The following is a 144,179-nucleotide window of genomic DNA, read 5'->3' as shown; positions in this document are numbered from 1 at the left end:
CCTCTATATCAGTGTAGTATCAGTGTAGTAAATAGTGGAGATATTAAACCAGTTCATTCAGATATACTTCAAACCATCATTTAAGCAGCGAAGGCCATGGGATGTCTTGGTAATATCGATTTTATGTCATAGACAGATACGAGTTTGACACTTTTATACTTAAATTATGTTATGACTTTATAAAGTTACAACATAATTTAAGTATAAAAGTTAAAGAACTGGTTTAATATCTCCACTATTTTACCTAAGTAGTCATTTCTGGTAGTTATTGAATCAAAAAATATTACTTATTTTATAAAACCTTTCACTGTCTGTGTAATAGTAAATTGAAGCCAATTATTCCATACTAGCAAATATGACTATCTTGCAATGAAACTAAGTACCTACGTGAGTAGACTCTTAAAGTTGGTTTGGTTAAATTCAATCCGACTTTACCTATACCTACCTCGATCGCACTGGTGGAGTCTCATCGAGAGAACAAAATCACTAGAAACTATCTCAAATTGCTTTTGTTCATAATTCCTGATATGATGTTAGGTACCTATTTGCTTCATTCAATTCAACTTTTTTGTTGATCTATTCCATGCGAATGAAAGATAGTCAACCTCTGTCGGAAAACTACCTATCGATATTTAGATATATTGGTATGAAAGTTATCGGCACTTATTCAATAATAGGTAGCGAAATTATGATAACGGTATATATACCTACTCACGAAGATTTTGTCTATCTCTGTGCCAAATTTCATCAAAATCGGCTAAGTATTTTTTGAATTTATTTATTACAAACAAAAAACAAAAATACAAATATTTACGCTTTATAATATTAGTAGGTATGTATACTTAGTATGGATGGCACATCCACATTGATAACGATGTTATAGACGACGGACGACTTTATCCAAATAAAATAGACGATTTCCATGCAACTTCCCGGGCTAATCCAGCTAATCTCATACAAAGTGGCAAATTGGGCCAGGTACGTGGTGATGGACAAAAAGTGTCACCGCTTTTTGAGATTCTCAAATTGAAGTAAACGATTGCGAAGCTAAATTAACTTAATAGGTACAAATATACCTACATGAATTTACAATGACTCAGAATCGAATATAATCGAGAACATAAACCGATAGAGTTGACAAGTCTATGATGTCAATTGTACATTTATAAGGGCAACACTACGCACGACGCTCCTCTAGCAGCTGTCATTCATCTTTCTTTTCCTGTTTTGCAATATCTACTAATATCTATTTTAATCAAAATAAAAGTAAAAAGAGTGAGTTAATAGTATATCTAGCAATTAAAACAGATTTTCCATTGTAATATGAAATCTAATTTAGTAATTAATTGCAGATGCAAGTAAATAGTGATTAAAATGGACCAACAATTCTCATTGTCGTGGAACAATTTTCACGGTAATTTGAGTAAAGGATTTGCCGGCTTGTTGGGCAAAGGCGAATTCGTCGATGTGACCATTGCTGTGGAAGGGCATCTACTGCAAGCGCATAAAGTTATTCTATCAATATGTTCGCCATACTTCAAGAAAATGTTCCAGTTGAACCCGTGTCAACATCCAATTGGTATTTATAATTAGTTCTATTTTGCTTGCATGCCCAATTAAATTTTTCATATTTAACCATATGCTTCGCATTGACATAATATTACTTATATTGTTTCTGTATGCTTCGTTATAATTGACGAACTAGTTACGTGATCAAATGATGCTAATTTGGTTACAGTTTAATCTTCATTATTTGAACCCTAGCCTCACTACAATATAGAGACAACCTCTCTGTAAAATTTAAATATGTTTATTTATAATAAAAACTACACAAAACACTAACTGTTGCCCAACTCATGCTGAGAGTCAGGGAACATAATTATACAAAGCTATGTATTAATTATAGATAGCTAGTACACTCTGGTTATATATTTCGACATCTTTTCGTTCTACTTCTTTTTTTTGTAATAGGATTTTACACCTACCTATATTACATACTATATTTTGTTTCCAGTTGTATTGAGAGATGTTACACACAAAGCCATGAGAGATTTACTTCAGTTTATGTATCATGGAGAGGTTAGCGTGAAACGTGAGGATCTCAATAGTTTTATAAGCACTGCTGAAGTATTGCAAATTAAAGGATTGACAAACAAAGAGGTATGATGATGTTATTTTATATTATGTACAGAAAGGCAACCAAAATTGGAAATATTTTCATACCTAAGTACATTTTTTAACAATATTCCCTTCCCATATATGTTTATCCTCTGTAAATACATATATCTTTGACATACTATATAATCTATGCTAAAATTTAGAATTATTTGTGTCTTTTCTAGAACTTATTCAAATGTAATCTGTAAATTCTTGACTAACATATTATAAATATAATTTTCCAGACTGATGATGAAGACAGTGAGAAAGAACAGGATTTATCGAAACACATCACAGAAAATAATACTCCTGATGCGGAATCATGTGTGTCAGACACATGTGAAAATAATGCAATTGAAGAAACTCAATCCAATGAGATGGAAATACTCAAACACAGACAATTCATTGAAAAATTACAGAGGCTTAGTAATTTGAAACGTAAATCTGATGAATTCCTACAAAAGACATACTATTCAGACTTAATGAATTCTGAAAAAAGGGCAAAAATAAAAGATAAAGCCACATACAATCATATGTCACAAAATAGCAATTATGAAAATATGAAAAATTTGTATGAAGAGAAAGCAGTTGATATATCATGTGTATACAATACACAAGTGCCAAATTCTGGCAGCACAGAAAAAGAAACAAGTGAAAGAAATAAAGAATATACAACCTCTGAAAATGCTGTGGAAGTGAAAACCGAATTTGATGATATGGATATTATTGTTACTGACCCTGCCGTTTGCACAACTCCTAAGAATTATGAAAATTCAAGAGATGGAAAGAAAGATTTACCACTGCCATTAGACTACCAATCGCCACAAGATAGTAAGTTTATGTTTTATTATTATATTTTGAAATTATCTCACTTTATTTATTTCATTCTCTTTTCTCTTATTTCATTGTTGTATGTGTACATAGTAAACGGAATTAACATTATATGTGGCTTACTAATGCTTATTTTCATTCATCTTTACTGTATAGATTAGAGATTGTGTTGAAAATGCAATCATTTATTAGTTTTCATTATTTTCTTTTGCAAAGCCTTCATTAGTGAAAACACGATGGCATTTTCAACAACATAATCTAATTAATATTGTATGTGTTAACAAACTGTAATGAAAATGCCCATCGTGATTTCAGATTGTACCAGCCTAAATTCATTATTCATCGACCTTAAAAATTTAGTGAATGGTAAGGTGACTAACAACATGTTGAGAACTAACCCCATTGAGGAATCCCCAAGACGTTCCATGGAACACCGGTTGATTACAATACCTCAGAAGGAAGACGGGAAGAAGAAATATCCACAACGCTCTTGTCGGTTATGTTGGAAAATAGGGAAGAGACGTGACACGCGATTTATGTGTAGTGCATGTGAACTACCTTTTTGCAAATCACCCTGTTTTGAGATTCATTTCAATGATGTACTCAAAATATCTCTGCAAAGAGATTATTATGCTAAATAAGTTTTCTCTGAAATATTTTATACTTATATGTTTGCTATTAAATTAAGAAAGATATATTTTTGATAAAGGAAGCTAATAATGTTTATACTTACTGAAAATTACGAACAAAAATGTGAATCAAAGATTCCATTGTTTGGGACCAAATTACTGAAGATTTGAATATTACAAATAGAACAGCTCTAAAAGGCACTATTTGTAGTTGGCTATAACATTTGTTATTACACTTTAAATATGTATAATGTATACATGTTTAAGCACACCATAAGCACAATAATTTAAGTAATCCACTGTGATATAAGAATTCTACTCTAAAGTGCCAATATAAAATTGACCTTATCAATATTGTATGTATAAGGAATAATATTTTTCGCTTTAAATAATTTGGGTATTGTTATGGGACATTATAAAAAATAAAACATTACATAATTTTATTGTGTCTTTGAACATTGCAACAGATGAGGCAATTACACCTGCTATACATAATATAGTTTCACGGTAAGGTCCAAAATAATGCAGGATGTACGTATTTAAGAAATGTTTTCTAATCTTTTTGGTCAGTGCCATGAATTTTTACCATAATTTTAATATGAAGACTTTTTTATTGCTCATATTCTAGTCTATTTATTATAAGTGTAAGAGTTTTGGACAATTTTTGACAAGAATTAGTATAATAAGCCCATTCTTGTAAGATTTTTAAAATCATTGCTACACATTTACGATATTTATTGGACTTCATTGTTTTGTGTGTCATCTTCTACATTTGATGTGTCCATTTTTATGTAATAAATAATGCTTTTAATTTTTATATTGTACCTATCTATAGACATTTTACATTTTATTGTAATTTTTAAATTGATCTCTTTGTGAGCTACTTTAAGTTTGATATAACGAGATTACATACATTCCTAAATTTGAAACAATTTGGCTGTACCACAAAATTGAACAATGTAAACAAACATTGGTATATGAATATGTGTAATGAATAATATTTTTATGCTTTGTGTGATTTTGAAACAGCGTGGCTTTGTTTGATTATAAGTAAATGTATTTTTGTATTCATATTTAATAAAATAATGTATATCAAACTTAATTACTTTTACTGTTAATCAACTATTACATATCACTTGCTTTCGTGTCCATCATTCGCTCACAAACAAGTTTAATTATTACTAATTTTATATCTAAAACCTATCCCAGTTATTCATGCAATGGATAAAGCAATACGAAGCTGAAGTATGTTTCACACTTTAAAAAATTAGCCATTGACAGAACAAAACAAAACATAATTTTGCTTAAAGTACGCGTTATCTTTTTTATGAATAACAGGGTATGTCGCCCATTTGTCGCCATTACCCATATCACTTGAACTAAACTTTGTTTTTTATGACTTGAAAAAGCTTTTTAATTAATTCAGACGATTCTTATAATACACGGCAGAAAATTGTAGAATATATTGATTTTTGATTTTATATTGCAGCAAAATACTTATATTTGTTTCTTAATTACAGGTGCTCTCTCACTTGTTGTGAACGGCTCTTGTGAAAACCAGCAGTTACCAGTCCGCTACAAGTACATTTACAGTAGAAAAGGACATAAACAATTAGTTCACATGAATTTTGTGTATACCAAGCATTCAACTACTCATGGGAAGACCTCTTGGAGGTGTGTTCAATATTTCTCTTTAAATAGATGTCCGGCTACCGTCGAAACCATAGACTCGATGATCTACGCCATAAACCACCAACACAATCACGAAGATTGCTTTGAAAAACTCGCAAGGAATAACATATATGAAATGAGTGCATCACCTAAATAGATTAAGCGAGATGTAAATATATAGGTTTCAAAAATGTAAAGTTCCTATATTTATTTTTAATAAGAAATTGATATTCTACTAATTATCTATTGCTAGTATAGTGATGTAATTACTCTCAAATATTTTTTGTACCCCGGACTCTAGTCAGAATACTTTAGTTTTTCCACTAGTAATAGGTACTACCAAGGTCTGTAATAGAATAACATAAAATTAAACTCTTGTATTGAATACTTAAGTTATATTTACATAAGGTACAGATTTATTTACAAATTCTAGATTTGGATTTAATTTCATCTTTTGCCGCGTTTAGTCGTGGCAGCGTCTGCTAGCATTGCCGCGATGCGTTTTCGTGGTCTGTGCTTTTTACTGAATCCAACACCTGCGAAATAAAATAATTAATTTTTAAATTGTATTATAATTCAAACACCCTTTTCTATCATCATTGGTTTAAACATAGGTTTAAATTATGTACAGGCCGTGTTGCAGAGTTTTTTTTACTGAAACATCTTAAACCTAAGCAGCATACACGAGTTGAAGCATATTAGTTGTCAAGGCCATATTATTGGGTAATAAGCAAATATATTTGTTTACTTACGGACATCCACATCAGGTTTCTCCTTCAACCCAAAAGACCGTGCAACAGCATCCAAATCCATTGTCAAGAGGTTGAAGACATTTTTCAATTTCTTCACTTCGAATGCGCGGATATATCCTTCATAGGCTTCGATCGCTAACTGACGAAAGTGCTCATTTTTTAAAGCTTCATCCAACTAAAAACGCAAAAAATAAACTCTTTAACTTTGGTTAGCTCATATGCAAATTGTCTAGTTCCATAAATTCAACTACTTCGTTATATTGTGATTTGGAGGAAATATCAGAAAAAAAGATACAAAATTGAGTTCCAAAATTCCACCCATACAACATACATAGCAAAATTAAATAAAAGCTTGCAAAAATATTCACCATAGGTTGTAAATTGGAGTAGTTGCCCCACGTTTCATACTTGTCCAAAAAGACCTTGGCTTCTTCTAAGTGTACAATAAACTCTTTCTCCTCTGGCCTTAGCAACAATACTGCATTGCCGGCAGCACCTAGCCCTCTAGCTGTTCGTCCCACTCTGTGTACGTATTCCTGAAAAAAATATGGCTATTCGGTTTCTGAGAGAATTTATAAGTATCGCCAATCGATGATAAATGATTTTTAATATGAAAAATGAACAGCGCCTCTAACACGCGATTTCGACCGAGAACTAGAATCTTATAAAAATTGAAATAATTCGACTAGGTTCATGAGCCTGACCTTTAAAGTTAGATACGAGGTTCACCTGAGCATCTTAGTGATGATAATAATATATTCAGATTTCTCCATAATTTGTAATAATAATTGAATCGCTGCGGGGTTGTTTAGAAGGGCTGCAGTGAAGAATAATTAAAAAGTAATTAATTTCTTACATTAGTATCAGAAGGGGGATCAAATTGCACTATCCAATCCACGGCTGGTATGTCCAATCCTCGAGCTGCCAAGTCTGTGCAGAAGAGAGCACCCTTCTGAGCATTGTAAAAATTGGATATCATTTCTGTTCTGTCTCCTTGGCTCATCTTACCCTGGAAATAAAAATGTTTTCACTTAAAGTATGCTTATCTTTTTCTATGAATAAGAGGGTTCTCTTTAGGGTTGTAGTCATTATGAGGAATAAAACACACAACAACTTGGGAATATTCATGGAGTGATTTGCCATTGCCTCCCTCCATTCACACATTGATATCATTATCTAGAGTAAATTGTATTTAGTACCATCTATTATAAAAAAATTGTAAGTTTGTTTGGCCTTTCATGTTAAAGTGGAGCATTGGATAGTTGATAAATAACATAGGCTAATATAATTACATGTATGCACAATACTGATGCTTCACAATAATTGGAGAAGAACTTGTAGTGGAACTCTGCAGACTTGCAGCTTGAGAAAAACACCATAACCTTTTGTTTGCGAGTCTTCTTTAGTAGTTTATGAAGCCACCACATCCTCAACTCTGTTTGGATTATCACATACCTGGAAAACAGAAAATAAACATTAGATTCTTTCATTGCAAAAATTAAGACGGCTCCAAGACTTATAAGTACCATTTTAAAAAACTGGTTATGTGCGAGTTGAAATCGCGTGAAGAGGGTTCCCTAGAATTTATAGATTTCTGTAATGTAAAAGCAATTAACTACTTATATTAAGGTTTTTAAATTTAAGGCTCAATAGTTTCTAAGATCAAGGGGGAATGGTCAATTTTCGTATTTTTTCAAGAATAAAATCACTTTATTTAACAATAATAACAAAAATGTATTTGAGATCTTCTTAACAAGCCGTTTAATTTGATATTATAATATAATGATACAATAAGGTTTGCAAAACCTAATTTCTTTATTTACCCCCTGAGAATATTTTTTATTTTATTAAAAATATGTTGTCTGCGCATCTGTTGTTATGTTCGAAATAACAGGGTCATAGGATTACCATGTCATTCTGAACATACCCTTGCTTCAGTCCATCAACTGTGGCTTTCACATTATCTTCATCAGTGTTTATAATCTGGACATCCTCTTTCATGGCTGACTTAATCAGAGCTTCTGTAGTTTCTGAGTGTGTTGCACTGAATAACATTGTTTGCCTATTTTCTGAAAAAAAATATACGTATATTATATCTTATTTTCAAAACCCTAATATTGTTTAATTTTAAAACACATTTTCTGATATATCCCTAATCTCAACTTTGCTAATGGTTGGATTCATTGGGACATGGAGACTGACTATAAAATGCCACCAAAAAAAAATATATTACCAATGAATTTAATTAAAGTCATGTCATAATTATAGAAGATGTCTGCTTACTCGGAAGGCGACTGATAATCTGTTTCAAATCTTCTTCAAATCCATACTGAAATATCTTATCAGCTTCATCCAAAACTAGACATCGTACATTTCTGTAGTCAAACTCTTTTGTCCTCATATGATCAAACAGTCTTCCCGGAGTTGCTACTACTATATTCACACCTGTATTTGAAATATTTCTTGTCCATTATATTGGATACATATAATATAAAAACAACAGAATTCATATGTCTGATTTATTAAGCACATCAAAATTATGTTAAAACAGTTTACTATTACTACTATCATCTAGTGGCTACAGGCAACTAAATATGACGAGATCATGACAGAATCTCGAATAATTTGAAATAAGAAAATAATCAAACCTCTTGAAAGTTCAGAACACTGTTTTTTTCTACTCTCTCCTCCAATTACTAAAGATGATGTAATATCCTCATGTCCAGACAAGAGCTCTTTCATCACACTGTATGTCTGCATGGCTAACTCCCGAGTCGGAGAGATTATTATGCATTGGGTACCTGTAATAATGCAATAACAAATGTTTTTCACACCCAAATTAACCTATTGAATCATTAACCTGAATATTCTAGTTCACTTGATATCATGGGGTATATATAGAGAGGTCAATCTTGTGATGTTACGTATGTCTGGTTAAACCACCAATTAGGTATCCTTGTCTTTCAAAGATTGTTTTGTTTCGTTGCATATAAAACGTTTAAACATTACACACCTCGTATAGACTCCTCCGTACATTTCATAACCTGTTCTATAGCTGGTATTAAAAAAGCAATTGTTTTCCCAGAGCCTGTTTTTGCTGTAGCTACAACGTCCAAACCTTGAAGAGCTTTCGGTAACACTGCAGCTTGAATATCAGTCATGTGTTTAAATGCCATGCCTTTTAAAGATCTTAATATGAATGGCGAAATTTTGTTCTTCAAAATTTTGAATTTAGTTTTAATCTTTTGCTCCTCCATATTAATGATATTATACCCAAATAATGAAACTTAACAATCGGAATCAATATTATACTATGTAAGCTAAGAATCTAAGCGATTTGCTATATATCTTAGTCCAAATACACAATAGGATAGGAAATTGGAAATAAAATAACCTAAATTTACAAAACAAAAATATTTTTGTATGTATTCATTGACTTTGACATTCAGTATATTTTTTTGCACTACCTTGGCTGGCAGACCATGACGTAAAGACTAGCGATTTTCTCGAGTTTAAAAGTATTTCCTCGCTGTTTGAGAACGGGAATGATATTGGCGTACGTTCTCGTTACATTATTTCGTTGATTTTGATTAATACCGACAGGCAGGGCAGGCAGGATCTTGTTCTAGTGTTGTGTTGTAGGGGGTTTAGAAACTTGTCATTGTCATTACGAAACGAACGTCAAAATATTTTGAATTTAATTTTTAAATTTTGTTGGTGTCAAGTCCATGTTGCCGTCAACTTGCTATTTTTTGTTTGTTTTGTTTGTATACATACATACATACAGTTTTGAAAACTGGCAGTACCTACATATATATTTTAATTTAACTTATTTAATATTGAACTACAAATATTAAATAAAATATTTGGTTCAGGAGTCAAAAATGACTTACGGAAGCGTACATAGATTCGTTTTGCGGTCAATTGCAAGCCGCGGCGTTATGTCTCTTCCAGAGATTGATGAAGCGATCAAAGCCTTCTCAGGTATGATTATTACTAGACCATTTAACTGTCTGTGTTACTATCTCATCTGACACACCGAAAATTTATGCTTCGCATTTCCTAAATGTAGTTTCTAATGATGATAATTGTTTTTTTATCTATTTTTGTCGAGGCTTCAGTCGCATGATGTAATTATTTCCAGATGAGCAGGTAACATCTATTCAAGATATGATACAGGAGATCAATGACCAGATCAGGCCATTTAAACAAAACATTAAGATAACCAGTGACGAGTTGACCAATGAGGAGGTTGTGATATTCTTATCCCTTGGATATGATGAAGCTACAAAGGCACAGACATTCTTTACTGCTACAGAATTGGAATATTTCAGGTAAGAAATGATCCATAATGTTTTCAAACTTTATAAGACTACAGTAATTATAAAAATAAAATTAAGAAAACTAGAAAAAATATTATAACTATCTAAACATTGCCTATAAAGTATTGTGCTAAGATCACTATGTGTTTACATTAGATACCTTTCCAACTTGGATAGCAAGTTTATAATAACTAAGTTTCTTCAATAAAAAAAGTTAAACTATTTGGCTATGAACCTAGCCTTGACTAGTCAAAGCCTAGCCAAAGCTACTCTAATACTACTTCTCTTTCTGAGGCTAAAATAAGTCTATAGACTTACTAATTGTCCAGAAGATCAAAATGATAGGTTCTTAATCATTTGACAAAAAATGAAGAAGACAAATAATTTCTAGCTGTAATTAACAAAATTAAATACAATTTACATTTAATTTATCCCATGTTATTAAGATTTTAATAAAACTGCTAAAGAAGTATAAAGTATTTATCAATTTCAGGGTCCTCATTGAACAAATAATGACAACAGATGCAAGGCAAATAACTGGTATCCATGCTTTGAATTTAGTTGGCAACATGAAGAGCACATTCACAAAAACAGATGCACAGGTAAATTATTGTCTATGTAAAATTCCACATCAAACTACCCAAAATCATTGTTATTTCACAGCTGCAGGTACTTACCTGCCACTACATATCAAATAATAGTAACATATCATGTAACATGGGTTTATGAGCATCCCATGTTTAGTTAATTATGTAAGATTTCCAAATAGGCCAGGACCAGGACAGGTGGATCTCTTATGAGGCAACTATGGCACCCATATCTTTGGCATATTATATATTTTATGCAAATTTTTTTTTTCAAACTGGATTTCTATGTTCAAAATAAACCCTGTTGGCCTGATATATTTTCTCTTTAATATCAAATTATATATATTCTAATTTGATTACAGAAACTACTAGACACTTGGTGCAGAATGAGGTACCTGGATAAAGATGAAAACAATTACGCTCTGGGTGTACGAGCTATCCACGAGTTTGAGGGGTACCTCCGGCAGAACATGCCGGACACTATAGAGGAGTGTTGTCTTTGTAAACAAATTGTATTCAGAGTAAGTATTCTAATCTTTACTAACATATAATACATATATAAAGTAAAGCTTTATGTTATTAATTCATAAAACAAAAGAAAAAATAATCACTAGGATAAAAAGTAGTTATCACCTGGATATTGGTACTTATTATCCTTTTGGAAGAATCATGTTGTAATTTTTTTAGGCTCATTCTTTAACCTTTGAGTAAATAAAAATCAATAAAATAAGATATTAATATTAATAAATTACACTGGAGCTTAATCAAAAAATTTTGAAAATAAAAAATATTATTACATATAATTAATTTGTTTTTTTTCGGGTGTCTAACAGCGAAATTTTGAATAAAGTTAACATATGTTTCGATATTAAAACTATGTTCGACTATTGCTAAGATCTTTCCCCATTACAGGGATACAACTGTCCGTCATGTGGGCTGGCCATCCACACACGGTGCTTGAGACGTTACTTAGTCAAAGTAGACAAGTGGCCGTGCTGCAAATACGATTTTAATGTTGATCAGTTAGAAAAGCTTCAGAGTGCTGAGTAGTAAGTACTTCATGTTTCATGTAGTTTTGTATATATACATATGCAGGAGGATATATAGATAGGAGCATAATCCTGCTCAGTATTTTAGTTTATTTCCAAAAAATCCTATCAGATAAAGTAATAGTACACAAGGAAGGACTTTATGGGAAGAAATTGGATTACTGTCCATAAACCTACCTTTGATTGTGTAATTATATAAAGGTATTGTTAGCTAGCTACCATAAATAAATGTTCAGTCATATTTCTTTCTTCTAGTTGACAAATTCAAGCAAAAATAAATTTGTCTAAAATAAATAACGTAATTTCAAATATTAAAAGTTTTACATTACATGCTTTTGACATTTTAATTATGAGTCAAATCAAAATCTAGTCTGCTTGGTCAGATAAAATGTTGAGAAACTATATAATATGTCTAAAACTATGTAATATGTCCATAAATCAGTTCCAGGTTTACACAACAGGCAAACGAGACTCGTAGTTCGGACGAGCACATGGAGGCGTCCCAGGCGTCCACTGTAGTTGACAGCGAGGCCAGTCTCCCGGAGGAAACGCAAGAAATTATCCCGGAAATCTCCCAACGGGTCACCAGGAAGAGGGCAAGGCCTAATTAGTGAGATTGTGATTTTTTTTGTGTAGTGTTTAGTTTTGTTTTTAATCAAACTGCTAAAAATAGTCAAGTACACTAAAACGGATAATTAAGACAGGTTACTGATATTGATATCCAGTTATTTAATGCTTTTTCCATCTGCATTTTTTCTGTTAAAACTAAATCAATAAAATTTATATTAGTATCTAAAATAAATATAATTTATTTGCGTTTGATTAAAAACTCTTCTGTGAAGTTCACGTACGTTCCTAGTGTCGCCTATTGTTGAAACCTCATTTCAAATTATTTCCGTTAAAATTTAAATAGTTTTTGGAACATGCGTGTATGACGTAGTTTTTAGCTAGATTAGTTACTAGATAAGTTGATTGTTGTATTTGAGTTTGATTTTTTTTGTAATTATTGAAAATTATGCCTGTACCTAAAAGTGTCATTAATACACATAATACTTAACGATTTTTAAAAAACTTGAATTATAACTTGGTTATCTTTTTTCTCTAAAATATGTTTTAATGTTTCAGTACTTATTAGATTGTGTCAATAAAATACTAACTAATTTAAATTAAATGTATTTTAATATTACATAAAGTCAACATAACATATAATACCTTTAAATTATATAGCTAAATATACGTTTTCTACTTTCCTCCGCACTATTTTCGCGGCCTGAGGATAGAAATCGAGTAAATACTTCCATTGGTCCAACTTCAAGTATACGATGTCAACAACGGTACGAGCCCGGAATGAAAAATGATGACAAACTCCCACGAACAGACCCTAAAAAGTACCAAAAACATCTTTATTCATTATTCATTATTATTTATTCATATGCATGTGCACACTAGCCCCATGAGCATATTTTTATCAATCTCTTTTGCGGAAAGCTGAAACTAAAAAATAAATAACATTATAATAATGGTTTTAAAAAATCACAGTATCATATTTTTCTAAACCGAAATTGATAAAAATGTGATTGTGGCGCTAGCATGGTTTAGTTAAACTGTTAAACCAAAAATCTTAGTTAAACTGTTCGTCTTACTTAACTGTTTACATAAAAATGTTTTACAATTAATTACCTGTGCAATCCCAAAACTATCTTCAGGGCCGAGGACATCATAAACCGATTCTGTTAGATTTTGATGCACAGTCAAAACTTCTACCTGTGAAAAAAATATATCTTTGGAGTTTTGGCGGGATTTTCTTCAACTTACGTCTTATTAGGTATATAATGAGCTTCTGAATTTTTCTTGACAGAGTGATTGATTTTAATTTCCATACTATCAATAATGCTCGTGCCTATTTATTATTTATAAGCCTAATTATTTACACCTACAAATGGATGTAACGCAATAAAGTCCATTTATAGGAAACGTGTCCTAAGTAGGCAATTTATAAACAAGACATAATACCTCTCCTCTATGTATAAAGTAAATGCATTGATCAGAATCTCCGCACTGGACGATATAATTTCCGGGGAAGAACACACAATGGCTCATCCACATGCAGAGCATTCGTCTGAAGTCGTCATCCGTTTTACTGAATATTATGGAATCTTTTATGTGGCACCCATACACTGCCTGCATCACTTGACATTGTAGGCGGAACGGCAGCGAAGTCACTAGTTCTGGCATCTATCAACAAAAATATATAAATCAGCTAATTAGCTGCGCCAAATTTTATCTGTATCAAAATCGGACTTTTTCTGGTTTCATTCTAGCCGTGTACTAAATCATCGAAGTCATGCAGTTTTGTGTCAAAGAAAGAAACTCTCTTTTTTCGGTTGCCTGTCCAGCCGTTGAGCGCGGCCCTTGGTCCGCTTTCCTACTTTTTCATCTCCACTTCGCATGGTCATCAGCATCCCTAGTTGTCAGACCATTGGCACGCATATCATGCTTGAGGCAGCATTTCTTGGGTGTGTCCATACTGCCAGGCCTAGGCGGGAGCGGCATAGCCAGACATTAGTTCCTTACGTAATTTTGCGGAGAAAGAAAGAAAAACACAAAGTTCAGGAAGATTATTTGTACTACAAACGGGTCATAATCTATATTCAACTATGTTGCTATATATCGCTTCTTGATGTCCAAACACTTATTTAAAACTGCACTGACGTTGTGTTGTTTAGACGGGCAGCAGCAAACGTATTAAGTAGTATTATTCTTAGTATATATTAGTTCACCTGTCTCCCTTGATGCCTGTTCCATAGTTCTCTCACATAGTCCCACATTTTGTTCATTTGGTGTTGGCTGAGGTCCATGTCTCTGAGGCCGTCGCGCAGCTCGTTGATGACGTAGTCGTACGCGATTCGCGACGACGAATGTGCTGTTATCATCGCTGACATTTCTGATATTAGCAGCCCTGGAATTTTTAGCTACTTATCAGCCAATGAGAAACTTTTCAAAACAATGAAACCTACTGAGGAATCAAAGGGATTCAGATATCAATGAAACCTGTTCAGAAATCGATGAAAACTATAGAGAAATTAATAAAAGCTATTGAGAAATTAATGAGAAACCATTAGGAAATTGACTAAGAAGGACCAACTAAGAAGGATTTTCTTTATTTACATTTATTTCGCTAAAATGCTATAAAAAAGTGAAGTGTCCGCATTCCTAATATGTGTTTTCCATTTTCGTCTGACTCTGAATTTACCTGTGCAGAATTTGATGATGATTATTATTATGATTGTTTCAATAACTTCGAAATTATTTTGTGACGACACGTCACCTGTCCCAGTGATTGTCAAAAGGTTTATAATATACCACAGGGCTGCGATGTAAATCGAAAAGTACTTTTTCTGAAAGTATAATATATTGAATTGTTTATTTTCTTTTCATGCATATTTCATTTGCATTTTCGAAGATCATACTGAGTGAGCTAGAAATTGATTTTACTTACACATACGTATAATGAATTTAATTAATAGCGTCAAATGATTAACTTTTAGGGTGCCGTACAAAATAATTCAAAAACCGGAATCCTTATAGGATCACTCGTGTGTCTGTCTGTCCGACCGTCTGTCAAAGCCAATTTACTCCGAAATTAAAATTTTTAAAAACAATTAAAATATAGTTATAAAACCTATAAGAATTCTATAAATCGTACGGAAACCTCTTCACGGGAGTTCAACTGACACTTGATCGGTTTTTTACTTACTTCTTGGTATTTAGGTCTCAAATTAAGTTCTTGTTTTGACATCCAGTTAGCTGAGGTACATTGCAGTGGGGTTAGGCATGACAATTTAAAAAATAGACACGCGTTTACATGAGCAAGTATTGATGCCATTATTCCAATGTTTCTGAAATAAAAATTAATAGAATTTACGGGGTCAAAAATTACCAAAGTATTAAAACCGAACATGATAAATTATTGTTACTTTATAAATTTAAGAAGAGAAGTGATTTATCGCTAAAGAAACCCAGTAAAGTATTTTGACTCATAGTGACGTCAATACAAAACACTGTCAAACAACTTCCATATACATTTTGAGACTTTGTCATGTAGAAATACATATTCGATTTGGCTTGTTGTAAAGAGTAGCCATCATAAATAATTTTAATTTAATTTATGAACTGTTGGTGAAGTATTTTTAATTTTTGTAAAATAGATATTTTTATTTAAATTTAACTTGAACGTTAAATTAAACTAAAGGAAATAAAGTACTTACGCTAATTTGAAAATGAGATTAGCTGATCCAATGTTTAGTTTCCTATGTGTCCTAAACGTGAACAGGTAGGAGATTCGGAAAAGCTGGGGCGTCCTTAAATATGCGAATAAAGCGAGCTTCATTTCATAGCGCAGGGTGAGCGCAAACGCGAAATAGCATAGGGGTAGGTTTGCTAACACGTCGCGTCTTCGGAGCCACGTTTTTGAAAAATACCTGCGAAATTATTGTTGATTATTATCAAAACACACATTTTACATCATTGTTGTTACATCGGTCAAAATATATTTTGAGACGTATAAATAAAAAGTTGTTTTTCGAAGGCTATGATAGACGTGTCAAAGTCAATGCGTTAATTAAAAATATTCACTAATTAGACCTTCCCTTATTTATTATTATTATTATGTTTCTCCTCTTTTGGAATTCACGGCACTAAGTCCGGTCCTTTGAGAGGCTTGCGTGGGGATATGGATCCAACACGTAGAGGCCCTTTGGAGAGTTTTGATGTTGTGTAGGTCTCCTGCCAAAACCCGCTCGCGGATATATCAATAAAATGATATGCCCATGAGCAGGTCTCGGCGGGAGTGTGAACTATTGCAGAATAATGGATAGAAGTACTGGTCTATAGAATGAAATTTGGATGAACTGAGAATGGGCTATTGCAAAGAGTTCGGTCACCTGCCATAATCATGATAACTGACTATTCAGTGGCAGGTGGTGACTCGCCGCTCACTGGATGGGCCCCTCAAATCAGTCGCCGCGATTGGCGACAAAGGGGCAACATTGGCGTGGGCGGCTAAGGGTGTAGAGAGGTGAGTCTGCGGGGCGCGAAATCATGGTGATCCAGTCAGACACCCCCGGCGTTATGACATTTTACACTTCCACCCTTCGAGCATATAGCTCTCGCGACTCCACTCTGGCCGGCCGGTGAAGGCAAGCCAGAGGTAGGGGTCCTGTTACCTCTCGGTTTCCACTCCGACCTTGGGGAAGGAAGGCGGAGGTGAGGAACAGGGGCCTCCCCTGGGAGCACTCAGGTCCGTGGGGTCGCTACTCCCCAACAGCTCGCCACAAGCTGCCCTGCGGGCTTATTATTATTATTATTATTATTATTCCCTTGCCCTTTTTCAGATAAAATATTAGTAATTTCATACTATACAAATCCATACAAATATTATAAATGCGAAAGTTTCTTTGTTTTTCTGACTTTGTTTTTCAACAGTGTTGACGTTTTCACGGCAACACTGTTGGGCCGGTTTTGATGAAATTATATGTATTTTAAATTAGACGACCGCGGGCGGAGTTTACTTCAACTTTGTGTTTTTGGCATGGCTATACATATACTTACATCTTTCGAACTTTGTCCGATTTTAACACGTATTCGCCATATCGGTTCATATACCCAGTATGCATGTCCAGAAATGTTTTGTATAAAAATATGACGTCAAAAGTGAGGCAGAATTCAAAGAAATAAGGAATTGATTGAAACGCCATCTGATAAATTAGACACATGAAGTCTATATATGACAGTATCATAATAAGGAGATCTGTGGATAAAAATGGACAGGATTAGACTAATACATAAAACAGTATAAAGTGCGTCAGTAAATACATTCAACGTATTTTCGCATTTAAAATTGTTTAATGTGTTTGTTAATCAAGAAAAGTTTACTGGATGGATTTTGCACATAAATACCCTGGAATAACATATGACACGGTCGTGCCGCTTTCTTGCTTGACTTGGCAGGGGCACTGCCGTGCTCTCCGGTACTTTGTACAGTATTTAAAATTTATTAATACACCCTTACACTGCTCAACATGGATTCAAAATTTGGTGGCAGATACGAATTGTATTTAATCTTTACTTTAGTTTTTATTGCGTTTTAGACAACATAACTTACCCATAAACGTTACTAGTGTGCAGTCAGGTATTACACTGCTTCGAAACCATCTGCAACAAGTGTTTTTCAAACTTATGATTATGTATTATTTACCTTATAATAAAATTGTTCAGTAATTCGATTTACAAGCAATGAACTCGATTTTGAAGCGGATATTTAAAGCAAATATTTTTTTATTGTTGGATTATAAATCTGGCAATGTGTGATTATATAAAACAAAAATAAAGTAAAAAGGCATACTTACCTAATTATATTTATAATATCTTACCGATGAGGTTTAAAAATCAAAATGGCTGCTGGTATGTAGTCCAAGTTGCCAGTGGACATGATGGACCGCGATCCGTGGGACGAAACCTCCGCAGTACTTCGCTGTGGACTCTGAAACACATTGAAATGAAACATCAATGTCCATACTAATGTTATAAATTAAAAAGTATGCTTGTTTGTGCTTCTTTCATGTCATATATTTTCCCTCATATAAGCCCCGTAAGTTCAAATCTTCAAATTCAAAATTTTTTATTCAACTTAGGATGATACAGCACGTGTGTTAAATAATAATTTAGTACTTACATCTTCATTAGGATCCAAGTTTCCATAATCATAATCCTCATCATCTTCGCCAGATTCATACGTCATAGGGTATGATTCAGTCTGTAAAATTATCAATGGTTGACTGTAACTTCATCATCATAAATTTTCTTATGAAATGACGTGAAAAGGCCTTTAAATACGAGAAAAGGCCTTTAAATGAATGAGAAGCTCTCCCGAAATTCAACAACAATCCATATCCTTACTAGACGTTATAGTCTGTATCTTAAAGGTTGTTGTTTTATCAAAAAGATAGTAATATAGTAATATGACTAGAAGAATAATACCTCTAAATTGGGAACTTCTGGGCCAGCTATGATGCTTGGCAAAACGTAATCTTTGGGTGCGACTTCGACGCAATTTCTCACTTTTTGGAAAACCGACGGATAACTCTGAAATGTAAACCAGCTTTTTCGATTGCAGGAGTGTGATAGCCTAGTGCTAATAGTGATATGATATTTCACTGCCATCACACGCAAGGGGCTTGCGTAGATGAGAAATTAGTCCCTTTGGGTCAAAGAGCCAAAGATAGATAGATGATAGATTAAAATTCGATAGTAGGCCATTTGTAACCCAAAGGAAAAATCCTTTCAAATCGTATACAGGCCGTATACGATTTTTAATCATAAAAATAAGACAATTACTGTATATAACTCTTCTTATGATGATGATGAGAGATCTAACAGCAAATAACCTGCATTTGTAATGTCATAAAATAAAGTGGAATTCCTTCGAATATCATTAATATTTATTTTTATGATAATTGAGATATAAACTAACCTTTAAAAGCGCATAAAATTCATGACCCTTGATTACCAGTAAATCTATATTCCTGGAGGCAATAACATTAGATTGCGTCAGATATTTTGTTGCACCTTTTATGTTTCCAAATATTCCACCTGGTCCCATGCAAGCCTCCACTTCATTGGCTTCAGTCACTATGTCCACCTAAAATATTGGTTTACTATTATAGTATTGAGCAGCCTTGACGTAAAACGAGACTGAATTTCAACTAACTATCTTGTTCTATATTGATCTGTCGAGGTTATCCTACACGCATCACTTTTTTCGTAAGCGGCCACAGAACTGCTTTACTATTGGTGTCTCCTTTTTAAATATGCAAAATCGTCTTGCTTAATGTAATACCTTTTCCGTTGCAAATATAAATTAATTAATAAAAATTCCAAACTTACCTTGCCTCTGTAAATAATATACATAGCCTCTGTGACTTCATTGGATCTCAATACCATATAACCCTTTTGAAAATAGCGTTCCATCAATTTCTTCGCGAATGCCCTGAAGAAGGAATACTCAACACCATCGAAGAGAGGTATTTCACGTAATGTCTTTTCATACATAAACAGCACTGCGTCTTCGTTTAAATTTGCATGCAGTTTTCCAAATATGGTTTGATGCTAAGGATTAGAATACATTAAAATGTGAGTCATGGCCATAGGAAACTAATTGAGCGGAATGCGCGATTCTGTTAACATCTTGTATGGGAGGTGAAAATTCATTGCATACATACTTACCTAGGTGCGAGCATTCGTAGAGGTATAAATCTAGCAATTATGTATGTATAGTAATTGGACATTAAATGATAATTACGAAACATTTAAAAGTAAATTATATTATGTTTTGCAACAAATATGTAGGCAGGCTTTGTGTATATTTTATACGTGTTAATAAACACATGTAATACAAGATATATTACTTTTCCATTTGTCTATTTATACTTACGTACTCCGTTTATTCAGGCATGTATTTACCTAATTTATTTATTAATCTTGATATTACTTTTTATTTAAAACTTGTACACGTGAAACATCAATATCTTTACATATAGTAGTATTAATTATGTAAGTAATTATAATTAGTTAAATAATTATACTATTAATTGAAATATAAATTTGTCTGTCTAAAAAGTGTACAAAGTGTAAACAAATGCACAGTGAACGTAAATGTTAGGATCTGCCTAAAAAACATTATTTTTTGTAGAAATTGGGTTCTTACCGACCAACCACCAGTTCGCTTCCACTGGTACTTCCAATATTCGAGCACAGTTTTCTTAAGAGTAAACAATACACTCTCTCTGTTAAGGAACATATCCAAATGTTTTAAATTCTCTTGATATTTTGTAATAACTTGATCGGCCATTGCTTTCAATGACGCGATTCTTGCATATACATATCTAAAAAATAAAATAATCTGCATATAATCATTGGAAAAAATAAACACTTACACTTTTGGCTTTATTAGATTTGATTAAAATTAACACGGTGTTCGTAAATAAAGTTTATTATAGGATGACCTATATTTATACTTATTATCTGGGATTTTGTCATATGACGAAGTGACTACAATTTCTAAAAATTCCTTAAAATAAAAATTACTCATTACGCCACAAAGTCTCATAAAAACAGGATATGATTCAAAACAACTTAATATTCCTATGTACGTATAAGGGGAAAATTATTAACTCGTACCTACCCAAAGAACAAAACTCCATGTATGTTGATACAAATTGCCAGGATCATGTGGGCGGTGTCTTGGGCAGTGATATCACCGAACCCAGCTCCGCTGAAACTTGTCGCTGACCAATAGTAAGCCAGCAAGTACACTTTGGTTGGCATCATGTATTGGTCCTTCAGAATCTTTGACTTGTCGATCCAGGATCCTGAGAAAAAAATACTATAATGTTAAGTTCTTCAAAATGGGCGTGAAAAGATTCATTCATGTGTTATTCTTAGTTACCAAGATAACATTTAACTTGTTGATAACCAAGAATAACACAAAATGATTGCCTTAAATATGGAAGTGAAGACATTAAAAAGTATTTTTTTTTAAGAATAACAGAAGTAGAATACATATAGATCGTACCTAGTGCGCAAATCATGTTGCCATTGGGATGGTAAGTAGCGTTCATGTACGGTCCACGTAACGACAAAGTTAACAGTTTCCTTTTAAACTCGTGTTCATCTGGCGCAATGACGTATCTGCACGACAGTATGATGAGAATCGACGTGTACAAATTCAAGAAGAATAGTGTTACAATGAGAAATTGCACAACACTCATGAGATAGGCCTGAAATGGAAGAAAAAAATTGATTCGCTATAGATGATGTTGCACAAAACTGTATTTACCCCTGTTATTACCATGAAGATTCAAACTTCCGTAACTATGTCAATTTATTTATACTCGTAACTACGGGTATGGCATATATAGTAATAAGCTCAACTCGTTTCAGTTATAGATCAGTTCCTTGGTATATAAAACAAATTGTATCTTTAAATCTTACCCGTTTAAGCGCAGAAACAGAATCCGTCCAAAACACAGCATATACTTTGTATATTTGTAAGACGTTAATCATTCTGAACATACAGTGGTAAATGTGGGGGTTTATCATGTGGTCTGCATCAGTGTGATCTTCGTTGTGCTTTGACACGAACATCATCCATATAGCATACCATGGGAGACACGTCAGAAAGTCGACCGTGAAAGGTCCCTGTAATAACATTACTCAATTGTGTTGTAACAGTTCGAAGTTTCATAGAATTTCTGTACGGAACTTTGGTCGTTTCTCGAATGACCCTAACGACCATGCCGAAAATGGTAGTAGCAAGTGGATTTAGGAGCAAATTTGATAGAGCACTGACCGCAAAAAAAACTTATTAATTAGTAGTTAAACCACAAATACCATAAAAGGATATCAATAATTCGGACTCAATTTCAGTAGAACACCGCATTAGCATTTATTTCTGTCAACTACCGAACTACCGATGTGGCTTGATAAGAAAGTATCGCCACTAATAACAACCGATACTCATTCTAATAAGCTACTTTGATCGAGTCGTGGAAATGAGCTTTAACGTCGCAGTAAAAGCCTACGCCTACTTACATAAGGCATAAAAGGCGAGACAACAGACTAAGGCAAGACAACAGACTAAGGCAAGACAAGTTTTCTAAAAAATGTAAAACGTTGGTAACCTTTAAATAGTTTTTCGCTGTCAAATAAGGATGGTAGATGAGCTGGTTCTTAGGTCCATAATAAGCAACGTGCAGCATCAAATAAAGATCTATGTAGCATATTATTTCTAAAACTAATAATACTACATTGAATTGACCACATAGCGGCGCCAAGGACAGTACAATCTGAAATTCATCATACTAATATAAATAAAGAAATTTTGTAATAAAGAAAAGTAATAGCCGTATAATACTTTCTAGTATCGAATATACTAATTATGGCCATTATTAGAAAACATAAGATTAAAGGAAACTATTACATATTGACGTATATTATTGTGATTACCGGTATTAAATAGGCCAGTATAATGGCGACCACCACTCTGAAAATAGCCCATATTTTTAGAAAGGTACCATCGGGCTTAATCGCGATAGGCATTAATAGGTAGCGAGCAACATTGCTCATAATATGAAACTGATCGTAGGACTTTAAGTAACTCTCTTTCAACTTGTCGTTATAGTAACTTTGTACGTTGATGAAGGAATCTGGAAATGACAAGTAATTACTTTTAGTATTAATTAAAGTTATTGATATACTGCAAGTCATATTGGGCAAGGCTTGAAAAAATTAAAATACTACTCAAAATGGAGGACTACTAGATAGTGTGACAGTTAAGAAAAAATCTTCTGTGTCACACTAGTGTTATAGAGAGTCGGCATCTACGCCCAATCAGTTCGACTGTGTTGGGTTTCCAAAAGATTCTTCCTTATTAGTACCAAGTTAATCTTGAATGCTATTTTCAGAACCAATTTAAAGGCGACCAATATCGTTAGAATTTTGTTTTCACCAGCAAATGGGAGATTCTCCTGTTTCGAATTATCTAAAGCATTTGGATTTATTATCACCGTAACGAATCGTCGGTCGCAGTTCCGTAAATAATCAAATTAGGAGACTCCTGTCCCTAGCACGAGGATTATCTGATAAGTGACAGTTTTACTGCTGTTGTCTCGTGACGTTATTTATTGAGTGCCATTCTAATGTCCCGTGACTTAACTCGCGAACCTGTTGACTAATTTTGACTATTTTAATTGCTGTAAACTCTGTATTTGTAGATCGTAATTATTATCATACTAGGTATCACTTTGAAAATGTTTACTACGAAAACACTAAATCAGATTCCTTAGGCGACTTAAAGAAAATCTGACTCCAGTGGCAATAACAAAGACACGCTCAATAACAAATAACTACATAATAGTAAACTCGACTTTGGTTTCCTTAATTAAGGAAGTTAAAGTACAGCACGCTATTGCCTCCACACGTTTTTTTTTTACACGATGCGTATACGATATGGGAAAAAGAGACATGTGGACGTTAGTAACGTGCTACATATGTTTGTATGTTTTGTGGTTGGCCTACAGAATTAAAACTAAATAAAACTTACTATTCAGAAATCTTTTGTATAGGTTTTTTATTCTGACTATCTGCTTTTCTGTTAGTTTGTCATACCGCGTCAAATATCCTTCAGCCCGCTGTGACTTCGCTTGGATTTCTATCATGCGAAGTTCTTCCGGCGTCAAAAGATTCTCGTGTTCTTTCATGGCAGGGAACAGACTCAGTGCGGATGTGTACGCCGCGTGGCTTATGCTTATTAGCTGGAACAGTATCTGGGCTATAAAAATTGACAATTGTACACTTACTTCTTTCATAACTATGAGTTATTTAGCAAAGCTGTCAGATGAAATAAAATTCTGATTTCCATTTTAAAGGCAATAATCAAGAATTGTTGAATTCGTTCGTGAAGTTATTTTACAATTTATCACTGAATGTTGGTTCTCAGCTCCTTAAATTTAGTTTTATTCAGCGAGCTAATCTGAATGTTAAAATACAACTGAATCAAATCAAATCAAATCTAACAAATGCATGGTTCAAGACATTGAATCGGAATCGGATTGAATTCATCGGAATAAAATGCTTGCAACTTATGTGGGTTTGATTAATGCAATACTTTTGCGTGGTCGTGCTGTAGAGGTTGAATTGATAAATATTAGGTACTTCCTACACTGCCTACACATCGATATTTTATGCATTTATGAATAGATTTCTTCGTTTTTGTGTTGAAATCTTTTTAATTCTAAGCACGCGACGAATGATAAAACGGTTGATATAAATAATAAATTATTCGGGTAAACAAAAAAAATGCTTTTTAGCATTTAACGACATGGTCATTGCGCAAAGATCCGGATAAAGTTATCATTATTAGGTATGTAAACTTACCTTACAATGAGTCAACGTTATTACGGTACCAATGGCAGGAACTCCATACAAAAGCACGAGTAGACCCAAGTGGTTTCCAGGGCCTATAACTCGCTCAATTTTCTTCTCCTTTACATGGGTGGTGAGCAAACAATATCCTTTTTCAATAATATACAGCTCTCGCGACACAGTACCGCCGTAGTATACTATTTCTCCTGGTGGAAGTATTATATCAGCGGCGGCTAAAAACATTTTTTTATTATTCATAAGCAATGAATTGAATACAATGCCTAACTATTAGCCAGCAACATTATTACTTTCTGTAAGAGTTTGAATATATTCCTTATTTTTGACTTGGAAAAAGCATATTGAGGTCAATGCTCTGAATCGTGCTTGATGTAACACTTTCTTTCGCAGTTCTGGCGGAATCACTGTTGCTTCCAACCAATTTTCTTCAGTCAACTCTACTCCCTGTAAACGAATCCAAATTAATCAAAGTGTCACAACCAATGTCTACTACTGGAAATATGGTCGCATGGTTCTTATGTTCCCTCATTATTTTGACACTTGCTTCATCCCAAGCTTATTTCGAGTACTATTTTTTTATTTTAAATAAGTACTTTTACCATGTTGAAAGATTTTTATTCAAGTTATTAAAAACATTTTTTTCGCCCTGTCATGTCTTTTTGACTTTAGAATTCACATGTTCATAATCTTATACAAAATACATATTTACCGAATTGTATTGCCATTGCAAATCGTAAAAAGCCATTATTCTAGCTTTTATTGCTGGGTGCATGTTATTTTCTCTTAAGAATTTGTCAATAGTTATAATGACTTCCAAGAAAGCAGTTTTTGTTCTGTAAAATTACGTATTTGTAATTTCAAGTTAAACTTGTTTGCACATGAAAATGTTTAGATTTATTTGCTAAGATTTTATTTCATAATAAAAATATACCTAGACCAATGTGTAACGATGGCTGAAAATTCTGAGATGCTGAATCCAATGAGAAGTACTCCGTAAAGACTGATGAAAGCAACAAAACCCATATCGAATTTGTCGCCAGGGGCGTAGTCGCCATAGCCGACGGAGAGCAAAATCGTTGTAGCAAAATACACTGACGGAATCAACGGATATTTAGTTCTGAAATAATTTCATATAATCACAAATAAATACAAGCTGTGACAATGAACATATTACCGTGAAATCTTTGTGAACCGTATCTAAGAAATGTTGATGCGCTATCAGATAATTCTGATAGCGCATCAAAAACGCACATTAAGTGCTTCATATTATCAAGTTCTGAAATGAGTTTTAAGCGACACCTGCTGCGCTGCACTGTCTAACCTAGATAACAGACAGCACGAAACCAGAGTGATGAATCACTTAAAATGCTTTCGAGTGTTTGGCCGATGGAGCCCTCCAAATGGTTAGTTACTTAAACCACAGCTCAGCTGTTCTAAGACAGATAATACCATACCTGTAGGCACATACAAGATACTTAAAGCGTTATTTCTGAACTTCACAAGATATTAATGTTCTTGCCCGATACTTGTGTACTAATTAAAGTGTACTGGGAATAAATTGTTTATCACGTTACGAAAAGAAAGCTCACTTCACACTAAATAAGCTACAAAATATGCGCAAGTGACAAAAAGTCATAAATATGGATCGCTACACAATATTGAAGCGGTAGTGGTGTAATAGTTTAGACGCCCGCCTGTGAACCGAATGGTCCCAGATTCGAATCCTACTCATATCACATGAGTTTGTATACAAATCTGCCTCATGTATATTAGTTTTGACCACTATTTGATTCCGGTGAAGGAAAACATCATGAGGAAACCTAGTTGATTATCAACATGTGTGTGTGATGGAGAAGGCAATGGCAAACAACTCCAAGAATAGTGTCAAGAAAGTCGTTGTGTGTGTTTCATTCCACGTAATGTCGACGACCCTCAGCCATAAGGAATACGTCTATGAACACAATATAACCACATTAAATATCGTACTTGTTAGCTTCTCTTATAGTATATTGATCCTGCCACGTCATGACTTGACTGTACCAAGAAGATTCTGAACATCTGCTAACAAAACAGGACTCCATATATAATATCACCCCGCACCAATAACACAGCAGACCAATGTAAACACAATATTTTGCCACCTTGATGATTAAAGTATTTAAAAGCAGTTTCTTTTCAAGTTTTTCGAAGAAATTCGAAATTCTCCACACAAGACATAGTTTAGATCCTTTACATAAGTAATATAGATGATCCCTGTAGTTATCATGATATTTTACTTCCGTGTGCGTATGTATTGTAACAATGTACTCGAAAGGTATTATTGCAACCACATCTAAATAAAAACCCAACATCTTCATTCTTTGATTCAGAATTTTCTTCACAGTTCTCAAATATTTCTTTTTAGTTTTTATTGATGTGACACATGACAACAGTACATTTAATATCAAAATTACTGTTACAACTATGTATGACTGAAAGAAAAATCCATCGTCGGGAAATTGTCTCTTGATTCCTATGTAGTAGGGGTAGACGATGCAAATATAGAATACAATTAGAAGCATGACATGTTCCCAATATTTCACAAGATAACAATCCCATTCAAGAATCCATGGAATTTTGTCATTAATGCAAGTAAACGACGTGGTCTTCTTTTTAACATGTTCAGACATTATGTACAAATCCAAGCAGTTTTGATCGAGCTCATTATCTTTCGTTGTATCAACATCAGTTTTACCTGCAAAAAAGTTTTATTATTTACATTGTTAAGGGCTATTTCCGTGTATATGGTTTTTCATATTACCTTGTATGTATCTCAGTTTATCTTTCAAACATTTAATACTGCTTTTTGGTCGATCTTTCGAAACGTAAATGTTTAATGACAAAGGGGAGCTTTTGATTGTTTGCTTTTTCCGAAGCCGACTTCTTTCAATACGCTGTAGCAATTGGTGACGTATGCCGTCGACTAGATCAGGGTATGTTATCATAAGTTTTATGAACTCTGCCTTTTCTAACACTTGACATTCTACATATGTAGCAGCTTTTACAGTGCACCTTGCTGAAATTAATATATGGTATTTAATTGAATTAAGTATTAAAGTACCAATTACATCGTTATAGGCAATTTGTGTAAAGTTACCTGGGATATTGTAAACAAGTGATATTTCGCCGAAACAAGTACCTTTACTAAAAGAAATCATCGGACTTTCATCATCTTCATCAGACAATAATTCAAGTACTCCGCTGGTGATGCATACCTGTGAGATAAGTTTAACATCCATTTTTTAATTACCAACATAAAACTGCACAATCAGTTCTTATATAAGAGAAACACAATTGTAAAGATTTAATGTGATGAATGCCGTTTCATAGAAGTCCCAGGATTTTGATTTATCAGAAATTAATTCTTGGATTAAAAATATTATATAGGTATGACAGAAGTTATAATAAAGTTCATGTGAATTAGAAGATGCGTCAACGAGTTTTTACGTACCTGTAAAGTAATAATGAATACTCAAGTCTTGGTTATGAAGAATGTATTATATTTCTTTCCCTGCTTAGTTAAATATACGTGTATATATGATATCATTATCACAGATATTAGTTTTAAGTACATATATAAATTAACCATGTAATACCTACTGATTATGAATATGCATAATATGGTAGATAAAGCTATTCAGTTACCATAATAGTCTTGTTATGATTATGATTATAAACAATGTCGCCAGGTAGGTAGAACTGGTGATTCATAGCTAAAGACAGCCTACGAAGGAACGCCTCCGGTAGTTTTCTGAATATCAAGGAACTGTACAGGGGCACAGCATTTAAATCGTAACATATTTCCATTTGCAACGGCAAAGGCAAAAGTTCGAGTAATTCTGGTTTAAACACACCAGACTTTTGATACCAGAGATCTTCATAATAACTAAAACAGAAATGTACCTATTTCATACTTTTTCCTAACAACATTATTTATCTCATTATTTTATTTATATATTCATATTTATTTACCTCATTATTCTTTTCGTTGTATCTGTATCCATTTTGATGAGATGTAGATAGTTTTTTATTTTTTTTAGTTGCCTCACATATTTAGCTCGCCTTGTAGTGACAGTTATGAACTGTGAAGTTAACGATCCAACGTATACGATTGTAGTCAGAGCAAAACCTACTAGTATTGCCCCGATAGCTGCGATTCTTTCACTTGTTGTTACCGGGTACAAATCTCCAATAGCGTTCGTAGTAAGACACATTATTGACCAATAAGTGCAAACAAAATACCAATCAAATGTTTCTTCTGTGGGTAGATAAACAGCGGCGGCAGACCAGGATAAACGTATTTTATGGATATCAAAGTGCCTGTATGAGAATAAAAACCATACACAGGTCCAAGAATGAACGCATAGTAATAAAAGCATTAGATATTGAAATAAAAATGTAGTCCATTGGTTGCTCCCAGCTTCAGACGATTTGTTATAGAAGAGTTCCAAAATTCTGTAAGCTCTTAAGGTTGACATGATTGGTGCAATTATGGTGAAATCAAATATCGCTGTTTCAGCTCGTATCAAATAAAGCAGAGAATAAGGTATGGCGAGAATTACTTCTATTGCGACTTTGCTGGTGCTTGGTTCAACCAAATTGAGTGTCTTTCTCCAAATTCTAGAAAACTTCAAACCGCATACAATAAGAACGTCGAAAGTGTATACTGAGTTCAGACAAACTATTAACAGTATAAGCCATAAACTTCTGTGTTCGGGTTTGCAGAATGTATAAATGCAAGAATCTAAAAGGTACTCTACGAATAGAGTCGTGAGGACGAAAATTTTCCAAGATTGATCTGAATATATGAGAAGAAGAGCACGAAATTTGTTGAATGAGAATTCAATACGTGGTTCTTGCAGTATGGCGTATCTCTTAGATTTTTTGTTGTCGTCTACTTCGTAAATTATATTTTGACTTAAAATTCTAGGTATATCAGAATTTATTGTGTTAAGAGACAGTTTGGACCTATCCGCTCGACGTCTGAACTTGTATACGTCAAACTTGGCATCTTCATCATCACCAGCTGGAAGACAATAGTCAATTAAACCGAATGGATTCTTATAATGTCCTGTCAGATACAAATAAATTATATATATTGATATGTGAAATCTATAGAAACTGGAAAAGGTTGAACCAGACTATGCTATATTTCTTAACACACCAATGACAAACATCAGACAATAATTTATACATTTTCGTTGTCTGTTTACATTTAATTTAGTCCTACCTGGTCTAATTACTCTTAAGTAATACCTGGTGCCTGAGTTTCTAGATCTCCAATTTGTACCTTAAGATAAATTGCTTTATGAAACACTAAACTAAACTTCTTACAGACCGATAAAATACCAATAAAAACTTACGCATCTTGATGAGTTATCAACAAGATCCTTTTCTTATATAGTATTAATTTAACTAAAATAAAGATCCTAATGTTTGTAAAGTAATCGGAACCAAATCTGAGCATGCAGCCTAAGTTTACGTCAAAATGTAAATTAAATCGAGTTGGTTAAATTTCTTGATAATCTTGTCTGCCGAGAATAAGTTTGTCACATTATGATATTTTACATTTAATTTGGAAAAGGCATTATTATGACCTGTTCGTGCATCCACGATCGGTTTCCCGACGAGGCAATTCTTCAACAGTTTACCGCATATGACTGTAAAAACTTGCGTCAAAAATTACATTTTTGTGGAAATATTATTCCTATACGACTCAAATCAACGGAATCTGTATTAGATTAGATTTCTCCTCGTTTTCTTTCTTCCTTTTCTGAAGAATAAATGCAATCGTTCCATCGCAGCCATAAGCAATGACGATCCTTCCACGGTGGTCGATGACGTAATGTTTTTCACTACACAAGTCGTAGGCCGGCGGACATGGCAAGTGTGAGTTGCGCACGGCACGTCAACCTACATACATGAACATAAAAATTGTTGCGGGCACGTCTTTATATTCGATAGCATTATTGTTGTTTTTACTAAAAATTTCATGGCAATTAATAGTCTTAACGACTCTATTTATGCGATTTTAGATAAATTTGGAAAATGAATTTTCTTTGGTATTTGTATGACGCAATATTCCTAATCGCGAATATTATTTCGCACCTAATATTTTGGGTCTTTACCCAAGTACCTACCCAAAAGAGAAAATTTCATAAATAAAAAAATTCGTAGCTACATTCGTCATCCGAGCTAGCTTTGATAAATTAGAACCGAGCGAGCTTCCATAGTAGGTCTGATCGCATAATCATCTCGCTTATAAGGAAGCAAGAGTCGTATATTGGTGAAAAATGTCGTCATGTGACGATTTTAAACAACTTTAGCATTTCAGACAGCAAGTTAAACAGGCTCGTTGGCTAATGAGGAAGTTTTCAAACTTAGGTGTTGTAAACCTACGTTCCCTTTTAGTAACAGCTAGTAAAATTTTGATTCTAGTACTGAGTAAAGGAAAATAGTGTATAAGAGTGTCCGCATCCAAAACCAAGAAAGACGTTTATCGGTCATGTCATAACAGAGATGCAAATTTGATGGCGGTACTCAAGTGATATGAAAAATATTCTGACAAGAACAAAATCGTAAATTATTGATTGATTATTATGGTAGTGTAACAATACCTTCAAACGCGTTATCTACTATAATAATATCATGAAAATTGAGTTAGCAATGGATTATCTGAATTGATACACGTCATCAAAATTCTAAATTCTTACCGTTTTTTCTAAGTTTGGTTTACATTGTGTCATTTTGGTGTACAGGCTCTATTTCACCACGAAACTCTTACAGGAAGATTATATCAATGTACCTATATAAAATTTTACAGATAATAATGTACAAAAGAATCCTCAGTAAGTACTTACGAATTATTTATACTTAGAAAGTAGGTGTTCCGATTCTCAAACGTGATTCAAAGAGACGGCAGCACACAATGACAAATCGCTGCTGCTTCTAAGCTGCTGCTGCATTATTAACATTTAATACGTGCTTTCTGTCATGACCAATTACGAAGAGAGCGCGAATCTATCACCTTTCTACGGGACAATTTGTATTGTTCCGTGGCATTTATATGGTATCGTCAGAAATCTTAGGAAATCTCATCATTCTATTAAAGTAATGAGTAAATATTGAAATAGTCTTGTGGTTTGGATAGCCAATGTCAGTAACTGATCTTCATCATAAAGTTTGTCAAATAAATTATTCCTATACATTTCGAAATTTTGTGGGAAGTGTTAGGTTTTTAATGTTATCTAGTTTTCACTTATTGTGTAAGGTAGGTTCTATAGAGTAAAATATTACTAATCATTTATTAATATACCTTGCAGTACTAGTACTTATCATCTTATTCTACCTATTTCAATGTCGATTTCCCAAGGTCTAATAGTGTCATGATGTCATATTTCTGACGAACGCATAGAGCAATGAAAAAACATTGTTCTACTATTTATTGATTGGTAATAAACGTTAACAAAATATTCGAAAATAAGTATATGACTTGTATTGGTTTAACGAAGTTCAATTATAATATAGCTTCAGTTGCTGGCGTAAAAATTCAAAAAGAAGACCGAAATATGATTTGTTCCTTTCACACACCATTTCTAAATAGTCATTAATCATCCCCATGTTACGAATCTCTAGACTTCAAAATCTAAAAATACTGGCCACTAAGACATAAATATCACTTTGATAATGATCTAGATAACACTGAAGCTAGTGTAGAGTGTAACAATACCTAATGACCGATTCAGCTAAATGTGGAACGTGGAACTGTGTAATCCCTTTAATTCGATAGTTCCAAGAGCTTCGGATAGGGGTCAATTATCCATTTATCCTCTTAACGAAATTGATAAAACGAAACTAACTTGGGTGATTTTAATTGATCGAATGTTGTTCAGTTAAAAACGAATGCCGGTATACAGTTTTATCGCAAATAGATTGTATATTCCGCGCTGTAGATAAGTTAATTAATGGTGTTTGATTGAACTAAAATGTCTGCTTTAATACTGAACAAATTAAATTTTGTATTTGATAAAATTCTACTAACGAAATAGAAACGTCTGGAGCAACAAAAGATTTACAGAGAAATGAAAATTTCTGAAAATCATTATCAAAGACTACAGACACGCATTTTTAAAATGTAATATTTTTAATGTTTGGTCATTTTGAAGCGGATGTTTGCATTTGGCCATTTGCCACGACCAGGAGTGAACGGACTTCAATCTGGTGGAGTGAGTGCTGATACATGTTGTTTTTCTAAATAAAATAGGTATTATTAAATTTACGTCATTGCACTGCTACCAATACATGGATATCGTGCTGTAATATAGGTATCTAAATATATTTTTAAATATTTACTTATTATTGATTTCAATATATTTTATCTTCTTTTCATAAACTGCTAATGTTAGACTCAATTTTATTTTTTATTTTGTGTTTCTGATATAATTTTCTTCAACAAAGTGGCGTATTTTGAATATCAGAAACATTGAAATGAGTATAATATTGTCATTATGATAAAAATTTAGAATACATTTAATTTTATTTTCTTGAATTGTAGATAGGATTTTGATGCTAATATTCAATATGATATTATTAATTAGAGATCTAAGTATTGTCTACCGTTTTCATCAAAACAAGTAGGTTAATGTAGTTGGTTATTTCCAAATGAAATAAACATTATGTAACCCATTACCTATTTTGTTTCAATTACGGGTACAGTCACATATTTTATATAATGTTATAATAATGAATGGTTTTTGTTAATGTAGTAGTTACGTCTAAATTTACTAGGTGGCGGTATAATCGCACTACCGCCCGTACGTCAATCGTGTGAGCGTGATAGCGAAAACATCGTCAACGCGTTAGAGCGAGACCACTATACTTTATTATTACGCCTACGCTGAGGATAGAAGTCGCACGCGCTTACAAAAAATCCATCTGACGAGAGCGCAGGCGCAGCGTTATATTCGCCCACAACTTCACTTCGGTCAACTTCGTCATTTAGTAGTGATCGAAACGTCGATGTGTGTGGAAGTGAATTTAACTTTTCTAACAAAGTCTCACAAAAAATAACAATAACCAGTAACTAAAGTACAATTTCTTATTTGAACGTGTTGGAACAAACATTTACTGTGTATTAAGTTGTACAAATAGTATTCAAAATGTGTGATAATACCAATCCTTCGACGCAAAGTATAGCGGACTACTTAGCTCAGTTGCTCAAAGACAGGAAGCAACTGGCTGCGTTCCCGAATGTTTTCATGCACATGGAACGACTTCTGGACGAAGGTAGGTTAAAATAGTGTGGGGGTATTTATAACACAACGGCCGGAAAAAGGACAAGCAAAAGAGTTGTTGAATATTATCACCAAACTGATCAAATTCAGATGCGTCGGCAAATGCTAGAACGCACACGATATTAAGTTTATTTTTGTCTTCGCCTCGCAGAGTTATGGTCCAGTGGGGTTTGTAACGCGATCCCTTAAAACTGAAACAAAACAGAATGTCTCTCGAATTACGATTTGCGGTCAGCGGTGGTTAGATTGTCCCCGACGACAGAGATCGGTGAAATGGTCGTAAACGAGTTTTGTGTTCACATTCGCCGTCGCAGCTGTTGCAGATAAATCTCTTTTAATTAGCAAAGTAAAATTTTGAGGTTATGATTTAGTATTGAGGTCATCAGTGGCGGAGAATATTGAGCTCTGGAGGTAACCTGTTCGCAAGGGCCGTTGTCGTGCATTCCGCGCGGGTTGGTGGAATGTCGCCTGGCGGTGTAGGTAGGTACCGTACGTCCGCGGCGCAAGAACCATACGATATTTGTACGCAGAACGGCGGCGCGGCGCGAGCAGCCGGCTCCTTGCCGTAGCCTCATTATATTGCCGCTAACCAGTCCGCGGATACTATGTAGCCCTTATCTTAGCTACTGAATGCCTACCGACGGGACTGGACTGACTTGTCACCGTGCGCATGCACTGAATCGATCTAGAAAATCTATGCATAACTCTACTATCTACATATATTATATCTGTGTGTTGTAAATAGTCTCATTTACTTCTCTTAAATATAATTTGTTATTTTAATTTTCTTATTTTAATATTATATTAGCTTTATTGGGAACTTTAGCCTTCCTTTTAAATGAAATAAAAATAGAGATTATTAATTTTGAAGAAAACATTGTTCGCTAAATTTTGTTAAAGTTTCTGATCAAAATTAGATAAGTTCAAATTATTATCTTCTTATTCAAAAGGTATTGTTTCGGCGGAATCAAACAGAAATTACTTATATAGTCTTATGTTATATGATATTATTCAAATACAATAAGAAATATGTAGGAAAAGAACGAATAAGACACATGTTAAAAAAATCACAATCTTGAACCATTTTAAAATTGTCACTGCTGGGCAACTAGCCTTCCTAATGCATGTCTCATAAAATTATAAAAGAATCATAACAAATCATTGTTGAAAAAATTGGATAAATTATAACAGAACCTAGAATGGAATTAAATGAAACACCCTAATGAAGACGACCAACATGCTCATATTGTGAAAGGACGAATGACGAACCCCTATCCCTTTCTTCTAAAATAAACGAAGTAAAACACAATGCATGTTCTCTCTGTCTGCTCAATAAAATTATACACAGCGTTTTCAAGAATGAATAATTGATAATAAATAATATAATATTTTGATAGTGTCAATTACCAATGGTGGTGGTTATCTACAACAAGAATCTTATAATAATCATTCTATTATTGAAAGTGAAGATGTTACAGGGACATTATTCTTGGTAGACTATATCACAAGTCGAAACTGAAGAATGAGAAAGGTAACAATAATATTTGTATTGTAAACACCTAGTTAAGGCTTTAAAGGTTTCAAAACATGAACACATATGTCAGCATTTTATCATAAATACATGAAAAAAGATAGTGAATAGCTAAAAATCATTAACTAGTCTAGTCACGTATCCTAGCATAGCAAGGTCTGTGTGACCAATACTTCTAAGTGTCACAATCGCAAACCTATTTACAGTTACACTGGTTATCAATTCCAAAGTTTCAGATGCACTAGCATGAGCGTCATTCAATAATTAAACTATTTTGAAACATACCTAAACTGTAAAATGGAACATTCTTAAAAAATATTTTTTTCGAAAAGAAACTGGGTAAATATTGGTCTATGATACTTTCAATAATTAATGTGTAATGTGGCAGAATGTGACATTTTTAATATGGCAGCATCTTTGACTATTTTATTGAACTATTACAGTGAATATCAGAGAACACTTGTTTAAGTGTTCATGCGGCATCAACGCACACCATGTTTTTATGACCGCGGCGTTGGTCTCACATTGACGAATGTTTACTCGCATTTAAATGAGCACTTACGAAATGTGTCACCAGCACACGAATCTAATATGATTGGTCTCGGTATTCTCATTCAATTCAAAATTGCCATCACGATCGAAATAAATATTGTCAAACAAGTTAAAGCAACTGGTGACAATATTTTAATATTTCGTTGAAATGCGCGCATGCAATGAAAACATGAGACTGGAAATATTTCTCTGCTTTCATCATTCTGTGAAACTTGTTGGTTTAACATTTTGCCTTAAAAAGCAAGAGCTCTCGAGTTGAGAGCTGTTACGTATCTTTAATTTTGTTTCGATTACAAGAGATTGCTTGAATATTTGTTTTTGAAATTCATTACACTAGATAGCTACATATTTCCACACATCTGACAAATTTCTCTCGTAAATTTCCACCATCCACGTTTTCTTTCGTTTCATAGTTTTTGACACGTCGTCAGCCAGCGAGAAGCTGTGAAAACTTGACGAAAATATCGACGGCAGGCTGACAGCCGACAGGCGTACCGTATCATATTACACTGAACCAAGAAATTACTGGTGGCTATTTTGGATACTGGCTAAAGCATAAGAATGAAAATGTAATATACTTAACATTCAATGAATTTCGTCTTTTCGACTCACAAAATGCCTCACTGAATTTTGTTAAACGGTGCCAGAATGGGAACGCATTTTGAAATTTACTCATAAAGGGATTAAATTCAAATCGGGGCAAACAAAAATTTGGATTGCCGCTGTACTGTGAACAATCAATTTAAAAGTTCATACAATGCTGTTCTATATGAAATTTGTTGACATTTAATTGTACATTTGATCGCAGTAGATGATTTCGTCTGATCGTGTCTCTATTATATTGAGATCGTTTGGATGTTTGCATTCCAAGAAGAGTCGTGAGCGTCAATAGATAACAATGCATTAATAAAAGTAAACATACGAATCCATCAATCACAACATGGTAAATCGATAAAACATGATTCGATTATTGTGCTACAAGATAAAGACACATCAATGAACTATCATTTAGAAGTTAAACGATTATAGATATGAACAATTGCGTGTAATATCAGATTTCTTGATAACCTTATCAGGCGGGAGAATGTCAAACATACTTCAGTTGCTGATTAAGCTCCGATAAGAGATAAAAATATGAGTTTAATAGCCCTTTTTCACTTATCTGACATGAACATATTCTTAAGTTACCGCACTTTAGGTAAACAGATTAAGAACCGTGAATTACATTGTACTTTACCATTTTAAGATGAAAACGGAAAACCCTTATTGGACCACTTCATTATTCGTCTGTGCGTCTATCTGTCAAGACCTTTTTCTCAGGAACGCGTAGAGAGAGGTAACAAGTAGAAATTTATACCAAATACTCGATGTAGAATCTATTTTGGCTTTTTTTTAAATGGGGCATTTTTGGTGGGATCAAGAATCAAAAATCAAAATATCAAACATGTTCGTTATCGCGAATACGAAAGTTAATTTTACAGAAGCTTCTTGCACGAGTCCAACTTGCACTTAAACACGGATTAAAAAAAAAATTGTATAGTTTATAGTAGGTGTGTAATATAAGTTACCCACATAAAAGGCGTTTGGTTCAAACCTATAAGATTAAAAGTAGCGGCTGCCGCAAGAGCTATTTAATCCATTCTATGGCCCCAACAGCGACCCTGTTAAAATGAAATCAAATTACGCATAATAAATAATAATATTCAAATTATTGCTTTTTGATGCGTAGGCGCCCTCTACCTTTGAAGTCGACGATTCCGCAACCCCGCAGCAAAAGTGAGTCTTAGTTGGGTTCTTAGTAGGGTCATTATTAACTTGTTTAGCTTGTTATTAGGCTTTGCGCCCACGTTGATGACCAAATGAGGGTAGCCGTGGGCAGCGTGGAGGTGTAGGAGCCAAGGCTGTTCCAGTCGCTCCAACGTTGTAACATGCTGTGGGTTGTATAATTAAAGCTATTTAAAACAGTCATCGATGTTTAAGTGTTATCGTCGCAATGTAATAAATAATACCAGATATCAGACTACTGCCAAATTTGGTCAGAGGCGGCTTCGTGATTCGCATATAGTATAAAACCAAATAAGATTGGTCTTTTTTTAAAAGTACTTAATAACTTTCTTCCAGTCGTGTCTTCAGAATATACTTCAGAAGGTAAATATTAACACGCTAGTTATTATCGCGCCAACCTCGATAAGGCTACACTGCATCGTTGGAAAACTGGATCGTACGAGACAACCATTATTATGTTTTCCCACGACATTGCAACTACACCTTCATTTTAAACAACGTGATCGTTCTGTTAATGAGAAATATTTTTCCGTAGACCCTGAAAACGGCGAACACCTCTTTCTCCCTTTAGTCTTAGCCTTATTTCATTTTTGGATTAGGTAATTGCAAATTTGGAACTATATGTACCGTTGACATCTAAAAGTTATTTTGTATTACATATACATAAACTGTTTCTGGAAATACTCGTAGATTTTTCCAGAATTTCATCAGTGTAATTGTAACATCAAAGAGTTAAAATCTCCAAGAGTTGGCATTGTAATGGCATTCCGATATTCCTCCGAACAACATATTATTCACACATACAATAAACGTTGATTGTCACCGCTGGAATGCAAATGAAAGTGGGGTGACCATTGCTCAGTGTACTTGAACGCATAAAGAATGTGCCCGGGAAGGGCGCGTGGGCGCATAAGCACTGTAATTTGAAATGAAAATCGATCGCTTCAGAATGTCGAGTGAACCTGTCCTGTGGGTGGGACTGGGACAGGCCTACACTCCAAACGCTAACAAACAATTCTAATGCTGCTTTTTGGTTAGAGGTCCCGTAATATCAAACCAACACCCACACGGGTCACCATTTTGGTTATATATACGCTCTAAGTAATAATTAAAAAATATATTATTGTTTACATTGGATATATACGATTTGTTTTCGATGAAGATAAATTAGATACTTAAAATGCAGAACAAATAGAAAATGTTATAACTGAGTAAACACAAGGAAACAAGTTATGCTAAATGAACAAGATATTTTAGTATCGTCTACCATACCTCAAAGTGACAGCTGGCAAGTTTATCTCAAATTATGCTTCTACAAATAACGTAATTTAGTTTTGTAAGCACTCCCGCAAATGCTTTTAGCATACGTGAATATTCAGTAACTGCAATCGAGCTCGACATAAGGCTGGTTGTTAAACAGCGTCTAAACAAAAAGGTCGGAGTCAAAGCGTGGGAGCTTGCTGCCTACAGTTGACGAAGGTGACTTGCTGGGTGGACTTGCCTAGTTTAATTGTGGCCCTCACTACGCCTACGGTATTGTTCTTTACTTTGCAGTGCACACTCAGGTCAAGTGAAAGTGGGACCAAAAATAGATCCTTATGGGACCCCTTATGTTGCAAAATATTTGTCTTTTTATAATTTTGACTTTAAAACTTCCCTTTGTGCTGATCTTCATACAAGGCGGCGGATGTCTTCTGCTTATCGCAACCAAAGAAGGAATTTTGTGGGAGTGTTGTGTGAACGACACGCTGTTACCGCCTTGGGCTAGCTTAAAAATATAATACGGTCCAACTTTCTTGAATAACGGCATGTTCTTAAAAATCCAGGATGTATTTCCAAGTAAAGATATTTATCGATTATTTGTTTTTGTGTAATATTTTATGCGTAAACGCAACGATATTATTGTATTAGTTTTCTTATTTGCGAGTAAATATTTATTTATCGCCTAGATACAAACAGAAGATCATTCAGAAACCAGACCCTAATTGATAGCAGCTTCGTAAAACGGTATTGATCTAAAGTGAGCAAAGCAAGCTCGTACTGGTTCATTGCATTAGCGATCACAAAGCGTTGGTGGTCAGAGTAAACACTCGGTGGAAAATTGTTGACCTACAAAGCACAATAGACGAATAAATCGTCTTGTTAGAACTAAAAACTCTGCCGATAAGTATGTAGGCGTAAACACTCTGACAATTGATACCGTACAGTTATTTTAAAGTTTATGTTTTTATAGATAGTTTCGGTAATACAGGTGATGTAAATATATTGTTTTTCTCGCACAGAAATAAAGCTCGCACAGAACAAAGTGGTTTTCTAATGATCCTTCATTGAACTCATTGGAGTGGAACGTTAGACAACCGGCAGCTAGATGGTCGACCTAGAGATTAGATGCTAACAACTGGATAAAGATCTGCGCGTCATCTTTAAAAGAAAGCGAAGGTGTAGATCAACCCAGCAGTGGGTATTTGACGGAGGACTGAAAATGATGATATAACTCAGTTTTAATTCAAACTGTATTTAAAGCTGATCAATACCAAGGAAAAATTCCCGATACTTGATACCTACACAGTACACATGCTATATTTAATAAGTACCTACGGACAGAAATAGAAATATTGAGCAAAAAGTTACTATCTACTTTAAAAAAGCAGTAACCTTGATACAATTTTAAATAAACTTTGATTGCTGTTGCAAATCGTAACACAAATCCGTGTTTGACATTTGTTTTACAACGTACGAAGCAATTTGGAAAATCGCCCCGAGCGAAATAGGATTACGTTGTTTCGTCTCTGAAGATAAAACTAATGGTAACAAATAGCTGTAATCTACATAAGTCTCTAATAATCTCATTGAGTCGAGTGGTGACTATTGCTTTAATGATATAAATTATACACAATGTGCTTTTGAACCAACGTTGATGGTTACTAAGAATAACTGAGCAATGTCTGTTGATATAAAAGATAATCACGACAATTATGTTTTCTTCATTATTAACATTTTAATGTCCACATTTCTGAATAACTGGCTTCCTTAAAAAAAAAAAAATATCTCCTAATGGATAAGGAGGATAACACAAAAATACAAAATTACCCTAAGATTTTGACTTGTCAACTAAATGCATAATGTAAACAACTGCACGATGTACAATTTTAAGTAAATGCATAGTTTTTTGTTTCCCTATTGTTATGGCACACATCACAAATAAGATAAAAATTATCCGGCCTTCACGCCCCGTGCCAATCATGATGCTGCTATACACATTCTATGCATGGGTGCGGATTTGTTATTTAATTCGTTTACTTTAGACAGGACTAGCATTTGTCCGCGACTTTTCATGCGTGAAATAGGTAAGTAATTAACCAAATCTATTTCGTCTTGGCGTATTCCCGGTTTCTTCCGCAGCCGTATCACATAACCACATATTTCTTGTGAATCAGTCCGTCTTCTTTGTAAGAACAGCAGGAAATCAATTTACTAGATTTTTAGTTGATCACCTCTGTCGCTGCCTGCCCTCTGCCGCCTTTATTGTTTTCTGATATGTAGGTAGTCGCAGGCATATTCATTATGATTAATAAGGTTTTTTACATTTCTATAATCACAATTGATATGATAACATAACAAAATCGGCAGCTAATTTGAGTCTATTGTTATAATCAATCACAAAATGTGATAGGTAATTTTATATAGTACAATAGTAATAATAATATAATAGTAATAACTTGAAATGTCTGGTTTATTAGCGTAAAAGTTTATCGGTCAAATTGGCCTCTATACCTACCTTTTTATTTACACATGCCCGAAAAATGATCAATTAGTGATTCAAATGCTTGTTATATTTTATTGCTTTGTATGTAGATGACTGCGTAAACATGTAATTAATTTGACATCATTGAGGGGTTCAGATAGAAAACCAGAATAAACCATGTGATTCCAAGATATTTCGTAATGTAACCAAACTAGGCCGTTCTAGTTCTTCAACTTTCTACTGTAGCATGTAGGTGGCGCCTGCACGGCGACATCTCGACTGGTTTCTCTCACTGACAGTTTTATAGCTCGAAGCTCAACAGATTACTTTGTTTTAGGAAGCAAATAGCGAATACCAAACGTGCCACAGATGTATTAGTATGATGACGTTAACCAAACTAAGACGGTCGGTTTAGTATACTAAAAATGGTTATGACATCAACGATAAATATGGGCACAGTTTTTCTCATAGACTCCCAAGATTCGCTTTCTATAATCGATAGGCAAGTCATTACTAACAAGCTATACAAACAACCAGTGTCGAAAGTGCCTCTGTTGCGCCACATGTGTGGGATGCGCAGGCGCCAACGGGCTGACTCCATTCGTCTGTATAGGCGGCTTAAGGGTCTCATTCATTTCGCGTTAAAGCAATTTAGTGAACGCACAGCATTTACCGTTTCATTCATTCATTGTGTAACGCTTGCACCGTTGCATCCGACTTATCTAAACGCGTCGCGTTTTTATTCATTAGATGTACTTAATCAGATTTAACCTGAATTAATCATGTTTTGATATTTTATGATTGATGATGAAATGTCAAGGTTTTTACAGAACCAAATACATTTTCTAACGAAAAATTCTCTAAATCAATCGGAAATCTTAATGCTTAATACATGCACTCAATTATCGTCCGTTCTAGATAGGTATAAGTGCTTGGCCAAATGTCACCGTAATCGTGACTCACCAACGAGAAGTCAGCTGCTTTTAGCCTAGTGTCTATACTTTCGGAACTGATAGATTTATATCATCTCACTCATGCTTGCCTTTTAAAGATATATCTGTCATCTTCTCTCTCGGTTGACTCTTCATACAGTTCTCTCATTCGCCCACACATAGTCTGTTAATTTAATTATCTAGTTGTATTGTAGGAGTACTTAAATGAAAGATTCAAATATTCCTTTTATGCAACTAAACTAGACTGTTATAACAAAATTGTTTAATTTCCTAATTCTTCAGAATACATACATGAGTGTATCGTTTTCTTTACATATCCCCTGCAGAGTACGTTTTTATAATTCGTAGAAATCTATTTTCGGGCGATCGTAGACATTTGGAAGCATTTTTGTAGCGATAATAATTAAGCAGTGTAATGCTACCGTTTCTTGTGAACTAATAACCGATAAATGCAATACTTTAGAATAGATAAATTTATCTATAAAGTTTGACCTTAACAGATTCTTAGATGAAGATATAAGATAAACGAAACACATGCAGCATACAGATTCTCTGGTAGCTCGGCTAGATATCTTACCTTAATCGACATTGGAAGTAGGTCAGGACGATTCAAATATTACTTATATCAACAAACCTGCTCCAATGACATGAAGGTCATATTGTTTGTAGTTTTAGGTCAGATTGAGTCTTAATTCTGATAATGTTTACACTAATGATAATATACTTACCTCATTAAAAGCTACATAAGCTGTAGACAATAAAACTGCTAAGTTATCACATATTGTACTTATGAGTTAATGAAGTTTCTGTATTCATTATACAAAGGTATACATAAATACAACAAAGTAGGTATATTAAATTACAAATAACGTAGCATTTAAATAGAGGAACTGCATCTAGCGTAGATCTTTGGATGTTGGCCAATTAATTTAATTGGGTCATTTATATAACACGAATTTCTCAAATACCTCTCTCTAATCCATTTTCACATTCAAAAGTGATATAAGTTCTTGAGACATTTTAAGAAATGTATAAAGAAATTAACTAGCACATGATAAGAATAACGAAATAAATGATGGGAACCCCATAAAAAGTATTAAAATTTGCAGCCCGCATGGTATTGCATCGACCGCCCCAGCATTTCGTTTATTAACGATAACACTTTATTGAACGATAATGTCCCCTTAATTTTAGCTACGGGTATTGTTAGTTTCGCTACATTTTTTTAAAATATTTTTTTAACGTCACTTTAATTAAGAATTTATTATAATGAATCTTTGGATTGGATGTTTTGTTAAGTTGTAGTGTGAAAAAATAATTATTCATTAAGTCACTATGATTTTGATTGTCCTACTCAGAAAATATAGCCACTTTCAGAGACATAGCCCATTACCTATATATAATTCATATATATTATGGTTATTCATCAAGCATACCATTTTATAAAATTATCACAATGGTTGGCTTAGATCTTATGCGCAAGGCAACTTGCTACCTAATCCGCAAGGATTTAGGGTTGATTTTGGACTGTTCTACTCCTGCATATAGAAATTAAAACTAATTCGTTATTTTTGTTGATATGTTTGTTTGTGGCTATTTATAAAACATCTGGGGCGTCTGTTTCTTGAATCGGAGTTCAAGAAAAAGGGAGACGTGATGTACATGCGTTAGTTAGTTATACAAGTTTTATTTTACAATTTAACGCTTCTAAATGTATTTATTTTTTGTTACAGGTAAGAGATTGAGAAAAATTCTACATCGAAAACAAAATGTGTATTTGTAAGTTATTAAATAATATTGTACCTAGCATGTATTTAATAAACTTATTTTTTACGAGTTAGTAAGATCGCGTCATTGGAGTATTTGCCTCATAAATACTGGACATCCAATACGATTTCATTAATAAGTTTATCTCAATCGTCAATATTTGTTACTTGCATTAATTCTCGTAGCAAATAATGCGTAAGTACCTAACAGAAATATGGACACGAATATACGGTCATTAAATCTTACAACAATGTGAGGTGGAGTAGCCAGAGTAATAAAAAGTACAAGACAGGAAGGGCGCGCCTAATGGCTCTTTCTTTACGCAAAGACATAATGCCAATCACTTCTAAAAAAGCTATTTTTAACAAAAGATCAAGTAAAATATAACAAACACAAGATGATAGTAGTTGAAAATTTTGATACTACATTTGGTACAAGTAATGTAGATAAATAAGGTCGACCAGATTGTTATCTTAAAAATGGAGAATAGCAAACGGATGACATATGCAATGAACAAAACGCGATGGTGACAGAGCTTGATGCTTGGAGATGTGAGCCAATGACGCGCGGTTCCGCTGTGCTTCCGCCGCGCCCGCCCGGCCGGCACTCACGCGTAAACAATTGCCCAGATTTGTTTGTTGTTCGTCACCCTTACCTGCGTACGCACCTAAAAATATGCCGTAATTTGTCATGTATCAATATCATGTATGTATGATTTGGAGAAAGTGTATTTTCCATAAAGCTATATTGCCCTATGTTGCCATGTTAGATCCTGTGCTAAGCGCAGAAGTACCATCAAAAGTATAGTGAATGGTCAAAATTTTTTTTATTACGTCTGAAATGAAAATAGTTTTTAAATGTCTATCCAATTATGCTTCAAATTCGTAAACTTTTAAAGTCAGATTTGATTGATTTATTAGATTAGACCGTCTGTTTACTGATTCAGTCTACAGATGTAGTATAATTATTTCGACCTTAAAAGTTTTCTCTTGCACAGATCGCGTTTCAGATTGCGTAACCTGAATGCGTCGGCGCAGATTTCGTCACCGCGGAAAGCGCGCTGGCCCATTAAATTGTTTTATTATGAACTCGACGCCATCTTGTGTATTTTTGGCTGGGTTTAGGTGTTTATCTCTTGGGCCACTGTCCAAGGAGTAATTAGTTAGTGTAACTTTATTTTTGTTGTGTCCGGAGATGTTTTGCAAGAGAACAAGCAAATAATATACTAATTTTTTTCATATTTCACTTTTATCTTACTTGAAAATCTCTTTAGTTTCAGTAAAAAATTAGAGATCGTCATATGTTCAAGCTAGACGAACATCTTCCTGTTGACGGCGAATAACACCAATGTGTTTGTCATCTCATATCTCATCTACACACACAACTCGTCTTGAGAATCACCTGTTTCGTTTTTCACTGTGAACGTAGACAATAGCTATTTTTGTATTCGTCACTAGGATTATGAATGAGTCAACGACATTGGACTCTTCTATTTAAATAAAATGCCTGTGATAAATATCAGATATTTTATTATACGGTTAAATTTTTTGTAGGTAGCGGATATAGAATTCTGCCAGTTTGGAAATTTCAGTAGCCGGTTCTTCGCAAATTTCAATTACAGAGTTAATATTTTATGATATGCGTGACTCACCCTAGATGTCCACATCACTTCACATGTCTGATGTAAGGATTTTGGACTATGAGGCGTAAAGTGCCGACACGGTCGCCATAATAGGTAATGCACGAATGTCGTTGCATTAACAAGCCAACTTACTTGCTTTTGAGACTCGGGGCTTACACGTGGCCATAAATCAAGGTGTCTTAGAGAATGCAGATAAATTTTAAACACAGTCTTTAAGTAATTATATTCACTTATCATGTCATGACCTATGCGTGTCAGAGGCTAAAGTCACTTCCTTCCAATTTGGTTTTCAAGGATATTAATATGAATTTTTATGCAGGGAAAATTTCCCTCGAAATTTAATTGGCGATTTTCGTATGAAATCCGAATACCGATTTCATGCGTGTGATTCCTAGATCCATCGCAACCCGCAGGCGCCGCGCCGCGTGGGAGAAGCAGGGACCATCGACCCCGCAACTATAAATATACTTCTCTCCTTATTCACGCATCAGAAACTGCTTGATATAACACTGTCTTTTAAAGTTCGGCAGTGTTTGTTATACTTAGATATAACAGACTGAAGATAACGAGTAAATAAAAGCCGGAAGGTATGCTTACAACAACACGATTTTATCTACTCTCACAACAACCATCGTTGGAATAAAATACGAATATGTTACTCAAAAAAATTCATTCACCTTATAACACGTTAAAATGTATACTAGCTACCAACTCATTCAAATTGTTTCGGCAAAGGTCAATGCCATCTACAGATGATAGCAATTGAATCAGATCTACTTGCACCAAATTAATGTTCATTAAGAGAGTGATGCTATATGAATGACTGGCTTACTTTTTCGTACATAACTGACTTGTATAGGTCCATAGTTATACCAATTTGTGCTACAATTTGCAGTATGACATCAGCGTAGTGATTCGTTGATATTATCGGTAGCAAGTAACCAGTTGACAGCTCCAGAAGTTTTATTTTTATTTTTGCTTTGACCTCTAATTTTATTCCAGCATTGTTAATAAGCTTGATCTCTTTATCGGGTCGGTGAAACGGAAACGCTTGTCCCTGAGATAGCTTTCCAGGCACTAGGTCAGTTCTGCGCTGTTCGTGTAACGGTACAATCAGGTTGTTGCCGTCCGTCGCCACAACAATAATGCGATGCAGTTTTTGAACGGTCAATGTACACCGCGCTCATTGATTTCGGAGCAATCCTAAGACTAAATGCGCATGTCTCTTACAAATTTAATTACAACATAAACACTATGAGTACCTTTATTCTAAAATTTTCAAGTTGATATTTTTCTATTATCTTAATACCTCTGTATTTGTTTACAATGTTATTATGTTTGTTACAAGATTCTTATTCATTTTCTGTGTTAACTCTTTTAAGACATGAAGAAACACCAAAACTTGTTTTAATTAGTTCTGTAATAATTACTTGATTATGTAAGTTATGTTTTATCCTTCGGATACTTATCGAATAAGGTGGCTAACGTCGATATGACATCATCTTTTTGATGCTAAAAAGATTAATAATTAAGTAAACAAACAGTTACTTACGTCTTATAAGTTGGGTCACTTAAGCTTGTTTATTTTGCGTTAGCGAAGGTTTTGAAATGCCATTTTACAGAAGTATTCAGTACAAAAATATTCAGATAATTATTTTTAGTACAGATTACAGTACAGATTCATAGTATTTTATTTTAACTTTAAAACTATCAAAGTCAGCAAATAAAATTGTTCAGATGTAGTGAAAAATGTTGTGAAATGTTGATCCTGACCCTTGTCAAATGTCAAAAACAGGTGCTATTGGGGTGGCTTACTTAATGCAGGTTGATATTTGTTCGGGATATTCCTGTTTAGTGATACTCCATTGAATCGAGTACCCTTTGTGACGTCATTTTGGGGAGCTCCACAAAGAATGAGGTAATCTCTAACCGTTAAAAAAAGTGTTAGGTTCTTTTTTGTGTTAGATCCTCTTAATGGATTACGGAATGCTATTACTCATACAACTTTTAGCATTCGATAAACGTTTTGTCACATAGGCAGGTTCTTAATGTCATTGTTTCTGGTATTTTATTGGGCTGTTGAATGATAAGAATTTTGATTAATGGATAACATTGGTCAAAATGGTCAAACGGTCATAAACGACTCAAGGTTTGATATACAAATCAGAAAAGGAACTAAAATCATAATACGTAACCTTTATATGACCGTCATTGTGACCATTAATAAAAATTCTTATCATTTATTCTTTTTAGTTCGTATATCAAAAAATAAATGAAAAATATGTTTAGAGTTATTATACTTACGTATTAGAACTATACAATTTTCTACGAAAACTTACGTAACGTGGAAAGTTTTAATTTATTGATACATATAAGAGCAACATTTGTGCAACTAAAACTAATTTGTTCTACAGTCCCAGAAGTGGAGCCCAATGACACGCATTCGTGTTATATTTTAAGTTTAGATTATACGTTCAAAATTGTCGGCGGCACGACAACGACATGACGCGACAAACACGTGAGTAACAATAACAAGTGACCCAGTATCTGCAGAAACGTGGCCGATGGAGTAGTAAAAATAGGAAAACAGGTTATTCCAGTAATAAACACTTAATTTATTCAAAATGGATCATATTGGAGACTATTAGAGATTATTTAGTAGTATATATGAATTTGTCACCTTTTCTTCAATTTATTTATATTAAATTCTTTGCAAATGTTATTGATATATTTCTAGATAGTAATGAGACTTTCTATCTTTCTGGATCTACATGAATTATTAAAATTCTTACTGGATTCTAATTGGGTACTTACATGCTAACTTAAAGTAACGGCGCTGGCCCTTGAAACAATTGTCACATTGCACAATGTTACAACTTCTCAAGACAAAAGGATGGCCGCTAGTTGCCTTTTCCCTTTTTTGTTCGTCCCATGTGATGCGTAGTCTTAACAGTTTCTCTTGTTTCCTGTTGTCGTTCTACATTTGCTGCTAGTACTCTAACGTACTGTCCATTGTTAGAAAGAATTTTAATGATAACGTTTTACGTGTTCCTAATTGGAATTCACAATGGCCTAAGATTTGTTTCGAGGATTGCATTGAATGGACCTGTCAATAGTATGTACTTGAAGCAAATCTTTATTCCTTTTTTACACAAACATCTAAAATACCTAATAGACCTATGTTAAATGCCTAAACCTTACTATTATTTTTATCTGTACACGTGTAAATTATATTTATAACTACGGATATGAAAATGATATTATTTGATGTGATAAACGTGCACGGTAAATATTTCCTTATGAATAACAACATTAACAACACAATGATACCTGTTGTTCTTAGTTGAAAAGCCACAATTGTAAGGAGAAAAAATACGTGTACTGATCATTGTTTGTAAAACAACATGCAGTTAACAATCTTCACGCAGTTCATTAAACTAGCTTTCATAAAACAGTAGTAAAATTTATTTACCAAGGCGTGTTATAATGTGTATTTTCATTATTTTGATGTTTGCTCATGAACATCGTAAAAACTGACTTTAGTGAGATTGAACATAAGGCTGATGTTATTCATAAACCGGATATTAATGGCGACTCCGATCGTTTCCATCGTGACATTTGAGATCGAGAAAATAGAACAAAACCGGGTCATTTCCTACAATAAAACTAATATCCCGCGTAACAGGTACTAGTTAAAACTAGTCAGGTTTTGAGAAAACATATTTTGATGTTTTAACAATTTAAAAAAAAGATTATTATAAAAATATAGATTTACGAATCATGTCTAGACTAGCTCTATGAATTTCACGATGAATCAGTGTTGTTTTATGGTAGGTTCTCTTAAAATAGGTATCAACGAAATAACTTAAAATTACTGTTCCGTTTCTAATGTGACTCCAACCACAAGTCCTACGCCAAGTTTTATCCCTTGGGTTTCAGATCTAATCACGTTGAACCCAAGCTGAATGCTTTTAGGATTGAAATTAGAACCAGCGTGTTTTACAAAGAGCATTGTAAGATCGGCTGCATCGACATTGAATTCAATTGCTTTCGTAATAAAATCTATTTTGAGAGATCGATTGTTTATACCGCTAAGTGTGTCGGCAGCCGGAGTGGTTGCAGACATCTCGTGTTTCAGAAGCGTGGTAGGTGTTAGTCTCAATGATCAACCGCTCTTTGTAAGTACTAAACAACTATAATTTACTTGATTTATCGTCATTATTAGGTTGCTATTGGCTGTTAGGTATTCCTCTTGTTTGTAAAGCTAATTTAACTAGACTAAGGTCTGTTAGTTTCATCATTAGTGTTTTTACAACTTACTAAAATATGAATAAGCTTTGTGAAAAAGTAAGGTATGTAGGACCGTGACATGATGAACCTAACCTAATTGATTTTATTTGTTCTTATTTATAAAGTACAAAAATAAGTCTAGTATTCAATTTGTATATTTTAAGAAATGACATAAAACAATGCAAATGACATTATAAAATTGAATATCACGCTTGAATTATTTATCAGAATAGAATCTGATCTTGTCACGTTATAGGCGCGGTAAGGTTATAGTTAACATTATATCCCACAGTCCAACTGATATAACAAACACGAGTGCTTACAAACAAGCGATTCAAATAGTGATTCAAAATGTAAAACATCAACTACTGTGACCTGTTTAACGTTTGAGGTAGTGACAACATCTATGATATGACTAAATATGGCCTTGTTAATAGCAACTGATCCTTTATCATTGTTATGACCAAATTATAATGCTTAGCTTGATATTTCAACCATATTTTTAAGACTTATTTATATCAATTATTAATTTAAACATTTAAGCCCGGACCGTGATTTTATATTAGCATTTCTAATACAACTGAATATTATTTTACTTAATTTACTTCATTCATAAGTTTAATGACAGTAGGTATATCAATAGTCAACTCCGTATCTAAATATGATTTCACAGTACAATTCATAATTCTGACAGCAAATATACTATTCGTTACAGGGTTTAATACACAATGGGCTATATGTTGTCGAAGATATAGTTACTTGCGGTGACGTCTATGTTTATTTATGTTGATAGGTTATATTGCTGAGGTACATATACCTGTGAGTTTTTAGTACGTTACTTAAAATAGACATGACATTTCTTAAAATGACAGAATAGTTGTTAACTTAGGACTTTATTGAGACCCAAAACATCATTTAGACTATATTTAACAACCATTGGAACATTAGATTGGCCTAATCTTGTCTCAAAATGCTAATGGTTTAATTTTTAAATAAAACCTACCTCTATTAGTATTGCATACGAAGCAACTCCGTATTATATGGCATAGCAATTGGTAACCAGTACATATCTAATCATAGTAAGTTTAACAAACGGCTGCAAAATAAAACCTATATTAATCGTATGACATTTACAATTGTCAGTCGTTCATAATTAAATTCAAATTATATTATAATGAGGGTGCTAATTGCTTAATCCAAACATGATCGGAAAACGATCATGATTCATGGAACTAAGTCAAAGTTTCTTTGTTATTATTTGCAAAACTGTACTCGTAGGATTAAAAAAGTCTAGTTGTTTGCATCTTATTCTAATGGGTATATATCACAGTACCTTATAAGGGTAGAGGCCGGGTTTGAGTTCCACCTACACTATATGAATGACCATATTCGTCATCATGGGCGGCCTGGCAAAGAGCGAATGGCTACCTTTGTGCAACTTGATGACTGCTTTGCTTTGATCGTGGGCGGCCGATTCACCTTCGATGTTGAGATTGTCTTGTGCGTGTAGGTGGTGCTTACTTAACCAGTGCTTAGGAAGTGTCGTTTTGCTATACTTTGATTTCGTAATGAAAATTTAATATCCGTGTGGGAGATGATGTTACGATTGTCTATAATTTGTTTGGAAGTCATTGCATCTCAATTTTTTAGTTTTACTCTTTTGGGTCCAGTTTATAGTTCATATTTGATTATTAATCTAGCATTTTTGTCAAAAATACTATTATGAATAAGCGTTGTAGATCTTTTACTTGTATATCTGTTGTAGTAGTATTGCTATTTAGCCCTATTGCAATACGTAATCAATACTTACTATACAATATGCAAGAACACATCGTTTTTAACACCGGTCATAAAATTATGTTTCTGGAATCAATCAATTTATTGACTGTAATAAGATTTTAATGAATTAGGTACATAAATAATATAGCTCATATAACCCCTAATCTCATTATGGTCGGTCTGTTTCATCTTGACTTGACCTCTTAAATAACCGAATACGTAATGGATATTCTTGCGAACAAACTGAAGTGGTGTACTAAGACTCGGTTATTTTAATTACGGTTTCTTTAAGTACGTACTCAAGTTTTATGCGTGCTTCATTTAATAATAAATATGGTATGGTTTCGAGCTATTTTATGTTATTACCTTGACACAATCGGCAAGAAATCTAGTTGTTAACACTCAAATCATTAAAAATTCCATTGCTATTCATATTGGTTGCAGATCACGATTTTAGTCGACGCTTCTTTGTTTGATTGCCATTTTATTTCCTAGAAAGGAATTATTGTTAATTTCCAATAAGTTTATTCAATTTCTCTCTTTTAAATTGATGTCATTGTGGTGCGTTGCAAGAGTGACCAAACGTGTTTTCCAAGCGAAAGCCTGATCCTGCTACTGTACGTTTGTTTTTTGCATCAACATTACTGGAACTGGCTTTAAGTTATCAAACAATCATTTGTGGTCACTGGCGGACTTTTATTTAAACATATAATAAAAACGCTCCCGTGCGGATTTGAAAATATGATTGACATGCTGTGTTTTCCAAAAATCATGATGCATCAAACAAAACCCGTTGTGTGATATAAAAGAGAAAAGCTTAAAAATAGACAGATGTGAAGTTTGTTTCATACTATATAGTGTCGTACGTCAAAGGCAAGCAAGTCTTTCAAAACATAGCGTATATCAATTTTAATCGTTAATTTTACATCATCTGCGGTAAAATAGCACATTATGCTGTAACTACATAATGGAATAATTAATTAATTGAACCTCAAAAAAACTGTATGTGAAACCGCACTTAAAAACTAGATTTATCACAATGAAAACCTGCTTGAGTCTCGTCATTCTGAGCCAAATTTGAAAAAAACACCACATTGATTGACATTTCATCGAGGGACCTTTGAACTTCCCTGTTGGACAATGGTCGGTTCTCAATTAGTTGGCGCTATGCCCTACGTGGGTGGTCTGATTCTTTGACCCTTAGTATAAATCGGCTTTAGTACCACCGGCAGGTGACGTGATAGCATGGGTTTTGACGTCTTGTAGGCTGACGTGCTTTATTAAATTATTTAAAGTAATTATTTTACATCCATGTCATAATATCAAGTCATGTATCGGCACAAGTTGATTATTTTGAATCTATCACGTCTTTAGATGCTTCTATCAATGCATCAATCCTTATTTACTTAATCCATAACAGAGTAGAAATGTCATTTTTAGTTTAAGTTTTAAAAATGTAAATCCCTATATTTGAGGAGTTCTATGATTGCGATTCACGATCACAAGGATTTTCCTTTCAGCAATTTCAACTTACTTAATTTCCTATAATGCTAATAATGGTAGGTACTTATAAAAACAATGACTAGGTCTAAGAGTCTCTTTGACAAAGTGTATTTAATAATGAATACAAGAAAATAATCGGTAAGTGTCCGATATGAGAGAGATTGAGTAACACAACTGATGATTTAGCAAAATCATCAGTTTAGTACTAAAATTGTGATACAATTTATTTAATCGTCGTGAAAAAAATAATAATTAATATTTTTAAATTTATTTGTTTTAATGCTTAGATTGCATTATAATTCAGCCTATATAATTTAGAAATTATATTAATCGTGTCGTGAAATTATTTCATAGAAGTGTCAGCATGAGTTATGATAACAATTGGGCCCATCGCCAACTTCTTCATCGTACGTGCACCCTGTTAAATGCCAAAATAAATAGACTTTTATATCGATCAACGCTGGTTTTAATTAAACGAACTATTTCTATAGGGACTCGTAGCTTGTATAGGCCGAAGAGTTTAATTCTAGCTGAATAGATCAATTACTGTACAACGAATGTTAGATTTAACTAAGGGTTAATTGCACCAGGCTACTTTGATGTTAACTTTAACCTACGCGCCGCTAACATTTAGTCAAAATGCGTATGCCTGCCTACTTTGCGTTTTTCTACGCAGGTTAAAGTTAACATGAAAGTTGACTAGTGCAACCCACTGTAAGTTTTGTAGTTTCAAGCAAACAAAAACAAGATTGAACAAACGAACTGAAATGTTTGCGCTTTCTATATACTAACATTTTATTGAACACTCTACTAATATTTCAATATTAGTTTACAATGCATTCTCTAAAATAACTGCCTACTTCTCATGTCGTTGACAGCTGGTCCTTATTCTACCAGTGATATTTGTTCATACAAACGCAGTTACCGGTTCTTGGCATGCGTTTTAAAGATTTCATTTAAGTGACGAAACGTCACGTCAGCGGGAATGCTCATTACAAACAAAACGATTAACAGAAGCATTTTGAAATGTTCATTATTACGATGTTGTAGCGCTACCCTGGATTGCCGGCTTGTACCCTGGATGCTGAGCCAAAAAATACATTCGCTTACATTGTAGTTGTTATGTACTGTTGGTATTTCTATTTAGAATATATACTAGCGTCCGCGCGTCCGGCTTCACTCAGATAAATCCATGATAAGTTATTCATCTAAACCTTATCCGCAGGAATTACGCTATCTATTGGTGAAAACCGTAAAAAAGTACGTCCAGTAGTTTTGAGTTAATTGCATACTAACTGGGGGAATTATTTTTATAATATGTAAGGTTATGGATATTATGTCATTGTCAACTAGTTGCAACACCACTTAAATTAAAATGATGTAAATCTTTAATAAGATCATACAATTAATTTGACAACAGTACGAGATAGAAATTATCGGGCTTTTAAGTTTATAAGAATTGCATGTCGTAAAAGATATCTGGTATCTGGTTCTCTCAAAATGGAGTAATTGAGATAGTTCTATTTAATAACAGCAAATCATTCAGCCTTCTTGGGCATAGTATGCAGTAATTGGTTCGGTATGCACGTCATAGATTAAAGAACACAAAACGGGCTGCGTTATTTCTTCATAGATTTCTTAATAATTATTTCAATAAATAGTGTATTCGTTATTAACATTATTTGTTATAATTTTACTAAATTTTATCCATATATGATGTGGATGCTTTCTCATTTCCATTAAGTATTCATTTAAAAAATCAAAGCAAAGATTAAAATCATATGCTAAATTAAATACCTTTCTGATTAGTCTTAAGTCTCTTTAGAGCTAAACTTACCAAATTCCTTATTGCAAAAGCTAAATCATGGGAATATTTTGACTACGGCACAAACGTGTCAAATTCACACGAGGAAAATATTGTTTTTTGCACGCCCATATGTAGCGTCGTGTTTTTGAGTTATTATGTCGTTGGCCATTCTATTTTATGTAAACATTTCATAACGGAAGCAGTGAAATCTCAGATACTTAAAATATCGTCAGACAAATACTAATTCTCAAAAGCATGTTGCATCATTTATGTGCAAACTAAACCAAATATCATCGACGTTACACATTGTTGCGACCATTGGAAAGCTAATTGTAAACATTTGTTATTTATTAGTGTCAGGTTAGATCAATAAAATGTCTGGAACTTGTGTCGAAACTTTGTTATATTTTGCGATCTCTTGTCTGATATTATGTGTGTCTGGTATTGTCAATTCATTAGGAAACTTAGTAGATTGTGTGACTTCTGAAATGATAATGTCCGCCTTCTGCCTTGTATTTTATTATGCCAGTACTACAGACAGTTTTGTATATGCAATGATGATAAACACTATATTCATAATAAATAATTTGATTATTAAAACTAACATTTGCTATGATGGAAAAGTTTTTCTGGGAACCCAGTAAATAAACATGAATAAATATTTTCCCTTTATTACGTAACTATAGATGAGAGGATTAAAACACGTTCTTCATTTCAATCTGTAAGTTATTATCAGCTTATAATTAAGATGGTGTCCTTTTATTATTTTAATTATTAGTTTTATAAGTACTGTTTTAAATGGCCATTTTATTATGAATATTCAACTAGATGTTGATTACCGTTTTAATAATAGGTACATAATTTTACATAGGTACAATATTTTATAATGAACATTTTGTTTCCAGGTAAGCATATCCTATACATCCTAACTCGTGATGACTGAAAGTGTGTAAGTGATATTGTGACGTGTTTACCATTGCGAGTACAAAGCAAGCACCATTTGGTATTTTTATAAATGACGGCACATCCCGAAAACGGGACATCATTTTATAATATGTAAGGATAATACAATAATTATTCCGCTCATGCGGCATCCTCATTATGTGGTAGGATTCTGTCCCCGTTATCGGGTCCCATTGAGGTGTGCGGCTTGAGCGAGGCTGAGGAGGTATGGCGGTCAATTAGTTCGGAGGAGTTACCACTAAACAGAAGTTCACAGCGACAGTGGGACAATCCTTTATGCAAGGCCATCCAGGAGAGGACTCTGTCTCAGTGCAGCCGTTTGGAGGATCGTGCTCGCTTTCTAGCTTTAATGGAGAAAGAGTCTGGTTATTGGCTTCGGGCACTCCCATCAAAACATGTAGGCACTCTTTTAGACAAAACCACTTTTACCTTGGCTATGGGACTTCGCTTGGGTGCGAAAATAAATCAACCCCACATTTGTCAATGTGGTATGGCCGTTAACAGTTTCGGCCATCATGGCCTGTCTTGTGTGAGAAGTGTAGGGCGAATTCCTCGTCATGCATCTCTCAATGATATCATTCGCAGAACATTGGCAACGATTGGTATCCCCTCAATCTTGGAACCCAACGGGATATTCCGTGCTGACGGTAAACGCCCGGACGGTATGTCCCTTGTCCCTTGGCGCTTGGGAAGGAGCCTGGTTTGGGATGCCACATGTGTTGACACTTTGGCACCGTCACATTTACCGTCCACCTCTCTTCATGACGGCGCGGCGGCTAGTGCGGCTGAAGCAGGCAAAATGCGAAAATATATGGGTCTGGTGGATAATTATTATTTTTTACCTTTTGCTGTTGAAACGATGGGTCCTTGGGGTCCTGAAGCAAGGCTATTTTTAAGAGAAATAACGACGCGCCTCGTGGAGGCAACGGGAGACTCGAGGGCTGGCAGCTTTTTTGCTCAGCGTGTAAGCCTCGCTATACAACGGGGCAACGCTGCCAGTATACTGGGCACGTTGCCTCCCTGTGGCACGTTTTAAGATTATTTTTATTTGTAAAACGGCATTTTTGTTTTGTATTTATGATGCTTTTTGTAAATATGAATAATAATAATAATAAATAATTATATAAACAATAACAAAATTTTTGATTCAAATGCAACATTTCTTATGGAAACTTACACCATTGTACAAGTTTACTGTATAAGATTATGGTAATAATTAACTATTATTTATTAAAATTAATCTGACCAACCTACTTAGCATCTGGGACAATGTATAAGTATCACTTGCATCCTTTTATTGTCCTGTGGTGTAACTCTTAAATTACGTGATATGAATTGCAAATGTGATTATGTGAAGCGGTGTGGCATAAATATTATGCGTTTTGATTTAGTAATTACAGTAAATATATATTTTTTTTTCATATCCGCTCATCATTCAAGCTTGTTTTTGGCCAGTCAGACTATTCTTATTTATTACTTCATAAATGTCATTACCTTTAATATTCTACAGGTATTTAATAAAATATATAACACGCTGGTCTGGGAGTACAGAGAAATACAGAGTGTGCCAGCTGCTTCTCCTTCCGTGCATATTAAAAATCAAGCAAGCATCACTTCTTCCTTTCACCTTTCCTTCAAAAATAGTTTTAAATAAGGCGTCGTGTCGTATCAAGTGGCCAATCATTCTTCCCCTTCTATTTTCTATTTCTGTCAGCAGTCTTCTTTTTTCTTTAACTATTTCCAGCACTTCTTCATTGCTTTTTCTCTCTATCCAGAGTGTCCAGCTTATTTTTTCTATCCTTCTCCAACGCCACATCTCAAAAGCGGCTAATCTGTCGGTATCCTTTTTGGTCAGTGTCCATGTATAGCATCCATATAAAGTTATGCTCCAGGATGAAGGGGTATTTCGAAACCTAATGAGTAAAAAAAATTTATAGATATACCCTTTGTGCAAAAGTATATATCGTGTTTTTTTCTTATGACTGCAAATCTAAAAAAGCAGGACATAGTTGTCCCAGAAGGAACACTACATTCTGGAGTCAAAGATCGGGACCTCTGGCAACACTCGCCGCATGACTATTTGCTTGCTCAATAGTATAAAAAAATGGCATCCCTTGGCACTGTTTAACCCAATAAGGGATAAAGAAGTGATGTTGTATCTGTATGAATACAATATTTATTGTTTTTCTTTCATTTATGATTGTAACAATCATACATCGTGAGGTAGACTGGCATTTCCAAGCATTAGTCACCTGAACATTAACATGCTGTGACATGTGCTGATGATTCATATTGATCTCCATGCATAATCTTGTTTTCGTTACTACGTTTTAATAAAATTATTGGCATCACTTGAGACATCACATTGCATATCGAGTCAGAATTTTGCGCATGTGTTTTAGAATATACTCATCTAATTATTTTTTTCAATAGACCAATGCTGAGCGTTTCTGAGCTGATCAGCATGATTAATATCTAATTGATTTCGTTAGATCGATAATTTATTTAAATCAAACGGATGTTGGCTTAATCAGTCTAAGTTGTTGGTTGAACAAGATTAGTAATTATTTATTAATGGTACTTTTTTTAATTGTCATGAAATATACTGCGATAATAATCTCACACAAACACACACGAGGTAAGCTGTTTTATTATCCATGCTTTATACATATTGTTTTTTAAAATTCAATATTTTTGTAATTTTTTTTTGCTCTGATGATACTCGTAGCCCTATAAAATAATGTAAACAAGTAGTGTAGAGAAAATAGAAATAAACAGTATTGGTTTGACCGCTCCTAAGCACTGACGTTTAATTTAACTTTACCCCTTCTATAAGTCATATAGAAAGGGCACCAGTTTATTTATATTTAATTATTTAAGATGACATAATTCACTGCATTGCAACAATCTTCCAAAACAAAGTATGGAAGCTTTATTTAATAATAATCATAATGATCTCTAATTTCCTGCCAAATATATTTATCTGTACGGACTATAAATATCTGTTTCATCATTGCATTTATAACACAAATACCAACTTAATACATTTTAAGTACACTTATTGCAATGATTTAAGTAAAGCCTTGAACAGTAAATCCATCTGTGGCATAACGTCAGCATCATTAATGTTTGGAATAAAAATTATGTTTTGTGACCCATCAATGTAAGAAGGTATAATGTTATTTAGTGTATCTATACATGTATAGATAGATGGACTTATGTACATGTGAACAATGAATAACATATTCTATTATTTTGAATGTAAATTAAATGTAAACAAATTATCTTCTTGAAATCTTTCTATATTCCTTGTTTGTCAGTAAAGACGTTATACTAATTTCGGGACCTTTGCTACATGAATAGAAATAGATGAATAGTTTTTTTTTGTGTATTATATAGGTATTACTAGTGCCATATTACTTTGACCTATCCACAGTCTTATAGCGTCAACAGTCTTATTTAACACTGATTAAGAGTCATTAGTTCTGTGATCATTTCATAACCTTTTATTGGTGTCATTACAAGTTGTAACACCCAACGACTTTGTTTCATATACTAGCCGGTAATTCATCAGCTAAAGTACAGTTTTCCTCATAATGTTTTCCATTGCCGATTACTAGTAGTATCTACTACTTATACGAAAAGTGCATTCTTTATCGCGACAAGTAACTAAATCAGTAACAAAACGAAACCAAGGGTTGTTAACGACATCAGAATGCGTTATGAATGTCGAGACTGATAGGCATTCTGCACGATGCCAACTGTCGCCGAATTGGCTCACGTCAACAAATATCTGTTGCACTGACCAGTTAAATGATCAGACTTTTTTCATTCTACTAGAAGCTCAAACCTAGTAACCTCTCAATTCTATACACTGAATAATTTCTTTAATTTGTCAAAATTTTCGTCAGTACTTATTTTATATTGCTGTCAAAAAATTATGTATCAGCTTGTCATATCCTTCTTCTTGTTCAACTTATTGTCATGTTAATACTACATACGTTTTGTGCTTTTCTCATCCATCTTTTAGGATTTGTGTCCTACGTTGACCATCAAATGGAAAAAATTAGGCCCTTAAAGCATTTCACACAGAAATTATTACGCCAAGATTTTGTGCTTTGAATTAATGTTCCCTGATAACGTGCTAGAATACAATGGCTAGGTAGAAATAGTTATAATTAAACTATACTTAAATAGGTATTGTAATCTAGCATGTTGTCAGACTTGTCACCAATCGGTTTTCTATTGAACGTGGACTTCAGTCTACATACAGATGTAGTTCACCTATTGGCTATTACTGCAAATTAAATTCTGTTTCATTGGCCAATTGATATACAACTAGTCAGTACTAGCTGTGTTATCAGTTTAAGATTATTATCTTATATCTACAACTATCTTATATCTACTGCTGCCCTATTGGATAACCTCCCACGGAAGTCGATCGTTTCTAAAATTAGGACACTCCCACACCAAGCAAAATAACGTTTTATTTTTAGCGATCACATTTTATAGTGTGGTATTTATCGAAAATTATTATCAACTACATTTTCGATGGATTTGATTCTTCAATATTTGCATGACTTTACTTGACATAGTAACATTGGACGAGTGATATTCTTAACGTAAAAGCATCAAGTTACATAAAAAGTATCGACACAGACTTTAAGTTAGACTTGTTACGAATTTGACTCCACAATCGTGCAATATTTAACATCGATTCCAATCCCACATATAACATTAACAATTTCAAATTATATTCTATCATGGAACATCTTGACGTTAACTATGTTAAAAATGTTAAATACATTGAAACGAGTTCAATGATAACAATCCAGTGCTTCTACTTCGTGGTACGTCAACATTACCAAGATTCAGAAACGCCCTCTTAAAGACTAACTCACTGCGGTAGGCGGTGATTGAATAGCTGTTGACGTATTGACAACGTGTCTTGTCATCGATTTTATTGTAATTACTTATCATTATGATTTATAATCTGCATCTGTATCTGACTTGTATATTTTTTATGTTTATTCCTGTGTACACCGTACATGACTTATATAATTGATTGATCATCAAAAATAAATGTATTATGTTCATGATCCCTCACAGTCTATATACTTATCATAAAACTTTATTATGACTCACAGACCTCAGGTTTCCGTTTTTGTAATTTATTATTAAAATTTAGTAGCTGTAGCTATGAAAATATTCTTTTACGCCTTCCTCCTGACCTGACATCAATTTTTCCATCGCTTCATGGCAGGAACTCTGACGGCCATAAAGTTTCTATTACCTATTGAACAAGCATAATGGTGCGTAAAAGTTGCAAACAACAGGCTATCATACATAGCAGTGTTTATAATAATGATTTATAATAGCTGTCTTTAATGCCTGAGTCACATTTGGCTTAGCGAAACCATATAGTTTCCTAACAGTAAATCTGCCCTATTTACAGACTGGCAAGTAAACCGTGAAAAACAAATATTAAGCGATAAATCAGCTAAAATCTCTGGTTTGCTCCATCGCTTTATAGCTATAATAAAAGAACCGTCAACTGCGGACAGTTCAGAGAATAAATAGTGTAGAACGTGGCGAGCATTCTGAAAACTGGGTAACATAACGAAACGACCAATGGTTTGTTACAAAATTCGACACATATAGGAGCTCTCAACTGGTACGCTTATTTACTCGAGTTGAACACGCGTAAATTCGACGGAATTGCACCGTAAATCTAAGTCCAGCCTGTATGAAAACACATTTCGCTGAGAGCAAGTGTTAGACAGAAGGCATAACTCTATTCTATTAAAATTAGTTACAGCATATTTTGAAATAACAGTACAAATCTCAAATATTTGAATAGTTGCTGATCTGAAATACATATCATTGCAAATGTAATCTAATTTTGCTTTTAAATGCAATAGTAGACTACATATAAGACTGAGAATTAATCGAGGAAATGTTAACTGAAAAACATAATATTGTAAACACACATATACTCTTAAATAAGATTACAGTAAGTGACCGGCACTCTTCTGGCATAATGAACGTGGAGTAGATTTTATACCAAGTTCTCAGGCAATACTCAAAACTACACAACACACTTAAGGTGCCGTTAACTTTTGTGAAACTGGCCGTAAAAGTAGCTGTTCCCGGAGACCAGTTATTGGAAAATTGATAACAGTTTCGTCGACGTTGCGTTGCACAAATAATTGAAACCCATACGGCTTCTTGTTCGAACGCAAACATGACGTATTTTCAAAAATAAATTTGTTTAAAGCAAACTATATTTATTTGTCGTGTATCGGTGGGCAGTGAGTAAGCTGTATGTTACTCAATGATATTTTACCATACTCCAAATACTTAAAAAGGACACAGTTTGTTTATATATTTTTAGCGTTTCACGTGTCGATATGCCACTTTCTTGCTTCCATTTACAAACAGTCGTTTGATATTTTTAATTCGGTCTGATTCATTTATAAATCAAATTTAACATCTTCAAAAATATAGGCAATTAACATCGTATGATGCTTTTAACACCATGGGACAAACACGGACGACAGAAAAAAATCGCACCTGCTGTTATCATGATTTCTCATGGCTTTCGCAAGAATAAATCAATCTCATCAGTATTCAATGATCATAATCAGTTAACCCTTTGATCATGCATAGATTGAGATATCGAGATAAACGAGTTTCAATCACAATTGTCAGGTTTGCTGACATTTGCAACTGGTTTCCATTTTAAGGTTTTGCAAGATTTCAGTTTTGCCGTCGACAGTGATGTATGGGAAAAATTTTGCAATGCTATGAGTTCTGAATGAAGTTGTATCCTTTGAGCATTGGTTCATTGAAGATTGAGTCACGTAATGTTCTCGGAAGAATTATTGTCATACATCCCACGCTATTGTAATGAATAATATATTGTTGGAATTAGAAACAAACATCACCTTTGAGTGAGTTGATTGTTGAGTAAAACGAAGCCCATGAAAAGCATGATTGCAGTACCTATTGAAACCTTGAATATATATATTTTTTTATATTTATTAGCGACAGGGCCTCGCTTCGCACGAGGTGTATACATTTTTAGGCATAAATAGTCTAAATAACAATGAAAACTTCATCAATATCCGTCGTATGGTTTAAAAAAAAAAAACTTGGAAACAAACAGACACGGAGGATAACTTTGTCTTATAATTTTTCGTGATTTTCGGTCATGTAACCAAGTATACCCATAATTATTTTAAATGATGTCTTTGTGTCAAAGTCATAGCCTGGGTCTGAGTAGCAATGTAGCATTGAGTTTTCGCAGCCACACGTCAGAATCAATCATGATAAATACAAGTTCAATAAACGGCAAACATTTTGATGATTACGAAAATGGGTTTCTCGCCAGCTGTGCATCCGTTACAATAGTTTACAACTCCATGAATAATTCATGCGTCTTGTAGTATAGTCTGTGGCATTTCACCAAGGAGGCAGGAAGTTTCTTCTATTGACTGAAAGTGACCGTTTGTTCAAACAGCTACTATTCAAACGCATGTAGTTTGTGAAAACAGTGTAAGTGCATCTACTGGTTTGTACACCTTATTGCTTATTGCCATCATTTGAGGTGCTAATCCACTCCTCATACCGCCATTTCAGGTTTTATTTGAGTGTGAGTAATTTTCTCCGAAATCCGTAAATGTTATCAAATAGGTAATCATTAAGTTTTTTATTTCCTTCAATAAATTTAAATTTTAAAATAAAGTATAACATAATTGCATTAAGATTAGTCCCCTGATAACAAGGACGGTTGTTTCTTTAATAATTTGATTTGTCAAGCTGTATCGCTTTACAAATTACTGCTCGTTTGCGGACAATGAAACAATAGTTCCCTCACAATTTTATTCACCGGATGTAGTGCTTTGTTTCTAATTATTTTTACTTTTTATCGATAAATAATGGCAAATTTACGACACAATTTTAATGCTTTAATTTGCAACATTTTTAATCAATCTTTAATAAGCACATTTAATGGTTATTAAACTCTAGTATTTTATTGGTATAAACGTTTTAAAATGTTGTTGATATTTTTTTATTCAAAATAAGGATATATTTGTTCTACTTATGTATGCACGATACAAAGAATGAATCGCATGTTTTTGTTAACTTTTTGTGTTTACTGCTATATATTGCGTGATTTGGTTTTGTATCGTCGACGCAAGTGAAGCAGTCGCTAACTGACCGTGTCGGTCCGTTTACGCATCAGAAATCACCGTGAGAATATTCCCTGTTGTCCCCATTGTTCTAATCTCACCCTCATTTGTATTGTCAGCATGCGAACGAATCGATGATCGATCTTTGTCAATAAATTTAACTATCAATCCCATAATGTATATATTTTTGAAATTGTTATTTATATGAAAACTGCACATTCGTATTGATCAAGTTCTAGTGGGTCATCTCATCCCTTCTCATCTCATTATCTTTTAGTTGGCTGAACCTATTTTGCTTTAACAAAACTAATTTATATCCTAAACATTAATCCAGATAGCAAGTGATACATGCGCATTATAATTTCACCGTCTAGACATAGCACGTCCGCTTTCCAAGTTATTACACTAGTTGCGTCGTTAAGTTACAAAATGTACGTTATCACACTTTGCGATGAAAGAAATTAACAGTTTCTACATCGTGAACCTGAGAACGAGAGTGAATTTTGACGCCGCGTCCACTGTTGCGTCTATTTTTCGCTTATTAACTCTTATTAGTAAACTCATCTATGCGGACTGATTGTGAATGATACCAACAAAGAAAAACCTTTAATGGGTCATTTTGTAACAAAAGTACATCTCTGGTAAGAACCATCCGTACTAATATTATAAATGTGAAATTCTGTCTTTCATTTGTCTGTCATGTTTTCACAGCTTTACTTGCTCCGCTAGGCCAATTCTGATTAAATTTGTAATATACTTATATAGTTTATAACCCAAGGTCAAACATAGGCTACTGCGGCTAGCCGCAGTAGCCTATGTAATTAGCATCTGCAGTTCTAGAACTGCAGATGCTAATTCTCTTAAGATGTCACGACGAACAGTATCTAGTTTTTCTTTGAACATGTAGAAGATTTGATTACTAATTATCGTACTCGTATAGTTCCCACAACCAAATTTGGTCGAAAATATATGTCTCACACTACTGTCTACAATTTATTGTTTTATAGTGATCGAAATCTTACAAGGAAATCAGTAAGAAGTTGTAGGCAAATGAGCGCTTTGGCGTTGGACAATAAAACAATCACGTAGTATCCAGTGGCTTCGATTCCGGATCATGTTATCTTGATTTTGAAGTACTAGTCTGTGTCATGACTGTGTATTAGAATGTATAGAATGTAGGGATTACGGGCCCATCTAGTACAGTCAACAGTACACCAACCTGCTCAAAATCGTTGCCAATCCACCTTAGTTCCGCCGCACAAAGGTCCCAGTATGGTAACTTGCTTTGCACTCGACTGTACTACCATTGTTAAAGATGACAATAGCAGAAAGATTATATTATCTGAAACTGGTAAGCGATAAACAAAGCAATGCCCTGGAGAGAAAAGATTACGATTTATTATGATATGCTGTGCTATTACAGTTTTCATCTCTCATTAGATAATGCACATGCTTGTATAAATTGCATTGAGTGTATTTGCCAAGTAATATTTCAAACATAGTTTTTAATTTAATTTAAAAACCACTGTTATACTTTATATAATTTAAACGAGTTAAACTAGAATAAAGAAAGGTCAATTCAACTTTGCTTTTTAATATTTCTTTCAAAAATATATCTCTCCGAAATATTTTGTTTCTTTAAGAACATAATAGGCAAACAATTGTTTGACCGGCACATTTGTACCGGTTCGTAAGGTAGACGTCAATAATAAATTACTTAAAACAATAATAATATTCGCATGTATATCGCAAAGGCCGGTGCACACCGAACTCACATACACATGAGAACATATGATTGCGCACGCGTGCAGCCACAATTCCATACAATATTTGCTGCATACCCATGATTCGAGCTTCATTCGGTCCGGCATATATGAATTTATAGATATTATTTTCATAATTCTATCCATCACCTGATTTCGGTGTTGTCTCCCTTGGTTATACAAGTTATGCAATGCATTCATTCAAGAGTTAATTTATCATAATCTCTGTTTATGTGAATTAGCACTGAATTCTAAAAAAGCAAAAAGTAAGGTGCCCAGGTTTCAAGTTTAGATAGTATAACCTGTGATTGTGGTTAAAGTAACCGGAGTAAATGGTAAAATTAATACTCTTCAGCTAATACCACTGCATTATGCGGTTTTTCAACAAGAGATCATAGTGTATCATTACTATTATAATATTTATCATCATTTATGTAAAATTCAACTAGTATTATATTAAAATTTTGCTTTTCTCGCCTTTCTTGGACATAGTTAAAAGATGTACTATCATGCTAACCCAATATGGATTTGGTCTGAGTCAAATCATATCTTTCATTAATTCGATTAAACATAATATTACTAAATCATCCATATATTCTGATGAATCCACCTTTTCATCAAAAGCCGGTTGTAACCAGCTTTTTGCTATTTTCTATCAGGTGTTATTTATTCATAAAAAATATTTGATATAAAAATAACATAATACTTAATGTTCTCGATTTCTTAAAGGTACATTTATAAATATTAAAATTAAGTATACCGAATAGCTGTTATGAAATGTTAACCTTGTTTAGGTTAATTTAATTATGCATAAGCAAAGCGATCTTCATCAGGTAGCTCAAAATACTGAGTATACAGAAAAAGATATCTTCATATCTGACTTCACCAACCAAGGGACGGTAATGACAAATACCACTCATTTCTTCCATACATGTCTTCACATAGAAAGCACTTGATTGTATTTTTTTTATTTCATCTTGAGTAATATTCAAGCGATATTTATGAGTCCAGAATGTCTTTTCGGGCACAAATTATTTTCCAATATGATTAATTGATGCGTATCTATTGATGTACATTCTTTCATGAACTTTTTAGTAGCAGACAATAAGAAGGAGTCTTATCTGTTGTCCGTTTTTTGTATTCAAAGGTATAAAATGTTTGGAGTTACGCAAGGAGATGACCTCTTACATTGACACTTCTAAGAACTGGTTCATGTCAAACAGAATACATTAATCAAAGTGCTACGTATTTGGACTGACAAACGGACAGCCTCCCAGGTCACCTGCGTCAAAACATTGTATATCTTATTGTTAAGGCTTTTGTTTTTGGCTGGATGTTTTGAAATCTGTATTGTTAAGGTGTCTTTACAAGTATTTCGACACCCATCAACGTCTGTTGTGACAAGACCCAGACTTTTTCAAACGCTCTTGACGCGACCTTGTATCGATGACCACAGGTTTCTCCATCAATATGATAAATGCTATTACTATTGAAGAATTGACATGTTGATTATAAAAAATATAATTGTTTAATAAACAATGATTGGACGCGAAGTGTCAATCATACACGGATTTGACTATTCTAACATTTGAAGTATAGTTTTTATATCATCCGTTTCAAGTCGAGGGATTCAATTGTTATTTAATTCGAAAATATTTTTTTGCACTTGTTTACCATGTCATCATTATTTAATGTAGTTAAAAGACGAAAAATAATCAACAGGTCACTAAAATTTTCTACCCACACATATTCAGGTCAACCGAGTTGAAATGAAATTAATTGACACCCTTCAAGAATGCCGCAAGAAATTCCGACTGGTCCATCCTGCTGGGCTGCATCAATATGCACGCGAAGGTGGCAATTAAATACACAATCCGATGCGATCGCGCGGCCACCAAATGTTTAGATTACGGATAGGGCTCTTCCTGCATACGAGTACAATATCTGTTGTCTACGTATAGCCTAGAATTTAAAATATCAGAAACCTTAGCACAAAAATTGTCGGTTACAGGCAGGCAAATTATATCCAAGCTTGATTAGAAGACTTCTCCGTGTCGACTTTACTAATTGCACTATCTATACCAAGTTTGACCAGAGTTGGCCACGGCCAAATGAACATATATGTTGAAATGACTCGGTAATATTAAAGTAGGACCTTTTGGATTAAGTAAATAAAACATCGTTTTCTGTCGCTATTTATTCGCTAAAATGATTCGATCTTATGAGAAATAGAGCTCTCGAATTTCATGACTTCGGTCTTTTTGAAATTCGTCAATTCTTCAATAATGCTTTAGCATTCTGATTTCTTATTGAAGAACAACTATTATCTTCGAGAATTGTTATTAGATGCTATAATTGATTTTAGCTACTCCTGGATTTGAGTGTGAGGAACGGCTGCCATTTTATTATTGAAATGAAAAACAGATATACTTCTGTGCTCCGAATTTGTTGGACTCTGTGGCGAGCAAATGGGCTGTTTACTGACTCGCCCTATAAGGCGTGAAAGCGAGACATTGTCGCCAGCCATGCTTGCTGGCCAGTGGGTTCACATGTAGCATTTGATAGCGTGAGAGATTAACAATATAAAATTGACGAGCCACGGCTAAGTTGTACCGACATGACTATCTAAATAAAAGTAAAACTCCAAACTACTGCTGTATATATATTTTACATATTAATATTTACACGTGGATGTAATCGTTTCAACTAAGTAGACACTTTCGGGCTCATATAAAGCAGAACGTTTATTTCGAGTTATTGAAGAGTCTCGCTTTAGAATTAGTTTATGGACTAATTAGCGTAAAACCAGCTCATCAGTACTAACTGTGAGTACTGTGACGCACTAGCTACGAACAAATAGGTCGACGTAATGGCACTTACAAACTAAAATGTAAAACAGATATCCTGAATCGTAAATTTAAATTATTTCAACCGATTGAGCGGTAAAATTGTCGTCAAGAACTGGCACGATTTTTATGAGGATATCAAAAACAGATGGTCGCTGATTACGTAGTTAGCTGAGTCACACACACTGCTTATCTGGATAAGGCACATAATATGAGACTCCACGTTTGCGCAATGACTTTATATTCTTGGAGGGAAATCGATCTTCCAGATAAAAGTCTGACGATGTTAAAATGTATTTCAGTTTAATTGTATGAAGCAACAAAGAAATTTAAATCTCTTAAGTTTTAGGCCGACCGCCTCTGATCCCAGCAGAAAAGGCAAATTTAAAAAGTACTGGTTCCACGTAGTCAAGGATGATATTATGTGTGTCTAATAACTAATATGTCGGAGTCGAGAAGAAAAAGTAAGAAGGCGAACCGTAGCCTACGATGCTCTATGATTGAGGAAGAAGCCGAGAAAACGCCCACATTAAAAGAGGGTTAATCTCCAAAGTTTTAAAATTATCAGAAGATTTCGTTTACACTTTAAAGGAAATGGTTGGATACAATTTTTACCATAATTGGCATTGTGATCTGTACCATTGTCTTTATATTGTCGGAATAATTCTGTCATTGATATAATCGTTTAGGACTATTGCATCAGCGCAAGGGAGGTCAGTGGGTAATAGTGCGTCATATTGTCAGAGGTGCAGCTCATAATCAATCAATGATTGTCAAATGATGTCATAACAATTTGAAGTTCTGATCTTCGAAGGGAACTGTTTATCTAATGCCGACTTGAGTGACTATTAACTTCTTATTCTGTTGGGATCATACAGTAATTTGTAACATAGAAAAAAGCGTAATATAAATGTACAACGTTTTAATATTAATCGACTCTAACTTTTACGTCTGTATTAAAAGCGAAATCACTGCTACATTAATTTTAATCTGCAAAGCCCAAACTGTTGGGCGGTCTAAAATTAACGTCAGTACTATGACATGTTTCATGTCGGAAACTTATAGAACCAGATAGATTGCTAGTTCGTTAATGTGCGTATTTTTCTTTCTTTACAGAAATAGCTAAAGTACGAGCGAGTTTATTCCAAATAAATGGAGTCAAGAAAGAACCCCTCGTCTTACCAGAACCAGAAGGCATGGTCACTACATTAACAGAAAAAGTATACGTGCCAGTAAAAGAACACCCAGATGTGAGTATTTTATAAATATTTTAAAAAATAAACGAGTTTTGTAAATGAAATTGAATAATAATAAGACTACTTGGTATTTCGAAATATCCTTAACATAAATAGTTTGCAAAACTCGTAACTGGTATTAGCGACTGCATTACTTGTTGTTTATTTAATTGCATTTACCATCGTTGCCATTTTCATGCATTTCGTGTATTTTGAGTAGGTACACACCATTCATTGTTTAGTAAAAATGTAATAAAAACTTAACTAAAATACATATTTCCATAAAGTTAATATATTCCGCAGCAATTAGGAAGAACATTTTGAAAATACTATATGCACACGCACATTTTATCCCCACAGTTTACTGAATTATTTAAAATTTCTCTTCTAAGAAATTATAATTTTTTATGCTGCTGGTTTTCACTTTATGAAATACGCTACAAATAGCATCTGTGCAATATCTTTGTTATTTAAATAACATCATACAATTATTTGAGTTCCTTACATAGCTATCTCCATTGATTTTTTACCTGAAGTAATGGAAATGTGTCTTTTATTGCAGTTTGATTGAGATAAATGTCACAAGCTTATTGTAGCAGAGAGCGTGGCTAGTCATATAGATAGAAAGACAAGGTTGGCAGCTTACTGCATTTGGTGACTTATGTCAGGGCTAACCCACCTTTGGCGCGGCTCTTGCAAGCCCGTACAATTCAGTGATAGCTTCCATTCATTCGTTATACTTTGTTTTGGCTTCATTTGTAAATGTATGAGCTTAAGAACCTATTTCAGGAATTAGTTCAATGAACTGATGAATCATTTGCTACTATTCAATAACACTATTCATTTCGTTGTCGCTGATAGAAATATTGTATCGGCATCGTATCATAAATCTCTTACTTTATTTAGGCACAATCTGTATAAAGCAATCAGTTTTTTGTCAATCTTTATTTGGACAGAGTCAATGACCGGCAGATGCTTCGGAGATTTTAATATCTCTGGCACTATTGAGCTTATTAAAATGACTGTAATTGATCTTAAATTAACTATTAGGAAGTTCTACTTCTGAAATTCAAAAAATATTCATAAAGGAAATTAATTTGTATTCGTATCCTTTTCACTTTGCTATGCTTGCGAAGTAATTTAGAGATAGAGATATTTTTCGGAATATTTGCGATTTTAATTTACAAAAAAATGGTGTTGTCACGCAATTTAAGACAAATAACACTATAACGTTGTTCACCAAATATAACATATCAATATCTGTACATATTTATGTTAACATTAATATATTTCCCAGTACAATCAATATATTGTGAAATAAATGTTTATTTTGTACAACAAACTCGTGTTGTTACGATATCAAGTATTTAAATAGCAATAAATATGATTTCTTTATTATCCCGAGACGAGTTGTAAATGTAATCATCTTATAATTTTCTGTTATTAATGAGAGACCTCGTTTTGCTAATCATAGCAATAAAAATATACGTGTGCAATATTATTTTAATATAGAAAATAAATTAAGGTGTGCCTTATAGTCTGGTGAGTCTACCAGAGACATCTCTAGTCCTAGTTTAAATGTCATAATTTGTAAAATTACTTTAATTTTTCATTACAAAAATAGTACCCACGCACGGTACAAACGACACTAGGGGCTCGATTCTCATGCAATCGAAGTCCATTTCACCAATTTTCTCCGATTTTTTAGAAGGTTTACTTGACTTAACTTACGAAATATTACAATTGAAAGAGTTTAATTTAATGCATCAGTCGATAGATTTTTACCATTGTAAATTTGCTTAAAACCTTCGAAAAAAAAAGAGAAATTTGATGATATGTACTTCGATTGCATGAGAATCGGGCCTCAGGAATCTTTTCACAGATGTGTAATTTTGTAGTTTAGTAAAGTTACGACGATACTAAATAAATAGCTAAGAAGACAGAGATCTCGGTAAACAGTTTACGGCTTCGCCCTTTCTTGTCCATAAATCGGGATAACTGAAGTTAAGCGAATTCATATTTCCCACAATGTTTGCCGATAGATCACTTGGATAATTGTGCGGAATCTATCAATGTGCACGTTAATCTTAAGATAAATTGACCACGGGTTGTTATTGATAGTCCATCGGATAAGTCGTTCCGACGTTAGTCACTAGAACTGAGATTGTTCTCTAACGACTCTGTGACTTTGATCAATTTCTTAGAAGCATTCATAATATATTGATTTCTATTATGCGCCCTTTAGATTATTTGTGACTTAGTTTATGTAGATTTTTATGATCTTTAAGGACATTTACATTAAAAAATACTATTATTTCACATAAAAAACATCTAACAGTTTAATTTTTCTTAACGTACGATTACTGTTATACTGTGGATATTTATATGTTATACTGTTTCTGTTGAGCTAAAACGTATAGCTATAGCTACCGACATGAAACATTCCTTTGCTGCAAAACAAACATTGCCTTTGCAGTTTTATTCTTAACAAAAACTGTGGGTAATGTAAACGGTAACTATTCCTGAAATACCTAACGATATGTGTTTGTATATAGAACATACTGTCGAAACAACTCGCGCGTTGTGTGACTAATATCTTGGAATGTTTTACTTCTGCGACTTTAACGTTACACTTTACGACTGCGTAAATTTATCTTTTGTTTTTTGGAAAGCGCGTAGTTTTAAAATGTACAATTTTTTTAATCGGTGGAGCTATTTTTATGAGTTCTCATTTTTCACAATATTCATCTAAATTTATCTTCAAATTGGTATTTTCTTTGTCTAAAATATTTACTAATTATTCTTCTTCTTAGCGTATCGACTCGGTTGAATGTGTTAGGAAATACGACCTCACTGATTCTTAAAAATTGAACACGTACTATTAAGCTTAACTTATTGCTATTTATAATGTGAAGTCTGCACAGTTAATAATACTAGTGTACATTCTCTCCATTTTGTTCATTCGCCAGGCATTTCATTAGACACTCCCTTTAAACGACGTTATATAAATTTCAAGTAGATGTTCTAGGAATTCATTGCATAACTAATGAAATGTAGAAAAATACGGACTAAAGCGGAACCAACTTGCGTCCGCATTTCTGATGCAGCCAATGATATGCTGACATGCCCGACGACTGTCACAGATGGCAGTGGTTTCATCGTGGCTTGTTAACTTGCGCTTTTAGTCAGGTCTAGTCGCACCAACTTATCCTTAAGCTGATTTATCATATAAAGCCAGACGAAGAAAGTATTACATATGGTACAATACTTGTTTATTTATAACAATTGAGATTTTTTATTATTTATCTTAGTTTGTAGTTGTAGATGCTGCATCTAAAGTTAGTATTTGAACTATGAAATGATGATCTAATTGACCCATTTATATGCAAAGCCGGCCTGTCTTTGATCTGTGTTAATTGCGGTTAAGCATATATGCAACAGTAGTATGTAATAAATTTTATATCAACATATTATACTTGATTTACCTCAATTTAGATGATCGGAACTTAGTAAAATCAAACTAGTATTTGTATTTAATGATTTCTATAATAGACCTTAACTGTGATTTGAACTTTTGATACGATATCAACTTTGTCATAAATATAAGAGTTATTATTAAAATATACAATTTGAATAGAAACGATGAACCTTCTGATGTACTGAGAATAAGGAATGTCACAGCATGTTGCTTCGTCACTCGCATAGGTTGGACTTTTGGAATACATTCTCGCCATATAAGGCCAGAGGCGTTATTAAATCCTGCCATATCCGTAGACACCGCTGCTTCAACTTTTTATACGTCACGAGGTGCTTGCTTGACATCATGTATTTAAGAGCATTCTTTTTTTGCCAGTAATGTTATAGTATTGGTATAATTCTATACACTCATTCAGATTTGTATTGATGTTGACATAATTACGGCTAAATATGGTACGAGCTAATAGAGTGTAATGTCCAATGAAAAATTCCTATTCATATTTATGTTGGCTTTAAATATCACATATAGTTGTTTTCTTTTATATTGTATACATACATATGATTCTAAAAAATATTACATAAAAACTGAGAGAACACGTGGCGGAAAATTTTATTGGTACTTTTTGAATTATAGAAATTCTATTTATACGAGAAATAAACAAAACACAACGGATCACAACTCTCACCTACATAAACTTATCTTTTCTAATGGACACTTTCACATATAAAGATTGAATGTCCATTCCAAGAATATGATGATTTCCGAACTGTGAAACTTTAATCAGCGCCATAAAATGCCTATTACTGGATTTTATTAAACGTTAAACAGTTTTCAGGGTTTCAGTAGGCACCAGATTGTTTGAGCAATAACATGTCTGGTCGTACCAGCGTGTGCTATATCATTCTCCTGTGCAAACATTAGTAAAAGCTCGCGAATGTTTTCCAAAAAGATTAAACAAATGAAGTTGGTGCAGCAGCTGTTTGGGTCTGACGTGTGATTTTAGATGTTTCATCTTAGGCTTTGTTGCTAACTTCTAGATCTTTATTCATATATTTATGATTGTTATCAATACTAGAAGTGTTTATGTCTATATTGATTAAAGTAATTACTTCTGACTATTATACTTTGAATATTATACTTTTTATTTCTATGTCTTCTTTTTAATATATAGAAGTCGTAAGACGATGACAGAACAATGTATGTGGCATCATGTTTTATTTAATCTAAACCTTCTGTAATGGAAATTACAATTTTAATTTGCTTTTTCATCATCAGAAAATTTAATTCAGTACTGACATTTGTGTTTATGTTCTGGGGTTTTGTTATGAATGCTCATTACCATTATTTATGCGTTTAAAACCTCCTGAGTATATTGTTCTTGTAAACGCGCTTGCGAGTACGTATTGTAATAACATATGTAATTTCAAATTGAGCATTGTCAATTTACAAATCATTATGCAAATAGATTTTTTTTGTAAATGTAGAAATATTAAATTGAAATTTAATTATATAAGTACATACATACATAATGCTATACAAGTTTCATGCCATATTGACTGTATTTTTGATTGACATAATTTATATTTTCATTTGTCAGAGTTTAATTTTGATGTTTCTTCAATGAACTGAATTATAATAGTCGTTCAAGGGCTATTATTTGATTCGTTTATTTATTTTTATCAATACCATTTATTTATCGAATAGCATCTGTTTTCTCACTGGCAGTATTATCCAAGGCGCACGCGGCGCCCGCGCTGCAATAATGAGGTTTATTGGACTGGTCCTGCCGACTGAAAGGTCACAGGTCACATATGCGAGCAAATCGTTCACTAACGTTGGGGACGAGTGATTTTTTATGATACTTTGTGATATAAAAGGGAGTATTTTGTTCTTGTTATATAGTTTATTAATATATTGCCTGAAGGATTCGTCACAACCATTGTATTTTAATAATGTTTTGATGAATTATATAATTAAGAAGATATGATTCTACATAAATTTATTTAGGTACATACTTCGCAAGCTCAGCGACCCAAAGAAGTTCTTGATCAAAAATTAATTTAAAAAATCCTGTACAAAAATTTAATATCAGATATTCTAGAGTCTACTAGTCTATAACGAAGACTATAGATGATTCATGGAGTGTCTTGTCTTTATTCCCTAATCATGACTTTCAACCATTATAATCATTCATAGCTACATGAGAGCCAGGATACTGATAAGTGCATTTAGCCTGGGTGCGGTAATGAGGCCGGCGATTGGTCGCGCTCCGCTGCAGGTCACGGGTCGCGACCCGCTCCGAAGTCTAATGTTCCAACATTTCTTGTTACTGCTCTTAGTCACTTTATCTGCAGGATTATTTACTATTTGCTGTTAGCCCTTATGCTATGGAAAAATTATACTTAGTAAAAAGTCAAGTTTCTATTCAGTTCGTAAGCGGACGAAAGGGCAGCAAAATATGCGTTAATGTCATTATAACTATTATCTTATATGAACCAGTTCTTATTGTGGATAAGCTACCTTTAGTCAGTTTCTATTAGCAGCCAGTACCTACGCTAAAGACACAAATCGCATCGCACAAATCAAATATAAATCAAAACAAATACCTATATCACTATCACTCCCCTAACTAACGCATAGTTTTCATTTGGTTGCACGCAATTCACCATCACATCTATGTAGAAATGATTTATCTTAAATGCTTTCGATTGTACACATTTTAAATATCTTGTTTATTTGAAATTACTAATTTTAGATATTTCAATTGAGTATCTTTCTGATCACTATTATAATAATTGACGTTAGGAATAGAATTAAAAATTACATTTTTAAAATCTTATTTCTGTTTTCCGGACCTTGTTTATTATATAGACATCTCACAATTATATGAAAAACATTAATAATAGCATCATTATATTCTCATAAAGTACAATTCGTGTCTATTCTCACAAACTAGGTAGCAGTAGACTAAGTTCCAACGTCATTAGTTTCAATTGAGCTAGTGTGCAAGTGAGAAAGTTTATAAAGCTGAAACGAAATTTGCGATGTAAAATGTTGTAGATTAAAGTAATGACTTATCTAAATAACAAAATAAAATAATTATCTAAATAATACTTAATTTTCACTTTTAACGATTTTTCAGTTCTCGAACTGTCATAATTTCTGGTTTATTACTTCTGTTATTAACGAAATTATTGTAAGGCTTTTAATTCTTAAATCAACTACTAGGATTTGTAAGCCAGTCGACTCGCACTTCTAAGCCTAGTGTGAATTTATCTTGCCATATTAAATCATTAGATTAAGTAGGTGTATGATTTATAGAGCAAATTCATTGTATAATGGTGATTATTGTTTGTTGTATCTATTTATCATGTAAGATTTTAATAATGTTGTCAAGTAATAAATAGCTCTAAGTCAACCCAAGCAAAAAATTATGACGTGCCTGATGAAATTATACCGAGTTTTGCGACTGATTGGAAAATACTACCTTTTTTTTATTGTCTTCTACCTTCTGCCCGTGGCTCAGTTCGCGTGCATTTCCCACTGGATTTGTTCCTTTTTTGTGGGATGAATATAATACGTCCCTATTCGCTTGACTTGTAATATGGATACATGGATTGGATAGTTAAATTTTTAAAGACAAAATTGTTCTTTTTAAAATGTATTATTACATACGGAATACGTAACCACACCAGATACAGAACTATATGTATGTACTTACTACTTTTCGAGTGTGTCCTTTTTTGTAATTACTAACACTCGTGTCAGATTCTAAGTCCCTGAAGGCATACTATTATTATAGTATGCCTTCAGGCGACTTAAATCGCATCAAAATCATATTATATTAAACCGTAACGTTTCCGTTACGGTTTAATGTAATATGATTTTGAATTAGAATTACAGTTTATTTTCTATCGTACTTAGTTCCAATCTATTTACTACTTAGTTAAATATGTTTGATTTTAATAATTAGTAACTTAAAGACTTGACTTTATCTCTGGAGCATAAAGCCCGCGGCGGTATCGCACGTCGTGACCAATCGAGTACGACAATTACGATCGAATTAAACCATCAATCAATTGCAATATAGGATTGTGCCGCCCGCCTACATCGCGAAATCAATGAGAATATAGATATAAAGCCTTTTGCAAAAGCGCTCCAGTAGCGCACGTAATTGCTTCAACGAAGTTTGTAACGTGTTTTGAACAATTTTTACTTTTGAACAATCATTGAGAAGCGATCTTGAACGTCAGCACAATCGATTTCTTGGATATCCAGGATCAGTATCTATGCACAAAGTCTATTTTGTGTAGGCATATAAGTTTGAAGAGCCACTTATCCCATAGGACTACTGGGAAAAAATCTAATGAACCCATTTAGGGGCAACTGGATGCAATGAGATTAATAGTATAGACGGGAATTAGCAATATAACAATGGTTCAGAAACTGACAATTTGCATCTAGAAAAGCTAGACTTGATCGAAAAGATTTGTTTTCTGCGCTTGCAGTATATTGCGTTCCCATGCCTACTGCAAATGATGCAGGTATAAAACCTAATGACGGGCAATCAGTGTCGGTCAATAGTTCATCTCAGAATATGAGCTTTGTTTACGTCCATATTAGCTTCTAAGTCTATTGTGTCATTGTGTCTAGTGGACCGAATACCTACTCGTTATAACTATTCTAAAACTAGTATAATCATCATCATCTCCACTACAAGAAGTCCACTGGTGGACATGGGCCTCTCCCAAAGACTTCCACAAAGACCGATTGAAAGCAGTATGCATCCAGCGTCTTCTTGCGACTTTGACGATGTCAATACTAATAGGTACAATAAAATTAAAATAAATGAACGATTTCAATAAACTGTATTTAATTTTGTTATAACTGTATGTAATGTTGCGGAGTAAAATTTGTGTTACAAAACCAACTAGTACTCCAGCCCTAAAGTCTTATTATAAATCACTCGTATAGTATTGACCTAAATGAACAACATTTATTAGATTCTGATATTTATGGAGAACCACTCCATGTGTAGAGTAGAGGTAAATTTAAATTGGCCAACTTCACTCGATCGATTCAGTTCAATTCAAAAATCTTATATTTTAATTTATTTTGCACATTTTCCAAATTAGGTTGTAAATTTGGTAATAATTATTATGAAATCGAGCATTATTTATTCAGTGACCCAAATTCGTTGCATTCAATAATGACAAAGCTCTTGAAGACTTCAGCAAACACTAAAGTTTAACAGAAAATCTAAGCCATAACTAGGTCGTGTAACTAGCTTTATCAATAGATGAAGCTAGTTACACGAACAATATTAAATTCTTTATTATTTCTTTTTCTACTGTTTGATCATGATTTTCTAGAAGTTTCTTTTAAAGTTATGTGTACCTATTGAAAAACGAGACATATCTCGCTTTTTCGTCGGGGATAAAGCGGAGAATCATACAGTTTATGTCCACTACTTACTTTCCTGTTGATCTCAGTATAAACTGGGGTTTCCAATTTCAGATTGCCTGACTGATTTATTAGCAAGTTAACAAAAGCTTTTCGTCCGTATCTCTAAACAATCATATTGCATTGAATAAACCACTGTTATAAATACGTGCATTTTGCACATGTTTCAACCCGTAACAAAAGCAGTATCATATGTGTGTGTTTATACAACTAATTATGTGTTAGTGTTAATTTAGACTATTAATATATTCGTTAATTTAAAAGATGTTACACTGCTCGGAGCATGTGATAAATTTAGTGCCTCCTATTTATTTGTTGCACAACCATTTATGTTAATTTAGCTGCAGTTTTATTATCAACAGTTACTTTATATACTCTGTAGTGTAGGTAAAATTATTACATTATTTATGTTTTACAATTTTTCCTTTACTTCCTAACTTGCAGGTCTTTGTGGTTGCAAACTACGTGGTTACAACTCAACACCTAATTATCCCACAAAACCACTACCATTTAAATGCACAAAGTACACATTTCTAACCTGGACTATTGTGCATCGGAGTGCAATGTCACAATAACTAATATTTCCGGGGTTTGATGGATGAAAGTTGACTTTGTGTTGATAAAACCAATAGTTTCATTGTTCGACTGTTTCTAAAGTAGGTATATATTTTCCCTGTTGTTATGGTTCTATAGGAAACGAATTATACATTGAAAAAAGTATTGCATTACATTACATAATTACTCGTACTTCCCACTTAATTTTAATATTATAAAAATTGTACGATTGTAACTACTTTTACACGTCCTATTGTTATTTGACTAATACTTAATATTTACTACATACATTTGAATATAACAACAGCACAATTTATGGTAGTAATAATTTATTATATTTACAAGTATTATTCATCTAAGTTAGGCATCTGAATTACTTATTTTAATTCAAGTAAATCCGATCATACGATAATAATCATTTTATTTAGTGCTTTGAATATTTAGTACGTGTTACAAATGTAACTACAAATTAAAGAAATTATAGAATTCCAACTGTACTTTATAATCAATTAATTTATAAGATCAGATAGGTAAGTCAGATATCTTCTTCTTCATAGTCGTATTCCTCATGGCTGAGGGTCGTGGTCATTACGTGAAATGAAACACACACAACAACTTTTTTGGCATTATTAATGGAGTGGCCATTGCCTTCTCCATTTCACACAAAAGTTAATAATAACCGACCGGTGTGCAGGTTTCCTCACGATGTTTTCCTTCACCGGAAGTCAGATACCTAGTATTATAGTACCTAATCTAAACATAGTTATCTTTAGCTAGGCGTAATGCGCTGGCTCACTATTGGTCAGTATTGTAGATGCACCTACGGACAAATTCCCACATAGAACCGATTGTTCCAATGTAAACAATTTCCTCGTCTTTGTCTTAAACAAATCGATGTTCGGTTTTGTAATCGATTACGTTAATTTTCTCGCAGATTGCAGACGTTTTTAAATGCCTAAGGGATAACACAATTCGAGTGATGAAAAACACTTTTTATGCAATATTAGTACTTAGTTAAATGGCATTTTTTGGTCATGGTTGATCTAGACACAGAAGGCAAAAAATGCAGTGACGATAATATAAATGTAGAGATCTTAGATACAAATTTAATAAACATTGAATTGTAACTGGGTCACAGTACAATGATGGAGAAGTGTGGCTAATTTGATTAGTATTTCAATTGAATCTGCTTTGCCCATAATGTAGCGTGTGTATGGAAAGTGCATACAACTCGCACACAAAACGCCTGTCGCGTTTATTTTTAATTTAGATTTATAGATTGGTTTGCTAGAAGTTCTTTAGCGACTTGGTCATTTATCATCTTGGTTCTAACGCTCCGGAAGGGTTTAAAATGATTTGGAAAATCCAGCAATGAAAATGTTAAAACTTGTAAGCACATTTTAAATTTAACTTGTCCATATTGATTCCACTCTGTTACTAATAATTCAATCTATGACTAAAACCTATGTAATTAATCAAGAATGCTTGCTTACTGTATATTTATGTGCATTTGATCCTAAATAACCGTAACGATGTAAGAAATAATCTATGATAAAAGGTTGGTAGTTGCAGTATCATATCACAATCTGATATTTTATATATTGATACTAGTTGAGAAACTAATACAAGCAGGTAGTTTATTTAGGTTTAATTTTTTTTTTTTGTCAGTTTAAGTTTAGTTTTTATTGGTTGACTTATATTAACAAAATATTAATAACATATATTAGTAAAATCTATTATATCTATTCCCGCGTTTATTTATTTTCAACAATGATCCCTAAATGAATCCCTTAAGTAACTGCATTTTAAATTCATCTTACTATTGTATATTGTGAAATTTCGGATGCATGCTCAGGTTACTATTATTTTAAAACTTTGAAATGTTTTTTGTAGTTTTAATCGTAATCGTGAAATCTTCTTCTTCTTTCTTGCTTGTTCCATTACTTGGAATCAGTAATACTATCTATATTTTTTTATGTTAAATCAAACAAAACAAAGTACATACCTCTCACATCACGAACCATACAAATAGATTATTTAGAAATGATGTCATATAAAAACCCGTTGATAGACCGTTTGTCTCACTAACTAAATATAAACGTATACGTTAAAACGGAGGAGAAAAACGATAAAAAACATGCGAAAAACAGATGGGTTCTGTCAAAAAAATGTATCTAAACGAAGGAAATGCACTGTGGGCAGGCGGCCAAGTCGCGCGGCATTTCGACATGTCATACTGTAACGTCCGGCCAACCACTAGCAAGGAATACCTCAATTGTCTACGCGGAATATTAGTAGATATCGCAGACAGTTATTGTTATACCGATGTACTTAGAATTCCTGAGAAACGGACTGTGTCAAAGCCACACCACATTACGGAACACGTAGGTTGTATATGCTAATTCATATTACACACGTTTAACTTAATAAATATTTTATACAATGCCCATTTTACTAACTGTTCAAAATATATTAACACACCTGTATTTTATTTTAATTATGATCTTGGTAGTCAAGGATCGTCTGGGGCTAAAAGTTAAAAATAACATGGAAGTTCAAAGATCTTCGAAGACTGCTAAAAGTTGATGCCTCATTTGTCTTCTGTTTATTTACCTGACGGATGTTGACACTTTCAAAAGCAAAATGTATGAAGCAAATAATGGAACGTAAGGTTGAATTGATATGTAGCATGCAAAATTGGATTTTGACAATACATTATTCATTAATCCTTATACTTGTATAATGTATATTAACATTTTAGAGAGTAAACTTGTTTTAACAAATAAGGCATAAATAACTGCCTCATAAGTTACGTTTTCTTTTGTTTTACAGATATTTATATAGTTTATTTATATAGTGTAGCCCAGTTTATTCTGACTAGTCAATTCACTAGTGACCAGATTTTATATATATAAAAAAACAAACAAACAAATTTCAAACGAAAATGCTAGATTTTATGAGCTTTAGTGGAGGACTTTAGTGGTCGGAATGTAAAGAAAGTCTTCACAGGCTAGTCGTTTTGCGGCGAACCACTAAGTAGTGGAGACTGCCCTCCGCTTTGGAATTACAGCTACGATTTTATGATGAAACCGCGGTCGTATAAATAGTTGTAAAGGGCTCTTTCTGATGAAACTACCAAGTCAACAAACACAACCAAATACAAAACGCAATAAGTTATAATTCTATTTATATATATTATTATATTATGCTGCAGTTTTACATATTTACTTAAAAATATATTATGTAAATTATTTCATTGATATGTCTTATGTACCAAAGGTTTGTGCTTGATTGATTTATTTCATTCGCATGAGATATGGATCAGGGCGTCGAATTTTGATCCGATTGTTACATGTTGATTTACAATTCGTCGTCTATCACAGTCACAGTCGCTGGACCGCATCGGATAATGAATGCTGTCTGGGACTCGTTAGGAGTTATTTCCGCGTCTTGTACTTCTCACTGGGCCACATTATGTATTGTTACTTTGGAAGTAATGAATCTATTACTGCAGCACGATTTCAAAGTTATTACTGAAAGTAATTCTCTCAACGGAATACTCTTTCTTAATTGTATTAAATGTAATCTCCATGTTACTATAACTTCTTCTATATATGTTTATAGTATGATCTGATACTTGTATTGATTACCTTTATAGGTTTAATTTTTATATATATGTTTACATTTATTTATAATAGAACCCATATTTTAAAGCTACATATATTTTTCAAAAAACCTTTGTACTTACGTACTATTGATACTTTACCGACTACAGATTTACGGCTTTCGGCAGATATTCACTTTGTACAACATTTTTGGTACTGACGTCACGGTATCTTCCCTCGAGCACACCTATCAGTCACATCCAATACCTTCGCCAAGCAATTTACACGCTGTCACGCGAAACAATTATGCGTGACACATGTGACTAATTTCTAGCCTACATTTTTACATATTATTTATTAGTTTGAAAAGTCAGTCGAACGCACGTTTTCCCGATTCCGATGTCCCTTAAAAAAGAATTGTTAAATATCTGCAACTGGCTCAATGCCAACTGGTCCATTTCTAGCTTCGAAGACGATGGAATGATACTGGTTCACAGTTCATATAGATCGGGCTGACCAACGCTTTGAAGCTTAGGAATTGAGGTTAAACATAATGTGTGTACATGTACACATACGTGCACAGGAAATATGGTTTATGTGAAGCGAACCGAGTAATTAATCTCCCAGCTAATGCCATTACGTGTTGTTGTGTGCGTCTTCTGATTTGAATTAAGGCCATTCCTTAGAATCTAGTTACGTCTTTACATTTTAATACCCAACGCACATTATTACAAACTGATCTACTGGCAAAATCGATGAACTTGTGCCGAATGCGATGCATGCGATGATGAATAAGATACTATCAAAAACGTCGTTAAATTCAAGTACGTCTTGTATGTATTGTATGTATTTAGCTTTGACAAAATTTATTAGCGCGTCACTAAATATGTTTTAAACATCACATGTCTTTTATCTTTTCAGTCATAAACATAAAACTTAACAAATATTTCATAAAGACACTAATTTCCACAAGAAAATGACAGCGCTGGCACGACTACTCGTTATGTGTTGTCAAATTGGTCAATAAATCTAACCAGAAAATCATTCTTTCGTTATAGTTCAACTTCGTGGGAAGGATTCTAGGTCCCAGAGGCATGACAGCTAAACAGTTGGAGCAAGAAACAGGATGTAAAATTATGGTCCGAGGCAAAGGATCAATGAGGGACAAGAAAAAGGTACGGTGTAATCATAGTTGTTTCAACATTCTGTTTGTGACTGAAACTGAACGTGTTTTCTTTTTCGTTTCATGCAGCTTCACGAATAATATGAGGATACTTGGTATATTAGCATTTTTTATAGTTTCTTTGTAGCTATGTCTAAAATCATTATTATTAATTATTGCTTATTTAATGTTAAATTTGAAGTGGAAAGGAATACTCTCACAGGTATCTGATAAGACAAGTTTATTGATATTTACATCCCCAAAGTTATCATCTCTTTCTACTTAAAAAATCTTTTAAAACAACTACCTTTAAATATTGCATATTCAAAATTTATTAATTATATATCTCAGGTGTAGTTGTTTCAAAGATTTTCTCAATCACGTTTTAACATATCCTCAAATAATCCTTTATGAAATGTCCCATTGTAACACAATAGGATATTTGATGATCATTTATCGAACTTCAATATATTTATTAATTTCGCTAATTATAAGCGTTATTTTGACCCAAATCCTACATTTCATACATTTATTTGTTAAACACATTTCAGGAAGATGCGAACAGGGGTAAGCCAAATTGGGAACATCTGGCTGATGACTTGCACGTCCTACTCACAGTGGAAGACACAGAAAACAGAGCTAAGATAAAACTCGCCAGGGCTGTGGACGAAGTCAGACGTCTTCTTATACCTGTAAGTGTGACTTGCATTTTGATTGTAACCAAAAATTGTATTGTAACTTACAAGCAACATTTTTTTGTAACTTGCTTAACCTTTATTTTTCCTGGAGGTACGTTCGTATATTACTGATTCGTATATATATATTTGATAGCTTTTAATACTTATAACGGATTAAATTAATATGAATTTCTGGTCTTATGTTTATATGCTAAAATAATAAAGTGTGTTATTTATTAGACATTTCTGTACAATTTCAGCAAGCAGATGGAGAGGATGAGCTGAAAAAGCGTCAGTTAATGGAACTAGCCATTATAAATGGCACATATCGCGATTCAAGCGCGAAGGCTGTCATGCCAGTCAACGGTCAGTGCCTCATAAGTATGGTCGCATTCATGTTTTGTCACTAACAAATATATTAAGGTCTACTAATATTTTGAGATTTAGTCAATCTTGGTTCATGTTTTATTCACATTTATTTAGATATTTCCTGTATGACTCAGCGTAGTTTCTGTTCAAGTTCACGAACGCGAATCTTACTATAGCTTTTTCTTGCTTGTTTTCAATAGCTGGATTATTTTTACATGTGTCAAGTTACATCACTTCCATTTCAGTAATATTGCACAAAATTATTACACTTGTGAGTGACAAATGTTAGCCAAGATCGCGCGTTTGTTATTTCTAATTAGTTCAAGGTTATTATGTATAAAGTATGGAAAATCATAACGATCATGATTGCATATACAAAACTTTAGTGTGTTTTTACAATGGTTCATTTTGTGTTAAGCACTATGCCAATGAATTGTTTCTGGTGATGAGTCAGTGTGACGTCGACGAGATGACTAACTCATGGATTTGCGGCATGTTACGGTTGTTAACTATTAACATGGGGTGATTACATTACTCCCACTTCTGATGTTATTTCTCTCTCCCTCATTAAATCGACTCTCGTCGGTTTTGTGTGAACATTCTCAGCAATTGCTTTAGAATGAATATGGAGTTATTTTGTCTATCTTTTGACACGAGCAGCTGCATTGAGTTTCTTCACGATGTTTTCCTATAAATTTAGTACCTATTTGCGTTTCCTTACGATGTTTTCTTTTACCAGAATACATTTTACACTGGAAAAGTTTATTGGGAGTAAATCCGAATTTCCTATAACAAATTTGAGATTCCTACGATTCGATATGAGAAGTATTTTGGTATTTGTAATAAACGTTCGAAATAACATAAATGTTAATGTCGCGCTGTCTAGACGTTTTCCTCCACTGACCTAAATATAATGATGTTTCGGTTCGATGAGCAAGTCCGCCTGCGTAATTACAGGTGCATGAAGTATTGTACATGTTATTCCTTGGGTTGGCACATGTTTTGCATTAACATGGGATTCTATTTGTGTGTTTCATTCATGTTAGATTTTTGATGATTTTTGTATCTTATCACTACGTTCCTTATCATGTAAATGGGAAAAGTATCTATCTCATCACTTTATTTATTATTGGGATTTGGATCAATCTTCTTCATCATCTTTGTCTCTTTCATCCTCCTACTATTAGGCGTTGTCCTCGGAGACAAAATGACGCGATACGAAAATATCAAATGGACGGACATCCTTTCATAGATTACAATCGTTAATACCTCTAATAGATAGTTGTTTTAAAAATTTACAATGTGACCATTACCGTGTCGCATCGCGAATTTGTCTCAACGAGGACGCGGGATCACGTTTTGGGTTATTATTAAAAATCGGGAAGTATAAAGATCCCAAAAATTGATACAACGAAGTGGACTTCACAGCCGAAGAGGAATGGCGTCGGGTGGCGGCCGCTGCCGCCGAAACGCAGCGGCTGCTGGCACCGGGCGGCGGCGTGGCGGGCGTGGGCGGCGTGGCGCTGCGCACGCCGGCGCCGCTGGGCGCGCCGCTGATCCTGTCGCCGCGCATGTCGGGCCCGGGCGCGCTCAACGGCTCGGGCGGCGCGGCGGCCGGCTTGCTGTCGCCCGCGGAGCCCGCTCACCAGCTTATCTACGCGTCGCCGTACGCCGAGTACGCCAACTACGCCGCGCTCACCGCCGCCGCCAACCCGCTGCTCACCGCCGAGTACGCCGCCGCCGACCATACGGGTGGGTTGTTCGCCCGTTGATCTCCGATTCGATACTTGATAACATCTTCATTTAGCTAACTTTATCGCGAGACTGTAATTTCGTGCGAGAGTAGCTGATGGCCTACTTTTTTGTAGGTTAATAACCGAGAAGCCAAGGTGTTATCAAACATCGAACCTAGATTATACTTACTAACTATATACACGGTACCGGGTATATACGGTATGTAGACTCGATTTGTAAGTCGTTTGAACTTAGGTATGAAATTATTCTAGCAAATTTAATGAAATAGATTGAATTGAGACTTAAAATTGTTAACCGTACACTTTGAACTATATCTAAGAGTTTGCTATAACCGCATGTTCTTATATTCAGGCCTAATACTCTATTCGAAATGCATGTCTCATTTACGTTCACATCGGTTGTTATTTAAAACTAGACTTAGCTTTTCTTGCCTTCAATATTTACTTCAAGCCCTCTAAATAAAAATTAATGAAACGTCTCACGTCATCGTAAAGCAATGACACAATTTCGTCAAATGAAAAAAGAAATATCGGACGCGTGATCGCGACACTAACAAGACTAATGCAATTATTTTAACACATGGTGTAGAGTATATTTTAGCTGTGTGTGAAATAAATATTTTAATGGGGTTTGCAGCGTCGAGGTATCTACTTGCTGGCTTTTGACAATGGCCGCACCATCTGCCAACATTAAGATACGACAGACTGCAACACTCGCCGTATCCGCCGCATCACTATAACCGTCCTTGATACTTGAATACGCTTCTTACCTTTTACAGGACGCATATATACAGTCATAATAAAGCCATCATATTACTAGATTAAGATGTATTGTTTTAAGTACGGTTAGATTAGTAAATCGATGTGTACCTACGAACTTTTCTTAATTTTTTTACGAACATTGTTTTTTTTCTTCTGCGACTGTTTGTACAGTTTCATAAAAGTATATTTTGTTTTCGAACAATCAAAGATATAATTTATTACGTACAGATTTATCATAATATTTATTTAATAATTTAATCTTGCATAATATTATTTACAAAATATTATAATATTGTCGTTGCCTCGTATTAGGTTTGATGGCAGTTAAGCATTATTGTTTAAAATATTTAATTTAATATTAATGGAACTGCCAATATGATATATGACTCCTTAAGTTACCGAATTTCGTATACAAAGACATAGTTTTATATATATATATATATATATCCATACTTGCATATTTATTTACCTATATCGTCACAGACTTCTTTCGATGATAGCTAGATCCATCGTCTTATAGTTCTTGTTATAACCCTTGCTTGTAACACAACTAATAAATTAACATTTTTGTAGAAGATTCAAAATTCATAAATACAAAAATTGCATCACTTAGGTGACTATAGATATCCACCATCTTGCATGATCGTTATCATTTCCATATTATTAGTCTAGATTTCCAGTCAGCACACCATAATATGTGAATAACGATTTTATTCTTTTATTAACAACACAAAATCTCTGAACATAGAAACTATTTACCTTCTTCTATTCAGCGATTACAAGCAAAAGGGACCAAATACAATTTGAACTTAATTAAAAAACCAACAACTTACACTTAACTATAAATTAACAACACTTAACGATCAAATTTGCGGAACATTCTAGGCGGTTATAAAATATTTTAAATATTGTAACAAAAATATTACGAGATAAACGTATTTTTATGTTATTGTTACAATTTTTACATAATTTATTAATTTAATAGCCATATTATGTTTATAAACATACCATAGGATAAGTATTATTTTTATCTTTAAAAGATCTTTAGATAGGTTAGAAAAGAGTGAGCTTTATAAAAAATATATTCATATAATTATTATTTTTTAGGTTTATTAAACCACAGTTAACACTGTAGAGTCAATTTATTTAAAATGAAATTAAAGCCAGACATTACCTGTACCTCGGCCGGGCTTTCTGTTCGAGGGTGAAATATTTTATTTTGTTATTATTTCCAAAGCAATATCATAGGTAACTTTAGGCCATAGAGTAATTATAGAAGTTAGTGTCGCTGCCGTATTTTTCTTTTCGTAGTATTATATTAAATTGAGGACGTCGGCAGCGGCAAATAACTAGGTATTTGATATTGTAAGCGCAGAAAACTCAGAGCTTTTATTGGTTAAATGAGATTAAACATATTTGCAGCATTTAAGCAGTATGTAGTCCCAGGGCCACAGTTTCTCACTAGTGAACAGCGTAATTTTATTGTTTTGAAAGCCAGTGGGGCTGGGTGCCTCAGTGTTGATTGGAGGTTTAAAGTATGTTCTGTCCAAGACACAGATTAATATGAGTATGCCGTTAGGTGTGGTGAGGAGGGCGGGTCGGCTCACGCAAGTGCGGGAGCACCCTTACCAGCGCACAGCTTTGCCGGCGCCCTAATTCGCCATTTTGCTCTCACGCCGCCATTTTGTTCACAAGGTGAGAAGCGCGCGCGCACGCATGCATAAGATGAATAAGTTTGCTTGCACTGTAGACTTGATATGTTGTGTGAATCGTAAGCATACAAAAACCCTCGTAGTGAATATGGATTTCGTTTTATTAAATGGTATTTCCAGTACGTATTCACTTTTTTTGTATGCCGACGCCTATGACCTAAAACTTACGTCATCAATGAATCTCAAATTGCGTTCAATTTAATTTACATTTGAGCATAGTTTTGAGTCATAGCTATATATTTGGAAATGGTATTACTTGCAATTGATTTTCATTTCCTGGAGCAACCATATTCGTCTGTAGTATGCGTGAGTGCTTCTGCTTAATTGTCTCTCTGTGTCTCTTATATTTTGATTTATTTAATATTTATTTAATTGTGTACTTATTAGCTATATCTCGAGTATTAAGAGGAAGGACGTAAGATGTCCATCGCTACTTCATACTGCATCTGAAGCGACACTGCATAATTTGAAAACTGTGATTTTTATATTTCTTTTTATGATAGATATTTAGATCTGTTACATGTTGTGATCCGCGGCATTATTATGACGAAACGTTTTCTCCAATATTTTATGTCTAGATTTTACCACAATAAAAGTATTGATATTTCCAATATTACTGTTCCTACTTAAGAAATCACAACATGTGCCTCCGAACAGTCATTCTGTTCTTTTCGGGTATCATTTACAAATTATATTATTTTATTAGTGGAAAGAAGGATCGCTTTCTCCAATTTTTGTCCGATAGATAAAGTTAGTCCTTATTGCTGAGATTGTTAAAGTATAATATGATCGTTGCCAAATAAAGTCCACGGAGGTGCTATAGTCGGGTTGTGAGGTCCTTCTTTCCGGATTTTCGCCCAGTATTAGTCAAAGGGATGAGCATTTTCAGAATTTGTGCCATCGATCCAGTATTATACAAAATGCCCCACCTTTGACTTCTCATTTCATTATCATCACAACATTTTCTTAGTCAATTTAAGATTTTTATATGATTTTTTTTTAAACTAGTTGTTTCTATTTTGTCTTAGGTAAGTATTATATTACTTTCTTATTTGAAAGTTGTTAGTATTAAGGTAATTTGCACTTGTGTCCTTGTGGATTGAATACGGCACCCATATGGGTGCCGTAACGGGCACATGCCCGTTACGTATTCTCACGCTTCTTTTTATCCAATTTTATTATTATAGTTCAGAAATCTATATTCGTAATTTTATAAAATGAGTTATATATAATTATAAACGATGATGTTATGTAAAATATTGTGTCAGTTGTTGATTGTAAATAAATGCATTTTCAGAAGATATACATGCAATAAATTTGTCTGAAATTATGAGTTTTTTTTTTTATTGTCGTTCGCGGTTAAAGTTGATTTGTGTTAATTTGTTTAATAGATAAGTCGATACAGTTGATGACGTGTAGTCATTGGTCAGTTGTAGCCTCACACAACTAACACGCAACTCCACAAGGCCAAGTCCCCGTTTGTTGACATAATAATAATTTTAAGTGCACTATCATAACAGCTATTGTCACAACTTGCAGATTATCTGTAACTATGTATTTATATTATATGAGTCACTAACATGCAAATATGTAATGACGTTGAATAATGTTATCACAGACTATTAACAAACTGTAAGTGAATGCCATGTACAAGTTTATTATTGAATTTAAGCAATGTGTTGACAGTAACTTACATACTTGCATCTGGGTGCTATGGTTATACATAAGTGATAAAAATATTATGCTTGTTTGTTTGAGCGATCTTCGACGCATGTTGGACAAAACGTGATGTGTCGAGTATCGCTCGTTTGGGAACTATTGGGCATTTAATCCTATATTGTAGATTATCATTATCATACTAAATTATTTTAACATTTTTCAACCATTAACTGCGTAAACTAATGAAGTAAGTACCCGTTACAATAATTTATTAACCGGGCCATACAGAACACAATGTCGCGGCGCGAATGCCTGATAGCCTCCCCTTAATAGTTGTTTTATCAGAATTTTCTATAGTTTATGATAAATGCCGTACACTGGTCATGTCAATCCGAGTTGACGGTTTACGCTTGTTAAGCTGCATGTCGTGCCGGTCCCCGCAACTTAAAATCGGCTATTTTTATACCTTCGGTTTCATTTCATATTCCTTATTCTCCTTTGTGATATTCATAAACGTTCACACTAAAGATTTACTGTGATCGACAGCAAATTTTGGACTTTATCAGAAATTATTTAATTTCTCTGTCTCATCCTTTCATTTCGGTTTATAAGCAACGAAGCCAATTTCTAGCACTATCTGTAACTAAAAATTAGGTACGTTTCCATTATTTTTCTTCATCGCAACACCAAATTACCAAATAAAATCCAAGACGTTGTTCATTTCTTCTTTAAAAAAAATAATTGACACAAATTTCTGATAAATGTCCGATAACGTTTACGAATAACGGACTCGCGGCAGCCAATGAGCATAGTCGTCTCGCGATTGGGGCACTCGTGTCGGAGCAGACATTATGATCGATACTAACATTCTGTTTTCTTCTTCTCGTTAACCCGGCTAGGTGAGTGCTAACGGCGCCAAGGAACTAACAGCAGCGAGAACGCCCGGCCCTGCCGTAACATTTACACCTACACCGGAACCGGAACCGGTACCGGACCATCGACCACCATGTAGCTATTGCTGGGCCTTTCACGTTAACATATACTATGTATTATAATAGTCTAACTATTAACATTTATATGCCTGTTATGTTTATAACATGATTTAACCTTTAAATGGCGCACGCCATCGACTATATTTACTTATTGTAATTTTTTTGTCGCTTTATCGTGTTGTGTTTAGCACGAGTTGTTAGGCCCCTGAAGCGCGGTGCTAAATGTGTTTCAGTTGTGTTTTTATTTTGTCTGTTTCGATGTCAATGTTAAGAATGTTTTCAGTTTTCTTTTTCACCTTTAGCGCCGTGCAAATAAACATTTTTTGAATCTGAAGTATGAAAATATACCTATAAGCCAGTAAGTACTTTAAATCAGATTGAGTTCTGAAGTAATAGAGTCTCTATTTAATGCAAGTTTGGGCCAGAAAGCTACTTACTGAATAAATCAGTGAATTAAAAAATAATCAGTACAAAAAAATAAATACGAAGCTATGTTGTGTGCAGAAATATTATCAAGATTGCGGTATTCTCATGCCAGTGTCAAGTAAGTACTATTGTTATTGAAAATTTCAATGAAAATGTATTGCATAAACTTTTTATTGGACTGATATTGGATTTCTAATGTAGCTTGTTCTTCATATACTCATTGACCTAACAAATATATTTTCGGCAATAAATTTATTTAACATTAAAACCAAAGACTAATATAATTTTGAGAGCTATATTTCATTCAAATTTAAATCGAAGTCTTCCTTACGACCATTGAAATGCGGTCAATGGGTGTATGAACCTCATTATATCATTTAGGGATATATTTATAGTATTTACATATTTTAGTTTTTAATATTTATAGAAAAAATAAATATCTGTGCATCCCAAGTGCCTTAATTATGTACAATGTTCGCCCACTGTGGTACTATAAACTGTTAATTGCTTATTAATAATTAAGTTAGAAGAGATTAAATTATTGTTAACATTGCTATTATGTTAATCATTATATTATATACAGAATAGATTTCTAGAATATTAAGCACACAGTTGAACATTATTAGAATATTGCGATAACGTTATAACGTTAATATAGATACACAAAATAACGAACTTAAAACAAAATCTCTTTGAGAATCTCTGGAATATTATATCTCAAGATGTAAGACTTTTTACAGTCTTATGAAACTACAAGAGCTTTCTCAGTGCCTTAAATCTCAATTGTTGCTTTTAAACCGCAACATTTGTATCTTAAAATTTGTAAGTGTTATGTATATAGCTTACATATTATATTGTTTAAAGCAATTATTATAACGATATCATCATTAAGTAACGTTAAGTGCAATAGAAATGTTATGTCTAATTAATATTTTATTATAAACAATCTCAAGGTAAAATGTGTTTTGCATATATTTTACAAATATGAGATCTGATATTGAGATTAACTAATAAATCTACAAGGATTATAACGTTACTTCGTATAAAATGTCTATTGCATAGTTTTTTTATATATAAAAAAATGTTTACAACATAAGGTTAGACTACAATTTATACTAAATTTTTATAATACATTTTAGGTGCTTTTCATGTTATAATCTCAAAGTTTTATTCATCAATTAATTCTACAAGAAGTAGTTACTCGGTCACATCAGATCTATTCATTACATGCATAAATTATTTTTCATCTATATTGCCATCGATATTATTGTATTTCTTGGAAGTTGTTGACACTCCGTCCATGATTAATATCATAAATAAGTACTTAAATCTTTTGGTCTCTCGCGCATAATGTGAACGCATTAATTTGAGATACCGGCTATATTTTGAAATCACAAGTAGTGTTAACAAGATATTATTAGGAGTAATTTTGTAATAACATTTTCCCGATTTCTCTGTAACTTAAAAAATATATAGAACCCCGCCATAGAATTTTTAGTGGCAAAAATCAGATCTAAAAGTGTTTTTAAGAATAAAATTGAAAATAAAGAGTTTTGGAAAGAGATATCAAACATGTTTATTAAAATTATTTTTATCGATGACTTAAATTTTCTGCGTTTCTGAAATTTTTCTTTCCATGTTTATATTTCAAAAAATTCAACACATTTTGTGTTGAGAAAAGTATATCTGGAAAAAATCTTAATTTTGTACAAATCTATTATAAAATTACAAAACGAAGCATTTAACTATATAATAATGCCATAAAGCTTCGAAGCATTAAAATGTAACAAAAAAAAGTTCTGTCTCTAGTTGTGATTTACTTGAAATAATAATAATGTACAAAGTAACAGTCTGCAAGTAATTATTAGTAATATTGTTATGTTTCACTGCAATAACAATTTGTTTCTTGAAACATGTATTGTGCCATCAACAGACAGGCATGTCAATTGTTTTTATTAATATAAATTTGTACTTATCTTAGTAAGGCGACTCTATGAGCTCTGTGGCGCATCTTTTTAATTTTAATCAAGTATAACAAACAAAAGCAATCTATAAGAAACAACTTATTCCCGGTAGCATTTTCAATCCATAGTAATATTTCTGTCTATAAGATGAATAATAATAAAATCTGCTCAGTATTAATGCCGTGCCCGTATATTAGCGCTTGTGTTAGATTTTTACCAAATTGTTTGTTTTGTTTTTCACAAATACATTGATAAAACTGTGGTGGTGGCGCTGGTGGCGCTAGTGTGTGCGTATGGAGCCTTTAAAAAAGTCAAACAATTTAATACTTAATACGAGTTAATAAATACATGATATACATAACATAAAGTTCTCTATATTACTTTACAACTCGATAGGTAACTAAAATATTTTTGCCTAAAATATTAAAGTTAACGGGGGCGCCACTGCGCTATGGAAGCCTTAAACGGCAAATCGAGGGCCGTAAATGAACTTGTACATATTTATGTTTTTTTTTTCAATATAGTATTATTATTAATGGGAAATTTAAAAAATCTTGAATTGTTTTCCAAAAAAAAAACAAAATAGAGAATATTTTTAGTTAAGTGAGATTGTGCATATGTCTGTTTTGATGTGTGTTTAAGATGATTTGGTATTAGTAAACATTTTAAAAAGTAACATTGTTGTTTTTAATCCAATTCCCTTGCCTCGCCCTACTAAAACTTGTACGTTTACCTACATTTCCTGTGACCCCCTTGCGATTGTCTTTTGTGTCTAGTGAAGCGTATATGTTATAAATGCAAAGTAGGTATTTGTAAATCACAATTTGTTTACTTATTCCTAACGAGAAAACAACACAGCGACGGAGCTACAACGTAGCGTGGTCGTAACGGTTAGAGCGGGTTACACCATTGCTCAACAGCTTGACGTCCTCGGTCATGTCAACATGGAATTAGTGTATGGTACTCCGTGTACCTACCATGGATTTAGTAGGTACTTCGTCGTAGTACCTACTAATTCCATGCTCAGAACAACGTATATATGATTTTTTTACTCGTCAGTAAAAAAACGGAGCACGAAGGAGCAAAGGGAACACGCTCTTGTTTATGAATTGTAATTTTGTATTAAAAGTAGGTACATTCATTTCATTATGAGTCTGCTTGCCAGCAAAGCTAGGAGGCTAACTTCATTCATCTAGTATTAAATAACTACAAATCGTAGCAGTGTCTACGAACATCGCTACCACCTACTATAATGTCTGTGATTGCTACGAAACCAGTAGCGCTCTCTGTTGTAAAAAGGGGGAATTTTATCTACGCTGCTGCTTGACTACTAAACTAAAAGTTGAATTACTATGTCGATAGATGGCGTCCTGCTACTTTCTTTAGTCAAATCTTTTTTCTACTGGCAGTAATTTTTCCAGAACATTCCAACTCGACGGCCAGTGGTCCAGATTTTCATGGCCAAATAGCCACCTAAGTATACATGCTTAACATTTCGCCGTACTTTAACGGATTCGGCAATAAATATAAATGACATAAAATTACAATCTCGTATTTTTTGTCTACCTATTAATGTATATTATCAGTTTTGAGACAAAACACTGAGACAATAACATTTGGAAAAAGTAGGTTATCTTTAAATTAAAAATAGGTAAGTATCTAACTAGATGATGAGATAATGGAAAACCTTGTTAATTATTTAGGCAATACTGATAGATAAATATTTATTGGATGTCGTCAAAATAACAAGTCAAAACTATCAGTAAATTAAAAATACAAATAATAAAATAAAACATAAATAATTGCAATGTCAATAAAAATGCCACCCCGAATTGTACCCGGTTCAAAAGTACCCATAACGATAGCTGCGTTTCCTTGTTGGATAGCAATTTAACCAGAATTGAACCAGGCCTTTGAACCAGGTACAATCCGGAGCGGTAGTCATATCCACGAGATAGATAAATGCTTGGCTACCTATAATTCAAATCTAAACCCGCCTGAAAGTATACCTAGTTGTTTCAGGTAAAGGTGGAACTTGAATGCTACTAGTTTTAGTTTCGTTTAAATTCTAATTATAATCAAGCATTCATCTGCAATAAGGTCCATCATCTCCAGGAACGTAATAGAAATACCAAGTAGGTAGATACCGTGATACTTAATAGGTAGGTACCTACCCAAATTGATATGCATCTTCGTACTGTCACATTAGAACTTTGATAGTTCGTTATTATTTTCCGTGGTTAACAAGAGGTACCTAATTTAGTAATTTCGACAAGAGATGGATAGAAAAGACCAGAGCTTACATGGAAGATTGGGGAAGCGCTTTTTGCTTTTTGAAGCTCATGGCATGGGCTGTTATAACTAGGGGACATGTTATAACTAAGTATTAAAAAGAAGACGAGGTAAATACTTGCCTATATGTAATAGAATATATACTGCACAAATAATACAATATAACAAGAGAGGGAATCCAATTAATGTAACCGGTAACAATTTGAACATTTCGCAATGCCAGAAAATGGAATTTTAAATCCGCGACATCGCGTGTCCGTTCCCAGGGCGCGCTTAACTCTTCATTCGTTAAATCTGGTTAAATCTTTTTATTGAATAATGAACATTATTCTATGGGTGGTACGGACAAGCGGAACTTTTTTGTTTCATACTAGCTGCTGCTTGCGTCTCCGCCCGTGTCCTAAAATATCTTCTGTATATTTCACTGTCCTTGCCATTGCAGTATTTTGGGATTCATTTAAAAAAAGTATGTTTCAAATGTTATAGTGTCTGTAGGGATTATATAAGTATAGCCGGGATATTGTAACAGACTTACATAAAGAAAAAGACAGACATAGTTTTGCATTTATTTATTAGTTGGGATTTTACCCGTTGCGTGGGAATGGCCACGTTTTCTCAGTTTCGCTTTGCATCAAGCATTGTCGTCGTGTTTATGCAGCTTTGTTCTACTGTCTATGGCATTTTGGAAATGCCGCCCGTAGTCTGGAATAAAGCGACGTGAAATTGCGACTTTGTTCGCGGAAGATAAATGGTGGACAGTAAAATATACTTACTAGAAAATTTGTGGACTGTTAGGCACGTTCTCGGATTAACGAGCTGATGTCTCTCTCAACTGAGCATTTTTCAGGTTGCTTCTCAGCCGTTGTGCTTTTTCCCACTTCGCAAGGTCGTCAGCATCCTTAGATTTCAGAACATTCAGACCGGAAGAAATCGGAAAAACGCTTAGAAGAAAGAAAAAGAGTTTTGTGTAAACATTAAGCATTCGTAAATAAAAAAACATTATGGTCGACACCTACTGTAAGATTTTAATTAATATTTTTGTTTCTCTTGTCCACTTTTAATAATAATTATTTAATCTACCCACTTAGGTAAATGTGCACTCCATAATCTTGCATGGGTGTGTGTCCGACCTTTTTTTCTGAATAAAGAATATATTTTTGTAAATTAAAAATTTATAAAATTAACATTGTACCAAAACTTTACTTATTTATAAATGGTACAAATTAATAAACACTAATGAGAGGCCGCGGCGGAGTTCTAAACGCTCGTGAAATTCACCCGCGTGAGAACGAAAAAAATACCAATATGATTATTTAGTTATTAAAAACAAATTTTAAATTTTAAAAGCGAGTGCTTTTTTTTTTTTTTTTTAGCGGCATACATACATGAGTATGTATGCCGCTAAAAAGATTGTTTTATGTCGAATATGTTACTTCGCAAAAAGTCTAAACTTTTCAGGGCGGTGTGTACCTACTTATAATGTGTTCATTAAGATCTTCAGTGGGTAAGTGTCACTTTTGTTGTACCTACTTTATTTTATGCTACGCACGTCTTGGTCGGCCCTTGCTCTGTTATTAAAATGCTACAGTGTGATTACATTGATTTATATGCATGAGCCCTAAATGATGCATAATTGGACCGATCTTTTTATTTTTATCGCTAAATGCGTCGGATCGTAAATCTTCGTCATATATATATGATCATTTTGTTACTTAAGTATCTATATCTCGATTTCGATGTTACTGAAACTTCGTAAAATCAATTGTCACAAGAAATCAATTCGAATCTTTTAAGGTATTTCGTAAAAGCATAAAATAAGTATACCGCGAAAATCCTGAAATCGGAAAACAATGGTAAAGAAGAAAATTGGGGAGTATTGTTTCTGTGTAGTGGTGCACCGTGCGTGCCGCGGGCAGGGCGGCCGGTCGTAAAGCTGCAACTACCTGCTGGGGGAAACGTCTCAAGACGCCCGTGCATTTCTTATTGTCACAGTATATGCAAGAAATTCAGATGCTTTCGATTGTTTTAGATTTTGCCATTTTGCTAACGGTAGGTAAACTAAAACCAAACGCCAGACACACACCTGTGTCTCCGCCTGGACAGCATGCTAAAAAATTACATTGTATAATTTAATTCCACAAAATACAAATAACAAATAATACCTCAATATGCAATCTATACTGTACATGATAACTTTTTTATTTACAATCACAGAACATCAATATAAGTACCTAAGTAACCTGAACCACTTTATACATTATTGGTGTAAACAGCATGAAAAACGTTGTAGTTTTGGGTCAACGACGGAGAGCTTTGGAAATAGTCACCTAAACAGAACTGCTGGTCGATGGGAATGAAGTACGTACTTAAGAAGCATTCATTGTCCTATATTTTCAACAGTGCCTTGGTTTGGGTTTTGGTCTGCATTATACCTACTAGAATATTCATCTGTTATTGTTACATGTACTATATTAGGATATTATCAACGCGGACTTACTGCAGCGAGGGTGCCGCGGTTATAAGACTAGTCCCCTTCTGTATGCGACAGTATGACTAGACGTGATTGTGTATTGCTGTTATAAGACTTGCTATGGACCTTGAGAGAAAGCTTTTCTTCATCGAATTACAAATGATATTCCAGGACAAACATTTTTCTTTTACTCAGGATAAAGTAATTTATTAATTATTAAGAAAACTTTTACAGGAGACTTTTGTGAACTGCTTAGTCTCTTAAATTGCAATATGACAAAAAATACTAAAAGATCGACAATAAGACCAATATAATACTGATATATGTTTTTATAATCAATTGATTCGATTATATGTAAATTTAGCCAATTAATAAAATATTTTATTTCTATATTACTATAGTAATTAAGACAAGACATTAAACTAATTTCTACTACTAATTGTAAGTAGGTATCTCTGTGGCTTAATTCATGTTTCCATTTAAAAGAAATTCAGCGAAGTTGTGGCAAAATATTATTAATTTAAGTATAATGTAGTGAGAAATTAATGAATTTCATTATTTTTGACATATTTTACAGTAATATTTTGCAGTTCTAAGTAGGTACCCACTATAATACTATTTCCCCTAAAATAAGAGCCACTGTTATTTTTGGCCAGACTTTTTAAAACATGATTGAGCTCTCGCCACGCGAGTCTAATTTCACTTTCCTAGGTTGATTAATGCGCTGGAGTTTTTGTCCGATCCTATTCCAATGAAAAATTTCCCTAGAGGCGGCTGCAATTTTCAGCGTACTCAAATTACGCCTAATTGGACATTGTTTACTGAAATAAAAATGGAAAATTGGACGACTGTGTGTTTGTAATTTGATTAATTTTATGTTAAAAAGGGTTTATTGATTGGTGTAAAAGTAGGTATATACCGTACTAGCGGCCCAACCCGGCTTCACTTGGGTAAATATAAAGTACGTAATAAATTATACACACAAACCTCCTCACACTATCTATTAAAAAAAGTGGCATCAAAATCCGTTGCGTAGTTTTAAAGATCTAACCATACAATAGGGACAGACAGACAGCGAGAAGCATCATTGTTTTATACTATGTAGTGATACCTATACATACTGCATGCCTATATATATACCTACCTATTTGAAAGCATCTTCGAATGACTTGACAAAGGCTTGGCCGGTTATTAAAATTAACTATATTTTTGGACGACCGAAAATGATTTATAAAATCTATAAAAAATTATATGTAAAATAAATTTTGAAGTAAATTTTAATTATATATAAAAGATAAATTATTAAATATTTAATAATTGGTTTTATTGTTAAAAAAATCAAACTTCCTTTCCAAAAATCAAACCCCATTTGAAATCGCATTCATACACAGCCACTAAAATTGTAAATTAATACTTACATTATAAGTGATATGCACTAAATACTTTCTGAAATGAGGACCATTTACTTCTTGGTTTTTTTTCCGAAATGGTCAAGAAGATTCAAAGACATTATGTCTAGAGGACTAATTATTGGCAAGGCCAATTAGCTTTCGTACCCATTTCAAATTGAGGACGTTGTGCTCTCAGAGCCTTATATATTGTAGTCGATGTGCACCCAAGGACGTTTACGAGGATTCCAAAACCTCCCGATCCGTAAAGTAAGTAAGTACAGAGTTATGTATTGCGATAATTCTGACATATAGATTTTTGTCTGGTCACTGTGAGTGCGTTCATATTTTCGTGAGCATAATGCTTCTACATTTATACTAAGTTTACTAAATACTATTATTAAATTTATATACTTCTTAATAGATATCTATATATTTAAGTTAATAAATAATATATTCGTTATAACAGATAAGGTAAATTATAAAAAGTTATATTTTATTTCTTCCCATTTAAGTTACAGGTGTTTTATTTCTTAGTTCACAAATAACCGTATCTTTCAACACGTTATAAACTCTGCGTTCTAAAACGAGATATTATATGCGGACAACAAATAGCCTATTAAACATAAAAAGCAAAAATAAACAAGATTTCCGTGTTCCAAATTGTGCTCATAAATAATATTCCGGCATTTGCCGCTCTGTTTCACGCTCCGTTTTAAACTTTTGTTCCTTTTGGAGAGTATTAAAATAAATCTAATAGCTTCTAATATTCTCACCTCAAGCTAAGATCAAATGTCTCGGAGCCATAGAGTTACTATTTGTCTATGTAGCGCGCACATTAGATTTAAATATACGACTTACTGACAAATTTTTTTTTCATGATATATATGTATTTTTTACAATAATTGAAAGTCGACAACTGTAATCTAAAAAATGTATATTTTACCTTACATCGTGTTTGTCTAATTATTGTAAAATTATTGTAAAACCATTCAATTAAATAATTGGCCGGATTCAAACATATTTTTGTAATAAGTAGGTACTTGCACACACTCTACCGTAGAAACTCATGTTAACCTGACTCTATTGTCGGAAGGTTTCTATCCCCATACAACCGCTATGCAAGTAATTATGAAAGTGTCACTTTTGATTAGGAACGCCTTTGATTTCCATCTGTACTGCCACTCATGCGAGGTTTTTGTTGTTTTGTAAACATCCCGCTGTGGTTTTTTAAAAATGTTATCCTTATTTTTTAGGCACGTGTTAATAGCATAGCATTCTTTGTTTTTTTTTGTGACTCTGAATCATTTTTCTTTAGTCACTTGGGTATCAAAGCGGATCATAATAAATGTAATCAATAATAAGTTTGTTTTATTATTTTATATAAGAATATTGGAAAAGTTCTTAATTTATTTATATAATAAAAGCTACCTACTAAAATAGTAAGGTATAGACTGTAATATAGATTTTTTTAAAATCGAAGCCTACTTGCAGTTTGTCGTTACGTTGATTTTTACTGCATAACCGAAGGAAAGAGTACTCGTATAGATCAAGCAATTCATTTCGCCTGAAAACATAACTTCGTTTCAAAGAAAACCCTTCGAAACTCGTTGTACTGACACAAGTATCATCATCCTTAAGGAAAAAAACGTGTGAAATGCTCCAGCGAAGACTCGTTATAATGATTGATGGTGGTACAAGAAAAAAGAGTATCGCACCCACTCGACTTTCATATACGTATTTACCCAAGAATCTGTTTCAGTGCGTACCTTATGTGCGTTGTTTGTGACGTTAATCCTTTACTATTTTAATTTTGTGAAGTAACATGGAAAATGACAGCGCAAATCATATTATTAAAATCTGCAAATTATAAATAAAGCAGGTTGAATAAAAAGCATTCCTGGCGTTGGAAAGATTTTATGGAGTTATGTATAATTTATAACGTAACAATTTGTATAAGCGAAATAAAGTCAAAAAATTATTTTGGATTTTCTTCAATGGACGGACTAGGAGAGTTAAGTTTAGTTGATTATGGTTTTATGTAATTTGCAGAAGCTAGCGGTATATTTGATGATGAGTTTCTAGTGTTAATTGGGTGCGAGACTCAAAAGATGCCAAGATGCGAGACTCATATAGTTATAAAATATGTTACCGTTATCTCTCATAATCTAAGGGCCGAAACAAAACAAAAAACATTTCTGTATTTTTCGCAAATTTTCGTTCAGACAGGAAACTTGACCCATATTGCTTTGTTGTCTTTTCTTAAAAAAATGATGGATGAATCTTGAAAAATCTTTTTTGAGTAAAATGTGAGTAAGCTTATGATATGTTTTCACTTTTTGTGTGTAGTAGGGTAAAAACTTAATACACCTAAACCTTCCTCAGGAATCACACCATATGTCGGTGAAAACCACATGATCAAATCCGCGCAGAGTTTTTGAGTTTATCGCAAACAGACAGACACGTCACAGGACTTTGTTTTATAATACGTAAGAAAAAGATAAACATGCGGTTCCCTCCGCGGCAAAAAAGCTCTGCATTTGTGCTCTTTTAAACAACTATAAATGGCCTCAATTCGTTTCGACATTAGAAAGACAAACAAACATACTTTCACATTTATAATTAGTACTATAGATTAGAGATATTACATGGAAAGTGGGATACTTTCCGTTTTTCACTGGTACATTAACAAAACACACGTCTCAGCATTTTAGCCAAACGTCCCCCCAAAGGAGTTCTTTTGAGTTATAATTCTCTTTGCCGTTTGCCACGCCATTTCCCATCGTTTGTATGTACAGGACGTGTTCCCCCCACTTCCCCTTTCTTCCCGAGAAGCCTTCGTCAAGTCTGTTGGAAGTCCGTGATTCTACTACTGATTGCTCTGAATTATTGTTATTTCGCCTCATAAATGTTCGCAGATAATTTCGGTAGGGAATGCTTAGTTAGGACCTTGTTAAGCCTTGTTAAAAGTCGGTCTTGGGGAATTGACCTACAATACAGTTGCAGAATGTATTAAACCTAAGAATGTTATTTTTATCCTCTACTTTTTTTTCTTCTTCTGTTAATTATATAAGACCCAATCTGAATTAAGCGTAGCGGTGATTAAATTTTTAAGAACCAATGCAAATTCATCAGCAATTCATTTGAATTTGATTCGAAATTAAAAACGTAACATTTAAAAATTATATTCGTATGCAATTAAAACTGACATCACATTTTATCTGTAGATTTATGGAAATACTAAAATTGTAGAAATGATTTTTAATGAGCTGGCATTTTTTTTTAATTATTAGAAATATAAATACATTTAGAAATAAAGATAGAAATACAAATATACCAGAAAATGAATAAAATAATAATTTTACAAAGGTACCTTAAATTTTTAAATTTAATTTGTAATTTTTAACTTTGTCTGAACGTACGTAACATCAATCTATTGAACTCCATAAAAAGAGCACCCAAAGTTAAACTACCGTCACGTATCTGTTTTACAATCATCCCTTCGCCGTCCATCGATCAGAAGGGTGAATGACTTCAAGTAAATACGGAAACGGAAACCTTTACCTTTTCTTACGGGATTCGGATCCGGTAGCAAAGGTAAACTTCAGTTTGATCTGCAGATGCGGTGATAAAACGTTCTTGAGTATATATTTTGACAAAATCTTTGTTTAATTATCTTTGATATTTTTTTTTTATTTAAATTATATCCATTCTTAAGTGTGGAATTTTGTTTCTTTATCCTTGTTTCATGTCAAAACGTAGCATTGGACTGGGGTGATTGTTGGTTTGGTCATATTTGAAGAGCTGGGGAGTGCCACAGGCTACTTTTTTCCGCGAACGAAGCCGCCTATAAATGTATATTTATTGCGTTCCGTTTATCTTAAATACACAGAAATAAGATATACAGTATAAATTGACCTTTGCTTATTAACTAACATTTTATAAAAATTACATTATTATCGTATTATCTCTCCAATAAATTATATTATGTTATGTCCTACATAAAGTAATCACTCCATAGTGTAAAATAAGTTTTTAGTTGTAAGCTTTCTTCTTATGAAACACACAACAGATTTTGATGCATTTTGCACTGTTATTTAGAAAATGTATTGCCGAAAGTTTATGTACATAAATAAATGACCCCCGCGAAACCTGGCTAGGTCGCTATTACTTAAATAAAAAAATAAACCCTTCATTCTAAAACATTATGTGTAGCGTAGTCAATATAAGCCACTGTATACGCTATGTAAGCATTTTATGTCGCAACCCAGGGCCAATGTTTGCCGTATCAGGGATTCCCCGTGGTAGTAAACCACCTCCCGTGCCGTTTTATTGACGTACTCAAACACTCGCTAAATAAAGTCCCGGGACCCGGCTTGCGTGTGACTTGCTTCCTATTCTTGTCCTTAGGATGTGATAAAATATAGGAACTTGCAATTTTATATTACGTTTTATTAACAATTATTTTTCATTTTAATAATGGATGTAAGTATTAGGTTTTTCAACCATTTTAGTTGAAATGATCGATATTACTGATTGAGTTATTGAAATTGTGGTAGTAGTATTTACTTAAACATTTTTAAGAATATTCTCGATAAAAAATATACATAGGTATAACTAGTTGCGTAATCTTTTTAGCAGTATGTTAATATGATCAATGTACTATGAACATTTAAAAAACTGCCAAAATGATGTGTACTACACTATAAACAGAAAGCGTCCATTAACTTGCATGTCCCGAATTCCTCTAACAAAAACTAATTAATCCTTCACAGGGTAGGCCGGGGTTCAATCAAACACCTATCAGAGCCGAAGCCTCAGCTTAGTGGCGAAACAAACGAGCAAATCAGTCTCTGCTACTTGCGACAGAGCCTGATTGATGGATGGCTGCCTTTATAAGAGTAAATAAAAATAGACAGAATGTTATCTCTGCTAAGCAGCTATCAATAGAATGGACAATCTCTCTCTCTCTCGCTCATGTACCATAAGGCCGGTCTCCACAAAGAAAGTAAAGTTAAATTTTGAAATTATTAATAATAAAATAAAATTAATGTCGATGATAAGTGAAGTAACATTGAAATTAAGTTTTAGTCTAGTACTTGGTTTTCTGTCAAAATTGCTCCTTCAACAAATATGACGGAACTATAATAATGATATCAATGTTCCGAAAAGTGAATGAATCGGACTCAAAACTGACTGAATCCCATATGAATGAAGACTTGAATGGGTATAATTTTAATTGTCTTATCGGCTTACGCTCGTCAAGCATCATATCAAGATCACCTTCTAACTGTATCATGTACTGTGGCTTTACGCAATTAACTTCCCAACAAAATCCACAGTCGCCGTGTCAACGATTTGAGAACTATTAAACTGTTTTCTTAGGTCCCGGGCGAATGGGGATTCATTAGCGTCACGTGGCAATGGCGGGATTCGTGGGATTGGAGGGCATACATAAACATTTTTTTATTACTTATCTTAACTTTTTTTACAATAGTGTTTAGTAGATTTTCTTTAATGAATTTTATATTCATTAGGTCCAAAACGAAAAGTTTTTGTTTCATTGTTTTCCTTAACAAACTTGTATTCTTTTTATATTGCCTTAAGCATTTACTTAATCCATCATTTAACTTATTACGATGACGACGATACCAAAAAATTCACATAGATACTTACTTAATTAGTAAAAATTATAGTTGTAATATATTTCGATATTCAAATGAGGTCAACGAACTCAGATAAATACTAATTGACTTAGACTCAACAGCTGATTGAGTAGCTAAAAATATCCCAAAGAATAAATAGGCTAATGACTTCTCAATACTGTCTATTGAAATCTTTCAAAGTCATACATATTATAACATTAACATTGCATCGTAGCGTCTTCCATTTGTATTTTAATCGAATTTTGATGCCTTTTTGTGAGATACTCTTGTAATATGAAGTAAGAAATTAAATAATTAATAAATTTCCTACTGTTATAATAATTTCATATGCACCACTATATTTTATTGGAAAAGTAGTGTGTGTGTGTGTGTGTGTGTGTGTGGTATAATTATATATCGAATACATAGTTAATATCTTTATTATTAAAAGTGTCTGTCTGTCTCTGACATTTCAATGATTCTCTAATTTTATGAAATCGATCTTTGTATTCATTAACCGTCGTGTTTGATTTTATACCTTAATACCACATTTAAGTATAACCCAGCTTATTGTAAGTAAATATCAAGAATCAAAACCAATTGACTGGCTTAGAAAACTATTTTCCTTAAATCGATATTAATGACCACCAGCACTATAATTTCCTTTCGTAATATGAAAGAAAAATCCAATTACCGTAGCAATTCCACTTCACTACGCTCGACTACCTCGCGCTATAAGCATAAAGTTACTGTATAGTCTGTGCTTTCAACGAAACGCGCGAAAGAATGCTCCTTGAAAAGTTAAAACTCTTTGAATTTACCTTTATGCCGTCGCGATTCCATTTACAAACTTTATATTTTCTTTCCGTCAAATGTCTTACACTGCAAAAATGAACTTTACTCCATTGAAATAAAGACGAAAATAATTTAAATTAAATGTTGCTTTTGTAAAAATGCCTGCACGATGCGCAATATTGGAAATTCCTGAACGTTTGAAGCATTCGATTTTCAAATCAAACAATAGTTATTTTTCATTTGATTGCAGGGCTTGTCAAAGTAATTATAGGTACACAATAAAATAGAGGATTAACAGAATAGTAACTTTGGTACATCGTTCGTTTGAACCAGGGTGATGGAAATCTTGACAAATAAGTATATAAAAATAGATACAATTGTACATAATAAAATAAAATAAAATTTGAAAGTAATCTAAATTATATTCAAAAACATTGCCTTCGGAATGACAAGACTTCGGAATGTCGAGTAGGCGACATTAGCATCATGGCATGTGCTAACAGACGACCTTTGCAACACGTCCTATGACCTAGATAAATCTATGTATGTGTATTGGCACGTTGACATAAGATTAAGTACCTATTATACCTAGTAGCTGTGTCTAATGTTTTTTTTTCCTTGAGAATTTGTGTCATGTTAGGACGTTAAATTAGCGTTCCTCACCAATATATCGATACCATGGATATGACGATTTTATTAATAATATAAATTCCTTCTTTTTGTTAATCGATTTTGACAAAACACTAATCAAATGAAATATTTTTTTACATGCACAAATATGTACTTGGAAACGTACAAAAAAATCTAAGCAAAAATAAGTACATTTTCGGATGTGTCTGTGCTCGTGTCGAAAGTTGCAATGCCTGGGGGATAAACAAAAGCGAAGGGGTTTCTACTTAAATTAATGACACTACAGAATTTAAACTTGATTATTTATTTTCTAGGTTTCAATCGAGTGTTATTGCTAGTTTGCTTATCAGATTTTATTTAAGTAGCCTAATGGAATTTATATGACCTTTTGTAGTATACTTAGTAGCAATCTCTATATATTAAAAGAAGAAACCGTGTCGCGTCTGTATGAACGCGACAAACTCAAAAACTACCAGGCGGGTGTTTGCACAGTTTTCACCAATAGATAATGCGATTCCTGAGAAAGGTTTAGGTGTAATTTAAGTACTATGGTTTTATTCGAGCGATAAAATCATTTCATATAATGTGGTAGTGAGTAGCGATAACGGTTATATACATGCTCTAAATACTTATAAACTTATGTATAACATAATTCCGAACTTTAGTGTAAGAACCACTTTTCTAGCTATACTTATATAATATCACGTCACACAGCCCCAGATGACATCCGGATTTTCAGGGGTATTCATTATATTTTGTAAGGATTTTCTTCTGTGTTTTTGTTAATTTGTTTCAAGTTCCGTTATTAATGTAATAACCGACACTTTGTTTTATGCGAGTTATTTTAGTTTGGTTTGGGGGTAAACCGCCATAACTAAGATACTGTTGAATATTGAATAAGTTATTTAGATTAATGTTACTTGAGCCCTAAACATATATAAAAAAAATCTTTAAAAATTGCATACCCATTTTACCAGTTTAAAATGTGGCCATAAATGTTATTGTGTCGAGTATTAACTGTCACAGCAACTTCGATATAATATGACGTGTGGTTCCGCCCTAGAATAGGACCACTTCATATCCCTCCCGTGGATGTTGTATGAGGTGACTAAGGGACGTACAGCAGCTGATAGACAACATTAGCATTTACAAGGCGGGTTGACGTCAGGTAGGCGGCCGGTTGTAAAGTGACAGCCAAGTCTTGAAAATTTTAATGTTTTTTTAAGCTGACCCCGGGCTTCGCGGCTTTACATGAACATGCAGAGATGAGAGAAAGCATCATCGAGATAATGTGTAATTACTAACGTAATGATAATTCATTGCACAGCAATTGTTTTTAATTTTCGAACACTGGTCACAAATTATGTTTTGACTGAGTTTTTTTTTTGTAGTCTCACAATCTTTATCTAAACATTTATTTAAATATCTAGGTATAACCTACACCCACACAATTTATTTATGTTTAAGATATTCGAAAAAAAAATATGAATTTTTAATTTGTATATAGAATTTTTACTTTCAACTAGGTACGTATTACAAAAATAAGAATAAAACATAATTTGAGAAATAAGTAGACGAATATGTCATAAGTAAGAGACGAGAAATATTTCTTGGTATGGATTTGTTGTAATACATAACATATACCTACATTTATCATCAATACTTACGTGTTACATACTACTTGTGTAACCGTCGGCGACGTCGGTCACTCTGATTTATGGGCCCTAGTGATTTGGGCCCGTTCACAAAAACCCCAAAACCACGTCGTAAGCATCCCGTCCACATCTGCTTTTCTTTTGTTTAATCTTAGTTTTTGTTCTTTGATTTATTGCTGGCCAGTGCGAAATAAAAGCAACCACGTTTTTCATAGTCACATGACGTGAAATTTTTTGTTATCAGGTTTTTGGTCGTATCTTTTAGTAATATAGTTTAGTGGAATTTTATGGATGGAATGCTACTACTTGAACTTCATCTAAGTAAATATCTATCTTACAAATTTTCAGATTGACTTCCATATCTTGATATTACAAAATGCAGCCAACACCGAAATTTACAATTTAGCAACGAAAAATGCAAGTAAATAAGCTATATTTTCATGAAAAATGAAACAAAGTTGTAGGGAGATCCGACAACGTTTCAACATAGGACTTTGTCTCAAAATACTGACAGGCATGAAATTACACTACGTCGAGAATATTCGAGAAGGTTCTTTGAGCAGCGAGTGCGAGCTACGAATAAACAAAATGGATGAGGGGTGGCTTTGTATACTTATCAACTTTCAAGTTTTTGAAAGGATACATGTTTTGTAAAAGAAAGTGCAACTGACTAGACTTTATTGGGCACTTTTCATTTAATAACTAACCCTTGTTGTCCCACTGCTGGGCAAAGGTCTCTCCCACCCCCTTCTATTTCTCTCTATCTTGCGCAACCTCTGACCAGTTTTTCTTTTCATATAAATAAAATATAACATTTCTCAAATGTTAGGTATGTTTTTATATCTGTGGATATTTTTAAGCTGCTTATCTACTCGTAATTTTTTTATATTTTCGTATACTTATCTACATCCGAGGTTGCAATATAAAATATGTTTTGCCTGCGAGATGACGTAGGTAATATTGATCTTAATTAAGTTAAAGCCAAATAGTAAAACGACATTATGTATCTAACCTGATCTGACTTTATTAAACTTTTGTATCAATAATTTTGTAAAATTAACAAATTCATACGATTTAAAAAATATATGTTGTTCCCATTCTAATTTAATAATATTATATTATACTTAGATAATATTAAGTATTTACAATTTTTCCACTTAAATTTCTATGCGATGTAAAAAAGAAGTTACATTTTAAATATTTATTATTTTAAGGTTTTAAATATTTTATCGAATTTGTTCTTCAATTTTCTAATTACATTTTAAACTATAAATAAGTATTTAACAATATATATTTGATATCTAACATATTGGTTTAAAGATAAAGAAATATATATAATATCATAATTATTCCAACTACTAATCCTTAATTGAAATTGAGACCCGCTAAAGTACAATATCTAACAAAAAAAGTCAACACAGGTGGTATATTTACATAAACATGAACCAATAACAGCTACTTATCATTTTATTTTTGCAAGTAAGTAAATGTCCTACTAATTCATTCACTTTAGCAATGTATTGGCACATAGTTGTGAAATCGATATTTGGCAACCCTACGACTAAATTTTAATATTCATTTCAGTGATTAATTGATCACAAAATGTGAGTATCCATTAAAAATATTTATAACATTCTAGCAAAACTTAACACTTAAAATTTAACATCTCATTAATAATCTTCAATTAAAATAAGAATAAGACTTCAATAAGACATTTATTTGCCAAAGAAAAACAATATACACTTCATAACCACAAAAAAAAAAACAAAAACAATTTTATTACAATATATTTTTTACAATATTCATTAGTAAATTACTTTTAAAGCCTAGGTCAGTCGCACGCGACGTCAATTCCCAGCCAATTTACGTAAATGCGTTACTATCTACGACATCAAATATCTTGAATACAAGTAATTCTTAATAAGTACCTAATATCTACATAATTATAATCCAATTAAACCGGTTACAGTAATATGTTCATACGAATTAGATAGGATATCTGCAGATTCCTGTCAAGCTGGTCCTATTAGTGTATTAGTAAGTAAACAGCATTTACGACGATTTAGTAAATTGTATCTACAACTACGCGATTTTTAACTAGACTTTTTTATGTTTGTTTCCGAATCATACCCTTTTCTTTTGGGTCAGTCTTATTTGTAGTATAAAATGTAATAGGTCCTCGTTTCTCTTGATTACGATAACAACTGATGATTGATGTATGTTTTTTTTTTAAATTCTATACATATATTTCCACTTCGAAATTAAGGGGATGACTTCTTTGACTCTTCATTCTGACTGTCATGTACGAGAGTCCAACACCACCTTCGGTCACGTTCGCGCTGGCATGTGAAAAATCATTGTCTATGGTTGCTATTCCCTGTAAAAATCAAAGTTTTATCTCAATTTATATCAATTTGCAGAAACCGTGTAGGTACGTAACATTTGACTCACTGTTATAATTAATAATAAACACAATGTATTTATAAACTGTGATATCATACCACAATGTGTGAACAAAATATTTATATGTTTTATAAATAAATGCAAAAATGAGTTGAGACAAAGTTGATAATTCAATAAAATAACTTCCTACTCAGTTATATCACGCAGAAGAATTTGTTTATTTAATACGAGCTAATATTTTTGATTGTTTGGTCGTTTTTCATTTGACAGTACAAATTTTAAAAACTGTTATCTGCTATTGCAACCAATTTTGAATTGCAAAATGAAAACGCGATCACTGAACGAGCTAATAAAATTTTGCACACAGGTAGAAAAAGCGTATAATAGTGAATTGGATACTTTTTAATCTGAAGTTCCTTCGGGAATTTCTGAGTACAGTTAGTTTCATACAAGTAGGTATCCTCACTAGTGGACTAGCAGAAATAATCTTAGAATCTTCTAGAAATTATTTGAGGTAAAAAGTAGATTTAAAAATTCTAGAATTTGTGGGTATGTTTCTCGGTTATTGGTTATTTTATGAGAATATAATTTTGCACATTTCATCATAAAATAAGAATCATTTAATTATTTATCAATTCAATATAATAAGAACAACACAGGGATTTACAAATTCTAGAAATTTGTTTTCTTCGGGTTACAAAATAGAATAAAAAATATTTATATTTTAAGGCGCAGAATTACTTCTAAATTATTTATCTATATTACCTCTAATTTAAAAATAAACTAAAACTCACCTTAATTATTCGTTTCTCCGGATCTGTATACGTGAGGGTTTTTATCCTTTTCTTGAAGGGTATCGCGAAATCTTTCACCCTTTGGTGAAATACCATTTTTTTATGCACTGTGTCCCCAACAATCATATCGTAGGTCAAAGTCACACTCAAACACAAAGAAAACACTAAAAACAGCAATTGCATATTATCCAATTTCGCACATTATGCTACTTGGTTCGTCGAGTCGCAAGCGCAGAATGATAACCTTTCCGGCTACGTCCGTCGCGTTGTCTTGTAATCACCAGTCGTTGACATGGAGCAATATACACGCTGAACTGTGGCCTGTCAAAATTTAAATGATCACTTATTGCGGTCACTCTGAATATACATTAATAATCACTTTTGCGGATTTTGTGAAACTTTACTTACAATGGTTTACCACTTCATCAAATTATTTATTCAGATATCTGAATCTGAATCAATTGAGATATCTGAAAAAAAATAAAGTTTTGGGACAAATATTTATTAAATCGACATGTCAAATAATCTAAATAGAAATATATTTTTTTCAACTGTACATTTTAATTTATAATACTTACTAGTAGTTGATATTATGCATTTTACGTAATTTATTAGGCCCGGGGAAAGTTGATAATAGATTATGGCATTTCGTGATGACACTTTTTATTTATATGTATAGTATATAGATATACCGAAGGAAATAATAATTGAAAGGAACCAGTACTAAACAGCGTATTAAATTGAATTGAGCTCATTTACACCGACAGACAGACAACCTAACATAAACGTCACTACGTCCAACCGTTACTGGTATTCAAATGATGTTTAGGAGTTGCGATCACTATCAGCATGTTTGTTTACAGTTTAGACAATGGCCGGCAATTAACAATTGTCCTTGTTATTACTATTTTCATTTGTAGGGCTTTGTATTTGTCAGAAAGAATGTAAATAAAAATGATGGAAGGAAGGAAGACATAACAATCACGTGACTGGCCATCACAAAAGAAGTCGGAAATGGCGTTCTAAATTCAAATGTTCTCCCGCTCCTTCTTTAATTCGTAGATTTAAAATATTCAATCGCTCCCTTCAATAAATAATTACAAATTATTGATTTCTTATTTTCAATTATATTACTTAGGTAGGTATACGAGTCATATTTTTGTTCAACCACAACAATGCGATTAAAAATTACTAGCTCAAGGAAAACTTGATCGTGTCCATAATTATGGCTGCAATACCAATTCGGGCTCAACAAAGAATCTCTTTAAGTCTTCATCCTCATTAGCCTGCCGTCATTCTGTTGTCATCCGCATTGTTTGTCGGCGTCCGTATTCTGAGACAGCATGATTAATCCTCACGTCACTCACAAATTCACACTTTCTTCGCAAACAATCGGACGGTTGCAATTTTTGAACAAGAAACTTTCATAAAATTGTGTGTAATTAACGGTGTTCTCTTCTCGGTTTAGTTTGAATTGCCATCGCACCCATGCAGTTCGAAGATTTGTTTTATTTATTTGACGACCTCGGTGGCGCAGTGGTAAAGTGCTTGCCCCTGAACCGAGAGGTCCCGGGTTCGATCCCCGGTCATGATGGAAAATGATCTTTTTCGTATTGGTCCGGGTCTTGGATGTTTTTCTATATATGTATTTGTTATAAAATATAGTATCGTTGAGTTAGTATACCGTAACACAAGTTTCGAACTTATTTTGGGGTTAGCTCAATCTGTGTGATTTGTCCTAATATTTATTTATTTAATATTTATTATTTATATATTTAAACTTTGTTGCACAAAATAAATGTTGTAAAATTAAAATATGTGGAGTAAATGCTAAAAGCGTTATTTAACAGTCAACCCGGATCATATGTATGATTGCTTTGTGGGTGCATAGTTAATGGTATTTTTTCTTAGTAACTTTCAAACCAATCATAGGATTGCATGTACGATGTCATTGTCAATTAAGTCAGCGTTTGGTGAGTTTTAAAACTATTTAAAAAATTAACGATTGAAAATGTATTGAGGATAGGTAAAATATTGTTATAAGATCCATTTTTCTATTGAAAGTATATAAATAAGTAGTAGGTGTACCTGTGTACTTATTTGTAAGTTTCATTTTTACACTGTTATATTATTACATTAATCCTACTAATATCATAAATGCAAAAGTTTGTGAGGAAGTATATGTGTATGTATGATTGTCACTCTTTTCCACAAAATCTAATGGACGGATTGTTATGAAATTTGGTAGGTACACGCATTGAATATAACCATACATACAACACACAAAACTTCTACTTTGTTACATTTTGCCTAAAAAGCATATAGGTATACTATTCATAGTATATACGAGACTTTAGCTTTGGACTTTGTACATGACTTATTTAAAGGATAATGAGGTGTGACATAACGCGTTCAGTAATGAGGACTAAACCTATTAACTTCTAATCACATAAAACTGATGACTAGAGACTTCTGAGTGAGCCATGTCATGTCACGATCCTATAACCTGAGATAAGTAGATGTAAATAAAGTTAGATATGCCTTATATATATTATATATATATCCTTCATTATATATATAACCATTTTTACTCCATTTACCTTTATCTACCTCTATTTCATACGGACCCTGTGGGCTCCGACGCTCAACGGCTGGGAAAAACACCGGGAAAATGTTGGATGAGAGAAAACCATTTATTTCAACTCACTTTCAACTATAACAATGTTGAATTCAAACAAAATCTGATTCCAACTAAATTGCTTTTAAAATTGGAATTCTCGCAAAACGGAAACAATTGGTCAACTCGAACAAGTTCTATCGAGTTTTGAATCACAACAGGAGGACAACAAAAGATTTGGAGTCGTAAGCCGGGATTTTCTTGCAGTCAGACTGCTGATTCTTCTAGGATAACTTTTGGCAATAATAATATCCTTTTCAAGCTCTTTTATATATCGTTATTTGTATAAGTATTTCTATATAAATCAGATACATTCTTCAAAATGTTGTGTGTTGTCGTGAAAACAAAAGTACTTACTTACTAGTAAGAACTTTTATTTCCACAACATGAGATATAATTATTCTCAACTTAAATATTTCATAATGTCTTTTGGTTAATTGTGCCTTTGCCCTTTGCTCAAGGACAGCATTAGCTATAGGGGACAAAATATAAATTAAACAATAAAATGTATGCTTTTAGTATCACTTTAACTTGCTAAAAACTACAATTTAGCTAGACATTTTCCAGAACTAGAACAGAGCGTTTTCCAAGGCAGTGAAAATAAAATAAACAGTCGGCGACACAGATAGTGTTTGGGAAATCCGGGGTAAAATCACAAAATCCCTCTGTAAATATAGGGGGTGAATAAACGTACGTTTGTCGCAATCTTTTTGCAGTGATGTATTCCGTTCGGTCGGTATCGGACTTAGCGAGTAAAATGTTGTTCCGTTTTATTTTAAAGTTAACAAGAAATCTATTTTAAATTTAGAATACGTATCTACCATTGTTATTATTGTTTCGAAATAGTTACAACTTTTTATTACGCATTTATTATTTTTCATTTTTCACATTGGCAATCTCTGTATTGTACCAACTGAGCTACCGAATCTAGGGCAGTAGTGACATTGACGAATTAACTCATCTATATCGTCTTAAAAACTGGTGGAGTACTAAGGCCTGCCGGCGCCTGTGTTGGTTATTGAAGCTGGTGGCCATGCTACCCTCTACAGGGAGTACAAGGTATGATGGACAGCGCTGGTACTGGGTGTAGGAGCCGGCGCCGGCTTAGGAGCCGCTTTGTCTTGTTTCCTTTCTGAAATGATATGATTGTTGAAAACTAAAACTATAAAAATATCTTACACACGTTCATTCATAACATGCTACTATCAAACATAATTTTTAATTTCAATTCTGCAGGTAGGTACCATCGGCATACCCTTCGGAACCTAACGACTAAATCTAATATTCTTCAGTCAATAGTCAATTCAAAAATTTACACAAATGTTCACGCTGTACGCAATTATTTATATTCACAGGTACATCACTAATTAGTGATAACATGATAGTATAAAATAAAATAGATAGGCGTCTTCTCCTAAATATTCTTGCACCACTCCTGAATATTGAAATGTAACAAGAGGCCTGTAACGACCACCCTCGAATCACTTCCCTAACAAATGTAATTGGGAGAAAGTCGGGAAGAACAATTTCGGCAAACGCTCGAGACGTCACGAATAATTCATTGATTTCTGTTGACCGTAGATTTTCTCTTGTTGGTGAATTTATTATTATAATATTGGTACCTATACCTTGACAGAGGTACCTACCTTGTAATGCCTACAATTATAATATACGTACGTACCTATACATTTTTGTTTTATTTGCATTTTTAATATTTTTAAAATAATTGGGAACTTTATTAAAAATGTATTTTATTTGAAAAGATTGAATAGGTACCAAATTATTAAATTGTCTTGGTTAAATTAGCAGGAAAAATATCTAAATTAGGTATCCATTAGGTTATTGCAAACATGCTCTCACTTAGCCATCTGTACTAAGAGTCATTTGTAATTACCTAGGGACGTCATGATAACGACCTCGAATTAGGAAGTAAGCATACTGACTCTCGTCAATGAGTTTGACGTTAAATTGACAAAATAGGCACCTTCCATTATATAATGGCACACGTTTCTATGTGCCAAGCTTCTTCTCCATGTAATCCAATCGATTGAAGTCATTTATAACTTAATAGAAAAATAAAGTAATTTAGTTAAGGGTATGCCATATTCACTTCAAGTTTTTATCATTTGTAATGAATGAATCAACAATTTCGTTGTTCTTATTCATTCATATTCAGTCTACCGTGCGTCTGTGGGTTCGCTAATAGAATCCGAGCATGGGATCGACTAATGATATTCACCTCCTCGGAAAATCGTTTCTTTCAGCCATACAGCTTGCATTTACCGAATATTAGAGCTCGCACCCATTCTTCTTTCAATAACCTGTAAACATTAGAAAACATAAAATATTAAATGTATATTTATTTTATTTTATGCATGTATAAAGTAAAGGTTTGTCGTAGTTTTGGCTTTGCAAACTAACACTATCACTACGCATAGTAAAAAATAAAGTTGTCCTCTGTTTCTTCGCTTTCCTCTTTTAAACATACAGATTGTATAATACTTCCAGTAACAACGGATTTCCATGCAGTTTTAAATGTTATTTAGACAATTTATTCTCGGTTTAGACATAAATAAATAACAGCGTGCGAAGCCGAATCTGGACGTTAGCTATTAATAAAAGAAACATTGTTTTTTTTTCTGACGTAAAACGAAAATTTTTGTACAAGAAACAAAAAAACGATATAAAACGTTTAATAAGTTAAGTAATTATTTTTAAGGTAGTTCAAAAGCATAAAAAGGGATTCTGTATAAAAATGGTAGCTGACAACAAAGTGGGTGCGGGGCTGAAAATTATAGCAATCCGCTGAGGGTGTTGCCTTGGCAACCAGACGGAGGCTCATGTGGGCTCCAAAACTTTAAATTGTATTACGAGTAAGAACGCAAATATATCCAAATCCCTCCGAAGACTCTATCAATCTCTCATACACGAAATTGATTTTTTTTCTCAGAATCCGAAGAAAGTAGTGAAATAAGTTATGGTTTAGCAAAGGGACTGACCAATACGTTTGATCGCTCAGAAGATTTTTCTATGTAAGCGTGACTTTAATAACTGGAGCATACCTTAAGGAAAATATGATTTGTGCATTGGGACTGAGCCGTGGAGTTTTCATGTAGACATCAATTTTTCACAAAAGGTTTTCCCTTTCCCAAGCGATTTACTTTTAATATTTTTAATTTTCTGCCACGAAATTTTTACTATCAATGTTTGTACTAATTATGTAACCGTTTCTCTCAATATATATATATATATATATATATATATATATATATATATATATATATATATATATATATATATATATATATATATATATATATATCTATATATCACGACCGTCACTTCAGACGGTTTTCAGCATGCAACAGTTACAATTACATAGTATCATTCCTAACGGTGTAGACAGAGCCAAGCGTTGCGAAATTCAATGGTACCGTTTAACAGTATGGCGGATAGATTTCTAGTCTTTCGCGTCTATGAAAAAATCTCCAAAGTGATTTAACCAATTTCGTTTGTTGACTTTTACAATCGACGCAGGAGGAGAAGTATGTGGATTATCTATAGATAAATAAGTTATAACTTTTTTTCACTCCAAAACAGATTTAAGATAGTTTTTCCCTGTTTACTTCCAAAATATGTAAAGGTCGGATCAGTAAAATATAAAATCTTTAATATCATAAAAATAACGTATAATTCGATTTATTCAGAGCGACCCTTTTTAATCCTGCAAAATGGAATTACCGAGCCCGAAAATTCGATATAAGATGACAAGGGGGGTCGAAGTGCCTTCAGACGTCTTGGGAGATGAGTGCCTGACTTGAACGAATGAGAGAATTGATAAGGTAACTGTAATACTTGAATTAATTAATTCTAATTCAACATTAATTAATTCCAATAAGCTTGAGAAAAATTGAACTTGAGAATGCAAAAATTTAACCATAAAAACGTAAAAACACTATTTCACGTTATTGTACTTGATATATACAAGCTGGAAAAGGATAAATTCGGGAGAACACGCGTGTTCACTCACCTGACATAAAACCAGACTGGATATTCTCAAGTACCCTCAAATACCGTATATGACATGCCTTTCCCCCGAGATGGCTCGTGATAGTCCTTCTATGGTGAGAACATAATGGTCCTTTGTTTTCTTAATTACAACACTAATACTAAATACTAACACTTATCACTAAATACTAACTTATATATTTTTAATCTTTTAGTTATTGTTTATTTTAATTACTGTCACTATCACTGTCTTTAACTACAAATGACTGCTGGGAAACTTCTTGTTCTTCCTCCTTACCAATTTCATCCTTTTCAGTATTGCATGCAATCTTCTTGTTAATTGATTGAGGAGGTGATTCTGATAAAGCTCTTTTGTTTCCTTTTGTCCTACACACTTCTGGAGTTCGTTGTATCTCTATGTCCTGTGGTCCTGTCACTCCAATAATATCAGCCCATTTAGATGGTGATGGTAATAACACATCGTCTTCGTCATCCTCATCAACTGTTTCTTGTGTTTTATTTCTTTGTTGAAGCATTTTACGTTCCAACTCTTCCTTTCCCCCTCCAAAGTTATGTATCTGATTGATATGTCTTTTTAAAAGTTTTCCATTCCATTTTACCAGATATCTACAAACTCCTATCTTTTTGTCAACTACTCCTTTTAGCCATCGGGGTTCTCCCGTATAATTCTTTATGTAGACTGTTTGTCCTATTTCAAAATTTCTCACTTTTGTGTTTTCATTATCTTCTAATTCTTTTAATTGTGGGTTATCTTTAGATGAAAGCGGATTCAGGTAGTCAAATTTAGTACGGAAACGTCTGTTATTTAATAATTCAGCGGGTGTTTTTTCATTAATGCTGTTTGGTGTTGTGCGTAAACCATATAATATTTTGGGAAGTCTTATTTGCCATGGTACATTCGATAGTTTCCGCAACTTATTTTTTATGGTCTGTACTGTTCGTTCTGCTTGTCCGTTTGATGCAGGATGATATGGCGCTACTAATATATGTCTTATGCCGTTGGTTTTACAATAATTTTGGAATTCTTCTGAGGTAAAGCTTCTACCATTATCACTAACAATTGTGTCAGGTAATCCTTGTGCAGCAAATATTTCTCTCAGTATTTTTATTAGTGTTGAACTGCTCATATCTACAACTATCTTTACTTCCGGCCATTTAGAAAAGGAATCTATTAATATAAGAAAAGTTTTCCCTTGAAAAGGTCCGACATAATCTATATGCAATCTAGACCAAGGTTTGTTTGGTCTTATCCAATGATGTGTAACTTTCGTTGGCATACTTCTATTTTCTGCACATATGTGGCATTGTCTAATCATATCTTCGATTTGTTTATCAATAGCTGGCCACCAGAAGTAACTTCTAGCCATTGCCTTCGTGATAACAATTCCATCATGTGTAGTATGTAATTCTTCTAATACTTTAGCCCACATCTTTTCTGGTAACACCACTCTATTACCCCACAAAATGCAATTCCTAAATGTTGAAAACTCTTCTCTTTTTTGCCAATATACTTTAAACTCGTTTTCAGTTTTGTTAGGCCATCCATTCTTAATCCAATATAAAATTTTACACAACTTTGTATCTTTCAATGTTAGTCTAGCTACTTCTTCAGCTGAAAACTCTAATTCTAGTGGTGTTTCTTCTATAAGTAGTACTCCTGAAAATTCTTCTTCTACCTTTTCCGTATTTGGTGAAGGCAATCTACTTAAAGCATCGGCATTCCCTAAGTTTGTTCCTTTTACATATTCTAATGTATAATCATAAGAACTTAATAAAAGAGCCCATCGTAACATTCTGGGTGAAATAATATTCGGTATTGGGCGTTTTGGATCAAATAATCCCAACAACGGCTTATGATCAGTTTTTATAGTGACCTTCCTGCCACTCACAAATTGGTGGAATTTTTTCAATCCAAAAACAATCGCCGCTGCCTCTTTATCTACTTGAGCATAATTTCGTTCATGAGTATTCATAGTCTTGGATGCAAACATGATAGGTCTAATACTACCATCTTCCATTACATGTTCTAATACAGCCCCAAGTCCATATTGAGATGCATCACATGACAATATAATTTTTTTCTTTAAATCATAATGGACCAATGTGTCGCTGCTTGTTAACATCTTCTGTAATTTATTGAAGGCCGTTTGATGTATTGGCTTCCATTGCCATTTTGTATTTTTATTCAGCAATTTATATAATGGTTCCGCTATTGTAGCTTTGTATGGTAAAAACCGATCATAGAAATTTAAAAGACCCAGAAATGCCTGTAATTCTTTTATATTCCCAGGTGCAGGAAACTCCTTGATCTCATTGATTTTATGTTCACATGGGTGAATACCAATCTCATCAATAACAAACCCTAAAAAATGTATTGTAGTTGCTGCAAACTTACATTTATTTTTGTTTACTCTTAACCCTGCTTCTTGCAGTTGTTTTAGTACAGCATTTAGTCTGGCATTGTGTTCTTTTATGTCAGTTCCGCTCACTACTATATCGTCCAACAGTACAGCTACTCCAGGAATATTAGCCAACAAAGATGACATTAACCGTTGAAAAATACCTGGACATGCTTTGACACCAAATGGCAATCTTTTTACCTTATATAGCCCTTTTGGCGTATTGAGTGTCAGTAAAAGAGATGTAGGTTCATCTACAGTCACCTGTGTGTACGCTCTTTCTAAATCAATTTTTGAGAATATCACCCCTCCTTGTAACTGTGTAAAAGCTTCATCCAAAGTTGGCAGAGGGTATGTATCGGTATCAGTTACCATATTAACTGTTGACCTATAATCACCGCATAGTCGTACACTTCCATTTGGTTTTAAAACTGGCACAATTGGTGTTGCCCATTCTGCATGTGCAACTGGTTCTAAAACATGCTCACTAACTAGTCTGTCAATTTCATTAAAAACTCTTTCTCTTATAGCAAATGGAATAGATCTACATTTAAGAAATTTTGGGGTCGCTCCTTCTTTTAGTGTTATGCTTACGACAGGTCCCTTATATTTGCCTAAGCCTTCTTCAAAGACTCCCTTGTACTTTCCAAGAACATTAGAGCTGTCTATTGTGTCTATTTTTATATTATTTATTCCTAGTAATTGGATATTCAAATCATCAAACCAATTCCTACCAATTAAACTTGGGCCCTGTCCTTTAGCTACGATCAGAGGCAAGTTCTTAGTACTACCTTTGTAACGTACCTCTACCATCACTTTGCCTAAAATATGTAAGGCACTGTCAGTCCATGTTTTTAATGCAAGATCATTTTTTTTTATTTCCGGTAATTTTCCTTTCCATATGAGTCTGGCTGTCGGTTCACTTATTAATGTAAAGGCGCATCCTGAATCAATTTCCATTTCCAGTTCAAAATTATTTATAAACATTGTTATTAAAAAAGCAGGTACTCTTTTTTGTCTAATATTGTTGATAGAGGCTTCATATAGACCATTGCAGTCTGACTTCAACACACTACCCTTCTCTTTATTTTTGCTCAAACAAACTACCTCAATGTGACCTGTTTTCCCACAAAAATTACATTTCGTCCACCTAAATCTGCACTCCCCTTTATGTAGTTTACCACAACGGAAACATTCAGGTTTACTTTGAGGTTTGTTAAATTTTAATTCATTTTTTTTATACGATATCTTATTGACTTCCATCGGTTCCTCTAAAGTTATGTTAGCCTTGCTCATTCCCGGAACAACTATTAAACTAGCATCACTATTAGCAGATTCATGAGACAATGCCATATCACATGCTGATTTGAATGTTAACTTAGTTTGTTGTAACATCTTTCTTTGAACCTCTTTGTCACGTATCCCACATACTAATCGGTCACGTAAGGTGCGTTCAATATCTGTAAAGTTACAGTGGATGGACAATTTTCTCAAATTAGCAATATAATCACGAACTTTCTCCCCCTCTTCTTGACTACGACTGTGAAATTTAAAAGATTCCACAATTTCATTAAGTGGAGGGTGGAAATGACCGTCTAAATAGGTCTTTATAGTAGAAAAAGTAACCTCACTTATTTTCTTTGGAGCTATCAATGAAGAAATTAAATCAAATAAGTCAGGACCACATACCGCTAGTAGATTCGCCTTCTTCTTTGTATCCTCGGTAACTTCATTTGCTTCTAAACAAAATGCAAACCTTGTTATGTAGTTTTCCCAACAGCCATGTGCTACATCAAATTCACTGAATTTAATCACCATTTTTTTACACTTTGATTTCAAATTATATTTGTTTGTGATTTTTACACTTTTTTTTTTTTTTTTTACACCTTTTCACTATGTTTACTCGTCGCCACTGATATATACAAGCTGGAAAAGGATAAATTCGGGAGAACACGCGTGTTCACTCACCTGACATAAAACCAGACTGGATATTCTCAAGTACCCTCAAATACCGTATATGACAGTACTGAAACCAAAGTTTAAGTCCTACATTGTCTTAAAAATACAACTTCTCGTTATATACGACGTCGTGCAAATTTATAAATACAGGAATATTTAGGATAGGCCAATAAAAAGCTAACTTAAGAAATCAAGATCTATGTGCCTGAGCTGTGGTACAATCATAAGATTTATCAGCGATCACTGAAACAAATTCTAACTACCCTCCAAAAATACGCCTTCTATATAAGACGTTTCCTCATGTCGGTGTCGGATGCTATATAAACAAGACCATTACTATCACAACTATGGCTCGTATTTCGTGATAATGACGTCACGTAAGATTTTGTAGAAAAACAAGGGAAAAGACGAGATATTCTGATGAGAAAGTTGTTTTTTGAGAAAATTTAAGGACTGTTGTGTTGTGGATCTATGTTGCTGATATACATTTTTCATGTGTTCTTAACAAATGCAAAGATATTCAACATTGTATTAAATTAATGTAATGTATGAATGCACACGTAATTGTTATACAAAAATACTGATTGAAATATCAAAATGTATAAGTACCTATGTGGTTCTAACAATTGATTGTTTAAGTAGGTAATTAACTTACACAATTATGTTATTGTTTTATATAAATGTTATGTCAAAATCAATCAGAAATAGACCTTCACACTCGCTTTGTCACGTCACATGTGCAATGAATTTATATATAACTAGTAATTTTTCATATCATTTAAGATTCTTGACCTACCTACGTATGCATTATACATCGACGAACACAGTCATCCAAATCCTTGAAAACAGAATCGATTCTAGGCTAATCGAGCCGTCATTCGGCTTCGGCTACCGAGCAATTAGTGCTTACCCCACCCGGATATCCAGCTATCGATTCGTATGCGGCTATTATCCGTGTGTTATATCCATCTATACTTAGGGTTGCCTCCAATATGATATTTATATTATTATTATTATTTTATATTTGGCTCAGCAAAAAGTGTTACAATAAGTAAACTAGTGATACATATTAATTATTGTAACACCAGCAACGCTAACCACAAATTACTACAAAGTTTTCCTAATTAGTTAAATGACGATGATATTTTGAATTATAGTGTCTAATTACTGTTGTTTTAGGCTTTTCGTTTCAAAATGAGTGTAGGAATATTAGGGTCCATCTCAAGATGCTTAGAGTACTAATAATTGAGGCCTGTGTAATGATGATGATGCGGATTATTCCCAAGGCGGGTTGACTTCAGGCAGGTGGACTGTTATAACGTTATAACATCACAGCCAAATCATTAAAATTTTAAAGTTTGGTTTTTGCGCTGTTACTGGGCTTCGCAGCGTCGCAGTCTCAAATGAGAACAGAGAATAACAGGCAATGATGAATTCGGAATGATTGGTAGAAGTGTTAAAGTTTTAAGTATAATCTAAAATTAGGTATATGTAGATTCCATTTGGAACAATTTAAACGTTTCTTTTGGCATTTCATCAGCATGGCTTTATGTGAAATGTTAGTAGTTAACGTACATGCACTTTTTCACATACAAATATAATTTTTAAGTTATAATTTCTGAATAAATACTTTCCCTTTTTTAGATTTTCCAATAAACATCTATAATAGGACATACGTGCAGTACGATGGATCGTACTGGACTTATGTCCTCATTAACTATTCAAATTTGAAAAGTCGGGTAGCATCTGTTGTATATCAAAATCAATCCTCGTTCTTGATCGCCACGTAAAATTCCCAGCCCTGCCAGGTACGAGCCAGCTGACGGATAAATGCAGCCCTCACACAATTACTGAGCCCCTGTCTTTGTTTCGCAACGTGCTTATATTATGCTTTGCATAAAACATTCAGTAAGAGCCAGTATTTCCGATTAGTTATGATTAAATCATACCAATGACACAACTGCCATTTGAATGTGTTAGTGGTTATAATTTCAGTGACACTTCAAGCTGTGTATTAACTGTTAGTAAAGTTCAATAACTTTAAAATTATTGGTTTTATTTTTGTTTGTTCATGATTATTTAATACAATTTAGAATTTGACACTAATGACAAATAACTGACTTAGTATAATGAGAGCCTAAGTCATAATTATATATTTAGCTTAATTACCACTTCTAAAATACAGCCTCATAATTTTTTGCCTGAAAGCATACACTGTTTTCCACAGTCGTGTAAAAATATCAGATATCGATCGGACCAGATTGATGGCCGGATATCTGGCTGGTCACTGGCTAATTGCCAGCCACTGGCGACAGTGGACGATGACAAATGACATGGATATCACTGGCTGACTGCTGACGCAGCTTGCTACTGCGCGTCAATCTTGTTCGAATTTCGAATGGGATTTTGTTTCAGCGATTATTTTATTTCTTCCGAAAGATATGCCAGTACAGGGTGTTGATTTTGTTAACGTTAACTGAATATCACACATCTCAAATAGTAGCTCTTATTTTTTTGAAATCGCATATAGTACTACATACTAGACTGGTGGTTTTCTATATCTTCTTGCTTTGTTACTAAAATACTATAACATTGTTAAGATAAATGCAATTCTCATTTCAGTCTGTGGTTAATCTTCATAATAAATTAATGCCATAAATACAGTTACAAGTTTGTAGCGAAGTTTACGTGGCGCATTTATTGATTATTTGCAAAGAAACTTACTGAAACGAAATTGAAATTAATTATAATGTGCAATATTTTATCCCAAAATTTCTAATATCGCGATATATAGTCGATATTTGTTTTCAGTACAGTATTACCAGCAATGTTCCTTAAGACATTGTTACTTAGGCAAGGCCTGTTTAGCGAGGAGCAAAGATAACTACTGAATTGTATTACCCGAAGTTTGGAAGTAGCTCCTCGGAAACAACGCTTCATAATAGTTACTGGCGAAGAGACACTGGGACTGTGGGGCAAGTTAGGAGTTTATAGCTTATTGTGATATTTATAATGAGATCGGTTGGGAATACAGAACAATTTAAAACATCATTTAGTTTCTTTTATCGGTAATAACCTGGCAATAGGCAAACTGTCTCTGCCTTATCCAAGGCAGACATTTTTCCACGCCATTTTCCATTTGTTAGTTATTAGTCTGCAATGTCAGGAGCTCTTATAGATACGAAAGTCACATCAAGAATATGTTCGATGGAAGACTGTATTAATATACATAATACTATGTAAAAGAACTGAACTGAACTTCTGTAGCCAAATGGTCATGCCGGTGCAGTAGAAACTAGATGTCCCGGGTTCGATCCCCGGAACAAGATGAATTATGATATTTTTCTGATTGACCTGGATCCTGGATGTCTATTTATATATGTATATGTTAAATTATTAGTATTGTTGAGTGAGTGACTCATAACAGAATTATATATATATATATATATATATATATATATATATATATATATATATATATATAATATCTTTTGCTTCCCAGGTCTCCTAGGAAAGAGTTCCGCACCACACTTCGCTCGTGTAGCCACACTATAGTGGCTAAAGGATATATGTTTTAAAATAAAATACTTAATTCAAAATCCATGGTACTATGACTTGGGCCTCCCAGAAGCTGCGATCCAGCACTAGCCGGGCTGAGGCGCGCCGCTAAAAGCATGTTGTCTCCTTCAATTCCGCGCCACTGTCACAACCCACTCCGCCAGCTCCCGCTGATATAATTTGCCCTTTCTCGTGAAATATAAGAAGGCTATAGTGACGCAAGGTGATAAGGGAATGGAATATTTCATGCGTCTGGGTATAGCGGCGGGAATTCTATTTGTTTTGATTTTCACTGGCGTTGTGTACGTACTTTGTTTGTAAATGCATGAGCTTGTTTTGATATCGGAGATTGGATGTCTATTCCTAATGGTAACTAAAACATGCTCAAAGTTACAATAATTTTCCAAGGTTTATAATGAAGTTCATTGTTCATTAATTAAGGTAAAGGGTTTTACTACGTACAAAATTTACAACATAAATTATTATTATTACGAGCCACTGCTGGGCAAAGGCCTCCCTCCATTCTTTCCCTTTTGTCTAGTTTTTCGTTGAATATTTCGAGGTTTTAAGATATTTATCCAAAGCGTCGCGTCGTCTTAGTGGATGAGACCAGCTCAAACCCACTTCAACATAGCGGCCTTCAGAGCAACATCTGCCATTAGTTCAGGAGCACAGTTTGGTGTTACAAATTTTGTCCATCAATTTGACACGCAAGACGCACATACATACAACATAAAATATGTACATTTTTTTACAATTTTTGGACTAAATTAATCTAAATATTCCAAGTCAAGCGATAAGATTTAAAACAGAAATATAAATAAATAAGATAAATATATTAGGACAAATCATACAGATTGAGCTAGCTCCACAGTAAGTTCGAGACTTGTGTTATGGATACTAACTCAACGATACTATATTTCCATAGAGTATTTAAATTTAAATTAGACAATGCTGATATGACCACCACAGCTAGATTAGGGCAATGGTCATTTATCTTCAAATTAAACAATGATGAATGTAGCTAAGAATATATTCCTATATCATAGTCCAGTCCCCTCCCCCGTTCGCTTTCCAGCCGTATATTGACGTACGAGTAGCCGATACCTCCAGCAGTGATTTTTGCCGTCGCCTTCGAATGCAGATTGTCGTAGATCAGTATTGTCTGAAAAGACAAAAATTATTTGTGGAATGACTTACATTTATCACAATCTAATTTAATGTTAATGTGCCAAAAATGCTATTTTTTATAAAAATAGGTTGTCTTTATTTCTCTAACATACAAACAATTTAATCAAACACGTAAACAAGCATGTAAATCCATATAATAGTATGTCTAGATGGTGAAAGAATACTTATAGTTATGCTATAACCATACCTAATTATTAAAATTAAAATATCAGTAGTACCTAAATGTTTTGCAAAATTATTTATTTGATTGCATTAAATTAAAGTCACAACCAAATCTTACCAAACACAAATTGATTAAACACGCCATACTTTAACATAACGACCAGTGAGCATGAATTATCAATAGCTACTTGGAGCGGTTGCCCAACATCCCACCAAGCTTCTGAATTATTGAGAACCTCACTTTGAGCCGGAGGAATTGACAAGGGTACTTGGCCGTAAATGTCAAATTAGGCTCAAGACAATGCAGTTTTGACGTGTGGATTTGTCATGTATTGGCATTACAAGTCTTTGAATATCTTATAAAATAGTTCCTAAATCCAAAATCTATATCCGTTTTTGGTATTTTCTATAGCTATTGTTTAGTAGTACTGTATAATTTATAAATTGATATTTTTATATCATCTGTAACACTTACGTTGATAATCTTTTGCTCTTCATTATTATAGAATACGTCCTTGCTTCTCTTTATAAACGGGTAGGCACTGTACTCTGCTACGGTGTGGTGAATTATTTGTTTGTTATTTGGATCGCCCAAAATTAAATGGTCACAATTCACTAAACAGACACTGGCTAGTAGAAAACAGGAAATTATTTTGGAATTCATAATTTAAAAAGAGAATGCTTAAAACGTCGACAAATCAGAGTGTCCGTCATGAACAGATTGTATAAACTGACAGTGTCAATTGCTTTCGTTACATTGAGACCACTCAGGAGAGACGCGATGAGTCATGCAGGAAAAAGGAAAGAACAAATTTGTTCGCATACATTGTAAGTGAATAATAAACCATCTTCGCCACTGGGAAAATGTCTGTAGCCCTCACAGAGTGGCGGAACGAGGCACGAAGCGATACGGTGCCCTGTGTGACTCTCTCTCTCTCATGTTTTCGATTCCATTCCTTGTTGCACGAGTAGCTCAGCTAGAAGAGGACGCCGAGTAAGAGTGGATGGAAAAACGCAAAACAGGCCATTTCGTCTAAACGTCAGCAATATGAAGATTACAGTCAACGTCAAAGTTGACGAGTGCCACTCAGTCTAAATTAGGGATTGACGAAATTATACAAGAAGTGAGCCGTAAATCTAGAAAACTAATCCTTATTCATCTTGGACTGAGACAAAAGAACAAAAAAGAAACGAGAAATTAACAAGCCAAACATTTAAGTAAGCGACATGACTCTATAAAACAACAACAATAAAAAAATTAACATTAACAGAACGTAAGAACAAAATTAACAAAGAAATAACGAGAAATAATGATTTTTTGTTCAAGGTTTGTTTACCTTTTGTCTCAGTCCAAGATGAATAGGGAGTAGTAGTCAATAATACGAAACAAATATGTTATGTCCAATTTATTTAAAGCGTAGTTTATAAAATAGTATATTTATTTACATTAACTATATTTTTGTTAAATTAACGTATTAAAAATTTAACAATACTATACTTAATTGTATAAATAATTTAGTTTATTTTTAAGTTTAGAATAGTTATTTAGTTTTCATAAGTTAATTAAACGATAATGTAATAATGTAATAACTTAAAAAACTATAATGTAATAACTTAAAAAAACTATATAAATTGTATTAAAAAAAACAGTTTTTTCCGTATTCTAAGTACTTTTAGTTTCAGAGTCATAATATGTTGTAGGTAAATATATTTTTGTACATCATTAGTTTTATCTACGTGTTTTTTGAAATGAAGATTTCCCATTTCAATTTTGGATTTTCAAATATTAACTACATTACAAATTTGCATTCTCTGTAACACGGTGTAAAATTGAATCAATACTTTTAATCAAATAAATCACACCATTGTTATCCGTTTTTCTGAAGGGAAGCACGAACGCGCCGAGCCAGACAATGAGCGCCGGAAGCCGAAGGCATTTTCCATTTTACGTAGGGTCGGTCAAAAATAAAGTAGATGCAGAATTGACACATTACCTAAAATGGGCTTTCAACTTGGGATTTTGGGACGTCAAATCGGTAAAAACTTTTTTTTTCGAGGTGAAACTGCCAATTCGCGTTGCCACTCTGCCGCGGGTACAACAGAGGTGTAAGGTAAAGGTACAACAGGTATGTGCAGTTAGGAACCCACTAAAACACCTTGGTGTCCCTTTTGAAGACAGGGGAAAAAGAAGCCCCTTCACCATTCTGCAAGCCTGGAATGCATAATAAAAACCTAATCCAGTCCAGTATTTGATTAAATAGAACGTACAACACAATAAAAAAGTTCCAGGGATTAATAAACTCTTCTTCTATTTTGATGTCGTTTAAAAAAGTTTACTATTCTTCAGCTTATTTCAAAGAAACTTTCGTTGTTTTTTTCTTACAAAGGTGAGTTTTCAAATTCATACAAAATGACTGATTTGCCGATTTGCTGAGAGTCGCAACGTAAATCTAGAATCGAGATAAATTCCAGACACAACACAACTAGAGTCTCCATTACTTAGATAACACTGGTGATTAGGTAAAAATATTATTGAAAAATATATATATGAAAAATAAATTATATATACACGATTATAGGTAAATCCTTCTATATTTTCCTTTATTTTAACAAAAGGGTTCCTTAGTCCGATTTCAGTCCTGCCATTGTAACAGAAACAATTTACCTCCAGTTTTATGTTGCATTCCTAGTTTAAGGTGAAAGGGCCCGGTTGTGTCTTTATATGAAAGGATTTCTTGTGTGAGTCAACATGTTTTTTTTTTAAATGCCACACCTCGCTTTATGAGTGACACGGGGTTATTTGTTCCTGGGCGTGGGCGTCAATGGTAAATATTCATTTGTATGCGGCTACTAAATGCTTCTGAATTGTTCAATTCATAAGATGGAATGTACGATGTACACCTAAGGTTTTGTTTGCTTACTTCTTAGAAATCATTATCATTTGAATATGAAAAATTGTTGTCTTTCATCATAGTATAAAAATGATGCTTAACGCAATTTTCGTGTGGTCCATTCCTACCACTCTAACTCCCATCCAAAAAATATACTAAATGTTTAGTTTTTTCGCGATTCCCGGTCTTCAGGGTGTTAATCGAGAATGCAACCAGGGATCGTAAATAAGCATGCACAGAAAAGGTGAGTGATTGATTATACAAAATATGTTCTCATCGCATCTTTCATCAATGAAAGTTTGAGAAAATTCACTAACTCCGTTCTTGCAAAAATACAAGAATGGCTACATACTATTATCAAAGCTAGCGTAGAATGTAAGGATTTTTAGCTCAAGTTGTTGTAAGGAAGAGTTTAAACCTCCGACTGAGTTTTTTTACTCCACTCATTCCCCAGACGAAACTAATCTACAGCTTTAGTACGGAAGCTTTTTATTCTATTACAATTTCAGCTGCATGAAGCTTAGTGTGGCTTCTTCTTGTTATTGCACTATCACTACAATCTTGTAGCATTTTGAGAGTGAGTAACACCCTAAAATTGACGTAGAATTTAAAACTGACACGCCGCTGACGTTTAGACAAAATGCGTACTTGCGAGTTTCTGCGCAAGTCAAAGTTGACGGTGCAATCCACGCGATATTGGCAAAACTGAGTTTGGTAACAAATAAACGAATAAAATAAATAAAAATACTTACCTAAGTAAGTTAATACTTTTCAGTTATTCAAATAAATTTGTTTTTTAAATTCAAAAACTCACATGAATTTAATTAGTTTACACTTTACGGCACTCGATATTAGTAGATGGTAATAGTAAAGTACATACTTATGACTAAACGTTCCTATTAATTCTGTCCATAGCATCGACTTGGCTAGTGGCTTAATAAAATTTAATGTGAATGATTACGAAGAGAGTTCACTAAAGCGGAGTAATATATTAATGATTTTCATATCAATCCATAATTTCCTCAAATCGGTTGATTGATCGGTAGTTGAGTGGTAACTCAGCAATACACAAACTGAAAGACTACACACTAGCTTCGATCCCAGTAAAAGAAAGGCAATCGTGAAATCCCATCGTAAAAACTTACTCGTGAAACAATCTTCAATGTAAATGGCGCGGCGGTAGAAGCGCAGAAGTTCCTTCGCATTATCACTGTTGATAAAGGACCCTCGTAGCTCTAACGACCACTCTGGTAAAGGGTGGAAACATATTCGGTAATATCCCTGTGTGATGCCCTCATTTATTTGCCGTAATCTCGCTCGGTTGAAGAGCCCCTAACTGTAGGAAGTAAGGACGGTTTTGAAACGGTGATGTGGTCTTTGCATTTTTCCGGCGAGCTCCGGGTTTTGTGATGTTGATGCATTATTTTTGTACGAAATGTGTGGCTTGGAGCTTTAATTTAATGGCATTTGTACTATTTGCGTCTAGATTATTATAGGTACGTCCATAAATCATTGCGCCTGCATAATTTTTTCAGTGTTAGTGAAACACGCATTCTTAAATATCACGTTGTTAAGATAATTCTTACATAGTCAATACTTTTTTGACCTTTCTATGAAAAATAATGTGTTAAAGAAGCTTGTATAATAATATATATATTTTAAATATAATTATAGTTTCCAAAAACAAAATTCTTAAAAAAAACAAAATTCAACTCTAAAATCGATTTGTGTCACAAGTAGATCGATTATTTTCTAATGTTTGCGAAAAAACTGCTACGGGCTGATAAGGCGAGAACAAATTGCTCCTGCCGTGGGCGTTTGTGTAGGGGGCCTTATCTCATATGGCATCGATGTGGTTTATGGCTCATTTCTTGCTGGCAAATTTCTATGGTAATAATGGAATTTCAACAATTTTTCCAATATTATCTGGTCAAACACAACCTGATCAACTAACGACGAAAAGGCACTTATTTTTTTCATAGCAATAGTCAAACGAAAATTATTTTAACAAAACACATGACTACAAAAACAACAAAATTTTACAGATGTATGACCAAATAAAAATATTGAATACTAGATGTTGCCCGGGGCTTCGCTCCCGTGGGAATTTTGAGATAAAATATATATAGCCTATAGCAATCTTTGATAATGTACCTGTCTAATGTTGAAAGAATTTTTGAAATAGGTTGGGTAGTTTCAGAGATTAATCTGCCTCAAACTCACAAGTGCTTACCTCTTTATAATAATAGTATAGGTTTAATTTATAATTTCCCAGAGGCATCTCTCAAAAAGATTTCACTTACAGATTTAACAAGCGTTTCTTAGGTACTGCTTATGTAATCAATAGGTATATTTTATGTCCTTGATCTTATTCGAAGTCGCAATGTTCGGCTGGAAATGATCTTTTTGGCAACATTCCACACTAATAAAAACGATGAATGATGGACCACTCCATAAGAGAAATGGGAGGGCAGTGAAAGATAGTGTAGTGTCCTAACAAAAAATATCCCCATATTTCTATTTACGCGGCATATAACAATAATGCGAAAAAAACGCATTTTCTGAGAAACCGATAGAACTAAAAGGAGAAAGAAAAATAATTTCTAAAGAAATACAACGTGGTTAAAAATAAAGTCTTCACCACCAATTTTTTTCTCCCAAAATGTACAGGTAATATGAAATTTGGTACACGGGTAATTAATAATGTAACCTGGAATAACACATAGGGTACTTTTTATCCCGAAATTCCCACGGGAGCGAAGCCCCGGGGCGCATGTAGTATACAACATTGATACAAATAGATTTTTATCTAGCGATACAAAAGTTATACCTGTCTCAGCTGAAAATATTGTCTTTGGTATTGCACTATCATTTGAGCGATAAATGCCAAACAATTTATCTTATTTTGCCGTCTGATCTGCGACAAAAGCGAGCAGGAATTAAATTTATTACCATCCTGCTAGCAAAATAGCTACTCACGATTTCTATCTTCCTGGTTTATTTTTACGTAACACTAGCGGCCCGTACCGGTTTCGCTCGGGTAAAAACATACTAAATTATTCATCTAAGCCTTCCTCAGAAATCACACTATCTATTGATGAAAACCGCATGAAAATTCGTGCAGTTTTTAAGCTTATTGCGAACAGATAAACATACACGGCAGAGAACTTTGTTTTAAATATGTAGGTATTTTTATAGTACTGATAATGTCACAAAGTATTACAAAGTATTACATAAATCTGTATTTATGAACCCTCTTTTTTTGATTGGTACTTTTTGATTTAAAATTATGAATATAACCAATTTGAAATTTTATAACTTTCCAGTTTAACCCTCATCCATTCTTTATTAGGTATTCAAGTACCCCATTTTTATGGCAATAAAAACTATTAGATATCATCTCCCTGAATAGCCCCGATTTCTAGGCATTCCCTTTCCTGGCGAATGTTACGAGTTATAACAATTTTATTAATACACCCTACTCGTAAAATAGCAATGCATGATCTGAAGTTTAATTTCCAGAAAAGAATTTCCCTCACCGCATGACCAATGAAAGTATCATTGGTCATGCGGTGAGCGAAATTCTTTTCTTATCGTGTCATTTATTGAGGTTTCCTAAAAGCTAGCTAGTTTAATAATTATACGTTATTATCAGTTTCTATGTTACCGTCTCTCTTACCATTCTTCTTATCTTTTGAAAATCTCTTGAGACGATCTAACGTCCACCGTTAATAGTGTTATTTACTTTTTTCTACGGTCTATTTCGACCGTGGCCTCTCCATCTAACTTTGATAAGCAGCGAGACCCTCCACCCGGGAGCACGGGAGGTGACACGAGCCAGATAACAGCTACCCTCAGGCTGACTTGTATAATTTGTTACTCATTGTGTCCCGTGATAACTGGTAATGCTGATAAAATGGGAAACGGAGACGGCTATTTTTAGACTATGTCTTCGATCACTTCGATAAGGGGCTGTAATGTCAATCGATTGGCAGTATTTCGAAGTTAAGTTTAAAATATTGATCACGTTCCATTCATTTTGAATTTCAAAAATATAGTGCAAACAAAACAAAAAATATCCCATGGTTAATACCTAACCCTATGGATCGAAAGGTCCTAGGTTCGAATCCTACTCGTGCCACATGAGTTTATATACCAATCTGACTTATATATTACTAGTTTTCATTGACAACCACCTGCTTTCGATGAAGGAAAAAATCGTGAAACCAGCTCACTGGCAAACCAATCACTCAGTGCCAAGAAAGTTGTTGTGTGTGTTTCATTCCACGTAATGACTTCGACAGCCATGAATAAATACGACTGTTGAGAAGAAATTAAAATAAAATGTTGTATACAATATAACCAGAAACAAGATTATCGCCTTATATAATTTCAGTTTATCACGAAATATCAAAATAACTCAATATTTCACTTACACCATGTATTTTTATCTTACAAACTTATCCAGAATTATGATGAATATGTTCATTCATTCTAAAATTTATTATCAGAGTTTATTGTGCAGCTCAATGATTCCCTTGGCTTCAGCCCAATATGTCAACTGTTAACAGACAGCGCACGTGGCACGATTTAACGCGTCTCTCCCGGCTTCCAGGGATTTTTCACGATTAATATCTGCTGTAGGCACTGTCACTTCCATTTGCTGCCAGACACCCTCTACAAAAACATGGATTAGCGCCTAAGCCCCTTTAGGTATTGGTGTCTAATTTCCTGTTTGTTTGTGAAGGGCACCGTTTCTGTTTTTCTACAACTCTCTGGGCAGATCAATGAAATTGCTAGATTTTTGTTGACTGTCAATAGATTCATTTATGTCGTTATAAATTAACTAATCAATTTCGATAAGACCAATAAAAACAAATAAAATGTAATCTCCTATATAATTATAACACAAAGAACGTGAAGCAACATCGTTAACCAAATTGCAGAGTATCTTTATCTCGAAATTTGCATTAACGCATCTTACACACGTATCTGCGATGCTCATTTATTTTCGAGCGTCCTTTATTAATGCGTCCTTTTTATCTCCTCCTGCCTTAATTGATTTGTCGCTCGCAGTCGTGTATCCTTGCTTCTCAATTACGTGCGGACCAGTGTCTGGTATCGCGAACTGTCCAGGCCTTATTTATGGTCGGCCGATTGATTGAATTAGTGGCCCCCGAGGCGCCTGATACTCACTGCCTCTATGGATTGGGATTTATATCTGCAACGCTGGTCGTTATTTTGCTACCTTTCTGTTTTAAATTCTTGATGTGAAAGTGATAAGGTGGTTTTCGTTATCGAAGCACTCGAAACATTTTGGATACCTACAACGTTAGTCAATTTTGCTAAATAATTATTTTTTTAAATTACTTATGCTACGTGTGGTTTTGTTGTTTTTACGTTTAACTAGACCTTTACCCAACACAGCTAACATATCGATTCTAACTTAATTTATTATCTCTAGCTCTGTTTCTATACAAAACATCCCAAAGGACCTATATATTTCGATCGATATGCACTCAATCACCAGCCTATGTTATACCTTCATCTGGCAGCCGGCACGCGCCGGTGATATGTAACGCAGACCGCCTCACCTGACACAGAAGTCCGAACTTCGTACGTGGTCTGCATGAAACAAGTGGAGAACTAGCTTTATTTTATGACACGTCGTATAAAACTTGAGGAGTTTTATACTTTGAGTTGGATATTTTCTCTGCATTTCTTAATTAGGTGGTTTTATTGGCGTCCATATTTTCTTATTCTTAAATAACCTTATCTAAATTTCAGTTTTTTTATTTTTACAATGGTACCGAAATTTTATTGGTTTTATAAAAACATTTGTATATTAATACATGCAAACAAGTTCTCTGTTTGGTCTTATGGTTGACTGGTAGAGAATGCAAAGAATATATATATATATTGTAATTTACTGCAATAAAGTTTTAAATAAATAAGTACAAACATAACGTGGGATATGTACAGTCAACAGCACACCAAGTTACACTGCATGAACCTCTATGGCGCGGTAATAGCTGCCAGTTTGCAATGAATTTGGGTAGATTAGTGTGCTGTTGACTGTAAGTAGTTCTTGTGTCTTTTTCACAAAATAGTGCAGCCAACATGAGCTATACAATTTAATAGAATATAGTTTATATTCTATTAAATTGGATGGCTCAATATACTCGTATCGGTAACCTGGGGGTTAATGAATATTTTAGCAAAACAGGGTTAATGAAGGAAGCCTCCTTTGTCGACGTGATGGCTTGATTACAGGCTTCGGCTAGGGATTAGCCTTGATGTATGTCTGTCTGGATATGATCTTTGCCATTCATATTTTAAAAGCAATTACTCGTAGACTGATCAGTCAATTAGAATTAGCATTTGTACTTGTCTTTTATTATATTCTTGTAAATTTTATACACTAAATGGCGATGGACAACAAGTTACATCGTTGACATACAGTGTACTCCACTGTATGTCAACGATGTAACTTGTTACACCGTTGATATTGCGGTCTATGTCTGACGAAATAAATAAATATATGATTGTAATAATAATTGTAATAGGTAGTATTCAGTTTAATTTAATTTATTTAGATAGTAAATAGTGATTTTGAAATATTAATTATGAATTTAGATCTTGGTAATCTGAATAAATATTAATTTTATCAAAGACCTTAATACATTTAAGTTTTCCAGAGAATTTTGAAGTATTTAGGAGAGGTATATGCCTTGCTTGCAAACCATTTTTAAGAACCCTTTTTTTATTTATTATAGAACAATAATCTAGTGAAAATATATATTTTTAAATAAAAGCAAAAGTTATTGACCTTTTCCTTTCGCTTCCACAACTAGAGTGAGTTCCATCCAAAGCAGTTCTATGAATGATATATTTTTTCACTTCCGCAGTTGTATCCAGAGACAGTAGTTCCACGAATTGTCGCCACAAAACAGTTAGGTAACTAGGAACGTGACTGGCATGGCTGCAACACCCGAACTTACGCGTGTGCGGAATAGTTTCTGAGATAAGCCCAACTAAGCCTGTGTTTGTCATCTTCTCTATTTAGGGAGGCTTCATTAGATTAGCTACGACATTTACATGATATTTCCATTGTTCTGTTACTGAAATTCCGTGTCCGTAGATGATTTTAACATTTTTATACGATTCTGCAGTTTATACTCTAAAAGTTTATTTTTAGTTGTATCTTTAGTTTATTTAATTTGTAAATATTTGGTAAATAATAACCAGTAAGAAGCGGTGGTGGTGTAATAGTTAAGATGCCCGCCTCTGGATCAAAAGGTCCCAGGTTCGAATCCTACTCGTGCCACATGAGTCTGTATACCAATCAGACTCATGTATAGGAAGGTAGTTTTCATCGGCCACCACTTGCTTCCGGTGAAGGAAAACATCGTAAGGAAACCTGCATTGATTATTAACTTGTGTGTGAAATGGAGAAGGCAATGGCAAACCACTCCATTACTTAATGCCAAGAAAGTTGTTGTGTGTTTAATTCCACGTAACGACCACGACCCTCAGCCATGAGGAATACGACTATGAAGAAAAACCAGTAACATATACCAACTCATCCTATTATTGGTCTTTTAGTAGATCATTATTGTGGTATTTAGAGATATAGTAATTACTTATTTAACATAAGTCATATCTTGTTTGAAGTCAATTACTGAACATGTATACTTCACTGGAATTTATCACTACATTTTTCAATGTAAGTGCTCATAATTATGAGCACATAATTTTCCAGCCAAAAAAAATCAACTAAGTATTAAAAACTTTTTAATTAAAGCGAAACTTCATTAATATGGCATGTAAATTCCTCAAATTTTCACTCGAACACTGAAAAATTCCACTCGAATATTTAAAAAGCATTAAAAGGCGGCAGTGCCATGCCAATTAGTAAAATATGCACGGACTGAAGTCCAAAATCATCATCGAGCTTGTCCGAGCTCCAATCCGCAAAGCTGCACTGAGTCGGCGCGAAATGACAACTTTAGAGTGGGGGGCAGTAACCCCACGGCATGCGCGCGGGGAGGTTGTGTCGCTCATCGCGGAAATACATCGCGATGTCGGAAAACTCGGTGAAATTTTCAACAATCGCGACTTGAAAAAAATTGGCAACACTGTTTTTTTTTATAGAAATGAGAAGTTGCAGTGAACATAGTGTGCACATTGACGGTAATCAGTAGTGTCAAGTATGGTCGCGGGACCAATTAAAACTGATAAACGAGGATGGAACCAGTTCATGGGAGTCTTTATTTTGCATCTTTTGTTCAGTTTTCCATATGCGGCAAAAGGTAAGTGAAAATAAAAATCTTAATGAGCATAATCTTAATCAGCAACTTGGAGACTTTTTTTTATTTTAATACTTAGTAATGCTGAAAGATTTATTGGTTTATACGATTTTGCAACTTGACACTCTGATTGAATTTTTTTTTCAATGAATACAGCTATATTCATCAGCAACAAACTATTTGCACTCAACTGAATGCTTGAATAGGTGTTTGCTAATAAGTGTCTACAATTTTTTTAAATAAGGTACATTATAAATCGAAATCGAATTATAAAAGTGTGTATAATTTAAAATCACAACAGTAACGAAACAATAATGAATATTTAAATTTCTTTTGTTTTATCTAAAAGGCTAAGCGTTTTTTATTCCTTCATGCCCTTATCATAGTCCTTGCCGACCCATTGTTGTATCAAAGGGAATGTATAAACAGGTGTTATTTACTGTTCATAATTATCCTTTATTGTCATTCCACGACGCGTAGCCATTGTTTACAATTCAAATAGGCTTCGTCTCCATGATCCATCGTCTATCCTTTTCCAAAGGTACGATCAAATTGTAATCTCCGAAATTAAATCTTTTGAAAGAGTCATTTTTTATGCAAACGCATGAAAGTTGTGCTAATACGTAAAATAGCATGGGTGAAATATTGTAACAATCATTTACCTTGTCTTTTTTAGGAGTCATTTGTCATTTCACGTGTACGAATATAAATTAACCCGTGTCAACCTAAATCGGAACAAATTTTAATTACATAGATTTTTTCGTTCGGATAATTGTAATTAAACGTTTATTGTCGACAATGGGCGCTCACATTTTTGATGACTTTAAACTAGCTAAGTATTTTCTGCAATAGGGATGAGACGGATCATTTCCAGATATCAATTATTATAACGATAACTAAAAATAGGAATGTAATGAATGTTTAACCTATTTACTGTATATTCGAACAGTCTGAAGCTAACTCAATTTTAGTCCATGTATGTTTATTATTACCATAACCACCTTGTTTCCATGAAGCCCAAAGCCGCGCACCTCGAATCAAAGAGCATCCTGCTGACACGATAGTTGGGAGAAGTGAACCGGCGACACTACGGTGCGTGTCTGAAGGCAAGCCAAAGCCCACGATCCAGTGGTATAAAGATGGGGTGCCGCTTGCCCCTACAGATCACCCTCATAGGGTGCTGCTTGAAGACGGATTGCTATTTCTTAGGTAAGCTTGTGTAATAAATACAAATGTAGCTTACGTCGATGATATTATTGTGTTACGGTAGTGGAAATCAAGTTCATGGATGTGCTATATAATTCTTGAAGAGCTATTGAAAGGACAAATATTATTCATAAGATTGATTTCTGTCACAAAATTTAATCATTACAATAACTTTTAGGAAGTACTTTTTAAAATCTAGTCTGTAGGTGTTGTGTCCCACTGCTGGCCAAAGGCCTCCCCCTTATTTTTCCACTCATATCTCTCCATAGCAACTTCTGGCCATTATATTAACACTTTTCTATTAGCATTTTAAAATATTAATGATTAAAGTTACTTAGAATAAATTGAAACAAAATTTACGTCAGATATTGATCAAATTTAAAAACAATTTATGTACCCAAATTAAAGTTATGGTACCGCGTTTAAATAAATTGCAACAAACTTAGGTAGTATCACAACAGAACTGTCCCAAACGTCTTAATTTACTGCAGTAATGATAATTTTATAGCAGCATAAAATATTTGCTTCAGACCGATTTCGCTACTGAAATATTTACACAGTCCCTTTCGTGAGCAAACGATAATGTTCGAAGTCTGAAAATTGTTTTATGGCAGTTTTATGTTCTGCTTTACTACTTGAGGGCTAATTAAGTTGTTACCTTGTAGGGTTATGCGTGGTAAAAAGGAAAGCGATGAAGGTGTATACTGGTGTGTAGCAAGAAATTCAGTTGGCGAGGCAGTTAGCAAGAACGCCACGCTAACGATTGCAGGTAATGCTAATTTTTCTTTCTGTAATTAGATGAGCTAACATAATTAATGTTACAACTTCATATATGATTGCTGACTAGTTTCGATAACGGAATATGGTTGTGGAAGGCAATAATAGACTTCTAATATGATTGCAGTTTTACGAGATGAATTTAGAATTGAACCACGTGATGTCAAAGTGGCTAGTGGAGAACCAGCGTTACTTGAATGTTCATCACCTAAAGGTGGACCTGAACCTTCCGTACATTGGACTAAAGATGGCCAAAGTTTAGATACTGAAGTTAATGGAAGGTAAAACTATACTCTTGCTCTATAAAGAATAAAGTTACAATATCTTGTAACAGTTTGTCCATTTTCACACGTCAATATACGTTTCCAGGATATCCGTAGTGAATGGAGGTAATCTAAAAATACTGGAAAGTCTTCCATCAGATAGCGGTGTGTATCGATGTGTAGCATCAAATGTGGCAGGAGAAAGGCAATCGCGTCCTGCAACGTTACTCGTGTTACGCAGACCACATTTTCTAGTGAAACCTAATAATATAACGGCGCTAATAGGCCAGAACATCGAGTTTCATTGCCAAGTAAGTTTACAGCGGTATCTTATTTCGTTGCTTTGTTACATTCCTTGCCTATAATAAAAGCTTAGCTTGTAATGCAAAATTATAAAAGCTACGTTTATGCTATCACAATAGGTCAATTTACCACGATTTACATTTTAGGCATCACCAGAGTCTGATGTATCAGTAACTTGGTCACGTGATAATGGATCATTGTCGCCGTACGCAATTATTCGCCGAGGGTCTCTGAGAATTGATCGAGTGGTTGCTTCAGATGCTGGCGCCTACACTTGTCGCGCTGAAAGTCAAGCCGGATCTAGCGCTACAACTGCTATATTAACAGTCAACAGTAAGATAATAAATTTACTTGACTTAGTATTAAAGTGTATATTTTAGTCATTTTTACTGATAACTTATTTTTTATACAGCATTACCCTATTTTACAAGAGTCCCATCAGACCAAACAGTATGGGAAGGAGAAGCGGTATCGTTTCCTTGCGAAGCTGAGGGTTCACCAAAACCAGTTGTATTTTGGACAATGGAGGGTTCTCAAGTAAGTAAACCTATGTTATCTTTAAATTGCATTAATCAAGTCAACTAATAATATTTTTGTTAAATAAAAATGTAATTGTTTAGGAACTAGTATTTCCAAAATCAGCTCATGGTACGGGGTCATTGTATCTGGATCGGGTATTAACACAACATGCTGGCAGATTGACATGTGTAGCAGTAAGCGCTGCAGGCAGTGCTTCACATACAGCAACTCTACAGGTAATTTATAAAGTCTGATTCATTGCATTATTTTTTATCTCAGTCAAATTGATATAACTCTATCATAAAAAAAATTGTAGGTGTTAAGAAGAGAAGCAAATTCATTTAAAGGGGATCCAGAACTTTCAACTCCTCAAACTGAATTGAGTAAACCACAAAACCATCCTCCGATGACTCAATATGAACTTGTACAAGCTCGGCGATATTTACAACAGGATGTCTTAGCACTAAGACGAGTGGAAGGAATCTCATCGACTACGCTTAAAATAGTTTGGGATGTAAGTTTTATATCTCGATTGTCTAAAATTAAACAATGAGTTGAAGACTTTCTTAATACTGAATATTTATTCCAGGTTATGACTGAC

At 33.7% G+C, this 144,179-nt stretch overlaps 6 protein-coding genes and 2 long non-coding RNA genes across 17 annotated transcripts in view; 4 read left to right on the top strand and 4 right to left on the bottom strand.

Moving 5' to 3' along the window:
* Positions 1-1,169: 1,169 nt before the first annotated feature.
* LOC128672352 (zinc finger and BTB domain-containing protein 18-like) lies at positions 1,170-5,852 on the top strand. 2 transcript variants are annotated; one of them, XM_053749455.1, is made up of 5 exons: positions 1,170-1,275; positions 1,353-1,579; positions 2,015-2,160; positions 2,403-2,988; positions 5,138-5,852. In XM_053749455.1, the coding sequence occupies exons 2-5, from the start codon at positions 1,375-1,377 to the stop codon at positions 5,443-5,445; spliced, it is 1,245 nt and encodes a 414-aa protein (XP_053605430.1). In that variant the 5' UTR covers positions 1,170-1,275; positions 1,353-1,374; the 3' UTR covers positions 5,446-5,852. The 2 variants fall into 2 exon arrangements, with proteins under 2 accessions (XP_053605430.1, XP_053605429.1); XM_053749454.1 differs by lacking the exon at positions 5,138-5,852 and adding an exon at positions 3,304-4,714.
* On the bottom strand, positions 5,664-9,488 carry LOC128672351 (probable ATP-dependent RNA helicase pitchoune). Of its 2 annotated transcripts, XM_053749452.1 has the most exons (9): positions 9,054-9,481; positions 8,689-8,841; positions 8,324-8,485; positions 7,968-8,109; positions 7,333-7,495; positions 6,897-7,049; positions 6,409-6,576; positions 6,041-6,215; positions 5,664-5,824 (listed from the first exon to the last, which is right to left on the bottom strand). In XM_053749452.1, exons 1-9 carry the CDS (start codon positions 9,295-9,297, stop codon positions 5,736-5,738), a joined length of 1,449 nt encoding a protein of 482 aa, XP_053605427.1. In that variant the 5' UTR covers positions 9,298-9,481; the 3' UTR covers positions 5,664-5,735. The 2 variants fall into 2 exon arrangements, with proteins under 2 accessions (XP_053605427.1, XP_053605428.1); XM_053749453.1 differs by lacking the exon at positions 8,324-8,485 and having other exon boundaries at positions 9,054-9,488.
* A 255-nt stretch (positions 9,489-9,743) lies between these two features.
* Positions 9,744-13,169, top strand: Nse1 (Non-SMC element 1). Its single transcript, XM_053749456.2, has 6 exons — positions 9,744-10,024; positions 10,185-10,374; positions 10,856-10,964; positions 11,312-11,470; positions 11,862-11,998; positions 12,441-13,169. Exons 1-6 carry the CDS (start codon positions 9,925-9,927, stop codon positions 12,607-12,609), a joined length of 864 nt encoding a protein of 287 aa, XP_053605431.1. The 5' UTR covers positions 9,744-9,924; the 3' UTR covers positions 12,610-13,169.
* On the bottom strand, positions 13,169-30,513 carry LOC128672350 (uncharacterized). Of its 2 annotated transcripts, XM_053749449.2 has the most exons (31): positions 30,400-30,513; positions 29,009-30,062; positions 28,682-28,922; positions 28,134-28,251; positions 27,798-28,052; positions 26,984-27,731; positions 25,929-26,114; positions 25,707-25,830; positions 25,288-25,441; positions 24,992-25,212; positions 24,159-24,369; positions 23,063-23,262; positions 22,738-22,902; positions 22,049-22,255; positions 21,630-21,834; positions 21,240-21,426; positions 20,763-20,940; positions 19,943-20,164; positions 19,530-19,697; positions 19,037-19,141; positions 18,732-18,812; positions 18,430-18,539; positions 18,162-18,211; positions 17,609-17,807; positions 16,267-16,479; positions 15,756-15,897; positions 15,252-15,396; positions 14,779-14,957; positions 14,012-14,233; positions 13,679-13,762; positions 13,169-13,379 (listed from the first exon to the last, which is right to left on the bottom strand). In XM_053749449.2, exons 1-31 carry the CDS (start codon positions 30,401-30,403, stop codon positions 13,218-13,220), a joined length of 6,540 nt encoding a protein of 2,179 aa, XP_053605424.1. In that variant the 5' UTR covers positions 30,404-30,513; the 3' UTR covers positions 13,169-13,217. The 2 variants fall into 2 exon arrangements, with proteins under 2 accessions (XP_053605424.1, XP_053605426.1); XM_053749451.2 differs by lacking the exons at positions 13,169-13,379; positions 13,679-13,762; positions 14,012-14,233; positions 15,252-15,396 and having other exon boundaries at positions 14,822-14,957.
* A 3,499-nt stretch (positions 30,514-34,012) lies between these two features.
* Positions 34,013-95,939, top strand: how (held out wings). 6 transcript variants are annotated; one of them, XM_053749276.2, is made up of 8 exons: positions 34,013-34,321; positions 70,567-70,700; positions 84,845-84,961; positions 85,500-85,640; positions 85,886-86,006; positions 87,411-87,746; positions 90,090-90,205; positions 92,781-95,939. In XM_053749276.2, exons 1-7 carry the CDS (start codon positions 34,195-34,197, stop codon positions 90,164-90,166), a joined length of 1,053 nt encoding a protein of 350 aa, XP_053605251.1. In that variant the 5' UTR covers positions 34,013-34,194; the 3' UTR covers positions 90,167-90,205; positions 92,781-95,939. The 6 variants fall into 6 exon arrangements, with proteins under 6 accessions (XP_053605251.1, XP_053605254.1, XP_053605253.1 ...); XM_053749279.2 differs by lacking the exon at positions 92,781-95,939 and having other exon boundaries at positions 85,886-85,991; positions 87,423-87,746; positions 90,090-91,552; XM_053749278.2 differs by lacking the exon at positions 92,781-95,939 and having other exon boundaries at positions 85,886-85,991; positions 90,090-91,552.
* A 17,575-nt stretch (positions 95,940-113,514) lies between these two features.
* Positions 113,515-125,359, bottom strand: LOC128672515 (uncharacterized). Of its 2 annotated transcripts, none has more exons than XR_010369991.1 (5): positions 125,196-125,359; positions 118,252-118,333; positions 113,893-117,144; positions 113,744-113,805; positions 113,515-113,656 (listed from the first exon to the last, which is right to left on the bottom strand). It is a non-coding gene; the product is annotated as an uncharacterized LOC128672515 (long non-coding RNA). The 2 variants fall into 2 exon arrangements; XR_010369992.1 differs by lacking the exon at positions 125,196-125,359 and adding an exon at positions 125,055-125,120.
* Positions 125,360-128,774: 3,415 nt separating this feature from the next.
* LOC128672389 (uncharacterized) lies at positions 128,775-130,299 on the bottom strand. Its single transcript, XR_008404954.2, has 2 exons — positions 129,786-130,299; positions 128,775-129,122 (listed from the first exon to the last, which is right to left on the bottom strand). It is a non-coding gene; the product is annotated as an uncharacterized LOC128672389 (long non-coding RNA).
* Positions 130,300-140,268: 9,969 nt separating this feature from the next.
* LOC128672549 (protein sidekick-1-like) overlaps positions 140,269-144,179 on the top strand; it is a 6,857-nt gene continuing 2,946 nt past the window's right edge. Inside the window, 10 exon segments of the mRNA XM_053749776.2 lie at positions 140,269-140,513; positions 141,527-141,719; positions 142,382-142,485; positions 142,621-142,774; positions 142,863-143,067; positions 143,206-143,392; positions 143,472-143,596; positions 143,680-143,814; positions 143,895-144,092; positions 144,168-144,179. The exon segment at positions 144,168-144,179 is cut by the window's right edge and continues 286 nt beyond it. Coding sequence (XP_053605751.1) covers positions 140,414-140,513; positions 141,527-141,719; positions 142,382-142,485; positions 142,621-142,774; positions 142,863-143,067; positions 143,206-143,392; positions 143,472-143,596; positions 143,680-143,814; positions 143,895-144,092; positions 144,168-144,179 — 1,413 coding nt within the window. The 5' untranslated portion in view covers positions 140,269-140,413.

This window comes from Plodia interpunctella, chromosome 9 (assembly GCF_027563975.2).
Source record: "Plodia interpunctella isolate USDA-ARS_2022_Savannah chromosome 9, ilPloInte3.2, whole genome shotgun sequence".
Taxonomy (NCBI): Eukaryota; Metazoa; Arthropoda; class Insecta; order Lepidoptera; family Pyralidae; genus Plodia; species Plodia interpunctella.
This window is presented reverse-complemented; position numbering and strand designations above follow the sequence as displayed.

Excerpts from the sequence above, each read along its gene's own strand:
- LOC128672352 (XM_053749454.1), top strand. The coding sequence starts at position 1,375 with ATGGACCAACAATTCTCATTGTCGTGGAACAATTTTCACGGTAATTTG. Across the intron at positions 2,161-2,402 it reads AAGGATTGACAAACAAAGAG|ACTGATGATGAAGACAGTGA; the intron begins GTATGATGATGT and ends ATAATTTTCCAG. Across the intron at positions 2,989-3,303 it reads CTACCAATCGCCACAAGATA|ATTGTACCAGCCTAAATTCA; the intron begins GTAAGTTTATGT and ends TCGTGATTTCAG.
- LOC128672351 (XM_053749452.1), bottom strand. The coding sequence starts at position 9,297 with ATGGAGGAGCAAAAGATTAAAACTAAATTCAAAATTTTGAAGAACAAA. Across the intron at positions 6,577-6,896 it reads ATCCCCCTTCTGATACTAAT|GAATACGTACACAGAGTGGG; the intron begins GTAAGAAATTAA and ends TATTTTTTTCAG. Across the intron at positions 6,216-6,408 it reads ACTCCAATTTACAACCTATG|TTGGATGAAGCTTTAAAAAA; the intron begins GTGAATATTTTT and ends TTGCGTTTTTAG.
- Nse1 (XM_053749456.2), top strand. The coding sequence starts at position 9,925 with ATGACTTACGGAAGCGTACATAGATTCGTTTTGCGGTCAATTGCAAGC. Across the intron at positions 10,375-10,855 it reads ACAGAATTGGAATATTTCAG|GGTCCTCATTGAACAAATAA; the intron begins GTAAGAAATGAT and ends TATCAATTTCAG. Across the intron at positions 11,999-12,440 it reads AAGCTTCAGAGTGCTGAGTA|TTCCAGGTTTACACAACAGG; the intron begins GTAAGTACTTCA and ends TCCATAAATCAG.
- LOC128672350 (XM_053749449.2), bottom strand. Across the intron at positions 21,835-22,048 it reads CTGTTTCTGCGCTTAAACGG|GCCTATCTCATGAGTGTTGT; the intron begins GTAAGATTTAAA and ends CTTCCATTTCAG. Across the intron at positions 15,397-15,755 it reads TGAGACCTAAATACCAAGAA|AAAAAGTACTTTTCGATTTA; the intron begins GTAAGTAAAAAA and ends TTATACTTTCAG.
- how (XM_053749276.2), top strand. The coding sequence starts at position 34,195 with ATGTGTGATAATACCAATCCTTCGACGCAAAGTATAGCGGACTACTTA. Across the intron at positions 70,701-84,844 it reads CAGTAAAAGAACACCCAGAT|TTCAACTTCGTGGGAAGGAT; the intron begins GTGAGTATTTTA and ends CTTTCGTTATAG. Across the intron at positions 87,747-90,089 it reads CGCCGCCGCCGACCATACGG|GTGTGGTGAGGAGGGCGGGT; the intron begins GTGGGTTGTTCG and ends GTATGCCGTTAG.